This window comes from Tiliqua scincoides, chromosome 9 (genome assembly GCF_035046505.1).
Source record: "Tiliqua scincoides isolate rTilSci1 chromosome 9, rTilSci1.hap2, whole genome shotgun sequence".
Taxonomy (NCBI): domain Eukaryota; kingdom Metazoa; phylum Chordata; class Lepidosauria; order Squamata; family Scincidae; genus Tiliqua; species Tiliqua scincoides.
In genome coordinates this window covers 16,366,065-16,483,915 of record NC_089829.1, presented here as the reverse complement: position 1 = coordinate 16,483,915, position 117,851 = coordinate 16,366,065, and the positions used below count along the sequence as shown (strand labels likewise).

General features: G+C 49.3%; 6 protein-coding genes and 1 pseudogene across 6 annotated transcripts; 5 read left to right on the top strand and 2 right to left on the bottom strand.

Annotated features, from left to right (window-relative positions):
* Positions 1-2,348: 2,348 nt before the first annotated feature.
* On the bottom strand, positions 2,349-8,809 carry AGRP (agouti related neuropeptide). Its single transcript, XM_066637745.1, has 3 exons — positions 8,644-8,809; positions 4,657-4,733; positions 2,349-2,540 (listed from the first exon to the last, which is right to left on the bottom strand). Exons 1-3 carry the CDS (start codon positions 8,807-8,809, stop codon positions 2,349-2,351), a joined length of 435 nt encoding a protein of 144 aa, XP_066493842.1.
* Positions 8,810-20,963: 12,154 nt separating this feature from the next.
* On the top strand, positions 20,964-36,632 carry LOC136660490 (SNF-related serine/threonine-protein kinase-like). The gene is made up of 6 exons (XM_066637698.1): positions 20,964-21,281; positions 21,900-22,540; positions 30,212-30,353; positions 31,044-31,256; positions 32,852-32,989; positions 33,087-36,632. The coding sequence occupies exons 2-6, from the start codon at positions 21,952-21,954 to the stop codon at positions 34,246-34,248; spliced, it is 2,244 nt and encodes a 747-aa protein (XP_066493795.1). The 5' UTR covers positions 20,964-21,281; positions 21,900-21,951; the 3' UTR covers positions 34,249-36,632.
* Positions 36,633-40,130: 3,498 nt separating this feature from the next.
* On the top strand, positions 40,131-40,250 carry LOC136660962 (5S ribosomal RNA; annotated as a pseudogene).
* A 1,243-nt stretch (positions 40,251-41,493) lies between these two features.
* LCAT (lecithin-cholesterol acyltransferase) lies at positions 41,494-59,582 on the top strand. Its single transcript, XM_066637614.1, has 6 exons — positions 41,494-42,371; positions 48,766-48,922; positions 51,096-51,211; positions 55,025-55,120; positions 55,654-55,878; positions 56,907-59,582. Exons 1-6 carry the CDS (start codon positions 42,230-42,232, stop codon positions 57,467-57,469), a joined length of 1,299 nt encoding a protein of 432 aa, XP_066493711.1. The 5' UTR covers positions 41,494-42,229; the 3' UTR covers positions 57,470-59,582.
* Positions 59,583-60,421: 839 nt separating this feature from the next.
* Positions 60,422-72,391, top strand: MATCAP1 (microtubule associated tyrosine carboxypeptidase 1). Its single transcript, XM_066637764.1, has 7 exons — positions 60,422-60,505; positions 63,069-63,686; positions 64,741-64,884; positions 66,999-67,131; positions 67,465-67,770; positions 67,943-68,040; positions 71,153-72,391. Exons 2-7 carry the CDS (start codon positions 63,135-63,137, stop codon positions 71,315-71,317), a joined length of 1,398 nt encoding a protein of 465 aa, XP_066493861.1. The 5' UTR covers positions 60,422-60,505; positions 63,069-63,134; the 3' UTR covers positions 71,318-72,391.
* Positions 72,392-72,907: 516 nt separating this feature from the next.
* On the bottom strand, positions 72,908-77,586 carry CIAO2B (cytosolic iron-sulfur assembly component 2B). The gene is made up of 5 exons (XM_066637445.1): positions 77,356-77,586; positions 76,406-76,485; positions 75,523-75,648; positions 74,653-74,698; positions 72,908-73,714 (listed from the first exon to the last, which is right to left on the bottom strand). The coding sequence occupies exons 1-5, from the start codon at positions 77,513-77,515 to the stop codon at positions 73,617-73,619; spliced, it is 510 nt and encodes a 169-aa protein (XP_066493542.1). The 5' UTR covers positions 77,516-77,586; the 3' UTR covers positions 72,908-73,616.
* A 9,334-nt stretch (positions 77,587-86,920) lies between these two features.
* LOC136660696 (fatty acyl-CoA hydrolase precursor, medium chain-like) lies at positions 86,921-116,171 on the top strand. Its single transcript, XM_066638008.1, has 13 exons — positions 86,921-87,175; positions 90,961-91,165; positions 94,205-94,334; positions 95,396-95,529; positions 97,160-97,313; positions 98,526-98,630; positions 100,232-100,339; positions 102,696-102,836; positions 109,477-109,557; positions 111,032-111,179; positions 114,139-114,288; positions 114,768-114,840; positions 115,695-116,171. The coding sequence occupies exons 1-13, from the start codon at positions 87,082-87,084 to the stop codon at positions 115,879-115,881; spliced, it is 1,710 nt and encodes a 569-aa protein (XP_066494105.1). The 5' UTR covers positions 86,921-87,081; the 3' UTR covers positions 115,882-116,171.
* Positions 116,172-117,851: the final 1,680 nt, after the last annotated feature.

Below are 117,851 nucleotides of genomic sequence, written 5' to 3'. Positions count from 1 at the left end.
AAGACCAATTCTACACTTGGGATCATTAGAAAAGGTATTGATGCTGTTGTACAAATCGATGGTAAGGCCACACCTGGAGTATTGGGTCAGGTTCTGGTCACCACATCTCAAAAAGGACATAGTGGAAATGGAAAAGGTGCAAAAGAGAGCAACTAAGATGATTATTGGGCTGAGGCACCTTCCTTATGAGGAAAGACTATGGCGTTTGGGCCTCTTCAGCCTAGAAAAGAGACGCCTGAGGGGGGACATGATTGAGACATACAAAATTATGCATGGGAAGGATAAAGTGGATAGAGAGATGCTCTTTACACTCTCACATAACACCAGAACCAGGGGACATCCACTAAAATTGAGTGTTGGGAGGGTTAGGACAGACGAAAGAAAATATTTCTTTACTCAGCGTGTGGTTAGTCTGTGGAACTCCTTGCTGCAGGATGTGGTGACGGCATGTGGCCTGGATGCCTTTAAAAGGGGATTGGACAAGTTTCTGGAGGAAAAATCCATTATGAGTTACAAGCCATGATGTGTATGTGCAACCTCCTGATTTTAGAAATGGGCTATGTCAGAATGCCAATGCAAGGGAGGGCACCAGGATGCAGGTCTTTTGTTATCTGGTGTGCTCCCTGGGGCATTTGGTGAGCTGCTGTGAGATACAGGAAGCTGGACTAGATGGGCCTATGGCCTGATCCAATGGGACTGTTCTTATGTTCTTAGTAAATGAGGACACTTGGAGCACATGGCACATTCGTGGAACCCAGCTATAAAGGTTCTTTGTCAGGCAAACTTGGAAGTTAGTGAGCACCCAGCTAGCCTAAGTTTGCACCCTTTCAGTCCCCTTGATTTCAGTGGGAAAATTGTTCCTGTGTTTATCTCAGTAGGCTGAGCTTATGCTGAATTCTGCCCACCAGCTTCAAAACAGTGGATCATGCCCAGTACTTCTAAAATGTCTCTAGGGCCATTTATCTGTATTCCAAAACATCATCCCCTGGCCTAGAATATAGAATAAAAGTACTTATTACTATCTAAATCACTGGTTCCTTTTGCTTTCTTGACTGGATTATTTTGAGGTTTAGGCCTTGAATGTTTCTTCATTGTATTTTATTCAGTATTAGTTTAATTACCTTTAGTTGCCCTAATTTTATCCTTTGGAGGTCAGTTTAAGGGAATTCAGTTTAAGAAAAAAAAAGAACAATTCATACCCCAGAGTTCCATGTTGCCCTCCTCCCACCCAAATCATGGGCAGTTCTCCACTTGCTGTCACCCAGCTATGGGGAGATTCAGTCTCTCGTAGTAGGTGGGCGGGTTGGGTGCTCCAAGGCTAAAAAGGAGGGGGGACCTCTAAGGAGTTTGATAGAAGAGGGGAAGGGTATTTTGTTTTTTGGTCACATACAGCATGTCATGCCAGGATAGGGCCAAAGTGGATGTGATGCACAAGAGTCTGATGGGATGCCCCAACTTTTTTTCAAAGTTGGATAGCTTTGAGGGGGTGAGATTTTGATTGGGGAAATGATGCAGGAGGAAAAAGGTTCTAAGCACCCCCCCATACTGCTGCTGTGCTCAGTATGTGAAACCCCCCTTCCACTATCACATTGTAAGACTTCTGACCACAAACCTCTTGCCCCATTACTCCCAGTTCTTCCCATCTCAGCCACTCACCCCTGCAGTGCAAGGCCTGGGTAGGGTCCTCTGCTCTTCAGTCACCGTCTCTACCTCCCCAAAATAACCAATATGGCAATATGACTCCTGCTGGAAATTCACTGCTCCCCTTGAGGTGGCCCTTGTGCTGTTTTTAGACTGGTGGTCCTAGCTGCTCCTGCAAATTGCCCTTTCATGTTCTGAGGGCCCCAAACTGCAAGGGCATAGAATGAAAGCCTTGCTGGCTCAGCCCCAAGAGACCCATCTACTCTTGCATCTTGCTTCCCACAGTTGCCCACCTGTTATCCCAATGGGGAAGCTCACAAGCAGGAGATGAAGGCTTGATTCACCCCTCCATTGTTGTCCTGCAGCCAGCATTCCAAAACATATACTGACCCTGGAGGTTGCACACAACCATTGTGGTGAGTCACTCTCAATTCAGACTGGACTTGGCTTGGTAGTGAGCCTCTTGATGACCGCATTGCCTTTGAGGGGGCTCAAACCCTCTGTGCTTAATGGACGTCCAAGGACCTTTTCCCTGTGAGAGAAGATTAGGACTTTCGACGGACAGGTTATCTTGTTTTTTTTTAAAAAAAAACCCTCAAGCTTCATAAACCCCTTCTCTTAGGCTGTTTATTGGAATGGTCAAAGGAATTTAGACAACCCCATTTCTAATGCAAGAATAAGGAGAGACAATCCTTCAGGATGAAAGGCTAGTTTCTGCCACAGGGGAAAGTGTTGCTAAATTTCTTGCAAAAGCAGTTGGCATTGAAGAAGCGGCAGTAGCAGGTGGCACACGGATCGCAGCAGGGAAGCTTGTGCCCCAGGCAGGATTCCTGCAAGCGGACGCACCTCCGTGGAGATCGCTCCTCCCGGCCTTGGGCCTGCAAGGCTGTCAACAACATCTGAAAGGAAAGTGGTCTTTAATTGGATTTGTGTATTATAGTCGTACCCCACTTTTCCCCCATGACATGGTGCCCAAGGCAGGACAGGAAAGGATTTCACATGTGCCTTTCACATGGCACTGGGAAAACGGAATACAAGGCCACGTTTCAGGGGCAGCAGAAGTGGGTGAAAGCACTCTCCATACCCTGGGAATATACAAACATATCAAAAGCCCAGAAATGGCGGGGGGGGGGCAGATTCAACTTATTTGGGAAAAGCTGGTTGAGGTGAGCACATAGTGGCTACAGCCTGTTCATCACGGTCTTCTCCAGCTCAGGCTCCAGAGCAGTTTTTCTTTTCTTTTTTTAATATTAATGAATTTTGTGGTGGTTGGCAAAGGGAAAGATGAATGCGAATGCATGTATGGGCAAGTATACATTGCCTTTGATTTATTTCAAAGGGGGTGACTTGCTTGAAGAGGCAGAGCTGAGGAGGATCCAATGTTTGATTAGCAGGACCAGTGTGTGTGTGAAGCCCGCTCAACCCACGGGTTTGCTATGAAGACAGTTGTGGCTGCCCTTTGTCTTCACCCTAAGCTCACAGGATAGCAACTTCCAGGTTGCTCCTGGTTTGGGCTGGTTTATTGAGTTGTAATGCTCACTGAGGAACAGGTATGCAAACCTGGAAATAGCCCCAAACATGGAAAACTGGAATGTCTGTGCAGGGGTGAAATAGCTTGCTTTCTTCCAGTGGGCACGTTTAGGAATCAACTCTCCAGAGCAGGGGTGCTCACACTTTTTTGGCTTGAGAGCTACTTTGAAACCCAGCAAGGCCCGGAGATCTACCAGAGTTTTTTTTACAATGTTCGCGCCATCATAACATATAACATTTATGTGTACAATGTATGTTGGTGTACCTTGAGCCCCACTGAGTATAACAGGACTTACTCCTGAGTAGACATGCCTAGGATTAGGCTGTGAGGCTGAAATCCTAGCCTCACTTACCTGGGAATAAGCCCCATTTAGTACAATGGGCCTTACTCCCAGCGTTTCCTCCCAGAGGCACCTGAAGGGGGGGTCGGCACTCCGCGATCTACTCATTTTGCCTCGCAATCTACCAGTAGATCGCGATCCACCTATTGAGCACCCCTGCTCCAGAGGCATTTGCCCACCTAACCTATCACTGCAGTTGGCAGCAAACTAAGATGCCTGTGAATGTTATTGTCATGTTGTATTATATATTCCTGTGCCTTCTCCTTCAATCCAGGTGGCTTCAGCATGTGCAGTGCAGGTGCCAAATTCCCTTTTAATAAGAGAAAAGCCTCCCTACCTTTTGGAACCCTTCTTGATTCTGATCCTGCACCTCACAATACATCTTGTGAATTGTGAATATTGTGAATAGAGATTCACAATACATCTGTGAATTGGGCAGATGTAAGGGTGACTCTTTGGGGGGGACACGCACAAAGGCCACAACTACTTGGGAAGCTTTTGTGCAATGCCATTCCTTTCAGTGGCGCTTGAGTAGGGCAGCTTCCCAGGAGAGTGTGCCCTACACCAGCAGTCTAAGCCCACTGAGAGCCCACTGAGAGACATCCTATGCATGTCTACTCAAAAGTAAGTCACATTATAATCAATGGGGCTTACTCCTAGGTAAGTGTGGGTAGGATTGCAGCCTTACTTGAATATAAATTCCACTGCATACTGCAGGAGAAGACGAGAAGTGGGATCCTACCTAATTGCCTGGAATCATCTGGAATTGTCTCTACTGACACTGTGATGGGATGCTTTCTATTGTGGCTTGCTGTGATCTGAATTGGGCAGACAGTCCAGCTTTGCAGAAAGAGATTGGACTCAGAATCCAAGACTGTTTCAACTGCTCATGCTGAGGCATTGGTGGATGTGAGGGCAGAGCTCGGGTGTGGAGCAGACACTGCACATGGCAGGTCCCAGGACCCATAGTGAAAGGATTTCTGTCAGCTGGAAGGGCTGGGAGAGACTCTTTGCATCAGACCTTGCTGACTGGAGAAGCTGCCAGTTAGCATGTGGTTTACTGGACTAGGCAGACCGGTGACCTGACTTGGCATTAGGGTGCATCTTACGTGCAGAAGTAGACGGAGCAGATGGTTCCAGTTACCTGCGGTTCCATCACACTGCTGGCTTCTGACATGTCATCTTGGGCTATTGGGACCTCCAGGGCCAACCGTTCAGAATCTGTGCAAGAGAGTGAAGATTTGTAAAGAAAACGAAGAAATCTTGAAGGCAACTGAGAAGCAAGCTGTGGGGGCTGAGATAACTAACTCAAGATCCTCCCTTTTGTACCTGGCAATGTATGAGTACATGTATCCAGGCATTTCTTATATCAATTAAATACCCTGCCAAGGGATCCAGTGTATTTTTGGAGCCTGCAGGACAGTACTGGAGGGCTGGCAACACTCACAGCAGGTGATGAGCTGGCAGCAGAAATTCCTGGCCAAAGAAGTGGGAGAGCCTAACAAAGCTCCCTTGAAGGGTCAACAGGGAAGGGGAGATGGGCATTCCAGGAGTGAGCGAGCGCTGCACGACTGAAATGTCACTCCTGGAAGACTTGCAGACTGCAAAGGAATCCTTGAACCAACAGGGCGATTTTCACTCTGGATCAACAAATTGTACTATTTCCAGTGCTTTTTTTGTAAAAAGAAAGGTGCAGGAACTCACAACTTGTTAATCTTTCATTTAATTTATTTATTTATTAACCATTTTTTATTGGAGAAATAAAATATTTTTTATGTGCTTCCCCCTGAAGATGAACTTCTGAGTAGACATGCCTAGGATTGGGCTGTCAATCTCCACATCCCCTTCCCCCTAGCTACTTTTTCTACACATGGGGAAAAATACTGTACAGGTGCACTTGTAGCGTGTAGTATGTAGTGTGGCACTACTTCGAGGAGAGGAAGCAGTGAATGGATTCCGAAAAATGGCTTACATGAGTTCCATGTAGTAAAATTACTCTAAGCAACTGTGGGAGTAAGAACAAAAAGGGAGGGGTCCTTAGGTGCACATAGAAACAGCTACGTTTGCAAACAGGCGATTAAATATGGTTTATTTCAGGTATCAGAATACTCTGTGTCTTTGGGAATGCGCTTGGCATGCAATTGTATGTTCTCTGCTGCCCTGAGCAGCTGCTGTGCATTGCTGGAGAGGAGCTGTAAACGCTGACTGGCGGAGGGCATGTTTGTGGGGGAAGGATGAGGAGGATCTCTGGCAAGGCTGGACAGCACATTGTACACACATAGAATCCCTTTTCACCTGCCCTTAGTATGTGAAAATGGGTGCAGATATATATCTCTGCCAGGATTAAGAGCCCAATCCTAGGTATGTCTACTCTGAAGTAAGTCTCGTTCTAGTCAATGGAGCTTACTCCCAGGAAAGTGCCTAGGATTGCGGCCTAAGAGCCCAATCCTATGCATGTCTACTCAGAAGTCCACTTTAGTGAATGGGGCTTACTGTGGATAGGATGGCAGCCTTAGAGTCCAATCCTGTGCCTGTCTACTCAGAAGTAAGTTCCATTATAGTGAATGGGGCTTACTGTGGAGAGGACTGCAGCCTCAGAGCCCCTCCTCTGCCTGTCTCCTCAGAAGTCAGTCCCACTAGAGGCAGTGGGGCTTCCTCCCAGGAAGGTGTGGAGAGGACTGCAGACTCAGGCTGGGCTCAGGCGAGAGCTTGGAGATGGGGGCAGGAGGGGGTCGTTGTGCGGTCAGGCAGGGGCCAGGCGCCCACCCACCCTGCACCCCCCAGCACCCACCCAGCGAATGCCTTTGTTTTGCTCCCCCCCTCCTGGAATGCCTCCGAAGGGGAGGGGCCCCTGCAAAAAGGTGCCGGAACTCCGTCCCCCTGCATTCCATTAGAAAAAAAAGCCCTGACTATTTCAGTCTGCAAGTGAAATTTCATATGATTAAATGCCCCTCTGTAGGAAAGATTTTTAACAATCTGATCCCCCCCCCCCCCAAGAATCTGAAATAGTGTGGGTTAGAAACAGGTCTACAGCTTTGGTTAGAATTAGATCAAAGTAAACCAAGAGTACATGTCATAGGAGGAAAAGTTAGGAGAAAATGGCCCAAATCCGAATCCACTTTCCAGCACTGGCATAGCTGTGCCAATGGGACATGTGCTGGATTCTGCATTTGGGGGGCACTCACGGAGGCCTCCTCAAAGTAAGAGAATGTTTGTTTCCTTACCTAGGAGCTGCATTGCCCTTCTGTCAATGCTGGAAAGTGGGTTAGGATTGCGCCCAATATATCCATCCAGGAGATTGATTTTCATTGTGTTTTAAGTTGAGTTTAATTTTTTTTCCTCTCTGCACTGAGGCTTCAAGGTGGGAAAGTTATACCTACAGGTTTATTGTATTTATATATTTAACTTGTTTCCATACTTTCCCAAGTTATTCTGAAATATAGGCATGCTTTCTAGAGAAATGGAAATATGCTTAACTCCTCCTGAAGTAAATTAGACTTGGGTGCTTGATGGTGTTATGATTTTATACTCTTTCATAAATGCATGGCAGTGCTTCAGAATGTATTGCAGTGGCTCCCAACCTTTAGGAGCTCGCGGACCACTGTGGCAAAATTTGGAATTACCGTGGACCACACTACCCCCTACACACAAAAATACAATTAAATTTGTAATAATTAGATAATATTTATTAGATTTATTATTTATAGAGAACATTTCTGAGTTGCTGCTTTTGTTGCCAGCTGTGGCTGCAGGCGGTCTATTCTCTGCTCTCTCTGGTGGTCTGTGAGGAAGCATCTCCAAAGCAAGTGCCCCCCCCCCAGACTACCAGAGATGGCAGAGAGTGGAGTGCGCACAGTAGCAGCTGACATGTCATTGATGGCTACAAACAGACTGTTCTCCACTCTCTCTGGTGAACTGTGGGGGAGCACTCACTTGGCAAGATGCTCAAAGTGATCAAAGGTGATCTTTTTTTCTGAGATCTCGCAGACCACTTCTCAGGGTCTCACGGACCACATGTGGTCCCCAGACCAAAGGTTGATCTGTGAGACCCTGAGAAGTGGTCTGCGAGAGGCATTTTTTCAAGTGGGTGTTCCTCTTTTATTCAGCAGGGGGAGAGTAACTGGCCCACCTCCCCCCAGCAGTGTCTTTTCTAGTGGCTGTCTGCTGGTGTTCTTTTGCATATGTTTAGATTGTGAGCCTTTTTGGGACAGATAGCCATTAGTCGTTTGATTTTTTTTCCTGTAAACCACTTTGGGAACTTTTTGTTAAAAAGCGGTATATAAATAGTTATTATTATTATAATTATCACTTTGAGCATCCCTAGACCACAGGCTGGGAAACGATGTATTGTAAAGGTCCTGTCGCTTGAAGCTTCCAGTCTATTCTACTATTTATTTTTCAAAGGTAATTCCCATAATTTTGTTGTTGTTTATTTATAGGCTTACACGTTTGCAATTTTATATTAAAATGTGCTTAGATCCATTTGGTCAATTCACATGCATTTTTAAAGTATGTGTTTTAATATAAAATGTTTTATATTTGGGAACTTGCAAAAAGTGTTTCCAATATGGTCCCATAGCTTCTAAAGCCAGCCCCATTGTCTGCTCAGAACTGAGAATCTAAGAACTAAAGACAGACATTTTAGAGGGGTGGAGTTGGTCTTGGAGTCCTTTGACACACTGACCACCAGAATGCATAGATGAAAAACTAAACCAAGTAATTATGGATATTTTCAGCCTGGTCTCAGTTGAAGCTGGAGCCAAGTCAGCTGTGGTGGAGGTATATTGGCTAGCACCCAAAACAACATTTTTAAATGTGTGGTTCCTCTTCTTTTGTGAGGATGAACATGTGTACACTTAAATGAATACATGTCACTTACAGGAGTCAGCCTGCCTACTATATGAGAGCTGAAGCAAGTGCCATAGCAAGAGAAACCACGCAGTGGTGTCGGGAATGTGCCATGTTTCCAAAAGGGACAGAGGGGGCTTCTTTGTCCAGGACTACAATGGCATTCCTGCTGCATTAAATGGGAGGCAGGTGATGATGTTCCATTGGTGCTTTACACAGCTTACACAAAACAATATAAGATCTAAAGACACATCAGTTGGAGGTGCGACGCAGGGAAACTGACCTGGGGGTGCCTCCTTGACCAGCTGCAGAAGGCTGGAGTAGCTGGACCTGCCTGTTTCGTCCAGAATAGATCCTACCTCATCCAGGCGACTGTGGCTGGGGTGCGAAGCAAGGATGACCTGGAGTCCCTGCAGGAGCCCCAAGGACAGCAGCAGCATCCCCAGCATGTTCCTCATGGATAACCTGCACACAACAGGAGGGAGGGGAGATCGGGGGGCTGAAGTGCTGAGGTTAGGTGGGGTGACAGGGCTCTTACCAGGCTGGGGCCAGCAGGTGCGCTGTCCCACCCAGAGCCCTTGCTTTGTCCCAGCCAGGATATTGGGGAAGGTGTGGCAATTTGTGACATGATAGTCTCCAGTTAAAGAAGGAGCACTTGGTTTAAAAGCAGGCACAACTGGAGTTGAGGTGAAAGCTCTGGTATTGCTGCTTGTTCCTCCCTCAAATGCAGTCCATGCTCCAAACCCTCCCCCCCCCAAGGACCTGCACGGTTCTGTGTGCTGAAGAGCTCATAAGTCATAGACTGAAAGGCCATCTAGTCCAGGCACCTGCTCAGTGCAGGCAACCTGCCATCCCTGGCAGGTGGCCCACCCAACCCCTGCTTGAAAACCTCCAAGGGAGAGTGCCTACAACTGCATGTTGTTTGTATGCCATCAGATCCCTGCCCCAAGGGCTTACAGTCTAAGTATCTATGGAAGGGAGACCACAGAGGTAGGGAAGGGGTATGGAGGCTGTCCGTAAGTGGGGAAGCAGACATGACTGTAGGAAGCATTTCTTCTGCCAGATGCACTTATTGTGAGCTCCCCAATTGCTTGTGTCCTGCACTGATTTAAAGGCAGAGAGAGGGTGTGTATGATGGGGGGGGGGGTGCTTTTGATTTAAAATCAGATTCCAAAACTTAATTGTTACCACACCTGAGAAATTGAAATGAGCCCCTCACATACTGTAGGGGGTGGAATGGCAGGCTGTACCCCAGAGTGCGCTGCCTTCGTATAGATCATGCCTCTCAAGAGGGAACCAGCCCTCGCTCAGAAACTGAGCTTCTCCTGCCTGAATGCCCAAGAGTGGGGTGCATGAATATGGGTCAATGATAATTCCAAAAGGAATCTACAAACACCCCCCACAAGTCAAAATGAGGATGACAATTGCCCAGAGGGCAGAGAGGCAGCAAGACAGGCTCTCCCTTGTGTATGGTGTCATGTGCTCACAGTTCAAGGGGCTCAGTATTGCCTGGGTTGGGGCTTCCTTGGGAACAGAGATTGTGGGAGGCTGGTGGTGTGTTCAGAAGTTTTGCTTTATTTCCAAGTGGACAGGCCAAGGCTTTGGACTGGAGTTGGGGAGCAGCATGCTCCAACCAAGCCATGCTGGGTGTCCCCCCCTTCCAGCTGGCAGCTCTGGACCTCAGATGGTGCCTCTCTCCTTGCATGCCACCCCCTTGCCAAACAAACAGATAGTGCTCAGGAACCTGCTGGTTAGGCTACCTTGGCCCTTCCTCTCAGATGTTGACTGCAACAGAATTATAGAATCCAAGAGTTGGAAAGGACCTACTAGATCATCAAGTCCAACTCCCTGCCAATGTAGTCTGTCCTCAACTACAACATCCCTGATAGCTCTGATCCAACCTCTATTTAAAGACGTCCAATGATGAGGAGTCTGCCACCTTCCAGCACAGACACTGCCAGACAATCCCTACCATCAAGAAGTTCTTCCTAACATTTAATAGAAATTCTCCCTGTTGTAATTTGAGTGTTTGTCCTGGTCCTGCCATCTAGAGCAGCTGAGAAAATATGCACCAGCATTCCCATGACAGTTCTTTAAATATCCAAACACGCCCAACTCCTTCAACCTATCTTCATGGGACACAACTTCCAGTCTCCTCACCATTCCAGTCCTCTGGACCCGCTCCACTTCGTCAAGGTCCCTCTTGTATTTGTGCTTCTGGTTCTTCTCCTGCCCAGATGCAGAACTTACATGTGCTCAGGTTCAGGGAGTCCTGGCTGGAGGTCCCTCAACTGGGCTGACTTCTGACGCCACCCCTGACCTTGGGGAAGAGTCTGGACATGACTAATGTATCCCCCTGGAATAAACTGGCTTCACGGTCTCCCTCGTTTGACCTGGAAGTGGTGAGAGGGCTTCTCTTCTTTGATTCACCTCATAATATGTGCCTAAGAAGAAGCCGTACCTGGGCTCTGGAGCAAACTAAAAGGAGCCAGTGGGGATGATGATGGTTGATGATTCCAATGAACCCCAAGCTGCTTCTTCTCCTAAGGTGCATGTGCTTTCTCTCCCCCCTCCCCAAAGAGCTCAGGCTGGTCTAAGGGTGGATGAATGAGGCCATTTCTCCCCTGCTTACAGGGCAAAGAGGAAGCACCTCTTAAGAGTCTCATCTTCAGCAGGAGAACTGTCCCTATTCAGCCTGGGACATCCTCCCTTCCAACAGGAACACAGGCACCTGCCCAGAGGGCCACCTGGCCCAGTCTCTTCTCTCAGACTGGAGAAGTTGCCAGGAATCAAACCCTGCCAAGCAGGGACTCCAGCACTGAGCTATAGGCCTTACAATGGGGTGCACAACACATCACAGACCAGAGAGATGAAGTGTTACTGTACCTGGGTGTTCTGGCGTCTGTCTCCCTGACCAAGTGCCGTGGCTCTGCTCCTGAACTGCAAGTTTGCCACGGATTTATATGAATCACTCCTAATGAAGTGACTAGGTCACATGACTATTCTCTAATGGGTGGGTGGGCTCCTCTGTGTGCAGCATTTTGTCCATTTGCCTGTATGATGACAGTTTGCTCCTGCCTTGGTACTGCTCAGATCTTTAATTAGAGAAACGTGAAGAAGCTCCTACAATCCTTTTCTTCCCGTATCCCTTTCCCAGCTTGATGGTTCTGGGCACTTTGTCCAGTTACGAGTATTATCTGGGGTTGCCAGATCAAAATATCGTCAATAAGGGGCCATTCATCAAGCCATAGGTGTCCTCCCATTGGTTCCATGGAGCTCTGGTATTCTGGAGAAAGCCCATAATACCTCACCCTATCTGTACTGGTGGTCACTTTGTGGCTCTTCACCTAAAACTTGGAACAAAATGCCAGGATGCCACAAAAGAAATAAGAAAATAGAGAACCTGGTGACTCTGAGAAAATGTGGAAGAAACAAGGCCCAGTGCCTCAAACACCTTGAAATCAAGATGACTCCTTTGATTTTGGTGGACTGGTACGTGAACAAAGTAGGTGTGGAACTTGTTCACATGGATCAGGTCTGCTGCAGTGCCCATCAGCCTCACTCACATATGACCATTTCCGATGGCCCCAATGCTCTATCTGCATTCAAATTCCTTGGCCTTATCTTCAGGCCCTTCCCTTATCTTGACCCCTCTTACATGCTGATCTCTCTCTGGCCTTTGCTCTTCCAGGTCCACTGCCCTCAGCAGTCCAAAGGTCTCCTGCTCCCCAAATGGCTCCACCATTTTCCCTCGGTGGCCCTTATGCCTGGGAATACCACCCACATGAGACCACTGTTTTATCTTCCTTCAAAGCCCTCGTGAAAGTCTACCCTTTCTGTGCAGACTTGGGCACCACCTCTTCATTCTCATGTGCTGTTGCTGCCAAGACTCTCCCTCCCACCCTCTCCTGCCCCTGCCAGATCCCTGCCCCTACCCTTCTCTGAACCGCCCCCTGTCCACCCCCACTGCCACAGTGCCTGCTCCAGTGGCTGTCTGGGATCCTGCTGTTTGCACTGGGCAGCTCTGGAGCACAGAGTGGCATGCCTTTCACATTGCCATTACGGAATTTATGGCAGGGAATTGTGAGATCCACAGCTGCAGGCCCCACATAAGACTGTGCTGTCTGTTTAAATTCATGTAAGTGAAAGAACCGGCTTTTCCTTCCCTGTGCACAGAGGTGGGAGAAAGCAGTTTTATTTTCTCACGGATTTTGGTGTTTTCCAAAGTAAGAAGTGCAGAAAATGGTATTATGTGTTTTTATTTAAAATTTGCTTTATAATTACAAATTGTAATTGCTTTTAAAGTGTTCTAAGTCAGCGATTCTCAACGTTTGTTCCCCGTCATACCACTTTGCATAAGAACATAAGAACAGCCCCACTGGATCAGGCCATAGGCCCATCTAGTCCAGCTTCCTGTATCTCACAGCGGCCCACCAGATGCCCCAGGGAGCACACCAGATAACAAGAGACCTCATCCTGGTGCCCTCCCTTGCATCTGGCATAGCCCATTTCTAAATGGGCTGACATATGTTCATTATATGTTCATATAATGGGCTGACAATGTTCTGACATAGCCCATTTCTAAAATCAGGAGGTGGCATATACACATCATGGCTTGTACAAAACCCAGTAATGGATTTTTCCTCCAGAAACTTGTCCAATCCCCTTTTAAAGGCATCCAGGCTAGATGCCAGCACCACATCCTGTGGCAAGGAGTTCCACAGACCAACCACGCGCTGAGTAAAGAAATATTTTCTTTTGTCTGTTCTGACTCTCCCAACACTCAATTTTAGTGGATGTCCCCTGGTTCTGGTGTTATGTGAGAGTGTAAAGAGCATCTCCCTATCCACTCTGTCCATCCCCTGCATAATTTTGTATGTCTCAATCATGTCCCCCCTCAGGCGTCTCTTTTCTAGGCTGAAGAGGCCCAAACGCATGGTCCACCTAGTGGAAGTACCACTAGAAGTAACTTGCAGTGATGTCATTGCCAGTTTCTTCCGGACTGGGAGGCCAGATGTGATGCAACAAATACCTTGGCTCAGGTAATAAGAGGCTCAAGGTGGATGGGAGGGCTTTTTCCTGCATGCAAAAAGCACGTGCTGGAGCTGTGCCTGCTGAGCTGAACCTTCTACCACTGCTTGTAATGTTGCGCTGATGGTCTCACTGCCAGATGATGGGGGTCTGGGGTTCCTTCCCATGTATATCACTGGATACCATCTCAAGTACCGCCAGTGGTATAGGTACCACTTGTTGAGAAATGCTGTACTAGGTACAGTGGTGTTCCCAGAGGGAGGGCAAAATGGTATGTTTTGCAGGTGCCTCAACACACCGTTTAAGCAGCCCCTCCCCCTCACTTCCAAAGCCATTCCAGGCAGTGAAGGCAAAGCGGAGGAGATGACTCCACATTGCTCTCGCTGCCTGGAATGGCTCCGAAGGCAAGGGGGAGAGGTCGCTTACACTGCACACTGAGACTCCTGCAAAACTTATCATTTTGCCCCCCTCCCAAACACCACTGACTAGGTAGGTGATTTAGGGGGCATTGTGTCAGCAGATGTAGCCACTGTCATTTACCCATGAAGGCCCTCCCTCCATTAAATAATAAATAAAAGTTTTATTTTTTTCACAGATTTTGGTTTTTTAAAAACAAAAATAAGAATTACAGAAGGCAGTGTTGGTGTTTTTATTTCATTATCACAGTTTTCTCCCACCTCAACCTCTTCATTCATTCATTGTTAACATGTACACACTGCTCATGCTGGTTTCTAAGCGCTGATAGACACTTTGCTTAATAATCTGTTCCAGGATCTTTCAAGGTGCTGTTCTGTAGTTTTTCAGATCTTACATTTTCCCTTTTCTAAGAATAGAGATACTATTTGCTCATCTCCAATCCTTGAGCGCCTTGCCCATTTGCAGAGATCACAAACAGCGGCTCTAAGATCACATCTTCCATCTCCTTTTGTACCCTGCAGCAGTGCTTCTCATTCTCTCTGATGTGGCCAACTGGTAATTTTTTATATACATTAACTAGGTCAAGCAACTGCTACCATATGCAGTACATGTGTGAATTATAGCATAATAAATTTGACACTATGTCAATCTGAAATGTGCTCTCTCTCTCTCTCTCTCTCTCTCTCTGTGCGCGCGTGTCTGTTTTGAATAGGTACATAGCACACCAGCTCTCCCGTTCTGGCCAGCCTTGACTTACTCTTGTCTTCTGCACCTTCCTCCTGTACATTCTCCCCTCCTGCTCCTTGTCTGCCTGTTCCCTGCACCGCCTCTGCTTCTCTTAAGCCTCCTGCTTCCCTCTTCTTTTCCCTTGTCTCACACCCTGAGGTCTCTCAGCCGCTCATGAGACTTGGTGTGCCAACAATGAGAGGCATCCAAGCCCCGCAGCAAGCCTTGGAAGACTTCTTGGCTCCAATCTCTCTGGATGTTCTCAACCTACCAAAGAAGGCAGAAGCCACAGGAGCTATGCTGCAGCCCAGCAGCTGATGGTTCATGAATGGCATGGATCTGCAGACCACACTTTGAAAAGCACCTGGGATGTAATTCATCTGGTCCCAAGGACTCAAATTCATTGAAAGCAACCAAATGTTCCCTTTCCATCTCTTTGCCTATCCTGAGCATTGTTCCCATTAAGGTGTATGGTGGCATGGCCACATACCTCCTAGCTTTGCTCGGCAGAGCGTGGAGCTCTGCAGCCCAGCTCAGCTGATAACATTGCCAAACATCCAAGGCAGCTCTGGGATTTGTTGAAGGGCTCTGTGCACCAGCAGACCCTTTAGAGCAGGAGTTCCTTACCTGCCAGCAGGTGGATCACCACTCCTCACTTGGGTCTGTTGCAGACTACAGAGTGCACAGTCACAGGAGGACATGATGATGGCATGATGACATCATCATGCCACTGCCTATAGCTGCTGGATTGCCCCAATTTTGGTCCAATCTGGACCAAGGGAGGGCAGGAGGGCCCTCACAAACATTGGTGAAGTGACAAGTGCACAGTACTTCACTCATCGGCCAACCACTGGGCCCAGTCAGCTCACAGACAATCTCCTGTGCTCTTGTGGACCATCTGTGGTCCACAGGTTGGGAACCTCTGCCTTAGAGGGAATGGTGATCCTGAGTCATGATGCCTTCCCGATTCTCCATTAGTACAACAGATTGGGCCACTCTCGCTTTGTGAGAGAAGGAAGATGCACAGTAAGATGTCCCCATTAGTATTTAGTGCAAAGCCCTCTTGATGAGGTCTGCAAATTTCCCACTCCTCATGAGGTGCAACCCATTGCCTGAAGGAGTCCATTGCACAGGTCGTATAGTCTGAGCTCCAAGAAACTAAATTGTCCCTGATGATGCTGTCTTGTAGCCAGCTGTTCACTTCCATGGAGGTTTGAGGAGAGACCTGTTACTCATCACTCATCAATCCACGGGCCCTAAGTAGCAGGTGTTTCCATGCCAAGTGCAACTACATAACTGTCATAGATTGCATCTTCTCAGCAGAAAATTATATTGTGGCGTGAGGGCTGGGAAAATGCAATATCTCCAAAACAGAAGCCCCATAGGAAGGCCATCCAGGTTCCAAGTAGCAAATAGCAGCTGGAGTTGCTGGTGAGCCACAAACCTTGCAGTCCATCTGTACGTATTCCGCTCATCATCTATAAGTCTCTTCAGAGGGCTCATCGCACTTCATATCTACAATCTCAGCAAACATTCCTGTAAGGCAGGTCAGTCCTGCAGTATACACAGTAGTGTTTTTGGACATATTGTTGTTATTATTACAGTATTAATAATAAGAATATTTATATATCGCTTTTCAGCAAAAAGTAATTCACACTGAGTTTACCTAGCAAAATCCATCTGTTGTGAATTGCCTCCGTCCACTTCTAGGTTGTCTAGCTGTCTCTGGCAGAATATCCAGCAATGCTAGAAATGTTTGAGACTGCTCTGTGAATCCCACATTCTGGTATCTTCTCTCAGGGCTTAGACTTAGAGAATCTTGCCTTTTCTCTCATTCTTTTTCGCATAGGAATGCATGATGCAACCTGGAGAAATGTAGCCGAGAACGAGACAATCAGGAATAAGACCCTTGTCAAGGGGCTGTGGCTGAGTTGGGGGAAAAGGAGCTGGTTGGTGCTCTGCTGCCAAGTTGTCTGCCCCACTCCATGAAGGTGCCCAGGAGTACCTTGTCTGCCATGACCTTTTGTGCCCCCAATATTCTATTTTTTCAGGGCATCTCCCATCCTGCTGGACACTCATGTGGTCCTTGTGTGTGAATCCAAGCATGCCAACAGGCACGCGTGTGTGCATATGCAATGCTGAACCACATTCCTGGTTATGCTAATTCTTCAGGTTGACTCTGAGTGTCTAGATAGTTTTAGCCTCAACCAAACCAAATTCTTAACTCTGCCGCAACTAACCCAGAGTACCTGCCCATGAATAATCCCATCTTCTTCCCCATTTATCCTGGTGTTGCTCCCTTTCCTCTGTCACCTTCATGAGCCCCTCTGGGCAAGAACTTCTCTTCTATTGCAAAGCATCAGGTCCATTGATGCCTGATATATACAACAGATACTAGAAGCCACTAGAATCTCCCTCAGGCAAAACACAAGGTAGCAAAGGTCTGTTTTTGCTCATGCTCAGTAAGGCACCAGGTGAGATGTTTCAGCCGAATCATCCTCCGCCCCACTCCTTGCAAAAACTGCCCTGCAACTCCTCCTGTGTCTATGTCTTTGTGATGCATCACTCAGACCAGGGCCACCCTCTTTCCAAAGCACATTAGCGTTTGTTTGTCCAGGACTGCAGAAAAGGATTCTGGGAAGAGATTAGTCCTGTAATGAGGGAGGCAGCCCCAGCCTGCCCTGAAAGCTTTTCAATCTGCAAAAGCAGCGTCTGGTTGATGTGCACCTCCCAACAGCCAATCAAGGGCTAAATGCAGCTCCGCACAGCCAATTCCAGGAAGAGAGGGGCCCAAAATAGCAAGAACGCAGAAGCCTGGCCAAGAGCACTTCATCAACAAAGCTTGTTGTCTTCTTTGTGAAATAGGAGGGGACAGAAGGACACTTTTTGGGGGGTTGAAGTGACTTTTCTGCTCTCTATGGGACCCCATCATTTTTCCTTCCAGACCAGGGCTCTGAGACTGAGGAAACTTTTCCTGGGCCTGAATTGATATGGATCAAAACAGGGGAAGAAGGCACTTCCTTTTAAGGAGGATGTTTCTTAGGAACACACACACACACACACACACACACACACACACACACAAACACACAGGAATCATGCCAGGTCACGGCTGCCCTACAACAAAGAGTATGATCTCCGCCAGAAAGACAAGCGTGTGGATGTGTTTGGCTGCTGATCCGACTGTAGTGCTGCATCCTCCTGAGCACTGTGGTGGTCACTTTGTGTTGGAATTAAAGACTTCATTGTTGTTTCACTGCGCTTAGTAGAGCCTGGTGGGATCTGTGGTTCCAGAAAAGGAGGTGTTCTGGGTTTTCCTGCATTTTGCAATCAGGCGTACTAATCGAATGTGTGTGTGAAACATGGGCGCATCACATTCATTTTGACAACACTGAAGCCCACGGAAACCATGAAGGATTTGCTGCCAAGCTCTGCCCAAGCAGGTTCTGAGCTTTGACACAAGCCTGCTGGCTGTTCTAAAGGCCAAGAGATGTCTCTTCGTGGGAGACCACTGTCGAAAGCAATCACTCTGGCATGCTTGGGGTAGGAAGGGGAACCATCCCAAGGGAGGGGGCCACGGTACTGAGCATGCATGCAGAGAAGGCAGCCAGTGGCCTCTCAGAAGAAGGAAGAAAGAGATCAGTGAAACAGTGGAGAGGTGGATGCTTGCTGCAGAGCAGGGCAATAATCCCCATACACATGTAGTCACTGACTGATCCAGCACCAGTGAATATTAGTGAGAAGCAGCTCTGAGCATTAGTTGCATTTCTGGCATGCTTAATGTAGGGGCCGGTCTGCATGATGGCTCCTCCCGTGCCATTTACCCTCTTTCATAGAACAGCCAGTCTGTGGCTTCCAGTGCCTTCTGGGGCTGAGATCCTTGTGGCTTATTCACAGCACACTGGCCTGTGTCCAAGGCTTGAAATGAAGCCATTATCACGTGACAAGGCAAAAGGGGGACTGCCATCAAGAGAGGCAAAGTGGCAGACAGACAAAACTGATCCCCTGGGCGTCATCCAGCAGGAAGTTCTCCTGCACAAGCTGCACTGCATAAGGGTTGCATCACAAGAGCATTTTTCCAACCATTGTGCCCCATAGGATGGGTGGAGTGGAGGGACATGGCTGGGATTTTATCTCAGCACCCAATGTGTGCTGGGCAAACCCTGTTTGATTTCATCCACTAACAGGTCAAAGGGAAGAGAGGATTCTGGGAACTTATTAGCAATTTAATGAAGGAGGCAACATTCCTCTCTCTTCCCCCCCCCTTCTCCCCAGCAATGCACTGAAAGCTTTTTAATATCTGCAGAGGAAATATATGTATGTTCTGCTCCCAACATTAAATGAAGGGCTAAATGAAGTCTCTTCTCTGTTCCATATAGCCATTTCCAGGAAAAGACAGGGCCTGACATGGTAAACAGAGCCTGTTTTTCTGAAACCAGGCGAAAGGGGGGTGGTTGAGGACACACACAACAGAAGAGCCCTGGGAAAGAGTCCCCTTTGCTCTGGGCACAGATTTCCCCACTGCTTCTCCTCCTCTTTGTGGAAGGAGCTGTTGATATCGCTCTTCGGTTCCTTTTGCTCTGTATGCTCCACTGTCCCTGTGGGATATTTGGCCCCACACCCTGGGAATTTTTGGAGGAACCTTTCCCTTGTGAAGTTGTTGCTCCACAGGTGAACTATGGAGGTGCTGTCACCCTTCCAGACCAGCGAGAGCTGGTGTGTGGGCACTGCCAGGCTGGGTGTGACAGGTTTTTATCAATGCATTGAAAGGGGCATATATGCCCCCTTGTTTCCTCCTCCTTGCTGCCACTCTCTTTGGTGGGGCTTAGGCTACAGCCCCTGCATGCTGACCTGGGACGTAGCTAACTGCACACTGTCAAACACGCCTCTGAGGAAGCATGACTGAGACTGTGCCACTGTGCTTGTTCTGCCTTTGCCCCACGCCTCAGCCAAAAGGCCCCAACTTTTGCAGGACCATCAAGGTGAATAGGAGGCAGCAGCATGCCACATGTCTCCCCTTCCTGCTCAGACACAGGCCTGGGGGTAGCCAGGTTGGATACTGGCTAAGGGCATGCCTGGCCTACCAGAGCTAACCCTCCATACCGGTGGCACTGATAGTGCCCAATGTGCCATCAGGAGGCAGTGGGGAACACTACAGGGTCAGGTGCAGGGCCCCTTGTGATGAGATGCTGGCACCACCTGGGCCATTGCTTGAACCCAAATTATCCCCATACTGCAGATGGAGGAGACAGGATCTGAGACTGGCTTGCCTAAGGAGTCATGGGAGAAGACAGGTTTAAACAGGGGAAGTTCAGGCTCTGAGCCAGCAAGCATCTACCAGAACCAGAGAGGAGAGGAGAGGTTGAATAAGGAGTCACATTTTCTCTGCCCAAACCTGGATGGCTTGGGCCCTATTCCACTAGGGCAGCTGTTTTCAGCTACTGTGCCACAGCACATTGGTGTGGGGTGAACAATCCACAGGTGTGCCACAGGAGTTTGGGGGAGGTTCATTTATTAGTGAGCCCCCCCACCAGCAGTGCGGCATGCCTTGTCAATTGTCAAAAAACTGATGGTGTGCCCTGACAATTTAAGCACCTTGCCAGTGTGCCATGAGATGAAAAAGGTTGGAAATTGCTGCACTAAGGACATTCCAAACATCTGACCCCAGAGGACATTGCTGGCTGGCTGGCTGGGTGAGCTGATGTTGGCCAACTTCAGTAGGCTTGACTCCTTCAGGAGTGCACCAAAGAGGACCACTCCTTCAAGAGTGCCCTGAGGGAGAGGGCTATACACAGCACCCATTGAGTGATTTCCCCTTGCTTCCCCCCCCCCCCCGTTTGCTGTATCCCTGTATCTCTTTTCAATTGCAAGGCCTTTGGGGCAGGGAGCTGCCTCAGTCCTTTCTTTTCGTAAACTGCTCTGAAAACTCTTCGTCTAATAATTGTATATAAATACATGCAACAATTTAATTCACGACATTATCACTTTCGGGGCCTGATCCAGCAGCAGGACGGCTCCGAGATTCATTCCGAATGGCTTCTCCCTTTCCTTTCTTGTAAGGGAGAGAGAGAGAGAGAGAGGCGATCCTGCGTTCAGCCTCCTTTGCACACGTGCTCACCGTGTCCGTGAGAATTCGTGGGCCCAATCCTATGCCTGTCTACTCAGAAGTAAATCCAATTCTAGTCAATGGAGCTTACTCCCAGGAAAGTGTGGCTTGGATGGCAGCCCAAGGCCCGTGCCGGAGCGCGCTCTGCACCTGCTCAGAGGCGCTGCCGCCGCCGCCGCCGCGCTGCAGCTGGTGCCGGGTGGGCAGCTGGTGGCGCCGCCACCTCCGGCTGGCCGGGCTGAGTGCCACGGCTCGGAGCCTGGGAGAAGCCGCTCGGAGCTCCTTGACGTCAGCGGCCGCGGAGGAGGGAGCGGAGCGGAGCGGAGCGGAGCGGCCAGCCGGCCGGCCCAAGGCGAGCTCCCCGCGCAGCCCGGTGCGCGCGCGGAACCCTCGGAGCGCAGAGCCCCCGCCTGGCTGCCGGGCAGTGCCAGGAGCAGCGTCCGGGAGGGGGGAGGAGGAGGAGCTGCCGGTGCTGCTGCTGCTGCCGCCCGCGGAGCCCGGGCTGCTTCGCGGCTCTTGGGCCTCAGCTGCAGCGGCCTGGCCGGGCTCCGCGTTGGCACCGCGTTGGCATCGCTGCCCTGGCAGAGCAGTCCCGGCTGCGCTTCATCCCCAGTGGGCAGGCACTCTGCACGTGCTCAGAGGTAAGCCCCTCCGCGGATCGGATGCTAGGCTTTCCGGACCGCGGGCATCGCGAGCAGGAGAGCCTCTTCTGGGCACTGTCGGGGGCTGGACGTCCCTTTCCAAGGAAGAGGCTAGTGGGACCTCCTTGTGTGCGCGCGTCCCCGTCCCCCCCACTGTAGTCTTGGGGCACCATCTTCTCCCTCGAAGGCTGCAAGGTTAGGCAAGCGGGGTATGTGGGGGGGGGTGCTTTGGGGGGCTCCACGTCGCCAGTGGCCTGGGCACTGAGGCTCTGCAGCTGAAGTTGGCTTCTTGTTGTCCTCAGCCGGCTGATGGTGACATTTTTGGGCCTCCCTCCCAGGGGCTCAGGTCCTCCTCCCCACCACTGCTCTGGTCCTTCCTAACAAACCTGAAAGGTGGGGGCTGTCACTCAGGGAGGGGATGTGGCCCTGAGCCTTCCAGGCCAACCCTCTGTCCTCTATCCCAGTCGGATCGGGGTGTAGTTTGGTTTGCTTATGTGAACCCACTCCGAACCATGCCTGCCAAGATCCTGAGCCTTCTTCCTCCCTTCAAAGTGTTTTATGGGACTGCAGGGAAGCTGCTGCTGCCCTCCTTCACTGTGTGCCGTCCCTTTCTTGCAGCACTCCGGCTTCCCCATGCCTAGGCCTCGGTGAGGTCTAGCAGGCTGCCAGGATGGCCGTGGCCCGGGCTTTCCCTGAAGGGAAGATTGCCGGCCTCTATGACCTGGAGCGCACCCTGGGCAAGGGACATTTTGCAGTGGTGAAGCTGGCCCGGCATGTCTTCACAGGGGAGCGGGTGGCCGTCAAGGTGATTGACAAGAGCAAGCTGGATGGCGGGGCCGCCACACAGCTCTTGCAGGAGGTGCGCTGCATGAAGCTGGTCCAGCACCCCAACGTGGTGCGCCTCTACGAGGTCATCGACACCCACTCCAAGCTCTACCTCATCCTGGAGCTGGGTGATGGTGGGGACATGTTTGACCACATCATGCAGCATGAGGGCGGCCTCGGAGAGGAGCAGGCCAAGCACTACTTCGCCCAGATAGTCCACGCCATCTCCTACTGCCACCGCCTCCACGTCGTCCACCGGGACCTCAAGCCTGAGAACGTGGTCTTCTTCCAAGAGCAAGGTGTGGTCAAGCTGACGGACTTTGGCTTCAGCAACTGCTTCCAGCCGGGCACCATGCTGACCACCAGCTGTGGCTCCTTGGCGTACTCAGCCCCCGAGATCCTCCTGGGCGATGAATACGACGCTCCTGCTGTTGGTGAGAACTGAGTGGGGAGCAGGGAGGGAGGGGGGAGGCCTGGCTTTGAGTTGACCTTCACAACAGGAGCTGGAGTTGGGGGCAGAATTGTGGCGGTGTGATGGTGGCTGCTTGCAGTGATGACTTCCAGAAGGAACTAGGGACATGTCTCCCCCCCCCCCCCAGCCAGAAACAGGCAAGGCAGAGGGGAAATTTCTGCCAGCATTTAGTCCTGTGAATAGCTGCTTGCTGGCCATGGATGGCAGTGGAGTGTGTTTAAGCATCACACTGCTATGCATGCAGGCTGTGCAAGCAGCATTCGTAGCCTAATCACAGTGGCTGATGGGAAGGATCTGGCCACCCTTTCCTCCCTTGAACCCTGTGTGGGGCAGAAAGACACTGTCTTTCAGAATACGTGCTTTTGCTGCAACATGGTTTCACTGCATTGCTGGTTTGGTCTACAAATGAAATGTAGAGAAAAGGGTATGAGCTTTCTATAAATAGATAGTAAGCCTAAGATCCATAGATAATGCAGGTGTGTGATTTAAAATCACTTTCCATTGGTTGTGAAAGATAGGACGGTCCACTGAGTGTCATATTTAAGTGACATCAAATGTTTACAAATGAACACTGCAGACTTCTTCTTTTGCATTGACTCTAGGAGTCCTTCTAAGGGTAATGGACTCTGAGATGCAGATAATGTGACTGGGCCAAATTTTGACTGGCGTAGATGCCACAATTGCAAATATTGCCACTTGGCCGTCAATGGCAGTTCATAACTATTCATCAGCCCCAAGGATGAAAGGCGCTCCTGATCCTGGTTGATTAATTAGTCTAAAGTAAAAACTGCATTATCAGCCCAGATCTTTCACAGAGTGGGTTCCTTCCCAGTCTTCAGTTCTGGATTTGCCCAGTGTTAATTAAATGTGCAAATAGAGATCATATTTTCCTGCTAGTCATTTTGAGGGGCGCATGTGTGGAACCCCAACACTCATGCAGAGGATGGGGAGGCACTACCAAGGGAGGATCGGCAGGCAGGAGAGGTCCACTTGCCCATGCACACACACATGTACATGCGATCACTTGGCTTGTTTTTCTGGTTGGGCTCACCATGTTTGTGGGGAGGGAGGAGGGAAGTCTGGGGATATGCATTTGTGCATCTCCTTATGGCAAATGGAGGGCTGGCCCCATGTGTGAGTTTGGCAGAGTCAGCGCTTGTGTAAACACTGTGTGTGTACTTGGTATATATTGTATACAAGGGGGTGTGTACTTGTGTGTGTTTGGAAATGGGCATGTGTCTGCTTTAGGTTGGGACCTGCACTAATCTCTCTCTCTCTCTCTCTCTCTCTCTCTCTCTCTCTCTCTCTCTCTCTCTCTCTCTTTGTGTGTGTGTGTGTGTGTGTGTCTTGGCTGTTCTTTTGAAGTGAATGTGCCACTTGTGCTCTGTAAAAGGAGGGGGCTTAAATTCTACAGGGCTGAGGAAGGAGGGAACTGACTGGAGCATCCTGCTGTGTCCTCTCAGGTTAGGGGAGAGGAAAGGTGGGCTACTCTTGGAGGGCAGCCTGCAATTCAGGTGCAGGGCCAGAATTGCCCTGATGGCAGTGCCTCCATGCCATCCATTCCTGCCATCCATTTGCTGCCCAAAGGAGGGAGATAGAGGGCTCCCTTCTGGTTCACTTTTTGTGGAAGGAAGACAGAACCCAGGGAGTGGCTAAAATGTGTGAGTTCACCTCAGTTCGAACAGTCATATTCACAGATGCCTGATAGCAACACAGAACTGCTTTGTTGCCCTTCTCCTGCTTCAGAGATGCTGATCTGCCCTTGCCATGTAAATCGGGGCATTTCCCAGTCAGCTTTCTAGCAGTTTCTACCAATCTTAATTAAAACTTTCAAATGAGTGATAAAACTTGCAGGGGCCTGATGCTGGCTTCCAGGCTTGTGTTCAGTCTCAGAGTTACTCAGCTCAGTCCCCGGACAGTTTTGTCTCGGGGCCCAACTGCATAGGTTGCATGTTGCCAAGATGAGCATTAGAATTCCAACAGTGGCTTTGTTTTTTGGAAAGGCACCTGCAGGACAGACCCATTCCCTGCCTGTTATATTTCTGTTCCATCTTACAGCCTCTCTTGTGGGCTCCCAGCTGCATGTTCACCCTGGAACCCTGCAGGCAGGAACAGAGATTTTTCCTGAGAATATGGCAGGCAGGGAAGAGGCTGTAACACGCCCCATCTCACATTACTCACCTGATGCACACTGCCCTCCCTTGGCTTTGGAGATGTGTTGCCCTATGTCAACTAGCCTGACCCCTCGTTGCTGACCTCCCCCTGGCACCCTTGATCTTGGAGGGGAGGGAGAGAATATGCTTGACATTCTCCCACTGATGCCTCTGGGGCCTTGGCAGGATTGTGCCCTTTGAAGGGAAACCCCTGAGCAATGAAAGCAGAAACAAAGAGAGTAAGACCTGGTTTCTGGTTGACAGAGAGAAGCCGCCTGTTTCGTGGATGGACTGCCTGCCCCACTGATGTGCTAGCACCTGCATGCCATCCAGGCCAAAGCCTTTGGCTGCCTCTTCTTTCTGGGATGCTTCTGGGCAGTTGTTGCAGTGCCTGGGCCCAAACAGAGCTGTTTGACCTCCACCCTCTCCCTGTGCTGGGGAAGTGAAAGGGGCTGTAGGACAGATGTGAAGCCAAAGAAAAGGGCAGGGCTTCCCATAAACAGTGAAGGCTGTTTTAAGAAGGCCTGAGAGGAAAAAGCTGCCAGAGATGTGTGGGAGTCTTGTCCACCCACGGACTTCCCACAGCTCTCTTGGAACTGGGCACAAGAGGGGTGGCAGGTCAGCGGCCTGTCCTTTCTGCCACACAGCAAAGCAGCCTGCAGGGCTCAGGATGGAAGACTCAGGCACAGCCCTGAGGATGGGCTGTACTCAAAAGACAACTTCCAGAAAAGATGGAAAAGTCAGATGCAGTCCCTGTAGCAGTAGACTCCTGTACCGCATAGCCTGTCCCCTCCACCCACCTCCTTCCACCAAGCCTGTTTTCTGATTTGTGTGGAGCCGGCAAGGGTGCCACTGGGTACATCGGGGACCCCTAGAAAGGCCTGCTAGACATGAGAGGATGTGACACTCTCTTCTCTCATCCTTCAGGGAGCCTCTGAAAGGAGACTGAGCCAGATTCCTCTAATAGGGATGGAGAGGGAAAGGGAGATGAGCCACCTGTGTAACTGGTGTGTCTCTCTGAGTGCACAGGATGCAGGGAAGAGTGTGTGAAAGGGACAGGAGCCGTTGGTACTGATGCAGGGTGAGCAGAGCCACAGCCCAAGAGAGTCTGCTGACCAAACGCTTCCAGAGTTGGTGTCACAGACAGGCTGAATGGGGAGAGGAGGCTATGGTTGGGGTGGCATCAGTGGAGGCTTTCTGCCTTCAGAGCTTGGTATTGCAGGAGGAAGTTGACCCTTCCCCATGCGTGAGTGTGGTCAGAGACACTGGCCTGATCTTGGCATGTGTGTGCGCGCATGCATCACACTCACAGAGGTGTAACCTCTACAAGTTGCCAACTTGGAAAATATTAGGAGCTGCTACAAGCGTGCCTGAGCTTTGCACAGTCGTGCAAGCAGAACCTCGAGGCTCCTCTTCCTCCTGGGACCTGAAGCCCATGGCTGGGATTTCAGTGGCTGTTGGTCCTATGGTTGCAGGCTGATCTTCACAGCCAATGAGGGCTAGAAAAAGAGAGTGAGAATGCAAGAGCTGAGATTCTCTCGGAGTTATGCACCTGTGGCCAGCTTCCCTGTTTGTGCAGCATGGCCACAAACACCATCTTAGCCATCTCGGCGTTCATTCTGGGCTCTCTGGAGCTGCTTTCCTAAAGGAAGCTGACAGGCATAAGAGGATGTCATAGCTGCACTCCCCCCCCCACTCCTCCTCACACTTCCCCTCCCCTGTGACTGCTGCTGAGCTCAGTCAGTGGCTGCCACTTCCTGTTTCTTTGGGTGCACATGCAGCAGTGTGAGACCTGTGCACGGATGCTGCAGCAGCTCCCCCCAGCACACTCTATGCGCGGTGTGTGCCAAGAAGTATTTATAGCTCTGCTGGAGCTGTGACTACAACGTGAAGCTTGATGGGAGGACGAGTGAGTCACTCTTCAGGGCTCCTTTGAGCTGGGTGTGCAGACACCATTTGCCTGAGATCGCCCCTGACTTCCCTGAGCAGTCAAGGGTTTAAATAGAGGCAGGACCTGCTTGGGACCAGCCAGGATTGACCGATGACCCTGGAAGGCAATGGAGCAGGCTCTGGCCTGGGCTGAGCTGGCCTTCTTTAGCCATTGCTGGCCTCCCTCTCCAGTCAAGAAGCATCAGGAAAGCTTGAGCATGCCCAGTCCCAGATGGGACTCCACTTAGGGAGGCAGCAGCCAGAGCTTGTTGGGGGATAAAAACCAAACCTGCCTCTGCCTGTGGGAGATGGGCTTTTGGAAGGGCCCACTGAGCCCTTGTTCTCTGGTCAGGCTGCAGGAGCCTAGCTAATGCCAGCCCAGCCGTATGTCCTTTCCCATCAGGTGGGAATTGGGGAATTGTGGCCTGAGTCTACCATGGTCAGTACAAAAGTGGAGACACCTCTGTTGTTAGCAGAGCTGCAGGGTTTGTGTCTTGCCCAGATCTTCCAGAGTGCCTGAAAGACAGAGTGCGGCAGCCCTAGCTTGCAGACACACACACCCCATAGCCAGAATATGGCAGACCTCTTCCTCTGCAGGGGACAGGTCTACCTGCAGTTGGTCTCACCTGCCACATGTCCAGTTGACTACCCTTTGGAAGTGCCATTCCTGGAACACCTCAGAGGCAGACTACATTGCAGAACTGGTGACCAAATGTGACTGGGACATGACAGGAAATTGCCATCAGCCAAGAGAGATGCCTGAGCCATGTCAGGGTATTGTGGGGGGGGGGGGGCTGCCATCCTCTAGCCCCCAGCTGAGCCACTTGGTTCCACTGCTGAAAGTGCAGAAGCAGGACTTTGTTTTGTCTTCCTGCAGCAATCCTGGTTTTCCCAGGTCTGATACCAGGGGGTGGCAATGGTGGACATTTGCCTGGGACCTCCACAAGACCAGCATGGCCACTTTGTGTACTTTGAAGACCAGAGAGAGATTTCTCTGCTTCTGCACTGCTTGTCAGGGGGCCAACCAAGGATGCCAAGACAGGTTCCCCTGGAGCTGGAATCTCCTGGAGACTCCAGGAGAGAGGAGGAGGGCCTGACCTGCTCTCAGCCAGCATTTTGTGGGTACCCACCTGTGTGTTGAGAGGAGCAGGGGAAACATCTGTCTTCTCTGAAAGGGGATTTGACTAATGGGGGGGGGGGGAGAAGACTGTGGCCAATGCAGTTTGCAGGAACAGAGCCTCTTTCAAAGAGAGGACTGTAGATGTTACCTTGAAGTGGAAAAATAGCCTGATCATGTAGGAACAAGGGGCCATGTGAGCAAGGAAATGGAGCAGCACAAGCCTCGGGTCCCCGAATAGTAACTGGAGAAGATAAGCAGTGGGAAGGAGGTAGAATCCCCCGGAATGGTCAAGGTCTCTCAGTCCTGGGCAGGGTCCCTGAGCCGGAAGTCACTGAAAGAGCCATGGGTGTCTACATCAAATCTCTTTTAGGATGCTCTCTTATGGGTCACAAGCGAACGGACACTGACCCATCTACCATTATTCCAGCTGGAGAGAGTGTCTGCAGTGCCAGGCTGATGTACTCAGGACAAAGCTTCCTTCTGCCCTGCCTGGGCAAGTGGAGGGTATGGAGCCCCACTGGCCAATCCATTCATCATGGACCCTGACAAGTGACTCTGAGCTGCTACTTTCACCCACTGTGCATCAAGCTCTCTCCTCTCCTGCTTGAACCTGCCTAGCATGAGACATCATTTTGGTGACATTTCAACTGCCTGGAACAGCAGCCAGGATATTTGGGCATGTCGGCTTGCCTGGCCATCTCTCTACCTCCAGGGCTGAGTTCCAGGGAACAACTGCAGTGCCTGGAGTGCCACTGAGCCTGAGCCGATTAAGGCAGGGCTGCTGCCATGGTACTCAGTCCAATTGGAGGCAGCTTATCTCTTTGGCCATCTGTGCTCTGCTTCCTCTGTTATAAAGGTGAAGGGGAGAGCCTCTTCCAGCTTCCACCAACTGCACTTCCCACCCTTCCTCTGCTCCCATAAGGGGTTCAACCAAGTTCCCTGACCCTGATGACTGGGTATTGAGAAGCCAACTTGTTCCTGTGTCTGCACAGCCCTCCTTGGGGCTTGGTTTCATGGTCATACCAGGCTGTGTTGGGAGAAGTGGCTTTGCACATTTAGATAGAAACATTTCCCAGAGAGACAGAGACATGCTCTCCCTGCTGCTCTGAGCTTCCAGACAAACTTTGTGCCCGGCCCTGCCCTTCCCTCCATGCTGAGCGTCAGCCACCTCCCCTCATGGGAAGGGCACAGGATGCCTCTGTACTGCAGATCTCTCCCCTCCCCCCCCCAAAACTCACAGTGAACATTAAGACTCCACCTTTTTGCCCAAGGCAGTGCTCACAAAACACAGTAATGAAACAGCCATTAATATCAGTCATGGGGGGAAAAGGGTTAAAACACAAGGAACAAGAGCCCAGCTACTCTGCAGATGAACACCTGCTGGCGTATTTTTCTGCAATGGTAGAAGATGGGCAAGGTGGGTAGTTGGGTTGTGCGGCTTCCTTTCTCACTGAGGAGCCACCTGTATGGCCAGCTGGACTGAAACAGGTACTGGGATTAAAGCAGGAAAAGGTGGTGGAACTGGGCTCAGGACAAGAGCTCAGGGAGACCTCTCTGGCCAGTCCTCTGAGGGTCAGAGGCTGGGCAGGCACCAAGGATTGCTCCAGAGCCTCCCATTCTGCAGCTTAGGGGAAGCCCCCAAAGAACCCTGATGCTGCTGTTTCATTGACTGGAAGGCCCTCTCATACAGCCTCCTCCTTGCCATAGTGGCCAGCTAGATGCTTCAGTGGAAAGGTCACAGCTTTAAGAGCAGAGGAAATGCCCTGCAGGATCAGGTCAGAAACACTGTCTCCCATGTGGCCCACCAGCTGTCCCTGGGAATACAGGCCCTCCACACAAGCTGCCCCCCAGCATCTGGGCTTCAGAGGTAGACTGCCTTGAAGTCTGGAGGCTTTGTGGAGCCTTCGGGAAGACTTTCAGCCAGAGAGTGGGTGGGTGACTGCCTGGGTGACTTTGGCTAGGTGACTTTCAAGCTGCCTCAGCTACCTCAGGAGTCCTGCTACCTTTCCTTTCTTTTGTAGCCTATCTAGCATCTCTTTGTCTCCATAGAAGCTTCCTGGAAGTCTCTGTGGCTGTTTGGGTGCTCCTACACTCTGCACATAGGTGGACTTCCTTTTTCTTGATGAGGTGAACTATTTGACCCTTCCGCCAAATTTGGTGTCCATCTGACAGCGGTCCTTTCTTTCTGGGACATAACTGTGGGTAGAGGAAGAGAAACAGATGAAGTAAAGTGAGACAGCATTGACCTGACTGTGTAAGGCCAGGTGATACAGTCAGAACCACCTCTGACCTCCTGACAAAATTAGGAACTATGTATCATGAGGTGGAGGGGATGTTGGGCGAGTCCTGTGTTATTGTGGTGCTTGCATGAATCTTTCTCATGCTCTCTTTTTTCCTTCTTTTCTCCCTTTTTTCTTTCTCCCCCCCACAGATATCTGGAGCTTGGGCGTCATCCTTTATATGCTGGTGTGTGGGCAGCCGCCCTTCCAGGAGGCCAATGACAGCGAGACACTGACCATGATCCTGGACTGTCGCTACATCATCCCGCCACACGTCTCCTCCCAGTGTGCAGAGTATGACATGTGCTCCCCACCCAGCCCTCACTTTGGGGTCCTGCCACTGTGGCTACAGGCAGGGTTGTGCCGGGTGGCCCTCCAGCTCCCTCCCTCTGCCCATTTTGGCAGTGGAGATAGAAGTCTGCTCCAGGACAAGGGAGCCTGCACAGTCACACTTCCAGAAGGCCCATGTTATATATTTTAAGCCTCTTATCCCAGCCCTAACCCTAACTCTACTTTCATGTTAAAAAAATTAAAAAGTACCTCTAATATAAATATACGTATATTGGGACACAAATGCCTGGTCCGCAAAAAGGAGGAACACAAATGTTCAATTCCGGGACGCATTTGACCAGGACACAGTTATCCAGGATGCAGTGGTCTTGTCATACACCCTGGCATTGTGGGACCAGCAGCCCTTCAGTCTCTGGAGAGGACTTTGTCCTGATGTTCTCTCCCTTCCCCCACCTCACATGTACAGAGGGGAGTCCCGGAGCCAGTGCCTGGCTTCAGTTCTGTTCCCAGCGCATTGGCTGGGGAGGGAGGAAGAGAGATGGATAAAGCACTTTTCCCAGCACACTTCATGCAGGCTGTCTGGATTTCTGGTCAGTGGGTGGATGGGGCGCATGAGGTGGGGGCTGCTGACCAACTCTCTCTCTCTCTCTCTCTCTCTCTCTCTCTCTCTCTCTCTCTCTCTCTCTCTGACAGCTTGATTTCCCAGATGCTGCAGCGGAATCCGCAACACAGAGCCTCCTTGGAACAGATTGAGAGTCACCCATGGCTGCAGGGGGTGGACCCCTCTCCTGCCAGCCGCTGTCTCTTACCCCTGACATCACACAAGCGGGTCTCGGAAGAGGAGCATGACATCATCATCCAGGCCATGATGTGTGGCAATATCGCAGACCGGGAGACCATCCAGGAGTGAGTGTCCTTTGCAACTGTGGGGGAGGGGGGAGGTGCTTGTCACCCTTCAGCAAGGAACAGGAGGGACAGCCTCACTGCAAGTGTTACAGGAAAGGAACCCCAGAGGAGTTCTATGGGTTCTAGATTAGGGTCCACTATTCAGATCCATTCTTTGTTGTTGTCGTCAGGGGAAGCAAAACACACTTCAGGGTGAGCTCAGTGGCATCCGCTCTAGTGCTCAGGAGTAGGAGAGATGGAGTCTTTGGGCCTCATACAGTGGCTCCTTGATTTATTGGATCATGATGAACAGACTTTCTTTCCAAAAATGATGAATGTTTTCTGCTTCACTAAAAAGTAGTTGTATGGGCTTTGTGCATACACGTCTCCATCGTCATCCGTGCATTCAGATTTTGCATGGACATCTCTCCCACCCTTGCCACTGAGAGGGGGGTGCAGGGGGTACATCTGGGCCTGGGGTAAAAAGGGGGGCCCAGGAGCCACAGGGAGTAAAAAGGGGGGGCTTTGGAGCCAAAAGGAGCCAAAAAAGGGGACCCAGGAGCCAAAGTCGCATTTGAAGAGAGAAGGGAAGGGGCCCAAAACAAATTTTGTACTCCCTGATAAAATTCCTCTCAGTGGCTCTGTTCTTCCCATCAGTCTGTGAAGTCGAGGGTTGGCTGTACTACATTCTAGCACACTTTGAGGTGTCTCATGCTCCCCTGGCAAGGCATCTGGGGGGTGGGGTGAGCAGTCTGGTTGTTGGAAGTGGCTGCCCATGTCACATGGCAAGAAAGCAGGGCTGCCACCACCTCCTTGTTTACTTCCAGCCAATAGGTTCCCTCAGGGAAGGGGGAGAAGTGACTACGGCACTTCCCCCCTCCTGCTGCATGCAGCTGACCACAGGAACAGACCCTGGAGACTCCCTTGAAATTTGGATGCAGCCCATGCTGGGGGAGAAGGCTGTAAAGGTCATGTCTCAGCCAGGGCAAGGGACCAACTCTCCCCACTCCCATCCGCTCACCTTTGGCCCTAAGGAGGAGATGGACAGACCCGCAAGGAGCAGGGCAGTTTTCCAGCACCAGCCTTCCATTATTTATTTATTTATACTGGTATTTATATACCGCCTTTATTTCTCCTCATACTTTAATCCAAGGCAGTTTACATAGGCAGGCTGTTCTCAACCCCCGTAGGGATTTTTACAATTGAATAGTTCTAGTCTTTCATAGAACTTCTCGTTCCAGCTGGATTCCTTCCTGGTCTGGCCTCTCTCTGGCCCTTCGCCTCCCTTGCTCCACTTGACGCTCCACACGTCCATTAGGGAGGTGGGGCCAGGTGTGGCTTTGCCTCCAAATCAGCCTGTCCTGAAGACTACTGACCAAGTCTGTGGGCTTCTTCTCTTGGGCCTATTTAGGGCTATGTCTCTGGGGTCCCTGCCAGGGGTAGACCTTGGTATCCTTGTTTGTGAGTCCAGACTCCAGCCTTCTGCGCCCACTCCATTTGTGCTCCTTTCAGGGAGCCTCCTCCAGGAAGGCTCCTTGTGTGCTGCTGGGCCACAGGTGTGTCCTCATGGATGCACCACACATGCCTGCTGATGCTCACTTCTTGTGTTCCTGCAGAGCACTGGAAGCCGACCGCTACAACCACGTTACTGCCACCTACTTCCTGCTGGCCGAGAGAATCCTCCGTGAGAAACAGGAGAAACAGAGCCACAGTCCCAGTCTGGTCTACAACCTGGCCCAGCACGTCCAGAGCAGGCAGGTGTCTTTTGTTCTCCGATGGTCCTATTGTGCAGGCCTGGGCATTGTGCCATGTGTGGGTCCTGAACCCCTCTGGTTTCTCTCTTCCTTTCAGAAGCACTTTCAGCACTGTGAGTGACCCCAGTTGTCCCTTGCCCCCTCCAGAGAAGAGCCCCCAGCTCCTCCCCACCACCAAGAGCACTTTAGAAAAGTTTTCTGAGCATTCTGGGAAGTCAGCCCTTTGCTTCTCTGCTCTGGGTGAAGATGAGTCTTCTGGCTTCCACAGATGCAGGCAGCCCATCCGAGCACTGATTCGACCCTCCCTCATTGAATCCCCCATTGCAAAGAGCACCCCCGCCTTACAGCAGATATCGGAGGAGGAAGAGGAGGATGAGGAAGAGGAGGAGGAAGAGGGGAAGCCTGGCCTCTTTAGAAGGAGAACTTCCTCTTTGAACCAAGAGCAGATGCGTGATTTCCAAAGTGCCAAAGCATCCTTCTTGTTCTGCCGAAGCCTTGCAGCCCACAATAAAATGGGGAAGAATCCAACTGCTGGTTTCCCAAGGCCACGGTCTCTGGAGCAAGGGCCTGAGATGGGCCTTGGCCTGGTCCTTCCGCAGGAGCCTGTGTGCCCAAGGGAGGAGCACAGCAGGAGCCAAACCCTGTGGCAGGGGGGCAGCAGGCTCGGCATGCAAGGAGGGAAAATGAGCCTCGGACCACCGCTGAGGAAGGGCGGCCCGGAGGGCAAGCCTGTGATGGACAGCAGCAAGAACAGCAACAGGGCTTGCCAGGAGGAGGGACCGAATCGGGGAACTGAGGTAGAGACGAGCCAAACAGAACAACCCCTTGAGAGGGAAGAGGCTAACAACAACAACACTCCCAAAATGGCCACTGAGGAGGAGCTCCTGAAGACCAAGATGGGAAACTCCTTTCCTCGGCCCAGTGAGGCTGCCACTCAGGACAGCTGCCCCCAGAGAGTTGCCAGGGTAACAGCTGCAATGGACCCAGAAGACACGTCCCGGAAGCCGGGCAAGAACCTTGAGACGGGACCGGCCAACAGGCCAAAACATCTCCATGACAGCCATGGTAGCCCCGGTGGCAGCGAGAGCTTGGCAGACAACGTTATCAAGCTCGACCCTGCCAAGGGCAAGAGTGCCAACCTGAAGGACAGGATCTTGCAGTTTCCGCTCTGTGAGAAGGCCCTCGCCTTCCGGATGCGGCCCACCTCCAAGGAGAGTCTTCTCTCTCTTGGGCAGTTCAACTGCTGCCATGTCATCTAGTCCTGTGTTGCAACTGCAGGAGAGAAGTGGGGAAAAGGATGATGACAACGACAACGGGAAATGCAGGGCACAGGCCAGAGGCAACTGTTGGTTCCATTCCCAAGATCCTCTGTCCCAATGAATGGCTGCTGCCTGCCTGCCCGCCCGCCCGCCCGCCCGCCTGCCTGCGTGAGAATGTGTTTTGACTCTAGTTCTCTGTATCTGCTAGAACCGGATGAGCCAAAACTGGCTGCCTGCTTCCCTGCTCGCTTCCCTGCCCTCCCATCCTTATTGAAACTCTCCAAACCCAGTAGAGCCTTCCCCCTCCATTTATTGCATGCTCCTCTGATGACCTAATGCCCAGAGCCTCTGCAGCCATGGGTGGCCTGTACTGGAGAAACCTTTGTCAGGGGCCAGGCAGTGGCTTTAATTCCACTGAAAGATCTCCGAGGTGGCTCAGCCAAGCTCTGCTGGAGAGAAGCATGCAAGTCCAGCTGTGGCTGCCATAGGCCCTGGGGAAGGGGGAGGGTTCCACTTCTATTCTGCCTGACACTTATCTCGGGGGCAGCTTCCCCCCACCTCCATTTTGACTTTGAAATGGCCAGTTATGCACTTTTGGGTGCTTGGGAGTTGGTTTGCCCTGCGCAGAGCTAACCTCTCCTCCACAGAACTGTTCAAACAGGGGTCCATGAGGTGTCTGCCTTCACTCTGCTCCTGAGCCCAAGTTTTTCCTGCTCTCTGCCAGCCATCTCCCACCTGGCTGCACTTGTGGTCACTTCAGCCCCAGCTTTCTGCCCTGCCCCTTTTTGGCCAGGGAGAGACCAGGGTGAAGTTGGTTCTACCGGGAGCCTTGGCCAGTGCAACAGCAGTCACCTCCATTATGGACTGAATCTTGCCAGGGTCTCAGCTGGGCATGGCGGTCCAGCACATCTGCACTTTTCTCCAGGATTCCTTTGAAATTGGTGGGCCAGCAGACCTGGTGGAGACAAGTATGCTTAGTCTTGTTTCCGGCCTGTTTGTGCATAAAGTGTGGTTGAGGCAGAAGGGAGGCTGTTTCATCAAAAGGGGGGCTGAGCCTCCCCCCACCTGGCCTTTCTGGGTCCCTCCACTTTGGATCTTGTTTGGCATCAGAACCAGGCTGGGAAAAAGAAGAGGGACCAAGGTGACAGCCTGCACGAGGTGGGGACAGGTCCATTTTCTTCACTGACACCTGCTTTGGATGCTAACATGAGACCCCCACCCTCATTTCTGTGTGATCAGGATGGGCACAAGAACCTGCAACATGGCCTGGGTTGGGCCAGAGCCTCTTGAACTCAGGCCAAGTGATTCAGAAGCTAACAGGGTGGGCTTTGAGTTGAGTGGTGGAGGCAGGATGAGGCAGCTCAGCCTCTCCTCGCAGTGGGTGTGGTGGACAGACAAGGTGGTGGGGGCTGTTGCTGGTGGATTTGGGGTGGTGGTGCCACTACTTCCTATGTTTCAGGACAGCCCCCTGTGTTCCATGGTTAATGATAAGGCTGAGTTTGGGAGATCCAGCTGTCCTTTCCGCTTCTGAGTCTTGTGGACTAGCTACTTAGTTTGGGTTCCTGGCACCTTGCAAGGCAGGGCGCCGTTGAACCCAGGGATGGCCCCACAGTCAGCTCCAATCCTGGCACTTTCCAGCCCCTGCCCAGGATCAGTTCCTGAGGAGCATGCAGTTCTCTTCCAAAGCATCCCAGCTCAGCCAGCCTGTAAAGGTGAGGTTTTTATAGCAATTAAAATATTTTTTAAGGATAGTCTATTTTAATGTAATATAGAGATGGCTCTGTATCCCTTTCCCATTCTCACCCCTTCCCCAGGCCCAGAGTGTTCCCTGGGCAGAAAAATGCACTTTCTAGGAGTGAACCAGCCATGGTCTCTTGCCTGTCCTTGGGCCAGCAACGATCCCTTCCCTTCCCTGGCCCCAGCAGCTGCCCAGCAGCACCTCTGTCTAGAAGGTGTACCAGAACTCTCCCTACTGACGGACTTTGCTGGCCAGAATGAGCTAGACAAGGGGATGCAAAAAGGGTGACTTGCACACCCACCATGCCTCCAGGACTCCTGGGTGTGTCACACACACTTCCATCCAACCTGTGCTTCTCCCTCCCTCTCTACACACAAACACCTGGCCACACCTTTTCCCCGCCTGGCACCACATCAGGTGTGAGCACATCCGTGTTTATCTGTGACCCTATACCAGAATCTTCATCCTCTCTCTGAAACTCTTCCAGGAAAATAAGCTTTCTTTGTATTTATCCTTCTTTCTTGCTGGCAAGAAATGAACTGGGAATTGATTGCTGAGCTCACTCTGGGTTCTGTAAAATGTGCACTGATCGGATCTAAGGCAAAGCAAGTTTAGTTCAATAAAATAACCCTTCTGGATTTTGAAACATTGTGCATGGTTTTTTTTTCTTGGGCAGGAGTCTGATGGTTCCTGTTTCAACCCACTGGCTGGGGTGTGTCCCCTTTCAGTAGCCAATTACTGAAGGCTGAGACATCATTTTGCTGGTGTGCGATGTGTCTGGGCATGGTGAGGGCCAAATCTCTTCCCTACATCTGCAGGCGAACCATCTCTGGAGATGTGGAAAATGAACAAGTGTGAGTCTACCCTCAGGGCACTTTGTAGTCAATGCATCAGTTGTATTTGCCACAAGTAGGCTGCTGTATCCGCTAAAGCTTCATTGTAAAGGACAGATAACCAAGACAATGGAATTCAAGCAAAAAATGGGGAAAGATGAAGGCAGACATCCCACTTTTAGCCTAATGCAGTGTTTCTCAAACTGTGGGCTGGGAAACTAGGTGGGTCGCGAGCCCATTTCAGGTGGGTCCCCATTCATTTCAATATTTTAGTTTTAATATATTAGACCTGATGCTACCATGGGATGTGACTGCATTTGGGTAAATATTACAGACCTGTAGCTGCTATGCATATTCTTTTAACAATGATAGTCAATGGGACTTACTCCTGGGTAAGTGTGAGTAGGATTGCAGCCTAGGATTGTTAAAAATTTTCCTGCTCGATGATGTCACTTCATCACTGGTCATATCATCAGTGATGTCATATCATCACTTGTGGTGGGTCCTGACAGATTTTCATTCTAAAAAGTGCGTCCCAGTGCTAAATGTGTGAGAACCACTGGCCTAATGGATAGGGGTGTTTGAAAATGGGTTTATTTTTAAAAAAACAAAAAGCTTTTTCTGTTTTTATTCCAGTTTATTAATTTTGTTAATTTTTAAAAGTTTTAAGAGACAACTAAGTACTGGAAAAGTAATATATTTGAATTAGATGCAGCCGAAACCTGAAGAGACTTGTGAATTGGTTCAAAATCTGGAAAAAAGTAGGCCTTTCTTATCTACAGGGGATCCGTTCTAGGACCCCTCCCCCCCCGGTTGGATACTGAAATTGGGGGATGCTGGAATCTGTGGGCAGGGGGAGGGCTGGTGCAGCACCACAATCATTCATGCTACGGGTGCTCTGGGCCCTCTGGAGGCCATGCTGGGCCCATGACTCACTCCATGGGCCTCCCCACCTCTCCAACGCAAGTAGAAGCCAATTCTGGTTTGGCCCTTGACTTCTGGCCGTGTTCAGGAGGTGTTCTGAGGTGGAAGGAAGTCTGCCGGCTACTCCATGTGCCTCCCCTGGCCTCAGAACACCTTCCTGATGTGATTGTAAGTTGTGTCTATGAACCAGAAGTGGCTCTGGTCATGTCCTGGAGGCCCTCTGAGGGTCAGGATCCACAGATGGTGGAATCTGCAGGTGCGGAGGTCAACTGTATATAAATATTTTTGAGTTTTTGAATTTACTAAGGCTAAGAGACATTGAAGAGAGCAAAACAGCGCAAAGCGCTTACTATACTGGTCTTACTTCTGAATAGGATTTTGTTGCAAAAAGAATTAACAGTACAGTGCAGGCTGTTTCGTGAAGCTACTTACTTGCATACCAAATAAAACACTACAGAACATTGCAGATAGCAGATTGAGGGCCCAATCCTATCCAACTTTCCAGCACCGGTGCAACCACAATGCAGCCCCAAGGTAAGGGGACAAATGTTCCCATACCTTGAGGTCGGCCTCTGTGACTGCCTCCCCACCACAGGATGCAGTGCATGCCCCATTGGCATGGCTGCACCGGCACTGGAAAATTGGACAGGATTGGCCCTAAATGATTGCAGATGCAGTTGTGCCAGTGGGGTGTGCGCTGTATCCTATGGTGGAGGGGCAGCCACTGGGACCTTCTCAAGGTATGGGAACACGTGTTCCCTTACCATGAGGTTGCATTGTGGCTACACCGGAGTTGGAAAGTTGGATAGGATTGGGCCCTAAACCAGCATTTTACAAGCAAAGCTTGCAGGTTAAATGAATGGGTTAAGGTGAGGCTGCATGCAAGCCCTTCACAACACGATAAAATGCAACAAAACATTGCAGGTTAAACAATGTTTACTGGCAGTGCTTGCAGGTTACAAAAAAAAGCCTTCTTAGTAAATGCCACAGAACACTGCACATTAAACAAACAGTCTGCTAGCGGAGCTTGCAGGATACAAAAAAACAGCTTACTTGAAACACTTGCTGCTCTGTTTCTGGTGAGGTGAGGAAGTCTCTGTTGTTCTGACCGTGCTTGGAGGCATGAGAAAGCCTTTCTGGCGACTGGGCAAGGAAACCTCTGCCGACTGGCACCGAGTTGCTGGCAGTGGGGTGAGGAAGCTGCTGCCATCTGCCCCTTCCTCTGGCATCCCAGGGACTTTTATGATAGCATGGAGTGCCGTGGTGTGGTGGAGCAGTTAAGAGGGCCTTTCGGATCAGGTCCCACACTGGAAGCTGACTCTGTCCCAAGCACTCCAGTGTCAGCCTTCAAAACCAATGTAGATGCTCCACAACAAGTTTTGGATTTTTTTTTTAAAAACCGGGAAACAACCAGGAAGCGCTGCAACAGGTAAAATTTGTGTTATTTCACTTTATTCTTGAATATCATTTTATATTGTTTTTTAAGGTGATTTTTTGCATTATTTTGCATTTTCTATTTTCAAACAAATGGAAGAGGCCTGCAAGGGCCCTGCCCAGGTTCTGTACCAAGGTGGGGCTCCTTAGTCGCCTAGGGTTTTGCAGGCTGGCTCCTGCTCCAAGTCCTGGAGCCTGAACATCTCCCGCTGAGAGAAGCCCACAGTCCTCCTCCCAAGCCCAAGGAGGGGACAGCTTCACTCCTGCTGGGAAACTGCTGCTGGACTTCTGCCTGCTGTTCCAAGACTGACAGTTGCTTTTGGCTTGCTCTGCTTTCCCATTGCTTACTTAACTCCATCTAGCCCATAGAGTGGGCTGCTTCACTCCACAGACAAAAGGGATTGATTCTAGGCTGGCCGCACCATCTCAGGCCTCCAGCACCTGGTCAGTGTCCTGGAGCATTTACCTGCTATCGGGCTTCACCCGGTACTCTCAATGGCCAAATCTAAGCACTTTCTGGACCTCTTGGGACTTCGGACATCCAGCAACTTACAGCCCAGTTTTGCTGAGATGAGGGGTTCACGCAATCTCCAGCGGGCTTGTGGAAAGTGAATTCTCTGACTAAAAACCTGGGAAGGGTCCTTCCCCATCTCACTGCAGACTCTTCTAATGTCCAGAGTTTCTGGGAACCTCATGAGCAGCCCTTCTTGTCCTCCTCGTCCTCCCCCACTCATTATCCCTGTCAGCTGACATTCCAAGGTAATCTGGAGCTTCCCTTCCACTAGCATGGCTAACAGCCATGGATTACAGAATCCTCTTTCAGTGTGTCTAGCACTGAAGAAGTCAAAGTTCTCTCTCTGGAAGTTCGTCAACCCATTGCTGCTGGTTTTGCCTCCGTTTACCTTTCAGTTCCATACAGAAGAAAAAGCAGCAGTTTGAAAGTGCAATGAAGCAGATGCAGCAACTGTTACCCTGCACATGCCTGATCTCGTCTGATCTCAGAAGCTAAGCAGAGTCAGGCCTGGTTAGTACTTGGATGGGAGACCGCTTGAGAATACTGGGTGCTGTAGGCTTATACCATAGTCTTTCGAGACTGAAGGTTGCCAACCGAACATTTGTGGGGGGTGGGATTTTGGAGGCTAAGCAGTGGAGTTCATGGCGAGTTGGGAGGCACCCTTCAAGACTGCAAACAGTCCGGTGGGACAGGACATCTTCAAGATGACTTCATCTCTTGCAGCAAAAGCTGCAAGGGACTAAAAGGCTGGACAAGCATCTATATGGACCCTGAGCTCAGAGAAAACTGGAACAACGCTCAACTCAGAACTTCTGAAACTGAGTTGAAAGGCTACATCGGGTAACAGCAGGACCATGAATCAGACAGCGGGGAGACACAGGGCCTACCTAAAATAGCTGCATTCAGTGTCAGCCCAGAAGTGCTTGGTACAGGACCTTCTCTTTGCAGGATTAAGGTGAGATTAGGTGACTTTCTGGATCCTGTCCAGCTCGGATGTTGTCCACGCCCAGTATGGCCTGCCTCTGCTGCAGGACTGTGGTTCGGTCTGAGATGATTGGTAGTGGTGGGCACACTCATTCCACTGCCATCTCTAGTAAACACATTTTGGTAGGGGCTTGCATCATCCAACAATGCTGGCCTGGCCAGAGGTGACAATAGGCCACATGAAGTGTGTGGGCACCATGTGAATTCATGACACCTCCACTTGCAACTCTATTCAAACTGTTTTGGCCACCTACCACCCCCCCCCCTCCATTCCATCAAGCCAGACTCTACAGGCTGCCCAAATTCTTGCTGAGAAGGTGGCAGTTGTTTCAGGGATGCCAAAGAGGCAGTCAGTGCAACTGGACTGAGAGGGGAGCCCAGGAGGACTTCCAGCAATGTTGCTGAGGCTGCTTTCTTGGGTCATGTTCAGGGTTTGGAAGCTGAGGGTTCCCTGGCATCTCCAGCGAAAAGGAGGTCTGGCAGCAAGGCTGGAAAAGGGCCCTTGCTTGAGATCTTGTCGGAGGAGCCGAAACTGGGCTGGAGGACCCAGGGGTCTGTCTCAGGGGAAGACAGCTTCCTAAGCTGACATGCCAATGAAGGCATTCTGCATTCACTGCTGTACTTTGTCCACAAGTCAGTATTTGAGTTTTTGCCGAATGTTTGTCAAAGAGGAGCGTGCAATGCTGAGGCAATAAGAGAACTATGGGTCACATGCTGATGAGAGAACAGGGAGTAGGGAGGGCTGAGGCACAGGGGAGAGCAGCCACCACTGCCATATAGGGTACAGAGGCATGACTTGCTCCTTACTAAGACAGCAACTCTTCTGTTACGGCTGCACAGATTACAGAATGGCCATGCCTGAAGACCGTGTCCAAGGAGCACTGCGTATCAGTGGAAACCATCGTGCTTCTGTTGACAAGAGCAGGGAGCCTCGATTTTTTACTGGGTTTCTTTGACAAGATGGAAGGTGAACATACAGAGCATGGAACAGACTTGCAATGTTCAGTGTTGACATTGCGTGATACGGAGAGGGCCAGAGAAGGTTGGTGTGAGCAGACAGGCTCTGGTAGGTCTTTGTTTGGAAAAACCAGGAAGGAATGGAAATGGTGCATTTGGGTTGGAAATCTTGTGGAAGCCATATTTATGGCGAGGCCTCATTCTTCAGAGCAGACATCTGCAGCGGCCCTTGGCTTTGATTATTCTGGAAGGGAGGTCGTGCAACGGACAAGGGCAACATCTTCCACCCTGAAGGCTTTTCACATTCCAACATCCACCTTGGCAATGCAAGACCAAACCCCATTTGTTGACACTGTTTTCAGAACTAGACCTTCTGCCCTGGGAATGCAGCTCATATCCTCTGCTGGCACCGGTTCCCAGAGGGGCTGGGGCCAAAAGACATGGCCTGCCCTGTGCTGCCCTACGCCCAGCATCTGCTAATGATTCCCCACCTTCCCTCCCTCCTCCTCCTCCTCCTCCTCCTCCTCTCTCCTCCAAACAGAGTGCTGCAGCTGAAAGACTGTTCTAGACCTGGCTGGAAGTGAATCAGCGTCCACAATGGGAAGCTTGGCTGGGCTTGCTACACTCTGCCTTCTCCTTTTGCAGCCGGGAAGTGCATTCTGGCTTTTCAATGTGCTCTTCCCCCCCAGTAACACCCCAGAAGCTGGCCTCTCCAACAACACCCCACCAGTGGTGCTTGGTAAGTGGGGAAAGGCTTGATGTGGGGTTGTAGGGTGGAGTGGAGCACAGCATCCCCAGGTAGGCACCTATTTGGGATGACTAGCTTTCTGTGGGCTGCAAGGTAACCTGGGTGCAGAGCAACTGCCCAGCTGGAGGTGGGCAGAGCACGATCAGTGTCTTTTTGCCCTGACTCTCCATCCTTGACTGAGTGGAAAGTGTTAGTAAGACACCAGCAGAAGAGCCCTGCTGGTTCAGGCCCAAGGGCCCATCTAATCCAGCATCCTGTTGCCCCCAGTGACTCACCAGCGGTCTCTGGGAAGCCCACAAGCAGGAGCAAAGGGCATGCCCCTCTCCTGCCATTGCTGCCCTGCTACTGGCATTCAGAGAGAGGCTGGAGCCTCGGATGAAAAGGAGCCTGCAGAGAGAGAGGAATCTGGTTTGTTCTTGCTCATGGCAAGGGAGACTCTGATGACCTAGGTATATCCCACAGATGTGATCTGTCTGGATGAGCAGAACTAGTGACTCCTTGCTTCCAGACCTGTGGGGCAATGCCAGTTTTTGCCCCTTCCCTCAATGTAAAGGTTGCTAGACATGCAAATAGATCTGAAATGAAAGTGGGAATTGGTGTAACAATATCACAGACCCATTGATTGTTTTCTAAACCAGATTTAAGCAGTGATATTCCCCTGTTCAGTTTCTCAATGGAAGGTGCATTTGTGGAATAGTCTCTCAAAGGAGAGTTTGCCAACTCCCCAAATGTGGCAAAAGTTGAAAAGTTCTTGAATGAGAGCAAATGTAGACTAGGTAAGGAAAAGAAGGGGTTTGTTGACCATATTATTTGTGGGTGTAGTAAGATCACACAATCAGATTACAAAAAATGACACAGCAAAGGCACTGCAATGTTATGCTGGAATTTATGTCAAAGGTACACACTACCATCCACAGAAAAATGGTGGGGATGCAAGCCAGTAAATATTGTTGGAAACAAGCAGGAGAAAATGCTGTGAGACTTTAAAATTCAATTGGGTAAGTAGAGCAATGGTTCCCAAACTTTTTAACACCAAGACCCACTTTTTAAAACGACATTCTATCGGGACCCACCTAGTTTACCAGACTTAAAAGAGGAGATCTAGAAAGAAAAAGTATTTTATTTATTTATAAGTAATGGTAACCAGAGAAAAGACCCTCAAACATTTATCTTCCTATATTTACACATGCTTGCAAGGAGCTGAGATCTTTGCAGGGTAGTCAGCAGCTACAGTATCTGATTTTTGAATAGCCTCATGGGTTGAGGCAATTAGTTATCTGATCTTTCCATCACCCTTTGGGGACCCACCAACAATCAGGTCATGTCCCACCAGTGGGTCCTGACCCACAGTGTGGGAACCACTGAGATAGAACATTATAAAACAAAGGACATAACTACGATTGGAATAGAAAACAAGTAAAATTGATTGATGTGGCAATCCCCAGAGATAGGAGAATTGAAAATGAGCTGGAAAAGATTATGAAATACAAAGCTGTAGAAATCGAAGTTCAGCGTCTCCGGGGAAAGAAAGCAACAACAAACCCAGTAGTGATTAGAGCACTAGGCCAAGCTCCAAGGGCCCTGAAGAAACATCTGGACAATACCACAGTACAGCTGCCAAAAGCCACATTCCTGGGAACATGGCACATGTGAGGATAACGAACTAGCTCCAAAAGTCTTCGCTAGAGTTCAAACAAGTGAGAGTCCAAAAAATGCCAGTCTTGTGGCATGTGAAAGGCTTATGAATGAATGAATGAATGAATGGGGTTTTGCTACAGAAGGTGCTCTGTTGCCAGTCCTTGATTAGCTTCTTTTCTTCACACCATGTCCCAATCCCCTCCCACACCCCACTGCATTCAGGGCCCACTGCATTCAGACCCCTGCTCCTTTGCCCACCTGATTGCAGTGCCAGGATCACTGTAACTGACCCACATTCTCCCTACAAACAACCCCTTGAGGGCCAGCTTGGAGAACATGGAACAGTGCAAGAAGAGGAAGAGCCTCCACATGTCCTAACCTTGGTGCTTGGAAATGGAACCTTTCTTGCCACCGTTGTTTCCATTAAGCTGAGCAGCCGTGTGTCTCGGAGCACAGCTGAACCGGAAGTCGGCAATAACATGATATAACCACCAAATGCTGAAAGATGCCTGTCGCGCAGCAAGCAGAGATCTGCCCAGCAAATATTGCTTTTCACTTTCCTGTCTACTTCCATTGCTCCCCTGGTGTGCACTAACAACATGGCAACTACTCTGTGATGTTACAGTGTGGCAGCCAGTTGAATGCACATGCTGCTGAAGTTGGCTGCACTGTCAGTCTCCCACCATGGATGGTTTAAAGCCTGACTTTGGGCTTTTCCTTCCAAACAATGCATTTCTTCTCCCCCCCCCCCCCAATGTAATCCAGCCAGTCAGTAGCAATTCCTCTGTTTGTGTGCATTGTGGAGCACTCAAGAGTTTCCCGACTTGGTAGGACCAGAGTATGGATGGACCAGGGCAGGGAGGCCTCAGGCGGGAACCGTGTGGAGTTCATGTTGCAAGGAAGTTTCTGCTGAAGATCTCTTCCTAAGGAATGTGGGTCAGATGATTCTGAAGATGAACCTTTGCTCAATGAGAGCTGACCAAGGATCACCTTGTCCAGCAGACTCAAGGTGACCAGATGTTATAACCACAAAAGAGGACGAGGCACCCTAAAATGTAGAACATCCAAGAAAAATGTAGGGCATGACAAAATAAAAGCTAAAAACCCTTGTATATTGATTTCATGTGGTTAATTTAAACACTATATTACTTATTGCTTAAAGTTAAAACTATATATAATATATTAATTACCAGAAGGCTATTCACCAACTGCAGAGGCCCACTCACCAGGAAAGGGAGGGCATTTAGGTTCTTTTCCAGGACACAAGTTTTAAAAAGAGGACATGTCCTAGAAAAAGAGGACATCTGGTTACCCTGAGCAGCAGAGCACAAAGTGGTCCCTGTAGAAATGGCTCTCCTGGGGAGGAGAAAAAAGGTGTGCTGGCAAAGAGAGCCTGCAGCACAGTGGGAGAGATGCTCCTGTGCAAGCAAAAGGGGCCAGGAGGTACAAGCCCTGGCAGCATCTCCAGGTAAGACCTGAAAGCAAGGCAGATGCCCCCAAGACCTGATTTCCCAAGAATACTCTTGTCACCTGTATGGCTCAGGGGCAGACTCCCAATGGCTCCCAAAAGAGCTGGAGAAGTTCTAAGAAGGAAAGCTTTATTTTGGCATCTGCTTTGAAGATTTCTCCCTTATTTCGGCCACTCTTCCCACCCCTGTTACTTGGAAAGGTTTGCAGCAATATCTTCTAGCATTTTTCCCATCAAAGATGTTTTCTCTTGCATCCAAAGCAACATGGAATCTTTCTTTATCCCTCAAGCAATTTTTCATTTCTGAACCTTAGGTTTATTGTGTTAAAATAGGTGATCATTAGAGGTATATCCAGCTAGGTCATTTGACACCCGGGGCCCATAAATTTTTGTGATCCCTTACGACATAATTAATTAATTTTTCAAGTGATGTCATGGCTGGAAGTGACATCATCAAGCAAATTAAAATAAATAATTTAATTAAAGAAGCACAAATAATTAAATAAGGGGAAGCCAGCCCTGATCCACCAAGTGAATTTTCTCTGTAGCCTGCCTGCAATAACAACCCCCCTCCAAAAAAAAAAAAATCAGTGAGATTTTCAGCCCTACCCAGTGCCCAATGTAAGTTGTTATATTTCAAGCATATCCCTATCAGGACCCACCTGGCTTTACAAGTCTAAAATAGAAAAAATTCACCTTACCCTTTTAAGCCTTAGTTTTATTCTTTTTATGAGTGGGGGCTGCCTTCTGGAGCATTTGTTGAGTTCCAGTTCCATCAGGTCAGGACCATTCTGGTGGTCTTGCATTCCCTTTTGCCTGACCTGACCACCAGCCAAGGCACATTTGCTTACTCGTGAGTAAACGCTTAGTTCCGCTTTCCATAGGGCTCAATACATTCATCAGCTTGAAGGGAGGGACTTCCTTCTTGGGTGTTTTTGGGGGGCTGAGTTCATCGGATCGGGACCATTCTGGTGTTGTTGGATTCCTCTCAGCCTGCCCTTTCCGATGGACAAAGGCAGGTTCGCCTACTCACGAGTAAGCGCACAATGTGGCTCAGTTTCACTTTCCATAGAACTCCATGCATTTTTTGTTTTCTGGTTTTTCAGCCATAACTTTTGATAGAAAAGAGATATTTCACTCCGGTTTTTTTCATTGCATTCTGCAGTAAATTCCGCATCCAACAGTTTATAGCATGATGAGATTATTCCTAACCACCACAATTTTTTGCGATTTTGGTTACTTGAGGCTGGTACCTAGGGCAGACCGTCCCCCCTGCCCCTCGCTAGCTACGCCACTGTATCCAGCACATTTCCGCAAGGTCTACAGTGGTGTGCAGAACCCCAATAGACTGAATGTGGGTGGGTGAGGAGTGGGTGGGATGCTCAGGTAGGGTACCAGTACTGTACTGTAAGCTGGAGGTGATGGAGTTCTAAACTGTGATCTGTATGTGATCTGTGATCAGGTGAATGTGCTCAGATCTGGATCTCCCCTCTTCCCCAAATCAATCTCTGTAAATGCCTCTTCTGGGGCTTGTCTATGTGGCGCTCCACTTTTGAGAAGCTTGGAAAACCAATGAATATGTATATTTGGTAACACTCTAAAATGATACAGAGTTCACAGATGCAATGCTTATTGTTTTTGTTTGTTTGTTTTTTTGCTGTTTGTCTGATTTTGAATAAGAATTTGGATAAAAACACATAACACCACAAATTCCTATTTTAATCAAGAAATTTTGGAATAAACACCCCTACTCACTGACAAAGGAAAAGTACTCTGTACATGTCCCAGCAACCATTCAGCAGTCATGTTTTCTCAGATGGCTCTGGCTAACTCAGAAATCTGGTCAATATTGCAACCTGCCCAAATGTTATGTTTCCATTAAGGTTATGAATGTCAAGTTTCAAATGTGGAATGGAAAATTTTACCTCAGCATTAAATTCATTCAGATTTGCTGGCATGCAACAAACAGAAAATCTCAGAGTATCAAATCCTGATGCCATTTCACTTATCAGACCAAATACTGTCTTATCCAGAATCGTCTGGCATGCCATGTATTGAGGACAGTCACATTCTGAATGCCACTTGTCTCAACTGAGAAATGGTGTCAAACACACTGTGTGCCCTTCATACCTTCTGGTGAAGTTCTGGGATCTGTACAGAAGTCGAACCGTCCATAGCTCAAAGCATCCTACTCAGGTTGGCCCAGGGCTCTCATGCCTGCACAAAAGCACCACTGAAGGACCACTCAGGTGTCTGTAACTTGGGGATCCAGAGTGTCCTCTTGGGGATCCAGAGTGTCCATTGGTGCATGTACTTGGTTGTCCAAACCAGCTCAGCTAGAGGCTGGACCACAGACTGGGAACCAAAATAACCCTGCTACCTGGTCCTAGAACTCTCTGACCTGAGGAAGTCAGTCCATCCTGCATCCTCCAGGTGCTCCCCCTGCAAATGGTAACTTTCCACCACCCCACCCCACCACCACCACCACCACCACCCCACCCCTGCATCACCTCAGGGGCCTATAGGAGAAAACATATGAAAAGGGAATAAGAAGGTGACCCCAGAGAGCCTTTCTCAGCCAAGAGTTCTGCCACACTGATGGAAAGAGGCTTTGGGATCAGCAGGTGACCTTCTGTGCAACTGCCCCAAGTGCCCCTCACAAGTGCCTCAGCATCAGGGATGGAACACATGAGAGGTTCTTAGCATGGCCGCGCAGGGCAGCTGCCTGGTGGGGTGGTGGTGGGCTGGAGTTGGGGAGTCAGGTCTGACTCATGCTCCTGGATTGCTCCTTCAACATGGGCCCTCATTTCCTGTGCCCTTTCCTGCTCCATGTAGCTCCACCTGGCCCATGGCTGCTGTTACAAAAGTGGCAGGTTGACATGGGCAGACAGGTTGTGATCAGGTCTACCCACAATGCCAGGGCAGGAAGGGAGCTGCCAAGTAGCTCCTGCCAAAGACACTGGGCGACTTCACTAACAAAAGAACTGCAACCTCCTTCCGTGGGGCCTGTGCCTATGCCTGGAACAAGAGGCAGACATGTAGCCAGAGAAGCATGTGTTTCCCACCACTGAACGTGATGCCAGGAAACACTTCCCCTTCACTGCTACATTTCTACCTGCCAGGGTGCTGTTAAGGCCATAAGAAAAAGCTGCCACCCTCCTCCCATGAGTTGGTTTCTCCAGGCCTGAACAACCACAAGCTCTGCAGGCCGTGAGACTGTTCTGCAGACATGTCTCTAAGACAGGGCTGCACCCCCCCTGTGCTTCTGTCCCCCTGCAGTGCCTGGCTGCCTTGGGAACCAACTGGAGGCCAAGCTGAACAAGCCCGATGTGGTGAACTGGATGTGCTACCGGAAAACAGAGGACTACTTCACGCTCTGGCTGAACCTCAACATGTTCCTGCCTTTGGGTGTTGACTGCTGGATTGACAACACCAGGTATATCCCCCAAGCAGCCAGATGCACTGTTTCACACTTTTTGATTAGGAAAGCTCTTGCACAAGTGGCCCATGTGGTGCGCATGCCAGAATCTGGTGCACACAATGAGGAAATGGGGCCACAAGACTATTGTTTTAACCAGGGAAGGCTTATCACTGGGGCCACCTGAAGCAGTTGCCTCCATCTGTCTGCCTACTTACCTCCACTCTTCCCTCCTTCTCCTTCCACTCTCTGGATTCGGAATTGAAGGGGAACAGTGAAGAAGAGGAAATGTGGAGGGGAAGAGAGTGCTGAGCTAGAGCAGTGGAGAATGGGAGGAGCAAACACTGGCACCTCACTGGGTAAGATGGATCAGTATTTGACAGGCCACAACAGGTGCCAGGAGGTGTTGAGCCCTAAATTTATGTGGAAAATGTGTGCAATCATAAAAATGATTTCATCTAAGTGTGAAAAATGTGCTTTGGGGCTTATAGGTGAGTATGAGTTTTGCAAACCTCTTTGGTGGATCTTGCCCTTACACTCCCACAGAAGGAGTTCTCATGTTTGACTTGCCTACTGCCATGCTAGGAATTCTGCCTTCACTATGCATCTTTGTTAGGAACCCAGAGACTTGCATTCAGTGAGACGTAATCTCAGTGTGCATAGAACTGCAGCCTTAAATGGAACGCAAGAACGCCTGTTTTTCTTTGGTGTATGTTGGACAATGAGTGTGTCATTATTCTGACATTATGTCAGAATGCCAGATGCAAGGGAGGGCACCAGGATGAGGTCTCTTGTTATCTGGGGTGCTCCAGTGAGATACAGGAAGCTGGACTAGATGGGCCTATGGCCTGATCCAGTGGGGCTGTTCTTATGTTCTTATGTTCTTAAGTGTGTCCTTCCCTTTGCAGAGGACCTGATCCATCAATATTTAGTTTAATGGGAGTCCTTTGGCAATTTGTTTTGGCTCCTCCCCATAATGCCACCTGTTTCTCTGGCCATTTGCTAGTTCACCTGTAGTAGCAAACTACAGGTTTAACTCTAGTGTAGCTGGTAGCTAGTACTAGCTAGCCTGGTAGCTAGTAAACGCTGTAGAACTGCATATTTAGGGCCAAATCCTAACCAACTTGCCAGCACAATTGCAGCCATGCCATCAGGGCACAACTGTCTCCTGGAATGGGGCGGCAGTCACAGAGACCTCCTGCTCCTGTAAGGGAGCAGTTGCCTCCTCAACTGCATTGGGGCTGCATTGCAGCTGTGTCAGCACTGGAAAGTTGAATAGGATTGGGCCCTGAAATACCAACCCTTTTGCCAAAAACACTTCACACCACTCAACCACCTAAGGAGGAATCTACTTCAAAACTATGCTGCTTCCATGCTAACATTGATTGCACCAAATCAAGGTGTCCTTTCATGGTTGGCAACCTTCAGTCTCGAAAGACTATGGTATAAGCCTACAGCACCTGGTATTCCCTGGCAGTCTCCCATGCAAGTACTAACCAGGCCTGACCCTGCTTAGCTTCCGAGTAGCTGCAGCACGGTGCTTCTGAATATGGGTCAGTGACTCAAATGGCACCTTGCCTATGATCTCCACATGCTTAAAATAGACAGGGCTTAATCTGAAGCAGACCTGCAAAGTCATGCAGTGGCAGACCTACATTTAGAGAGGCCCTGAAGCTTGAACTGTTCTGGGGGCTCCTTCTCAATCAGCAATGGAGTCTGGGTAACTACTGTTATCTTCTTCCTCAGGGTTGTTCCCCAACAGATCACCACGTTTTTTAAAAAATTTAACCACTACTTAACAGATGCTATTAAAATTGCTGTGCTTGGATTATCTCACACGTCAAAGTCACTGGCGTGAATAAAAATTTCCTTTTTCATACAGAGCACCCAAAATTTTTAAGCAATGTGAACTGAAGTCAGTTTGGAGCCCTTCTGGAATTAGGGACCCTGAAGCTTAAGCTTCATTAGTGTCATAGTAGATCCATCTGCCCCTGACACCAGGCCTCGGTCCAGATGAAGGCAAACTTTGTGTGGTGTTTTCCTAATGCATCGGCTGACCTTTTCTTCCAGTACTCTGTGACTCCAGTCACGCAGGTGATCATGATCATAATTTTTGAGCCATGGCCGAGGAGCGTTCTGTGGAAATCCCACAATATCAGTGCTTGTGTTTTTCTCCTCCTTTTGCGTGCAGAGTGATATACAACAAGACTACTCAGAGGCTGACCAATGCTCCTGGAGTGGATGTTCGGGTGCCAGGATTTGGCAAAACTCACACTGTGGAATATCTGGATAAGAGCAAACTGGCCGGTAAGGAGTGTGAGACACATGTAGTCGGTCTTCTTTCAGGACAGAGCTCGCCCTCCTTCAGTCTGGTCAAGCTGCTTCCACCAGGGACCCTTCAGCGCTGCTCGGGTATTGCTTTTCTGCAAGAAACTGGAAGAGGTACCCCAGACAACACTGAATAAATTCCGCATTACCCATCATTGCCCTTTACATACTAGGTTCACTCAGCCTTTCCTCATAGGGCTTGTTCTCCAGCCCTCTGATCATCCTTGTCACTCTTCTCTGAATCCACTCCAGTTTGGCTACATCTTTCCTAAAGTGAGGTGCCCTGTTTATGTTCCTGACTTTTCCTACCCTAATGCAGAACTTTACATTTATCCCTGCCAAAGTTCATTTTGTTTGTGTTGCCTCGGTTCTCCATCCTGTCAAAATTGTCTTGGATTCTGCCCCTGTCCTCTTGGGTATTAGCTACCCCTTCCAGTTTGGTGTTGTGATGCATTTCACACCCCAATTTTTGCTTATTTTTCTCTGTTTTGAACCCCTTTTAACTCCCCAGCAGCTGCCATTCCTTCGCAGGCAGCCTTTGACCTTTCTTGTTTAATAACCACCATTGCCACATGGTGGGATTCAGATTCCCACATGGGAAAAGCGGATTCAGATTCCCTCCCCTGTCTGGGACAGCTAAGCTGCTTAGTAACAGAGTTACCTTGTCAATTGGGTAGCAAACCTGTCTATCTTGGTCGGCGTTAGTTCCCACTCCTCCAATCAGGTAACCTGATTTCACCATTACAGACAAGTTATAATTTTCAAGCCCACAAGAAGGAGGGGGGTCATTATCAGTTGTTTGAGTGATCCATTTGCTGGGAGCTCAGCAAGGGGCACCTACATGCTGAACCACAAAACTGGGAATTCTTTGCAATTTACATCACTTAAAGCGCAATCCTAACCTCTTATGTCAGTACTTTCCAGCACTGGGTAATGGGGTAATGGAACAAACATTCCCTGACTTTGAGGAGGTCTCCATGAGTGACACCCAACTGCAGGATGCAGCACATGGCCCATTGGCACTGCTATACCAGTGCTGGAAAGTACTGACATAAGGGGTTAGGATTGCACCCTTAGAGCCTAATTCTGAGCTCCCGGGGCGCGCAGCTTCAGCGGCACCAGAAGTGGCTGCCGCCGCATCCTAAATGCCTTGGGCAAGCATGGGCGGCACCTTGGCAGAAGGAGAATTTCATCCCCTTCCCCCAGGTAAGGGAAGTAGCCCCGCAATGGAGCTACTCGATTCACTGCCAACCAAAAGGTCGTCGGTGAGGTAGAAGTTAATGTCGGGTGGCAAGCCCCACACGAACGCTCAGGATCTGGTGGAGCGAAGCTACACCGATCCCGCCTCCCTCCCTCCCTCCCTCCCTGCTCCCTCCCCCTGACACGCCTCCCCCGCTCTCTCCCCGCCTCCCTGCCACACCTCCTCCCTGCCCTCCACCCGCCTCCTCCCTTCCCAGAATGCCTCCCCCCCACACCTCTGCTTACCTTACCACTGCTCGGCGGTCTGTGCGACCACTAAGTGGCAGAGCTTGGGTGCCCGCCTGGTGCTAGCCCAGTGCCAGGAGGCACTAGGCTACCACTGGTGCTCACCTGGCGATAAGCCTCATGCCTTATGGCACGTTTGCAACAGTGCGTGTCAGCAGTGAGCTGGTGTGCCGAGCCCAGGATTGGGCTCTGAGGGCGCAATCCTAACCAACTTGCCAGCACTGGCATAGCTGTGCCAGTGGGGCATGTACTGCATCCTGCAGTTGGTGGACAGTTATGGAGGCCTCCTCAAGGTAAGGCAATATTTGTTTCCTTACCTCAGAGTTATATTGTCCTTATGTCAGTGCTGGAAAGTTGGTTAGGATTGCAGCTTTGGATAGCCAGGATCATAAGCCTTATCGTCCCCCCTTTTTGCTGTCATTCCAGCTGACTTATGAGGGAGTAGCATCTCAAGTCCATCTGCTGGGGAGTAATGGTTATTGCATTCTTTTGGATGAACCCTTTCTTTATGCTTTCCTGCCAGATATTTCCCCATTTTGTTTAATTCTTTTTTTCCAGACTTTTAATAAACTAGTTCAGTGGTTCTCAAACTTTTTAGCATCAGGACCCACCTAAAAAATAGTTCCACTCTACCAGCTGCTCAAGCCTCTGTGGCTATAATGGTGAGTGGGCAGCAGTGATCTCCCCACATAGCAGGTTATTTAACCCTTGATACACATAGCCTAATCTACCCTGTCAGTTTTGCAAACCACCAAAAATTGAGTTGTGATCCACTAGTGGGCTGCAGGCCCATGGTTTGAGAACCACTCAACTAGTTACAGTACTTTATGACTGTTGGACTGCCTGGTCCATGTTCATAGGTAATCTAGTGGACTGTTACTTCTCTTCACTCAGTGGATGCTACTGTGGACTTGATTTGTAATTTGAACACCTGGGGCTCAGTGTTCTCCTGGGTGAGGTTTTTCCCCGCAGATGGCCCTCCTCTGCCTAGTCTCTATAGCCTGGGACAGTGACAGTGTCCAAAGGGCAGCTGTCCAAGGAACACAACCCACCCAGAAGCTGCAGTCCTGTCCAGCACTGACTCGTGGAGAGGTGGTCAAGGAAATGCCTGTGGGCTAGAGGCTTAGTCATGTTCTCCAATCACATGCTTCCACCTTCATCTGTGCTAATGATGTAGGGTCCTGCCAGCCCCCCCTCAACCCAGTGTAGTAGTGCTTGCAATGGTAGCTAACTTCCTAGGGCTCCTCAACAGACAACCTCCTGGCTAGTTGCCAGATCTCAAAGCAGAAGAAAGCATGCACGTTGGGCATTTTCATTTTTTACTGTCTTGAAAAAATTAAAAAAGTTCCTTTCAGAGTGACATTGAGCACTCTGCATATGCTCTGTCTGTCTGTCTAAAGGAATACATTACTTATATACATGCTTCATTCCTGAAGGCACTCTACACATGGTCACAGTTTCTTGCATCAGACCCTTTTATAAAATATATTACTATTACTAATATTATTAAGAATATTTACATACCACTTTTCAACAGAGAAGTTTTCAAAGTACAGATGTGCACCACTTAACAACTGGGATACGTTCTCCTATCCCCGTTGTTATGTGATTAGATCGCTAAGCAAACATTCAGCTCAATCTAGTGCCTTTGTTGTGTAAACAGACACTCCCTGCCAGACACTAGCTGACTGCACAGGCTACTGGAGGCTAATTGCCTCTCCTTTGCATAAAGAGCCTCTTTGTTGTGTAAACAGATACTCTGATGCAGGCTATGGCAGTCCTGACTGCCTCATTAAGAGCCTCTTTGTTGTGCCTTGACCACTGTCATATATGCGATCCATCATTAAGAGGAAGGCTGTTAAGTGGTACATGCCTGTAATTTACACAGCATAGGGTTAAGAAAGTGGTCCTGTGTCCAGGGAACTCACAAAAGGGGCTCCTGAAAGAGACATCAGCCAACAGCCCCTGGGAAAGGCACTGTGCAGGACAAAGAAGGATAGCCCCTCATTCCTTACTCCATCTAAGAGAGGAGTCCCTATTTTGAAAAGTGCTTCCTCTTGGTCCAATGAGCAGAATTTAAACAGCCACATTTTGCGTGGGGAAAGAGGGCATTTTGCACATGCCCAAGAGGGCTGTACAAGGACTACTATTGGTGCAAGAATGTTGGGGGAGGGAGACAGTTGGCAGCCTTCTTGTTGTCACTTTGAGTAGTGGGTCCCGCAACTCAGCAAGCCTCAAGGAAATGCAGGTGCTCTGGAATTCTTCTACCCCCTGCTTACCCCCCTGTCTCTTTCTCTCTTTGGACAGGATACCTGCACACCATGGTGCAACACTTGGTCAACAATGGCTATGTGCGAGACCAAACGGTGCGGGCCGCCCCCTATGACTGGAGGATCGGGCCTAGTAAGTATTTGTCAGGGGCTGAGGAGAATGTAGAGAAGGCAATGGAGCAAAGATGGTGCAGCGGCTGAGGTTTGGTGCCAGGGAAGTGCTGGCCGCTCCCTCACCCCATGCCTCACACACCTAGCACTCCCCCAGCTGCTCTCTGGGAAACCCCGCAGCCTTTCCCCCTCCTGCTCTGGATGCAGTCCCAGAGGGCAGGAGTGGAGGACAAAGGAAACCTCCTCCTCCTGCTGCTGCTGCTGGAGAGGCAGGGAGGGAAGGTGCATGGTGGGGAGGATTGTCCTGTGCACAGCAAGCTACCCCAGCAGGTGGAAGCCCAGGTGCTCCTCCCTGTGATCTGGGGTCCCTGTGAAGTGGGGCTGAGATCTGGTCCAATAGACCTCTGCTGCTTGGAGGCATGACCCAGCAGCCTGTGCAGTTGTACCGTTCACTGCGGCCGTTCAAATGAATGTGGCTATTCAAATGGTCACTGGGCAGACCTGCTCAGTGCTGGTGGCCCACCAGGTTCTGCTGTGCTGATCCCACTTCCACAGATGAGCAAGAGGACTACTATCGGAACCTGAAGGCCCTCGTGGAGGAAATGCACGATACCTATCAGAAGCGTGTCTTCATCCTTGGCCACAGCCTGGGCAACCTCCACATCCTGTACTTTCTGCTCCAGCAGTCACAAGCCTGGAAAGACCATTATGTCCAAGGTTTCATCTCACTGGGCGCTCCCTGGGGCGGAGGTGTGAAGGCCACGAGGGTCCTGGCCTCAGGTGAGTGGCCACAATGCTGTAGGTCCCTTTGATGCGCCACTGTCTCTCCTGCCCCTCATGCACCCTACCCTTCTCACACCAAGTATGAGCACAGCATCCCCCACCACTAGGCTTGCCAAGTTAAGGGGCATCCAAGCTGGGCATGATATCGAAGGCAACTTCTCCACACTTCAGTGCCACTGCAAAAGGGGGGGGGAGGGCAAGCACAGAAGCCAATGGGATGGGGACAGGGTAGTGGCAGCAGCAGCACATGGCTTTGCTCATTTTCAACTATTCCAGGTGGTGAAATATCACAAGACTATTCTACTTCACCCCTTCCCAAAAGCACATGAGCATGCCTTGCTTTCTGTTGGCACAGGAAGAGGCTTTCATTGCAGATGAAGACAATGCAGCACGCAGGGACACCTCTGTCCAGCACAAGGTGGACCAAAGGAGAGACTACTTTGCACAGTGTAACCCCCTACTGCAGGATTCACTGCTACTAGTTTAGATGGCTTGAAAAGGGATTAAATAAGTTGAAGGAGGATAAGCCCTACCCTGGCAACTGGTCATGGTAGTGCCCCAGAATACAGGAGAGGCTCTTGCCTTCTTCCTCTCCTGATTGTAGGCTTCCTTTGGGGACATCTGGCTGCCAGGAGGGCTCTATCGCTCAGGTAGAGGCCTTCAGCAATATGCCCGTGGAGTGAGGGTGCCACCAAAGCTCAGGGGTTGACCTGGCGTCAACTTCTTTCTCAAGGCCTCTGGGGAAGGAGTAATACTCGGGTGAGGAGCCAGAAGAAAGGAAGCAAGCTGCTGTCCCAAGTCCCCATACCCAGGCTCCTCCCTCTGGAGGTTAAACCAGCCTCCTTCCCAGTTTTCTCAGGTACAATGTGGGTACCCACCCTTTCTCCCCTCCGTAGCCTACAGCAGCTGTGTGAAATGAGGTGTTGATTTGGTAGACACCACCAGCTGGGATGCACCGTGAGAACAGGGTGGTCAGAGAGCACGCACTGATGTTTTGGCTAAAGATATAGTGGTCTGAATTCCAGGTGACAACCATGGCATCCCAATCATGTCCAACATCAAGCTGCGTGAAGAGCAGCGCATGACCACCACCAGCCCCTGGATGTTCCCCAACAGCCTGACTTGGCCCGAGACACATGTCTTCATCTCCACCCCCTCTTACAATTACACCATCCAGGACGTCCATCGCTTCTTCATTGATGTGAACTTTGAGGATGGCTGGTACATGTGGAACAGCACCAAGGACCTGCTGAAAGGGTTCCCCCCTCCAGGGGTTGAGGTGTACTGCTTATATGGCACTGGGCACCCCACACCAGAGACCTACTTTTACGATGACCGCTTCCCCTATGAGGACCCTGTGCACATTGTGTATGGGGATGGGGATGACACAGTCAACAGGCGCAGCATGGAGGAGTGCAAGCGATGGCAGGGCCAGCAGAAGGAAGCGGTGCATGTCCTGGAGATCCCCGGGGTCGAACATCTCAACATGGTCTTTGATAACACCACTCTCGATTACATCAACCAAATCCTTCTTGGAACCTTTGGGAACACAACGGCAGAAGAGGAAGAAGGTGGGAAGGACCCTTAAAAAGTCTTTGAAGCCCACCCTATAGCCAAGCAAAAGTAGTCAAAGGCCTTCAACACACTCAGTGGGAATTGAAAGGACCAGGGGCCAGTTCACATGTGTACCTGAATGTCCTCTTCTCTGCAGATATGGTGAGGAAACCCCTGTACTCACCTGTTTCCATCAGGCCTGCAGCATAGACTGTGACAAGCTGTACATGGGGCACGTTTTGTGCCATCCTAACCCCTCCCCTTTTATTTGGAGTGGGAAGAATTGTGCAGCATATGGTACTGCAGTGTGGAGGGTGTGCAGGAGCACCCCTTGGCAGAGAAACCAGCTGGGTATGCATGTGAACTTGCCCAGGGTCAGATTTCTTCTGTTTAGTCACCTGGTAAAAGGAAAAGCCCGTCTCTTTTTCTAACTTGCTGTATCCTGGACTGCTCAAACTTCTCTTCCTGCAAGGCTGGACAGTCTCAAATTGCTCTGCCTGACAACTGGCTTAGTCTGGAAGGTCATGAGCCCAATGTCATTGAGGGACTAATTTATGTCAACCATGGCTACTGCCCTCCCCAGTCATGACATCATCACCCCCACTGAAAATCCAGCCCCACAAGTGTTTCTCTCTTCAGGAAAGGAGAGGTCAACCCAGAGGCTCCCAGTGCAGCACTGATGGGAGGGGGAAAGACTGGCTGAGCTGGGCCTGTGTGCAATTTTTGTCCTGTTCAGGGCCACCATGCTGAGCAGACTCTGGGACAACTGCTCATTTTCTGATGGGAGTGACACCTGCAAGGAAGAGGCATTGCCCTCATACACCTGATCTGTGGCAAGGAAGGAGGCTAGATAGAATCAGGTCCTCAGGCTGCCAGTCTCCATCTGTCATGTATATCATTTGTACCCCTTCCTAGTGTGTTTTTTCTAAAACAAGCAGGGGCTGGAGCACAGGTGGGTCTGCTGATCCCAGGCCGGTGTAGATTGGTGGTGATTTTGCATCAGCAGGGTAAGGTCATGCTTAGCACCTGTTCACAGACACCATTATTCATTCATACATGCCAACTGGGAGCCCTAGTTCAGACCCCACCCCACCCCATCTGCTCTCTGCCACCCCCTGAAAGGTGAAGAACATGGGGCAGCTTCCGTAGTACATGCAGCCCACAGATAGAGGAGCTGATGGATCGTGAGGTAGAGGGATCCCAACAGGTTGTGGTCTACACAGCACAGGGAAGGGAGCTGTCCTGGCTGCTAGGGCAATGTTGAAGAGAGAGAGATGAAGAAAAGATGAGGAGGCACCACGTGGAAGAGGATGAGATGCACCAGCTCAATGTACCTAAGCATCTCTGTTCTAGTGTTTAGTTACTCTGATGTTAGTCCCACTGAGTTCCATGGGACATAGAGCTCCCAAGTGTGCATCAGCCTTAAATTGTGGTGTGCAAGAGGGAATCTGGACAGGTGCAGGGGTTGAGACATGCTGCAGCTGCCCCTAACACCTTATCCTCCTGGGGAAGAACCTTTGACTGCCCTAGACCCAGTCTGTTGCATTTCAGGTTCTCCTGCCGCCAGGTGAGTTCACCACAAGTTCAAACCTCACAGCTTGTTCTCTGAAAGGTCAGATGCCACAGATTGCGTAAACTGTCAAAGCAACACCTTATAAATCTAACATTTCAACAAAGGCTCTTCTCAACATCAGCCAAAAAGGTGTCTTCAAGATGAGGAGCCCCCCCTTTCGGAATTGCCCAGCTGTGGAAGGGGGAGGAGGAAGGAGAGACCAGCAGGGCATAGGAACAACAGAGAACCTTGTGGTGCCGAAACTGTTTCTATCAACAGCACATGCCGGCGCAAGGGCCTGGGTGATTTTTGCTGCAACAGAGTAATGGGGCTGCTGCCCTTCTGTCCACTCTCACAGTGGTGCGAAGGGCAGCTGAGCTTCCTAGGAGGGGGGATCCCCTCCAACCAGATGCTGCATCTCAGGGGCAGAAGATGGTCCGGCAGGCTGCCTGGGTGGATTTCGGGGCTGGCTCTCCTTCCTGCGCTCTTTTCACCCCCTTTGCAGCTCCGAGGGCTGGGACTGCCTGGCCATGCAGGGCCACCACCTTGTATTGACGCAGCTTTTCTCCCTTCAGCATTAAAGCTTTGCTTGAAACTGGTGTTTCTGAACCTGCCTGGTGTGCTCTTGAGGCCATGCTCAGGGCTGCTGCAACCACCTCAGGGCCCTCCTTGCTTCGGTTCAATCCCCCCCCCCAAGGGTGGCAGAAAACCCCTTCTCCAGCGGACACCCTGGAGAGCTGCTGCTTCCTCACCCAAAGCTCCTGAGGCTGAGAATCCAATCTCAGAATAAAGTCACATTAGAGTCAATGGGGCTTACTCTCAGGTAGGTGTGGATAAGACTGCAACCCTAGAGCCCAATCCTATGCATGTCTATTCAATAGTGAGTCCCATGAAAAAAGTCAATGGGGCTTACTCCCAGGTAGGACTGCAGCCTGAGTGAGCCCCTCTCAGGGCCTGATGGGGAGCTGGGCCAAGCAACACCCCCAAAGGACACAGTAGTCTGTCGCCCCCCCCCAAACGGTTTCAATAGTGGGGAGGAGGGCCCAGCGCTGTGCAACTGCGGAAGGGGGGCGGCCCCTTCGCAGTTTCCCCTCCCGCGGTCCCGATCCTGATCACTCCAGCGCCACAGGGCTGGCACATCCATCCAGACGGGCAAGGGGGCCCCCCAGCCTGGCTGGGGAAAGGGCGGCGCGGGGGCTGGAGCAGAGGCGGGCGCATCTGCAGGCAAGGGGGCGCGCTTCCCGGACCCAAGGCTGGCCCCGCGCGAGGGCAGGGCGGGCAAGGCGCTCGCGGGCGCTCCTGGCTCGGGCGGAGACCGTCCACCCTGCAGCGCTCCGGAGGCGGTGGCTGCAGCGGCTCCTCCTCCCCAGACCCCTCGGCGCGCCTGCCTGCCTGCCTGCCCGCCTTCCCGGGGGGCGCCGGGCCGGGGAGGGGGCTTGGGGGGCGGCGGCTGCGCATGCTCGAGGTGCCACCCAGACGGCCCAGGGCGAAGACGCGGCGGCGGCGGCTCCACTGCAGGTGGGCGACTCTCCGGAGGTTGGGGGGCAGCGAGCCGGGAAGGCAGCGCCCGCTGGCTGCGCCGGCCTGCAGTCGGACCCGCCGGAGAGCCGCAGCCGGGAGACGCGCCCTGCGCAGGCAGGAGGCTCTCCGGGGCGCGGTGGCGGCCTTTGCAGCCCAGTCCCAGCCACTCTTTCCTGGGAGTAAGCCCCGTGGACTCGAATGGGACTTGCTTCTGAGTAGACAGGCATGGGGTTGGGCTGCCGGCTCGGGGCTGAGTGGGGAGCCCTCGCTGGGCAGCCGGGGTGTGTCTGCTCCGCACCCCGCCGGTGGCTGCACCAGGACTTGGGCTGGGCGGGAGAAGGGGAGCGCCGCCTCCCCCGGGCGCCAGACCCCTCCGCCCGTCCCGAACAGGCCTGCGCGGGGGGCAGCTGCAGTGCCTGCGCCGCCCCCAGGGAAGAGAGCCCGTGGCTCCTGCGCCTGCGAGGGCGGCTCCGGGAGCAGGTCTGCCGGCCGTGCCCCTCTCCGTCCTCCCCGGCCAGCCCTGCGGAGCGAGCGGGGAGCGCCTTCCTCCCGTCCCGCCAGCTTTTCCCCGTCTTTCTTCCCCTCCCTTGAAACCCTCGGGGGAAGTTTGCTGCCCAGAGTTGACTCTGGGCTCGGGGCTGTTCAGGGAACAAGGGGGGGGGGGCGGTTCAGTCCAGCGTGCTGGAGCTCCCTGCGGCACTAGGGATCCCCCACTGCCCCCTCCCTCCCTGCCCATTATGACCGCGCGAGGATCGTCTCTCTGGCCAAGGTCCCTCCCTCCCTCCAGGCCCTTTTCCCAGCAGTGGCTGGACTGACCCAGGGAGGAGGCGGCCACCCCTTTCTGCTTGCCCCCGACCCCCAGGTAGGTGGCGGCTTCATTCCAGGCTGTCATCGTGGCCAGTGATGGCTGGGAGACCTGCCTCAGCACCAATGGATCGAATTATGTCGAAGAATCACCCTGGTGGGTAGGTCCCAAAGGGTGCAAATACGCCCCATGAAGAGCCAGCCAGGTGCCCCTGAGCCTGGGGGGACTCCCACGCAGGGCGTCCAGGGCATGGCTTTTGCTCAGTGCTTGTCCCAGGCGTCAGAGGGCTACTGCCCCTCTGCAGGGATGTTCCACCTGGGTCGGTGTGGTCCTGCTCTGACTTTCAGCTTCAGGCAGAGAGGAGAACATAAGAACAGCCCCACTGGATCAGGCCATAGGCCCATCTAGTCCAGCTTCCTGTATCTCACAGCAACCCACCAAATGCCCCAGGGAGCACACCAGATAACAAGAGACCTCATCCTGGTGCTCTCCCTTGCATCTGGCATTCTGACATAACCCATTTCTAAAATCAGGAGGTTGCGCATACACATCATGGCTTGTACCCCATAATGGATTTTTCCTCCAGAAACTTGTCCAATCCCCTTTTAAAGGTGTCTAGGCTAGACGCCATCACCACATCCTGTGGCAAGGAGTTCCACAGACCGACCACACGCTGAGTAAAGAAATATTTTCTTTTGTCTGTCCTAACCCGCCCAACACTCAATTTTAGTGGATGTCCCCTGGTTCTGGTGTTATGTGAGAGTGTAAAGAGCATCTCCCTATCCACTCTGTCCATCCCCTGCATAATTTTGTATGTCCAAATCATGTCCCCCCTCAGGCGTCTCTTTTCTAGGCTGAAGAGGCCCAAACTCCGCAGCCTTTCCTCATAAGGAAGGTGCCCCAGTCCCGTAATCATCTTAGTCGCTCTCTTTTGCACCTTTTCCATTTCCAGCCTTGCCTAGAGATGCCACTGTCAGGGATAAAACCTTCTGGAACATCTGCCTACAATGCAGGGGTGGTTCTGCCACTGGGCTAGGGTCCCTCCCCTCTTTCAGAGCCCTCCGGCTGCTGATGGTTAGGCCTAACCTTTTTGAAAAGTCATCTAAGCAGGTGACCACCACTGTGTCTTGTGGCAATGAGTTCCACATACAAAGGAGCCATTGCGTACAGGAGTCCTCCTTTCCTCCCATCAGCCCTGAACCTGCTGCCACCAGGAGCAAAGAGAGTCCAACTCTGTTTGTGGCTGCTTAGAACACTGAGAGGCCTTGCACAAGCTTCAGAACCTTGGAGCCTGCTTTCACAATAGGGAAGTGAACATATGAGAATGTGCAAAGAGCCTTTTCTTCCCTACTGAGGAATCACAGCTGGTTTACATTCCTCAGAGGCTGGTATGAGTCTGCTGGCATTCTCATCTTTGGTCGTCAACTGCTGCTTCACTCCACATTTTCTTGGGCTGAAGGTATGTGAGGCTACCATTGAGAGCCCCTCACTCTGCCCCAGCAAGAAGCTGGGACCAGAGCTCAGTCATGGGCTGGTGACCCCCTAGGGTGAGTTCCTGTAGCAGGTTCCAGTGGTTTGCCTCCACTCATTCAATCTCCCTCCCCTTGCCCTCGGCCTCTAGGAGGTGCGTGGTTGAGGAGTCTGCCCCACAGCCTACTGAGATGGGGTTATTCTGCAAAAATCTCTTTGTGGGAGTATGATCTCTCTCTCTCTCTCTCTCTCTCTCTCTCTCTCTCTCTCTGTGCCTGCATGCAGTTCATCTGAGATGAGAACCCAAAGGCTGGCTTGATTACCTTGCCCTGAGGGCTTTGACAGATCACGATGGTGCTAGACTCAAGGCCACGGTCCTACCGGCAGCAGCGGCCAGATGTCTTTGGGACAGGCCTGCTGCAAAGAAAGGGCGAGAAGAAGAAGGAACTGCGACCTTATCCCTTCCTGTCTCCTTCCCTTTCTCTGGAGTCGGACTCTAGTTCCAACCAAGGGCAAAGGGTCAGCCTTCCCTCCAAGGCCAAGTGCCTCCCAAACCTGGACTCCAGGCCCCCCTCAACCCCCTTGCCAGCTTCCCAGAGTCCCTGCAGCTGGATGCGCCGGAGCGAGAGCATTTGTGCGGTGAACCGGAGAGACCGAGTGCGGGGCCAGATTCGCAGTGCCAGCTCCCTGCCGCATATCCCCAAAGCCAAGGTGGAGAGGGCTGGCAACAACCGGAAGAGTCCTTGTTTGCTGGTGGCCCTGCGGCCGGTGAACATTGAGAAGGAAAAGGAGAGATTCTTCCAGTCTTCTTTTACCTACAACCCTCAGTTTGAGTATGGAGAGCCCATCCCTGAAACAGTCCTAGAAAAATACAGGGATGCCTCGCAGCAGTTTCTTTCACAGGTAAAAAACTTGATCTTCCTCTTTATTCTCCCCCCCCCCCAAGCCACCCATTGACTTTGGCTGGTTGTTCACAAGTCATCCCTCCTCCTGTTCTATATTGCTCCCCTTAACTAGGTTTGAGAGGCCCACTGTCTGTCCTCTTCCAGCACTGTTGCTAAAGCAAAAGCAACAGGTGGTTGCACAGAGGAAGCAAATGTAGGAAAAGCAAAGAGAGGCTGCATGAGAATGCGCCTTGGGCACCCTTGTCATTGGAGGAAAGGCGCAAAATGAATATGAACTTGGCAATAACTTGCCAGTGGGACTGCCGTGCTGTCTAGGCCACAACTGATCACTGACCACACCACTGACTCCTGAAAATACAAGTCTTCTGCAGTGGCACTACAGCCTCTGTGAAGTAGGGAGAGCGAGTGCCTCTGCCAGGTCTTGATGCAGCTCCGCTGGACAATCTTAATGGTGTGACAGCATCCCTGATCAGCATCCCTGATCACTCCAGTGTAGATCCTGTATACACAGGTCAATGCATCAGGCAACTGGTTCCACACATGTCAGAGCCACCTGGAGCCTTCTAGCTGATGCACAAGGGAGAGAGGGGATTTAGTAATTAAACGAAGGAGCTCCTTCCCATCTGGTTTACCTGTCCCTGTTTTCAGCATCTCAGTCCTATTTGTAACATCCCTGTGAAGGCGCCAGCATTGGAGTGGAGTGCACATTCCCTCCCCCTTTTTAAAATTTGAATAATTTATACCCCACCTTTCTCCCACACTCAAGGGCATTCAAGGCAGCACTTCAGATTTTTCTAGATGCTGAGTTGGAAGGATGAGGGAGACGAAGGAGACCCGAGTGCCACCACTGAGAGAGGAAGCCCTGTTCTTGCATGTGTGTTCTGGTCTCCTGCAGTGTTTCTTCCAGGAAATGCCAGTACTCAGCCAGGAGATTCTGACTTGGGTGACCTGGCTCTTTCAGCAAAGAGCTGCCGCACTGCATTTCAGCACCTTGGAGGTGACTGGGCCCACACGTGGGGCAGGAGCAAGCTCCTTCCTGTTCCCTGTTACAGGCTATTGGAATAATGAATGCTGTCCTGGAGAAATATGGCACCTATGAGAGCTTTGAAGCAACAAATGGCGGGAAACTGCTTACCAAATCTCAGATCTGGTCTATCATCCGGAAGTACATGCAGAAGGAAGGCTGTTCTGGTGAGGTGAGTGCATGACCTTTTGCACCCCCCAAAAATTGCATGGCACTGGGCATTGCCTTGGAGGAAGCTGGTTGGAACTTGCAGATCTTACATAACTGGCATCTTTACATGATTTCTACATATCCATAAGTGGCTTTCCTGCAGCCAGTGGGTTTCTGGTTGACCTTGGTGCATATATCTTTTTCTGTGTTCCATGGTGGTCTGCACAGTAGTGTCAAGGTCAAGGGCTTGCAGGGAATGAGATTTGGAGGCTGTTCTTTGGCTCTTGAACACACATACCCTGGAAATCTGACCCTGTTCAGTGCAAGCAACTGCTTCAGCATCCCTAACAGGTGGCCATCCATCACCTGCTTGAAAACCTCCAACATGAGCTTACAGCTGCATGAGGCAGACTTTTTTCATATTAGATAGCTCTTATATTTAGAAAATTCTTCCACACATCTAGCCTAAATCCAGTATCCTGTAGTTTCAGCCTATTGGTTCTTGTTCTGCCTTCAGATACTTGAAGATTATTCTCATTACCAGGCTAAACATACCAAGATCTTTTAACTGTTCCTCATAGGACTTGGGTTTCCAGACCCCTCACCATCCTTGCTGCCCTCTTCCAGCTTATCAATGTTCTCCTTAAAATGTGGAGCCCAAAATGGGACAGAATGTTCCAAGAGAGATCTGACTAGTGCTGTATAGAGCGGAAGTATTGCTACTTATGATCTGGACTTTGTGCCTCTGCTAATGCAGCCAAGCAATGCATCTGCTTTTTTTGCAGCCACATCACAGTGCTGGCTGATGTTCAGCTTGTGGTCTTCTTATGCTCCTATCCCCCAACGCCCTAAGTGATGCAGCCACACTGCTGGAGCATGCTGTGGGGGGTGGGGGTGGGGAGGGTGACCAGGAGATCTGGGAGAGGTAAGTAAAAATATTTTGTACATACCTCTCTGTAGGTTTCTTGGCAATCAATGGCTTTCCTCGAACCTATGCCAGCTATTTAGCTGGATGAGTCCAAGGAGAAGCAGATGGCATTTTAGGCTGGGAAAATGAGGGTAGGATCCCAGTGTGTGCTGCGATTGGGTATGGGTGTGGCACATGCAGCAGTGGCTCCTGAAGTCTCCACTGGTGCTGGTAAGTTGGTGGTGGATGCATGCCATGGGGGAGGGAAGGGCAGTTGCAGGGGGAGGCCTTGGTGGCACTAGCATGCAGCGGATCCTATCTCCTCTTTGCCAGGCTGCCCCACCCCTTTTCTCTTCTCTGACATATGCCAGCAAAACGGCTGGCATAGGTCTTAGGAGACCCATAGGTGATGGGGTAGCCTGGGGAGAGGGGTAAGAAAAAATATATATCCCCCCACCATTGAATGCAGCACACACTCCATCAGCACAATGGTGGAGGATAAGATTGGGCAGTCAATCAGATGCTTTACTAGTCGTGCTGTTGAATGAGGACATGAGATTAGCCTGACACAACTTGTTCGTGACAAACTCATGCAAGCTCCTAGAAATTGTCCCGTTATTTTCCAAGTGCCCACAGACATTCCGCTTAATAATCTGTTCCAGGACCTTTCCAAGTACTGATGTCAGGTTGGCCAGACTGTAGTTTCCTGGACCCATCCAGATAGCAGCTGTTGGTGAATTCTGTGTACAACCTATGGAGGTGGCAAGAGCAGGAATGACCCAAGGACAGGCAGGTGCCAGGATGCCCTCCTGTGAGCACAAAGGCCACCAATTTGTGCGTCCTTGCGGCTGTCCCCTGTAGCTCTGCGCTGTGAACCTAGAGAAGACTAAAAGGCAACTGTCTGTGTGCATCCTAGTCCAAGCTGCACACCTTCCCAGAGCTAAACTAGGAATTTTTTTCACCAGTGTGTCCCCAGGTTTGGGGATAAATAGTACAATATCCTTGGCTGTTCCCCTTTCTAGAGACAGCGGCAAAGCAGACATTCGTACTGTGGTCCAGAGCTGCTTGTTATTCCCCCCCCCCCCGAAGCCCAGGCCTGCAGAGTGACCGTTCTAAGGAGAATCTCCCTGGGCGTGTTGGAGAATCTCTCTTGTTGGAGAATCTCCCTGGGTTGTTCAAATTGCTTGGAGCACCAGAGGCAGGGCAGACCCCTCTCTGTTGCCTTCCAGGTGGTGATTGAACTCACAGAAGATCTACTTTCTCAAGCAGTGATGATGGTGGAAAACAGCCGGCCCACATTAGCCATCAACCTCTCTGGAGCCCGTCAGAACTGGCTGGAGGGCATGTTGCGCCATGAAATAGGTGAGAGCCTGTGGGGGAGGTTGCACCTGGCAGGGCACTGAACCCTCTGATTTGATCTTTCCCTTGCTGTTGCCTGAGCTTTCTGCAGACCTTGCTTGTCCACGTGCACGTCAAAGCAGAGTGTTACAGCCCATAAGGGCTAGAAACTTATTTTAAAAAGCAATTGAACAGAAAGAGGGGATTTCTCTTGCGGAATTAAAGCCCTGGTGTAGTTTCTGCTATACTTTGACAGATGGACATGGAGAACAAGCTAGAAAGTGGGGAGGCCAGTTCTGGGACATTGGGTTGCCAGGGGAGGGATGATGTTGGAATCCCATGTCTCCTCTTCAATAGGCACCCACTATATCCGGGGGGTGAACAATGCCCGCCAGCCCTGGTACAGCTTGGAAGGCCGCAAACAGTATGGTCTGAAACCTGCCAACCCGACGGAAGAAGGCCTAGCCAGCCTGCACAGTGTCCTCTTTCGCAAACAGCCCTTCCTGTGGAGGGCAGCACTTCTGTACTACACCATTGCCCAGGCCAGCCACATGGCTTTCAGCGAACTGTTCCAAGACCTGGAGCGCTACGTGCAGGATGCCAGTGTGCGGTGGGAGTACTGTGTGCGGGCCAAGCGAGGCCAGGTGGACACCTCGCAGCCAGGTAACAACAGCAAGCGGACCTCATCCATTGGCAAATTAAATGTGTTTGGCCCAGGCAGTGACATCTTGCTCTTGGGCAATGTGGGTGGGGGAGACTGTCATTTATTTTTCATCCAGCCAAGTTGTTTGCAATAGATGGCTCTGTAACAGTCTTGGTGGTTCCTCACTTTCAGGATGTTTCAGTAAAGATCAGGTGTACCTCGATGGGATTCTCCGGATCCTCAGACATCGGCAATCCATTGACTTCCCACTGCTAGCTGCACTGGGGAAGGTAAGGCTGTTCTCTCTCCTGTTCCTTAGATAGGTCTTTCTGCTTGTCCTCAGGCAGTTTCTGGAGGCTGAGGACAGGCACCTCAAAGCTCCAACCCCCAGCTACTAGCAACGCCAAGCACTTACTGGATCATCTGTGGAGTATCCTTGTGTGTAGCAGTAATGGTCGGAATAGACTTTTTTTGTTTCAGAGGGTGGGGTGGTAGGGAGAGTGTTCCAGGGTTCCAAATTGTCTGCTAGGAACTGTTTCAGGCTTGCAGGATGCATCTCGCCCCAGCTGCTGGGAATTGGTGTGTGCCTTCTATGCCGGTGCCTGACCATCCTGCCATCGTTGGTCTGTGGAACTCCTTACCACAGCATGTGGTGATGGCATCTGGCCTACATACCTTTAAAAGGGGATTGGACAAGTTCCTGGAGGAAAAATCCATTACGGGTTACAAGCCATGATGTGTATGTGCAACCTCCTGATTTTAGAAATGGGCTACTTCAGAATGCCAGATACAAGGGAGGGCACAAGGATGCAGGTCTCTTGCTGTCTTGTGTGCTCCCTGAGGCATTTGGTGGGCCACTGTGAGATACAGGAAGCTGGACTAGATGGCCTATGGCCTGATCCAACAGGGCTGTTCTTATGTTATCATTGTCGTTCATGCTTTGCATGAGCTCTCAGTTGGCTTGACTCTCAATGCTCTCTTCTTGGAGACAGCTCAGCAACTCCAGCTAGTCCAGAATCCAGCAGCCAGCCTCCATACCAAGGAATGCCCTAGGCCTGGCTATCTAGTTTTCAAGCAACAGTGCACAGGGCTGGTTTTGAACTGGAATGTAACTGGTGTGGTTCCTTGGAAGTGATACGATGTGCCGCCACCACTTGTCTCCCTCATCCTGCTGGGACTCCTCACTGTGAATGCCTCTGCTTTCTGAGGTGTAGTCAGGGCATCCACATCAGAGGGTTCCTTGCCCAGCCCAATGGACTGTCTTTAGAAGACCTGTGGTCTTGTTGCAGATGACACATGCTTAGTGCTTGAAGGCACTTGAGTGAGGCAGCCCTTCGCTCTCTCTGATGCCCTTCTGTCTTCTTCACTCAGAGCCTCTCTCCACCCTTTGGTTCCCTAGGTGGAGACATTCCTGCTCTCCCTTCCTGTTGCTCTGCCTTAGGATGGGCTACTTCCCAGTTGTGGCTGCTGTTGCCACTCAGGAGCCAGCCCTACCATATGTCCCTATGCACCATCAGTTTGGTCCCCTGCTCTGTCCTATACCCTTTGGGTGGTTTTCCAACATTAAAAACAGAAACATACATCCAAGTATATCTGAATGACTGCTCTTCTTATCTCAGAGCTGTTTAAAACTGCACTCCAGGGCATGAAGCAGTTGCCCACCCTTTGCCTGCCAGCTACTCCAGGCAGAGCCAGGAGATTTAGTTTGGAAGCAATGGGGCTGGTGTCCGTCCCCCCGTCCCCCAAATACATTTATCTCTTAAACTCAGGATGAAAAAGACCTAGCCTAAGGAAGAGCAGGTAAGAAAAGCATTTGGGAGCAGAGAAGTGGAAGACAGATGAGAGGGCTTGGTATTCCCCCTCCTTGTCCGTAAAAGCAGAGGTGTGTGTGTGTGTGTGTGAGAGAGAGAGAGAGCCCTTTTCTCTACATCAGTGGTTTTCAACCACTGTGCCACAGCACACTAGTGTGCCATGAGGCAGCCTCAGGTGTGCTGTGGGGCCAGAGGAGGCGGGCAGAGAAGTGGCTGCTTTGACCCTCAGGCGAAAAAGGAGCAGCCATGGCTGCTTTGCATCTCCTGCTGCTGAGCAAGAGGAAGGCTGAAACCCCATCCTCATTTACCTGGAAGTATTATGGGGCTTACTTCTGAGTAGACACACCTAGGATTGGGTATCAAGTCCTTTGTTGTCTGCCCTGCATGCTGATTGGGCAGAGAGAGAAGCCTGGAGGAGGTCTGGGCGGAGTGAGAGCGAGTGAGCCTGGGGCAGGCAAGCAGGTAGGAAGCCATGGAATCTGCTGAGGCCACCAGCCTAAGAGTGGGCTGGCTGAGGGTCCTGCTAAGTAACTTTTTCTCGCAACAGTTGCCTGCAGCTCCCCAAAGCCACCCTCCCTGCCTTGCCTTTGCCTTTCAGAGGAGGGGCCTTGGGGCAACAATCCTCTCCACACTTTCCTGGGATTAAGCCCCATTGACTATCATGGGACTTACTTCTGAGTAGACATGCCTAGGATTGGGCTTTTGGTCACACTTTTTTCTGAAATACAGGAGCAGGCAATGGGGAGGGAGAATGTCAGGTAAGGATTCTTTGGAAGGTGTGGATGAGTGAGGGGAGGGACAGTAGGAGAGGTGCTAACTGCAATTATGAGATGAGGGGGGAATGTGCCTGTGAGAGGGGGTGGGGTGGGGGGGAGAGAAGTGCCTGCTCTTGTATGTGACCAAAAGGCCAATCCTGGGCATGTCTACTCAGAAGTAAGTCCCACATACAAAGTTCCCCCAGTCTTTGGCTGCAATCCTAAACACACTTTCCTGAGAGTAAGCCCCATTGAACAAAATAGGACTTACTTCTTAGACCTGGTTAGGATTGTGCCCTTTGTCATGTAATGATTTAATTGTATTAATTAAAAATTAATTGTAATGTAGTAATTTATTGTAAGTAAAAAACTGGGAGTGTGCCTTGACAATTTTAGTGCTTTGACAGTGTGCCATGAGCTGAAAAAGGTTGAAAATGGCTGCTCTGCATTGTTTCCCTCACTCACTCACTCACTCACACACACACCCCTGCCAAATTATTTACTGCAGAGGGAAAAATTGTATTTTGATTGGTAGTTGTGTCTCTCCCCCCCCCCACAATAAATAGCTCCCCACAAGCTAAGCCAGGGATCTTAAAAGCTAAGCCCTCCCACACATCAGTATCACGACTCTTATTCTGTCCCTTCCACATGACAACAGTGGTTCTCTCATGTCATGCCTAGTTTCACCTTTAGAATGAGTGCAGCCCAGTTTTGTCTCCACCATGTCTCCCCCACTAATCTTTTGGAACAGAGATATCTTAAAGTTCTGTGCAGACTCAAACTTGCAGCAGGAACTGTGAACTGACTCTCTCTCTTGTGTATACTTTTCTTCTTAGGTCTCCTATGAAGATGTGGAGCAGCTCAAGGCCTTTGGGGTGCTGGAAAATGCCAGAATCCCTCACTTCATGCAGGACCTGGAACGGTACATGCAGCAACTTGACCACATTGTCGCCACCAACTGCCTCAGTGACCAGGAACTGGAAATGCTGCTGCCAGCCTGAGCAGGCCAGAGAGGAGCAGAGCAGAGGGGGAGGGCTGCCCCTCCCATCTGCTGCTGGCTCCAGTGACAGGTTGTGCTGCGGGCCCAGAGGATTATCTTGTGGCCCACTGAAAACGGCATTCTATTTATTCATTTATTGAGTGTCTCTGGTTGAATATTAAGTGAAAGAGGCCAGCCTCAGCTCTGTGATTTCCAGGTGCGAGTTTCAGGCAGGGGTCACTTTTAAATAATATATGCTGGGGCAGATGACTTAAGGTTCAGTTGCGAGGCATGCGATGGTCTCTTCCAAAATTTGTTTTAATCACAAATTAGAAAGAATGGTTCTAAGGAAGGCTGCCTGCCACATCCTTGCAGAATTGGGAATTTAGACTACACAAGCCGGAGCATCTTCCTCTTGATGTGGCTTGAAACAGCAAGAGTGAAAACTAGCAAGTGGTGAACTAATGAAAACTGGCTGTGTGACAACAGAGCAAGGTGCTCTGTGGCCAGTGGTCTGCTGAGCCAGATGCCTCAGGGAGCTCGCAAGCCAGGCAGGATCTTGTCACAGCAATGTTTATTATTTTTAACGCCAAGAGCATCTGCCCATTGGCAAATTAACCGTGTTTGTCTGGTGTAAGCACTTGTCTGTAGTCGGCATGTCTGGTGTCAGTGGAGCGTGCTGTGGTAGCTTAAGCTGTGTCTTTGTAGTAGCTTTATTTGTGCTGCAAGAACAAGTGGCTCGAGCAAGAAATGAGGAAAGGCAGAGAAGCCAGAAGTTCAGGCCGGAGGGGGGGGGGGGCTGGGGGTCATGTGTGCAGCATCAGCTGGGAGAGGCCAGGGCCAAGGAGCAGGTCTTGAGCCAGAGAGAAAATGGTGCCAGAACTGGAGACACGGAGTGGAGCTTTGGCAAATGTGGAAAAGCAGCACTGGTGCTCAAATATTTTTTCATCCACTAGGTTCTCTATCCAGGCGGCGGCTGGGCTGCTCAGCATCACTGCCCTGGACCCTATGCAGTTTGTTAAAAACAATTTGCTCGCTCTTGTTCCGTCTGATGTCAAACTGGATTTTCATCCTTTCAATAAAAACTTGCCTCTGCTTTGCTGTGTTTAAGGAGGGCAGGAGGAGAAAGAGGAAACCTCTGGCTGGGAAGCTCCACTTCCAGGCCCTGGTGAGGTGCCTAGAAGGTGCTCTGGAAATGTACATGAAGCTTGAACATAGAGTTTGTCTTGGGAAGGGTGCAGTGCCTTGCCATCACTGTCCCAGCAGGAGCCTGTAGCCTTGGACCAGGAGGTGTTTCCCCCTGCAAACTGCAAAGCAGCAGCTACAACCATAGTGACCTGCTGCATGTTGGCAGGAAGCCATGGCCATCACAGCAGGTCAAGCTGGATTTACAGAGAGTGCCTCCTATCAACATGACCCAAGGAAGGAACCTGCAAAGCTGGAAATGGTTTCTGAACTGCATCCCTCCCCCTCCTCGGTTCATCCCCACACTGGAAAATGCATTTGAAAAACACCAAGATGGTTCTTGGTGAGAGGGACAGGCCCCACAGATTTAAAATGAGGTTGGTTGACTCTCCTCCTAAACAGTGTAATTCTCTCATGTCCATAGGAATTCTGAGCAGAAGATTATCATTTATTATTATATTTGCATTTTACAAAAAAAAAAAAATTAAGGAGAAACATTAAAAATGCTTATTACCCCCCTTGCAGCACTAGAAGAAGGGGGGCTTCTTGCCTCCTCTCTTCACTCTCTCTTCACATGGGATTTAAAGTTTAAAGGGAATGCATCTCTTTAAACTTCCAGTGCCTTGCAAGTATGGAGTGAGGTGAGGGGTAGTGAAGTGCTACTTCCTTGTGCAGCATTTAAAGTTTAAAAGGATTTTAAGCATTTAAGCTTTAAACCACATGCAAGAATAGAGCACAGAGAGGGAAGGGATGATTCAATTCCTGCTTGCATTTAGTGAATGGTACTGCAAGCCATGTGCCACAGTTTTGCCACCCCGCTATAGAGTTTCTTCTCCAGGATAGTACTGATTTTTTTGTCAGTGGGAAATGGGGCTACGTGGGGCTGAGTCAGTCCTGCCTTTAAGAGGTTTGGCTTTGCAGTATTGGGGAACAGGACTACAGAAACTTCACTGTCTCACATTCAGGTAACTTCTCAGCTGGCTTCCTCAGGCAAGTCTGAGTTGTGAGAGGGCACTGCCTTTATTAGCCGCAAGAGTTCCCATAATTTTACCTCACGAAGTGTATATCACAGCATCTTACAGTACAAAGCATCCCCAGTTTCCATCGTGCCTAGAGCCTTTGTCTGCCCAACAGCTTCAGGGTCGCCCAGACAGGCACTGGTTCACCACTTCCAACAAATGGGTGTTCTCCAAGGCCGCCGCAACTCTCTCCTTGTCAGCCAGCTGTTTATTTACTGTGAAAAACAGTTTGTAGGGGGATGAGTGAAGACATCCCTTGCAGCCTCTCTTGCCCAGAAGTGGCTAGCACAGGCCACAAGCCCCCCACCCCACATAGTCAAGAGGTTTCTACACTTGGCCCTTTCAGGTTTCCTTGAAACCTCTCCCTAGGGAAAGAGACCTCACCATTTCTTCCAAGTACGGCCTCCAAAACTTCATTTAGGGCTCCTTTCTCTTGGATGCTTTTGCAAAGTGGGAAACCCACATAAATGCTTTCTTCCCAGCAAAAAGAGTTCCCCATTTCTCTCTTTGGCAAACCTTCCCCTTGAAGGTGGCACATCTGCTTAAAAGCGGTTCCAGCCTTGGAAATGTCTGGCAATAGCCAGCAGATATAGAATCACTTTGTACATGTATAACCAGAAGTTGCCCCGCCCAGGCACATTCTACACTGAAAGAAGACCTTCTTCCCAGGGGAGGGGGGGAGGGTGGAACAAAATAACAGTCTTTTATTTTGGTATTTAATGTGACATCACATTTCCAAAGTTAAATCCAAGGCAGCCTTGTAAACCTTAGGGGGGAAAGGCCACAGGTCTTGAGCCTGTTCTCAAAATTTATTGGGCCTATGCAAGGACAACTTTCTAGTACCCCTTTTCAGGAAGGCACACTCTAGTGTGCCTGTGCTGGGGTCAGCAGAAACCAGCTATGTCTTTTTCTCCATTCAATGGAAAAAATGGACAAGGATGCCCCATCTTCTCTCAGCAACCACAGTTACAGGACTATCTGCTCACAAGATCTGCAAAGTCCCAAGCCCCTCCTGAAAAACTGGCAATGGGAGTTGGGCTAATTTCACTGATCATGTTGCAGACCTTATTTTCTGTGGCGTGTCCTGAGTTCACAGGAAAATAATACTATGCAAGTATAGATCATTCATGCTAGGTGGGAAACTGAGACTTACCTGCATGTTCAGAGGCATGTGTTCCAGGTGTAATGTGCACATCCACCTGGGAGGGAGAAAAAACCGAGACCCCAAGTTACCATCATCCAACATACTGGATTCAAACAACTGGAGAGGCTGTATGAATCTCTGGAGTCAAACAGTCTCAGAATTTTCCTTCCATGATGTGTCTTCAGCTTCTGAGGAGGAGATGCCATCACTTTGATAGTTTCTTCTTTACATCATGATTATTTTTAATTATTTGATATTTGATTTTTCTCTGTAAACCGCTTTGTGAACATTCTGTTGAAAAGTGGTATATAAATACTAATACTAATAATAATTTTAACAACAGAAAATTCTACAAGCTAACAAGACTGCTTTGGAAACATCCCTACAGTATCTTGGAAATGTCACAAACAGTTGTAACAAGGTGACAGAAATTCTGCTAATGGGATACATAGTGCAGATTTTGATTTTGTGCTTGCTCAATGTCCTTGGAATGACATCAGCATGGAATAATGGAGATCATAAAGGGGTAAAAACAGAAGAGCAGGAGACAAACCAAGGGCTTCAGAGGACTGAAAAACCTCATTCAGATCAGCAGAAGTGCACATTTTCATTTACACCCAGAATAAAAGTCCCCACATTCCAAACCTGCAACCACCTTCAAGCCTTGTATGAGCAAGAATAATCTTTCATTGGAGGCTACACTGCTGCCAGACCCTTTTCCCACTCTCATGTCTTCATTTGGTCTGCAAATTATTTTTGTATCTAGGCTTCTTCAAGAGTCACCTTGTCTTACATTACATGCCAATCAGCCTTTGTCAATATTCTTTAAAAAAAACTCAATTCCTCTTTTGTCTCTTTACAGTGTTTGCATTTGCTTACCTTAAACCTTTCAGGGAGGGATCTGATCAGCTTCACTTTGATTGACAGTCCAATTAACGTTGCCATGCTGCAGTGAGGAATTGTGGGAGTGAATTCCACTGACACGGTGCTTTCAGCATCATTCACCTGTTAAAGACATTTTATTTCATGAAAATTTAATTAGGTAGATCAGATGCTGGGCTAAGTGAGAAAAGAACTGGCTGGCTGGCTGGCTCATTTCTAGTTTATTGCCTCTGCATTTGTACAAAATCATTTTATTGACAGGATTTCCCAGATTGGGCACCACAGAAAGAACCCTGAAGTGTCCAAGAACAAGACAAGACAACTGGGTCATATCCATGTGTCACTGAATGTGAAGGGGAAGGACAGGCCAGCAGGGCATGATGGTGAAAGGTGAAGCGAAAAGGTCACTGACATCCATATAATTACACAGGATGCCTCACTGGAGGGACAGGGCAATTAAAAAATCAGCATCGGGTACACTGAAGCCACTTGTTTTGTAAGTTGTTGCCCAGACTTCCTGGTCTGAATCTTGCCCCTACCATTAATTCTCAGTTGGAGGCCTTGGGGAAGCTGCTCACTCTCAGTTCCAACTGGAGGATAACATTCACCTTACAGGGTTGTTGTAAGGACACCATAAGGATCATACGCGTGAAGCGCTCTGCCATCTCCAAAGGTACTATGCAAACACTATGCACCATCGTAATTATCCCCAAGGGATTTGCTTCCTCCTGGGCTCCCTCTCCATGTGCCAGAGTGCAAGTATAAGCCCTCCACAGCCTCTCCGGCTTCTTTGAGTGGGTATCTAGCAGCACCATAGATAGGCAATGATGCCTTTCACAGGGTTGACACTCCAGTGGAGTGCAACCAAGCCAGCACTTACCTTGACTCGAACCTGTTCCACAACATTCAGCTCTTCCAGAGTTAAGGGATGTTCTGGATCATTGATGGAACGAATGAGATGTAAGAAGTCAAGGAAAAGCACTCAAGCTGGGTCCTGAGTCGAGGTCCAAAGCAACAGGCACTTCCTGTTAGGAGGTACCTCCTCAGTACACTCAGGTACCTCTTGGGGCACCTCACTTATGAGGAAAAGCTGCTGCATTTGGGGCTCTTCAGGCTAGAAAAAAGGCAACTGAGGGGGGACATGACTGAGATGCACAGGCATTCTGAGGTAGCCTACTTCTAAAACCAGGGGGTTCCACATGCTCATCACGGCTTGTAACCCATGATGGACTTTTCCTCCATTAGTCTGTCCAATCCCCTTTTCGACCACCTAGGCTGGATGGCATCACCACATCCTGTGGCAAGGAGTTCCGCAGATTAACTACACGTTGAGTAAAGAAATATTGTCTGTTGTCTGTCCTAACTCTCCCAACACTCAATTTTAGTGGATGTCCCCAGGTTCTGCTGTTGTGTGAGGGAAAAGAACATCCTTCTCTCCACCCCCTGCACAATTTTGTATATTTCAACCATGTCCCTCCCCCAGGTGCCACTTTTCCGATGCGTGCAGCTGCCCCTCACTCAAAGCCCCAACCTATGCTTGTCTACTCAGAAGCAAGTCCCATTATAGTCAATGGGGCTTACTCCCAAGTAAGTGTGGATAGGACTGCAGCCTGAGAGCCCAACCCTGTGCCTGTCTACTCAGAAGCAAGTCCCATTATAGCCAATGGGGCTTACTCCCAGGTAAGTGTGGCTAGGATGGCAGCCTGAGCCCAAGCCTATGGGTGTCTACTCAGATGTAAGTCCCATTATAATCAATGGGGCTTACTCCCAGGTAAGTGTGGCCAGGATGCAGCCTCAGCCCCTCAGCAGCGCCTGCCCCCCAAAAGATATCGAAGATCTCGCGGCCGTCGATGGCGTCGGGCAGCTCGTCATCTTCCTCGCGGGCCGTGACAGGCCGCTCGCCCTGCCGCCGGTAGATGAGCGGGTTGGCGTTCTCCAGGGTCCCGCCGCCGCCGCCGCCGCCCGAGGGCGCCAGGGCCGGGCCCACCATGGCGACCCCTCCGAAGCCGAGCCCGGAACCCTAGTCACGCGGACCCCAGTCCGTGCCACTTCCGGTGGGGAAGCACTTTCTAGAGGACCCTGCGCTTCAAAAGAGGGACAACCATAGAGGTGTATGGCTAGAGCGGCTTCCGCTCGCAAGATTGCGGCGCTGTAGTGCCCTTCTGTCCCCTCTGGAGGACCGACTTGGTGTTTCCTCCCTTCTTCCTTTCCACACTTTCCTGGGAGTAAGCAACACTGACCATAATGGGACTTACTTCTGAGTAGACACGCATAGGCTTAGGCTGCAGTCCTAGCCACACTTACCTGGGAATAAACCCCATTGGCTATAATGGTTCTTACTTCTGAGTAGACACGCATAGGGTTGGGCTCTAAGGCTGCAATCCTATGTAGATGGTCTGGTATGGGAGGAGGTGCACCATGAGGGTGACGCAATGAGCTCTTGCATGAGGTGACACAAACCCTTGTGCCACACTGGTTGGTTTCTTTGATTGATCCCTAGACAGATTGCAACAGCACAGGGAGTAGCTACGGCCAGCTATCCAGCCTTCCATCATTTTAAATCCTGTTTATATTGTGATGCATGAAAATAAGTATCTTCGCAGTCACAACATTAAGACATCCACAGTTAAATTGTAAATAACAACTGATCAATAACAACAACCTATCAGTAAGAACTACTGCAGCAAAATCAGTGCCAGGCATAACATTATCATTTCTCTCTTCTGGATGTTTGCCGGCAGACAGAGCCTTCTCTGCGTTGGCATCCAACAGGAATGGCACCAGGTCACCTTGGGCATCTGCTTTATGGGGCCTAGTGGGCATTGGTGCACAAAGCACTCTCTTGCACATGGAAATGCGTCCTCTTGTACCTGCATGTGATATCTGTGGAGTCAACTGAATTGAAGGCTGTTTGCACAACGGCCAGTTTTTGTCCTTGTATTGCAAGGCATATTGGACACCTTCGCTTTGGTTTTCTGGGCCAGATTCAGTTCTTGAAAACTGAGCAGGCCAGAGATGTGGCAAGCCCAAGTCCTCCCTGACTTCGGAGTCCTCTGCAGCACTCTGGTGCACGTGGGCAGGTAGACCTGGACTCTGTATTGGGAAGTCCAGTAAATCTGAACTCCAAAGACTATTCCAGCTGTGCCCCCTCCCTGCTTTGGGAAGGGGCCACCAAAAAGCATTGTACCCCTGATAAAATTCCTCTCTGAGGCCCTGGACCCACCCACTTCCATTCTAGATGATGATATAGACCCAAGGCGACCAGGGGAGGGGGGAATGAATGGTGCCCCAGCCCCCAGGATTGCCAACATTGCTGCAGTAACTTCTGATGCCATAATACTACCAGCCCATTTGTACAAGATTCACTGACATTTGGTTTTCTCTCAGCATCTTGCAAACTGTAGTTTGATGAAGATGCTGAGAATCTTCTGGATGAGATCCCCAGTCTTCCTCACCACACCATAATCCCCTTGGGAGAAGAACTGGAGGTTTTATCAGTTCAAGTCCTCAGGGCAGATAAACCCAGAGTCTGTACTTAACAATGAAAAAAGTCAAAGGTGATAAAAAAGTAGTTATAGCAATACATTTATTTTTCTTTCTATGTAAACCACTATAAACTTTTTAATTAGCATCCAGTATAAACAAAATGTCAGTCTAGCAAGTAACCCTTGCTGGATGCCCAGAGGAAGGCAAAAAACCTCCAGGAGCTCTAGCCAATCTGCCCTGGAGGAAAATTCCTTCCCGACCCCAAAAATGGCAGTCAGTGCTACCCTGGACATGTCAACAAGGGCCAAAAGCAAGCCACCTCCTAAACTTCCATTCTGATGTCTAGTGACCTGCAGAACCTTATGCTTTCCTCTATGGAATGTGCTATTGTTTTTGGAATGGATGTGTTCTGGGATGAGTGGAGCCCACACATCCTTCTGCTTCCTGAAAACAGACAGGCTGGGAGATGAAAGGGAAAGACTAGTGTGAATGAGGATTCATTTGGGGTGCCTCTGATTTATGCCTATTGATTATTTATCCAGATGGTTGCCAGTCTTTGTGAAAGTTTTGATCTGCAAGAAAACAACAACAAACAAAGTCACCAGAGAAATCAAATGTGTGTTTAACCATCACAGGTCTTTCAGTGGCGGATTGGAAAGGCCAGTGGGCCAGAAGAAGAGATGACAGATACCCCTTCTGTTGGCGATAGAGAGCTACCTTACAAGAATCTACTTCCACGTTGGTAATACAGTATTTGAATGACATGTACAAGTCCCTCTGCCTGGAACAATGTGAAATATCCACATCTTTTACCTTAAACCTTGATTTTCTCTTACAAGTTTGTTGCTTTCATAGCTCTGTTCAGAATTCCCATCCAATCTGGAAAAACCTAGTTAGTGTTAGACTAAGGGCCCAGTTCTATGGGCCTTCAGTTCCAGTGCTGAGCTCCAGCACTAGTGTTAGGTGTTGTACACGTGCTATAAAGCAGGCTTACAGCATCATGGGAGGAGGGAGCACCAGCGCTAGTCGGCACTGGGCCCAGCACTGGAAGGATGCTGCCTGGAGCAAGAGCTCTGGGTGGTGGTGTGGGTTTTTGGCACAGGGTTTTTGGCAAGGGGTTCCAGGGCATGGATGTAAGAAACCCCTTTGCGGGGCATGGGGCTTTCCTTGGGAAAGAGGACGACAGTCCCTTTCCCCTAAGGAGAACATTTTGGTGCCACTGCACCCAGCAGCCCTGCCGAGAGTAGGATTGCGCTGCCCATAAATGTTTAAGCAGTGGTTGGAGTGAAAAGTACAGCAAGCCTGGAAAAGCGAATAAAGATATCTTCCCTTTTGCAATAAAGGACTTACTTCAGAAGGACATTGTTCCACCCTACTAATTTATCTGTGTATGTCCCCGTTCCTGAAACAATACAACAATACTCACATTCCTTATGTTAAAACATAATTTCATGTTGTCAGTTTGTTACTTTCATTATTACTTTGGAATTCCCATTCAACCTGCAAAGGAAGTAGTCAAAATGAATTAATTCTTGTTAAACCAGTGATTGGTTTGAAAAGGCCAGTGGCCCTGGAAAGGAGACCAAAGATGTTTATGGTTTGGGAATGAAGGACTTACCTCAGAAGAACCCACCTCCATGCTGAAAATATTTGTCTGTAACGTGGTACATCTTCCAGAGGCAGAATGATAATATTCACGTACCTTTCTCCAAATTTTCTGTTCGTTAAGAACAGATTTTCCAGTCAATTTTCAATTAATCGGAGCAAAGCATTTGCAAAGGCTGATGGACTTTAACACACACAGGAGGGAAGCCACACTTAGTTACAGAACTTGGCAGAATATATTCCCTAAGCCCAACGCTGTGCCCACTCCCCCTATGCGCCCATTGGCCCTTTAGGCCCACGACCCCAGCTAATCTGAAGCACCTAGATAGTTGGCATCCTTCAGTCTCGGAAGACCATGGTATCGCGCTCTGAATAGTGGTTCTGGAACAGTGTCCTCTCCAGTGTGCGAAGCCTGGGTAAAGTAGATATGAAGGATAGATTGTTTCCCATGCAGCAAATCCCCCCTCTCCACGTAGCTGAAATGGTCCAATGGAAAGGCAGAGGCCAATATGGTTGGCTCCAGTGGCGTCGTAGGAGTTGCCAGAATGTGACTGTGTTCAGCCATGAACTGCCTCAGGGACTCTGGCTCCGGATTTTGCCTCGAGGTTGACTCCTGAAGCCTTTTCCTTAACTGGATGTGGCCACAAGGCAGTGGAGGTTTGGGATCAGAGTTTTCCTTCTCTCAGATGAGCTGCCTTCCCAGGCTAAGGAGTCCCATCTACCTGAAGTGCCTAAACAGAATACAATTAGTCCGCCTTTGTTTGCTTACATTAATTCAAATAAGATCCCACCCATAAATCCCTCAAAGCCATTCACTCTTGTCTACTAGTTTCTTCCACTAAAAACATATATACTTGAATGACACTACACATAACCTTAGAGCTGTGATCAGCAATTTCCTCTTGCAGACTTGTGGTTAGCTATTTCCTCTGACAAGAGTTGAGCTGCTTCTGCTAGAGAGGAAAACAAGTTCTGCTCCAGGGATGGAAGATGGACTTGTGTTTTAACTTCTTGATGTCCAGCTATTCGTTCCTAATATTTAGCTATTTTCCCTTTTCTCCATACTACTGTTAGTAATAACAAGAATTATTTTTTACTATCCTTTACATGTTGCTAGTTGCTTTCATAGTTGTGTTTTGAATTCCCCTTCAATCTGCTAATAAAAGTAGTCAAAATGAATTAAGGGCACAAGCCTAACCAGGTCTACTCAGAAGTAAGTCCTCTTTTGTTCAATGGGGCTTACTCTCAGGAAAGTGTGGTTAGGATTCCAGCCTAATTCTTATCAAACCAGTGATTGGTTTTAAAAGGCCAGTGGGCCAGGAGAGGGAACCAAAGATATGCTTGGTATGGAGTGAAGGACTTGGTATGGAGTGAAGGTAGGCTCAGAAGGACCTACCTCCACACTGAAAGTATTCATCTGTACTTGTACCTGCACCTAAAACAACACAACAATACTCATGTTCCTCAGCTTAAACCTGGTTTTTTGTTATAAGTTCATTGCTTTCATTATTAGTTTGGAATTTCTGTTCAAACTGCAAAAGAAGTAGTTAAAAGGAATAAACTCTGGTTAACCATTGACTGGTTTGAAAAGGCCAGTGGGCCAGGAAAGGAGACCAAAGATGTTCTTGGTTTGGGAACAAAGGACTTACCTCAGAAGGACTTACCTCTACGCTGGGAATATTCATCTATAATGTGGTACATATCCATCTTCCTAAAGTAACATGACACATTCATGTACTTTCCCCCAGAATCTGATTTTCTGTTAGTCACTGTCATGGTTCGAATTCCTTTTCAATCTGCAACAAAAGTAGTCAAAATTAGTTAATTCTTATTAAACCACTGATGGGTTTGAAAAGGCCAGTGGCCCAGGAAGGGAGACCAAAGATGGTTTGGGAATGAAGGACCTACCCCCAGGCTGGCAATATTCATCTGTTCCTGCACCTGAAACACTACTCATGCTCCTTAGTTTCAACCTGGTTTTCTGTTATAAGTTTGTTTTTATTATTAATTTGGAATTCCCATTCAACATACAAAGGAAGTAATAAAACTGAATTAATTCTTGTTAAACCAGTGATGGGTTTGAAAAGGCCAGTGGGCCTGGAAAGAGGTTCAAGATGGCCTTGGTATGGGAATGAAGGATTTACCTCAGAAGGACCTAACTCCATGCTGGGAATATCCATCTGTATTTGTACCTGTACCTGAAACAGCACAACAATATTCACATTCCTTAGTTTAAATCTGGTTTTCTGTTATAAGTTTGTTGCTTTCATTATTAGTTTGGAATTCTCATTCAACCTGCAATGGAAGTAGTCAAAATGGCTTAACTCTTATTAAACCAGTTTTTGTTTTGTAAAGGCCTGTAAAGGACATAAGAACATAAGAACATAAGAACAGCCCCACTGGATCAGGCCATAGGCCCATCTAGTCCAGCTTCCTGTATCTCACAGCGGCCCACCAAATGCCCCAGGGAGCACAACAGATAACAAGAGACCTCATCCTGGTGCCCTCCCTTGCATCTGGCATTCTGACTTAACCCATTCCTAAAATCAGGAGGTTGCGCATACACATCATGGCTTGTACCCCATAATGGATTTTTCCTCCAGAAACTTGTCCAATCCCCTTTTAAAGGCGTCTAGGCTAGATGCCAGCATCGCATCCTGTGGCAAGGAGTTCCACAGACCGACCACACGCTGAGTAAAGAAATATTTTCTTTTGTCTGTCCTAACCCGCCCAACACTCAATTTTAGTGGATGTCCCCTGGTTCTGGTATTATGTGAGAGTGTAAAGAGCATCTCCCTATCCACTCTGTCCATTCCCTGCATAATTTTGTATGTCTCAATCATGTCCCCCCTCAGGCGTCTCTTTTCTAGGCTGAAGAGGCCCAAACGCTGTAGCCTTTCCTCATAAGGAAGGTGCCCCAGCCCCGTAATCATCTTAGTCGCTCTCTTTTGCACCTTTTCCATTTCCACTATGTCTTTTTTGAGATGCGGCGACCAGAATTGGACACAATACTCCAGGTGTGGCCTTACCATAGATTTGTACAACGGCATTATAATACTAGCCATTTTGTTCTCAATACCCTTCCTAATGATCCCAAGCATAGAATTGGCCTTCTTCACTGCCGCCGCACATTGGGTCGACACTTTCATCGACCTGTCCACCACCACCCCAAGATCTCTCTCCTGATCTGTCACAGACAGCTCAGAACCCATCAGCCTATATCTAAAGTTTTGATTTTTTGCCCCAATGTGCATGACTTTACACTTACTGACATTGAAGCGCATCTGCCATTTTGCTGCCCATTCTGCCAGTCTGGAGAGATCCTTCTGGAGCTCCTCACAATCACTTCTGGTCTTTACCACTCGGAAAAGTTTGGTGTCATCTGCAAACTTAGCCACCTCACTGCTCAACCCTGTCTCCAGGTCATTTATGAAGAGGTTGAAAAGCACCGGTCCCAGGACAGATCCTTGGGGCACACCGCTTTTCACCTCTCTCCATTGTGAAAATTGCCCATTGACACTCACTCTCTGCTTCCTGGCCTCCAACCAGTTCTCAATCCACGAGAGGACCTGTCCTCTAATTCCCTGACTGTGGAGTTTTTTCAGTAGCCTTTGGTGAGGGACCGTGTCAAACGCCTTCTGAAAGTCCAGATATATAATGTCCACGGGTTCTCCTGCATCCACATGCCTGTTGACCTTTTCAAAGAATTCTATAAGGTTCGTGAGGCAAGACTTACCCTTACAGAAGCCATGCTGACTCTTCCTCAGCAAGGCCTGTTCGTCTATGTGTTTTGAGATCCTATCTTTGATGAGGCATTCCACCATCTTACCCGGTATGGATGTTAGGCTGACCGGCCTATAGTTTCCCGGGTCCCCCCTCTTTCCCTTTTTAAAAATAGGCGTGACATTTGCTATCCTCCAATCTTCTGGCACCGTGGCCGTTTTGAGGGACAAGTTGCATACCTTAGACCAAAGACCAAAGGAGACCAAAGATGTTCTTGTTTTGAGAATGAAGGATTTCCTTCCGAAGGACCTACCATCATACTGGGAATATTCGTCGGTACTTGTACCTGTACCTAAAACACCACATTCCTTGCCTTAAACCAGATTTTCTGTTATAAGTTTGTGGCTTTTGTTGTTAATTTGGAATTCCCATTGAATCTGCAAAGGAAGCAGTCAAAATGATGAAAAACATGTTTAACCCATCAGTGGACGGGTAGGGCCAGTGGACCAGGGGAAGAGAATGAAGTTTTCTTTCCATTGGAAATAACAACCTACCTCAAAAAAGACATTCTTCCACATTGGGAATACTCATCCATGAAGTTGCACATTTCCCTCTTCCTCATACAATGAGACAGCCACATTCTTTGCCTGAAAATATGATTTTGGTCACAATCCGAACCAACTTTCCAGCACCGAGGTATGGGCAATGGAACTCCAAGGTAAGGGAACAAACATTCCCTTAGCTTGAGGAGGCCTCTGTGGCTGCCCCCCAACTGCAGGATGCAGCACATGCCCCACTGACACTGCCATGCCAATGCTGGAAAGTTGGTTAGGATTGTGCTCTTTCTGTTATAAGTTGCTGCACTGGTAATTGTTTGGAATTTCCATTCAATCTCCAAAAAAAGAGAATGTTTGATCAAACACAAGGGAGACACCAACCACCACCACAGGGAGAGGACAGTATGCAGGGACATCGGAGGGGGCCAGAGGAGTTAACTGTGATCAGAGTGAGGAGGTCAGTGGGCCAGGAGAAAAGACCAAACATTTCCTTTTGATATCAATGAAGGACTAAACTCACAAGGAGCTACCTCCACATTCGTAATATTCCTCTCTAATATTTTACATGTCCCTGTTCATAAAACAGTATGACAATATTCACATGCTGGGCTGTCCTGGGAAAATCTGTCTCACCCTCCTCATTCTCCACACTACTCACTCTGACTGCTGTGCTTACCCAATTGCCAAGGAAACAATGGGCACATCATAATGTCTCACCACTGGTGAGATGGCAAGTGCCACCTCTGGCAGGTGGGAGGGGCTAAAGCATCAATCAAAGCTTTGTGGGGAAATGTAGTTGGCTGACACCTGTCCACACTACACACATGGATCCATTTTGTACCAGTCCTGGGAATTATAGATCATGTAAGAATGCAAGGAATTCTCTGTTGAAGCCTAGCCTGCCCTTTGTGGAACTGCAGTTCCCAAGTGTTAGTAGTGTAGATGCACTCAGTTTCATAATTCAAAAATCTGAGCATTGAAGGGAAGAGTGGGGTTCGCTTCTGAATTTCTTAAGTAAGTCCCCAAGCATCTTTGCTGCTTCACAGTTGAAACTATGGGCCAGATACATGCAGTGTAAAACTCAGGGCCAGCCCATGTACAAGGATGACAAAAGGTGTCACCTCAGGCAGCAGATCGGCAAGAGATGCTCCCCTCTGTCCACCCACTCGCCTAGACTCACCTCCTCCTCCTCACACTCCCCAGAGTGGGAAAGGAAGAGGGAAGAGGAAGTGTGGACAAAAAGAGGGGGGTGATTTAGAGTGTTGAACATGCTAGTACAAAACTCTTTTCTCCACACTTCCTCTTCTGCTCCTTTTTTTCCCCTTTAGGGAATTTAGTTAGGATTGGGCTCTTCTGAGCCTGTCAAGATTGCTGTGGATCCTGAGTCAGTGTTCTAGGGTGTTCTCTATCCACTCCCAGCGCTATGTTATTTGCATATTTGACAAGTATGCCCTTGACCTTCTTGTCCAGGTCACACCACAGGGTCACAGGGCTCAAGACAGGGTACTGTGGCATGCCACTCAATACCACCCTCCAAGTCAATGGGGAATAATTTAGCAGCACTGACTGCGAAAGGTTATTCAACCAGCTTTCAAACAACAGCACCACCTAGCCTGTGTTTTGCCATTTTATCCACAAGGATTGAGGGAAACTCTGTCAGGTGCTTTGCTGAAATCCAGGGGCATGAGCTGAATGGCATTCCCATGGTCTACCAGACTAGTCATGCTGTTGGAGAAGGAGATGCAGTTAGTTTGGCATGATTTGTCATTTGGCATGACAACCTCCCCTTAATTTCCAAGAGCTCCAAACAGGAATGCCGCTTAATAATCTGCTCCAGGAACTTTCCAGGCTTTGACATCAAGCGGGTCCAGTTTCACAGATCCTCCTTTTGCTCAGATCTGTCAGCAAAAGCAGCAGCGGCTGTGAACTCTGCCTTGGCTTTGTGCAGGTTTGACTTTGACATGCCTGAGCTGGACAGCCTCCAAATGGGCTGGGCTCTTCTTTTGTTTCAGTGCCTTAGGGCTCTAAGGCAAAGTCAAGTCATTCCCTTTCCAGGCACTAAAGGACTTTTTGCAGAAGCTTTCACCACCACTTCCCTTTGCCTTAGTGAACCCTGCTTTGGCAGAGACCTTTGTGCTTTGGGTGGGAGGGAGAGAGTCAGGCAAGCAGCGCCTTCGAGGTGGAGATGATGAGGAACATGGCACTGGCGGTGGCTGTCAAGCACTGGATTCTTGGAGTGTGGCTTTGTGCCCTGCTGGTCGAGGGAGAGGCAGCCCAAGGTAACTCTGACTTCTTTTGCTAATGGTGAGGAGGGAGTCAAGGCAGCAGGGGGCCTCTCAAGCAGAGAGAGGCTGGTGCTGAGAGCCCTTCTGAAGGCCCAGCTTTTGTTTTGCTGGTTTTTTGCCCAGGAACTTTGCTCCCTTTCTCTCCTTGTAACTAACTTCCCAGCAAGGCAGAAGCCCAGCACCCATGCTGGTATGTCAGGGGTCCACTTTGCTAATGCAAGATCCCCTTTGCCCTCACTCAGGTGCAAGAGGCTTTACCCCTGTTGTGGTATGAGCGGCTCCTAGGGCAGGTTGTCACATTCTTCTGAAAACTGAGACTTGGGGATCTGTGGTCATTTTACTACAGAAGCAGATTTTTTAAAAAGTCGCGTTCCTGGGACCTCGTGAACAAATTACTGAAAGGGCTGAGGCCAAACCTTTTACTCTTATTTTGTAATGTTCCATTATGGGCTCAATGTGCAGGGGCTTCCACTGGGCACCCTTCAGGCTGCATGAACCTTTGGGCCATGATGCTGCCCTAGATGGAACCCAGAGGCCAGCCTCACTTGGGCAGTTCACAGACAGCCTGCCCTTGACTTTTTGGCTCCCAGTAGCTGACAGTCAAGGTGTGCTGCCCCCAAGGATGGAGATTTTCTCCAGTTGTCATGGCAAATTGCTGCTGAATTTGTCTTTGATGGCATTTTCAAATGCCATCTAGATAATGTATTGCATAAATGTAACATATCTGTTACATATGGCATATTACACCACCACAAAGCAGAATATCGTCAACGGAAGGGAATCAAGAAGAGGTCTGGTTCAGAAATATATGAGGATGTGGGAAGGAAAGCTCTACATATGTGCTGGGAGGGAGAGACCTAAGCACCTGTGGGATTTGCAAGGATGTAGACCCAGAATGACTGAATGCTTCTGCTTAAAGAGTGGAATTCTTTGCAATCACAGTTAAGAGCTTTGATCAGAGATGTCACTAGGAGGCCAGTGCATCACTCCTATGGTGGATCGCCTCCTGTGCAGTGGGCGGGGCAATGCTCTAGGCGATGTGCGGGGGGATGTGCCATCATCTCGTCCCACCCTGCTGGTTTTTAGTCTATAACTTTGGATAGAATAGAGATATTTCAACGCAGTTTGTTTCATTGCATTCTGCACGAAGCTACACATTAATTGATATATAGCATGATGCTATTATCCGAAAAGAACAAGATTTAAAAAATTTTGATGAGTAGTGGTGTCAATCCCCCCCTGTGCACAACACCCGGTGTGGCCTGCAGCCTCCTAGTGACGCCACTGGCTTTGGTTACTCCTCCAACACAAAAAAGGCATTACTAACTAGCAAAGAGGACTCTATAGTGTCCTCTCTTTTATATTGAACAGGGAGGAGCAACCTTCCCTTTGCCCATCCAGCTACTGTTGCCGTTCCTTCTGCTTCTTTTTACGTTGTAAGCCCCTTTGGGGTGAGAGACCAACGTATTTATTTCACATGGCTTTCAGCTTTTGTGCGGCGTATAGATATTCTCAATAAATCAAGAAAGCCTCTTTCAACACATTGAACTGAGTCAGGAGGGAAAGTAGCATTTCTAGGAGGGGTCAGCCATGCAGCTCCATGGGCGTTTCTCAGATAATGAAATGTGTGAGAAAGAGCAGTTCCACCTAGAATGTGAGAGAGCAAAGGACTTTCCCCTTTGCTTGCATGAAGGGCTGCCTGTATGCAGGGAGTGCCCACTGCACACCCAGTGATATGTGAACACCAAGAACTTTGAATAGTACAGGTACATTTAAATACCATTTGCACATTCTTTAAAGACATTTGGCTTCAGATGATAAAGAAATGCAGCAGGGTTGTTTACATTTGACATGAAAGGAAGACTGCTGTGAAAGGAAGATTGTGTAATTTTATCCTGGAAAGAGGCACTGCTCAGGGAACAGGTACAAAAGCAGTTCCAAGCAGCCAACATGAGCTTGCATCTCTTGCAGGTAGCTTGACGACCTCTGCAGTAGCAACCAGTAGCCACTGGGTGTTTGTATTCATAACAAAAAGGATAGCTGCTGTTGGCCAGCTGACTGCATGTGGCCCTGAAGGAACTCTATCCAACCTGAGGAGACCCATGCAGATTGTGACCCCGGGGCGGTTTCCCTTGTCAGTCAATAAAGCGCTGAGCCTGAAATGCACACATGTCCCACTGTTGTACTGAGATGTTCTAGGGGTTGTTTCCCTTCCAGGGAGAAAGCACTGGAGAGAGGTGGCATTTTAGTATGGTGTGTTTACAAACATACAAGTCAAATACAGCTTGAGGCAATCAGCAGACATACTCCTACAAGGTTAAAGATCTGCAGCTTCATATCAGAACGCCCCCCCCCCCCAAGTTCATCAGATATGCTTTCCACAGCTCTCTTTCCCACATTCACTTTTTGATTTGGTCTCTTCTGGTTCTGAAGACTGTTTCATTTGTTCTGTCGCATGCTCACTCACAACAGCCCATCCCATTAGCAGTGATGGGAACACCTCCTTCAGGCTCTGAAAGCTACTACTCAAGAGATCTCGAGAGCAGTGTTCTTCAGCCTTGGGGTCGAGACCCCAACGGGGTCATGAAGCTTCACTTGTGGGGTCACGGCAATTTACAGGAATGGAAAAGGTTGAGGACCACTGGACTAGTGCACCACCAGCTAAAGGGGGAGGAATTTGGTGTACCTCTTCAGAGACCAGGAACTTGTGTCTCAGTCCTGTTCAGGTTCTTAACAATTGTGCTAAAATAGCTTTCACTTCTGCCAGGCTTCATGGTAACTTTTTATGCTCTCTCCAATAAGAATATTTGGTTACAGTGAACAGTGCTGGGAGAGCATTGTGGGGGTGGGGAATGGGCAGTGATGGCAGAGGTGAGAGGATAGAGTCCCAGGAGGGGAGTGGTTCCCCAGTCTCATAGTGTATGTATGTATGTATGTATGTATGTATTGGAGTCATGGCATGAAAAAGGTTGAAGACTACTGCTCTATAGACTTCCCAACCCTTCATTCCCATTGAGCATCCTAGGCTAGTAACAAAGGCTCTGCCCCAAAGGCATAGCTAGTCACCACCCATAGCTCTGTAAATGTCACTGAATAACTATCCCATGTGTACTCTGGAATGGCTGAGGCCCACTGCCCATCCTCCCAGCCCTTGGGGAGAATTTTCAGGAAGCAGGTTCACAATTCCCCCCCCCCCATGCCATCCAAGGGGTTACATACCATGCATGGGAAAACTTTACTATGCAGTGATTTTATAGATCCTGGCCATCTATCAGAGGACCTGATTGTTCTAGCCCCCATATCTATGTCCAAATCTGGGCTCAAGTAAAACCCCAGAAGTTGGGTGCCTGGTTTAAAGTGGTCCGAATAAAAGTGGGGTTCTACCTTTTTCTGGAATATATAGCTATTGTGTTTTTATGTTTTAAGCTGGCTTGGGTGCCCCCCATGTGTGGGAGAGAGGCGGGATAGAAATTCTTTAAATAAATAAATAAATAAATACATACATACATACATACATACATACATACATACATACATACATACATACATACTTGATTTGTGGACATATAATCAAATAATGTTTATTGAACATCTGCTGATCTTCTCTGAGTATTGGAAAATGAAATCCAGTGGAAAGGTATTCTTTCTTTTCCATATTAGACCACAATCCAATAACTGAGAAAAAGTAACAAAAAATGGGAAAGACTAGAGGCAATCTGAACAAATTTCCCATGGCTTGCCAAACATTCTCACCTTGTCTTTGCATTCATGTTTTTTAGGCCAAAGAAAAGCCCAGCTGGAAGTGGTGACCAAATATGGTCATCTCCGAGGCAAACAAGCCAGTGTTGAGGGTGTCGACCAGCCCGTGAGCGTCTTCCTTGGAATTCCCTTTGCCAAACCACCAGTTGGAGCCCTTCGGTTCTCTCCACCGCAGCCAGCTGAACCCTGGAGCCATGTGAGAGACTCAACATCTTACCCTCCAATGTAAGAATTAATCATCTTTGGTCTGTGCGAATATTTCATGGACTCAGTGATTGGCAAAGAGGTGGCTTTTCCTTAGACTCAGACCAAGTCCCCTGAAGGTGACAAGAAGCTGGAGGTGCCTATGTATCTTGTGGGTTGGGAGGGGAAGGCAAACCCAGCTCAGCTGTCCCAGAAGACTCCAGCAGGAAAAAACAGAATGACAGTTGATTTAGGACGTAGCCAGGCATCAGTGAAGATATGGCACCAATAACTCCAGTTTTCCTTAAGGACAACCGTACTTTGAGCAGAGACCTTATTCCCACTCTGATAGTTGCAAATGCTCTGGTGGCATGGTCCTGCAGGAGCAGTTCAGAGAGTGAAGGAGCCCAGCTGCAGCTGGTCCCATCTGAGCAATGGTGATGGCTGTAGTGCCCCCCCTCCAGTGCAAAGCACTCACCTGAAGTCATGCCAGCTGGCTTGATGGTGATTGAAAAAAGGAAAAGTCTTCTTGGCCCCCAGAATTCCCTGCCTTGGACCAGATGGAGCAAGCAGTCTACCCATGAACCTGTCAACTCTGGTGTGGCTTGAGATGTACCCCGTATTTTTCGCTCCATAAGACACACTTCCCCCCCCCAAAAAAGTGGGGGGGGGGAGTGTGTGCGTCTTATGGAGCAAATACTGGGGGCAAGGTCCGCACCGGGGGCAAGGTCCTCATTTGCACAGGTGCCACAGGGGGAGGGCAGGCGGAGAACAAAGGGGGCAAGGTCCGCACCGGGAGCAAGGTCCTCATTTGCACAGGCGCCACAGGGAGAGGGCAGGCGGAGAACAAAGGGGGCAAGGTCCTCATTTGTGCAGGTGCCACAGGGGGAGGGCAGGCTTACTTTAAAAGTAAGTTTTCCTCCTCTAAAAACTAGGTGCGTCTTATGGTCAGGTGTGTCTTATGGAGCGAAAAATACGGTACTTGTATGCTCTCTCAGCACGCCTGAGGACTGAACCAGACATTTTGGCGTGCAGCTTTATGGTCCTTCAGCACATCATTTCTGCCACCACAAATTCTGGTAATGTTCTTTTAAGATGGAGGAAGGGTGAGTCAAAATTTAGCACATCCCACCCCTGTTCTGTAGCTGTAAAGCAGAGTGAGTGACCAGTGTAACCCATGCACAGGTTTTGGCATCGGTTTTTCCATAAATCCATCTTTTCCATATTCTAAGGCAGATGCCAGTCTCAAAGACTGGCATTACCGAAAGCATTACCCTCGGTATTACCCCAACAGTTTGAGACCAATGGAGTTGAACTTCTGGGCAAGCTCACCGCCAAGTTGAATAACAGGAGCCATCTGGACCAGTTGGTCCTAAATGAACAGCATTACTGGACAAGGAGAGCAAACTTTTGACTCTCGTTGAGTTACAGGTGGTTTGGGATGGATATTGGTCACAAACAACAGAGGCCAACACACATTTTACTTCCTTAAACGTTACACCAATTCCTGGGTATATTGGGGTGCTGATTCCAAAAATGGCATCCGTTTTGCCCTATCATGTCTAGTTTTGGAGACACAGCATAGCCTCATTTGTGAATGGTTCAAGCAGCTTCACGAATGAGGCTATGCTGTGTCTCCAAAACTAGACATGATAGGGCAAAATGGATGCCATTTTTGGAATCAGCACCCCAAATTTGTATCAAACCACCATAAAGTTTGGGAAAAACTTTTTTGACCCTCAGTTTTGTAGGCCTGTGCAATTAGAGAGTCCTCATGTGATCTTTGGAAGGTGGTCAGGTGTGTAGACCTTGGGCCTCCAGCCTCTGCAACCCAGGCACAGGGGGGTTTCAGCTGTCTGTCCCACTCATCTAGCAAGCAAAGACCAGCAGCTGTTGGACAGTTCTCCTCTCAGCTGGCTCTCAGCAGTGCCGCACAAGGCTTCCCAGGAACAGGGCCGGCCTTAGGAGCTTTAGGGCCCAATTGGAAACATTCTCTTATAGGGCCCCAGGTTCACAACCAAAGTCTGTAGAGATATAATTAATATTTATATCTCTATGGTAGAATGGAAAGCAGTCAAAATGTGCACTTAAAGAGTGCAAGTACAGTAAAGAAAATTCAGAATGTAAACTGTATAAAACTACTGACTTCTGAATTTTTAGAAGAAAATTAAAACCACTGTTTCTATAAAATCTGCAGTGTGGTCTTAGATATTCATTGCAATATGTTGTTGCATGTATTTGACAAGAACAGAGTAGAACAGCCTCGCGTGCAGCCCTCTTAGGGTCAAGGTCCAGTTGATAGCAATTGCTCCAATTGGTTTAAAGTCGGCCTTTCCCAAGAATTTCCCGCTCCCCTTTTTTAGTCTCCAGTTTGGCAGTGCCCTGAAAGCAGGAATGCAGCAAGGGGTCTGCTGAGCAGACACTCCCCTCAGGAGACAGGCAGGGAGCAAACAGTCCCTGTACTTTGGCTCACATGAGTCACAGCACTTCTTGCTTTTCCAGTTGGGCCACACTGAGCATCAAGGCCTCTTTTCAGGTGCATGGACCCTGGAAAATATGCCGGAGCAAAGGCCAGTTTCAGTGGTCTCATTGACAGATGAGTCTGTGATAAACACAGACAGAAGCTGCTACCAAATAAGGGCAGCCCTGAAGACCAGCAGACCTGCAGGAAGACAGGCATCTCCAGACAGCTCTTGGTTTTCTATTCATGGTCATGGCTTCCCCATGACCCCCAAAGCAGAGAATACTTTTGAGAAGTTCAGTTTGGGGAGAGGGGCAGAGAATCCTTTGCTGATGATATTTTCCCCCAAGACAGAACAATGGTGAAACTGTTTCATTCTATGGTGTTGATGCAGGACTGACTGGTGCTTGCACCAGGCAGCAGGCCAGAGGTGGTGTCAGGTGGGGCACAGGGCAGTTCTTCCTCCTCCTCCAGTCTGTCACAAGCCTCTACCATCAGTGGACTGGCCCTGTGTTGCTGAACCAACATGCTTTGCCCCCTCTCTCCAGGGTGCTGCTTTCGGGTTGGCATTCTGCCACTGGCACTTCACTCACCCTTGTCCTTTCTTCTGTATTCTCAAGGTGCCTGCAAGATTTGGAATGGGTGGATCTGCTTACCAAGATACTGAAGTTCAATGTGCCCAACCTGACAGTCTCTGAAGATTGCCTCTACTTGAACATCTTCACACCGGACACCAAGGCCAAGTTGCCCGTAAGCAAGTTCTGCATTGTTCCCATCCTAGACCTGCTTTTCTTCCCAGTCTTTCAGAAGAGAAGCAGTTAAGAACATAAGAACAGCCCCACAGGATCAGGCCATAGGCCCATCTAGTCCAGCTTCCTGTATCTCACAGCGGCCCACCAAATGCCCCAGGGAGCACACCAGACAAAAGACCTCATTCTGGTGCCCTCCCTTGCATCTGGCATTCTGACATAGCCCATTTCTAAAATCAGGAGGTTGCACATACACATCATGGCTTGTAACCCATAATGGATTTTTCCTCCAGAAACTTATCCAATCCCCCTTTAAAGGCATCCAGGCCAGACGCCATCACCACATCCTGTGGCAAGGAGTTCCACAGATCAACCACACGCTGAGTAAAAAAATTTTTTTTTGTCTGTCCTAACCCTCCCAACACTCAATTTTAGTGGATGTCCCCTGGTTCTGGTGTTATGTGAAAGAGCATCTCCCTATCCACTCTGTCCATCCCCTGCATAATTTTGTATGTCTCAATCATGTCCCCCCTGAGGCGCCTCTTTTCTAGGCTGAAGAGGCCCAAAAGCCGTAGCCTTTCCTCATAAGGAAGGTGCCCCAGCCCCGTAATCATCTTAGTCGCTCTCTTTTGCACCTTTTCCATTTCCACTATGTCTTTTTTGAGATGCGGTGACCAGAACTGGACACAATACTCCAGGTGTGGCCTTACCATCGATTTGTACAACAGCATTATAATATTAGCCGTTTTGTTCTCAATACCTTTTCTAATGATCCGAAATGCAGGGGGAAATGAAATGTGTCCCATGAGGACCAGAGGTGTTTTGTTTCCAGTGAGTAAGATAGGTTTACAGCCTAAGTCTTACTGAACATAATGGGCTTCCTTCTGAGTAAAATAAATCACACTGTTTTCAAATACCCCTACCCACAACTTTGTTCCTAGAACATGTTCAAACATACATCACCCCTCTTTCAGCCCTTGCAGAGCTTAGTGCTTAAATGCAGAACGCACCAAGAAAACCTGCCGCTCCAAGCAGCTTCTTTTTGCTTGTGTGTCTTTCCAGGTGATGGTCTGGATTCACGGAGGAGCCTTGGTGAATGGCGGTGCCTCAGTGTATGATGGATCCGCGTTGTCGGCTTACGAAAATGTGGTGGTGGTGGCCATTCAGTACAGGCTGGGGCTTGCAGGCTTCTTCAGGTGAGACAGTTTAGAAGACCCTCACCCTGCATTGCACCCCGCATTGTCTGCGGACATTTGCAGATCCTTCCTCTCCCGAAGCATTGGGTAGTCAGGCATTACCTATAGCCTCAAAAGTGGCTGCCTGCCTGCCTACCTGTGAGATGAATGGAGTCCCTCAACTGCTATGATGCTGTGCAAGAAGTCCTTCCCCCTCTGACAAAGGGTTTGTGTGCCTCGTGTGGTAAATGCACTCCCTGAATCCTCCATCTCAGGTCAGGCAGATAATGACTGGGGTATGGTATGCTGCACTCTCCCCAAAGGAGTGCACCCAGCACCACACTTGATGTCTTTTTGTGCCAGGTGAAGACTGCCTTCTCTGGCCCTGGGCACTCCAGCATGCTTCATCACTGGTCTGAGGACTGCTTGTCCTCTGACAGTTAGTTGTTTTGTATCTGCTACTCCTGAGAGCTTTTCTTCCCTTATTTTATGCTTTTATTTTTTACTATGTTTTATGGTATGTCACCCTGGGAGTTTATAGGATACCCCTCTTTATAAATATTGGAAACAAATACATAGGAACAAATACATCCTGGGAACAGGTGGCAATGGTTGGGTCTTGGGCTTTTGTTGGCTTGAATGTTGTTGCTGCCGTCACCATCTCAGAGGAGGGAGAGGGATCTCCACAGAACCGTCATGGCTGTTGGGGTGGAAAGCAAAGAGGAGAGGCAGGCAATGCTGCTAGAGTTGCAAAAAGCTGAGCCAATTCAGGACCCAATCCTATCCAACTTTCCAGCTCCAGTGCAGCTGCAATGCAGCCCTGAGGTAAGGGAACAAATGCTCCCGTACCTTGAGGAGGCCTATGTGACTGTCCCCCCACCACAGGATGCAGCACACTCCCCATTGATATAGCTGCACCGACCCTGGAAAACTGGATAGGATTGGGCTGTCAGAAGGGGGGGACTTCTGCTTTGCTGCAGGTGCGGGTTAGAGGCCGGTGCAATGAGCCATACAGCTGGCAGGTGTTTTGTCACCACAGTACTGGGTCCCGCTTTGCAGAGTACTCCCTCTGACGATGCCAGAGGTTTGGTTCAATAAGACATAAGGGGGCATGCCGCCAGCCCACTCCCTGCACACCTACACCCTTGCCAAAGCCCCATGCAGACAGGGTGCACATCAAAGATTTTGACTCTGTGAATTTTTAAATTGAGAAGCAAGATAAACAAAGGAAGTTAAAATACAAAAACTCTTCACTTTCAGAACAGAAAGCATTAAATAACTATTTGAATAAATAACCAACACTGAAATTTTAGCAGAGTGAAGGATCCATACAGGAGGAAATTTATTAGCGAAGGAGAAAGACGGAAGGCTGAGAATAGCGGGAAGAGGGCACAAGAGACAGAGAAATGCAGAACTAGGTTGCCCTGTAAAATAGGGGCCTAAGGAAAGTCTGGAGGAGGAGGCCCTAGAAGGAAGCAGAATGTAGAGAACTCTCACCTAGTCCTTGGGACAGAGAATTTGCCCCTAGAAGAAGGGTTTAGTGGGAATCTTTACCGTATGCACCTACAATGATGGTTTGTAACAAGAGGGAAAATCAGGTGAAACGATCTGGTGGATCTTGATTGGCTCTGCTGTGCTGCCTTCCTTTCAGCACTGGTTCTGAGGATGCCCGTGGAAACTGGGGCTTACTGGATCAAGTCGCAGCTCTCCGATGGGTCCAGGAAAACATTGAGCACTTTGGAGGAGATCCTCACTCTGTGACCATATTTGGAGAGTCTGCAGGAGGATTTAGTGTTGGTGTTCAGGTAGGCATGTACTTCACTGACTGGCCCTCCAGGCTTGTCATCCTTTCCCTGGAGAAACCGGACCAGGAGTGGTGAGGACCATGAGAATTCTGCCACAGTTCCCAGTATTCTTCAGCCTTGGGGTTGGGATTCCTGCTCAGGTTCTTAGCAAAAGTGCTGAAGTAGCTTTCACTTGTGCCAGGTTTCATGGTAACTTTTTCTGCTTTGTCCAATAAGAATATTTGGTTACAGTGAACAGTGCTGGAAGGGCATTACAAGGGAGGGGAATGGATGGCAACGGAGGCAGGGGGTGGGAGGATAGGGTCCTGGGAGGGAGGGCAGATCAACAGTGAGTCCCCAATCTCATACTGTATGTATGTATGTATGTATGTATGTATGTATTTATTTATTTATTTATTTATTTATTGGGGTCATGACATGAAAAAAGGTTGAAGACCACTACCTTAAGCTATCCAGAAAACTATGGTCCCAAAGATTCCTTGGGGTCACAGTGCTGGGATAAAAGAGTGTGTCCTTCTCAGCCCAGAGAAGCAAGTCAAAAGGAGAGATACAACCACACAGTCAGGAATTTCTTAGGGAAACCAGGGGGCTTTACAAGGCCAAAGTGAGGTGATGCATCCGGATCCTTTTTAAAACCTTTCAGGTTTTAAAACCTTCTTGCTGTCACACTCCTCCCTCTTGCCTGCATCTAGTGGATGCTTTAATGTTCCCAACAGATTATGGTATTATTTGAAAATACTGATTTTAAAAATTGGGAGGTGGCCTCTGTCATCCCCCCTGCAGCTTGGTACCTGGGACCCATGGCCCCCCCGCCCCCTTTTGTACACCACTACCCCTCAAGCCTTTACTCTGTGATCTGAATAGGTAACAGCTCCCCTTACATTAACATATACATACATACATTAACATATGTATCCTCACTCTTGTGTGAATCTGGCATGTGTGCTGTTGCTCTTCCAACAAAGATTTTCTTTGGAAAGGAATGATGACAATGCAAGGAGGACTGGCCCCCTCTCAGAATCTTGCCTAGCTCTAGCCTAGCTCATGGGGCCCCTTACAGACAGCCTGGGCTGTCATCAGCTTCAGCCTCACACCTGGAGGCCTTTCACATTTAACTCAGCCTCCTGAAGAAAATCAGGTGCTCCTCTTAGGCAAACATTGTTAATCTTTTAGACATGCTTGCTCTCTCTCTCTCTCTCTCTTTCTTTGCAGATTCTATCTCCCTTGTCCAAAGGCTTGTTTCACAGGGCTATCTCAGAGAGTGGTGTTGCTCACATCCCAGGCCTCATTATTACCAACCCAGAAGTCTTCACTAGAGTAAGTTCAATCCTGGAATGAAAGTTTATACTGGAATGAAACTCTTAAGGGCAAATGGCTGACTTTGGAAATCCCATTAAAAACAGTCCAATTATGATGAGAGAAAAAAAATGTGAGAGGATTGCAGCTCAAGCATCAAACATTAGTCCAAAGTAAAAGTGGATGCAATACAAGAGGCGGAAAAGAGTTGGAAGAGAGATGGATGAATGGAGGTTGCCATTTACCAACTTGCCATGGTGCACATGTTTCCACTTGAAGTTTGGTTGCCTGGTTTGTCCTGACAAGCAGCTGGGAGACTCTGACCATACTTTGCTCCTGATCAGAGATGCATCCATACAATGGAGTAGGAAGGTTCCTCCCACTGCCCCCCACACACAGGGTTATACAGATAGCTAGCATTCCCTTCATACACGCTGTGGTAAGCTGCTAGCTATTAGATAGTCAGCTGTCTTTCTCCAAGTGCTGACAAGATCAGGGACTTTTTATTCCTTTTTCTGGAATAAAAACTCAAGTCAGTTCCTGGCAGGCCTGCAGGGTTGACACAAAGTCCCTATGCATGAGCTTGTGTGGATTTGGGATTGAAAGGCACAATGCTAACCAACTCTCCAACAGCGAGGTAAGGGCAAAGCAGTTCCGAGGTAAGGGAACACACAATCCCTTACTTTGAGGAGGTCTCTGTGACTACCACCTAACTGCAAGATGCAGCACATGTTCCATTGGTACAGCTATGTCAGTGCTGGAAAGTTGGTTAGGATTTGGGCTGAAGTCATTTCACCTGGCATAGAGATGTGGTGGCCACCCTGTATAATCTGTGACATCCTGAAGTGAACAGAGTACAGGGTCCCTGTAGGTGCCTAGAGAGCTGAGAATGAATGGCTGTGATCAGCAGGGGACTGTGTCGGAGGTCTAGCCTACAAGCCATGAGGTGATGGGTGAATGGTATCCCACTCACCCCCCAGCATACATACCTGTCCAAATACATGCAGTGATTGCATCTGTGCTTTGGCTGTGAGCTGAGGAGATGTTCATGTAATTATGACCCACCCGTTTCCCTTCCCCCTGATGATCACAGAAACACTCAATTCCCCACAACCTTTTCCTATGTGCAAGACTGACTGGCATCCCTTGTTCACAAAGACAGGGTTCATCTGTATAGCCAGTCTGGGATAAGGTACTCAGACCCTTTGGTGTGCTGGGCTGGTGCTGTTTCTCATAATGTTAAGAGCAGGGGTGGCAAACTTGTTTCATACAGAGGGCCGCAATTAGCATTCATGGTGCCTACTGAGGGCTGAAAGTGACATCATTAAACAGAAAGTGACATCATTCAGCAGATGATGCCAGAAATAAGCACTTTGTTCTCACATAGAAACTAATAAGCACCAAATGACAGAACAGAAAATGTGCAAATCTTGTTCACATTTTGAAGACATGAGAGAGCCCAATTATTACACTAGGAGAGCCCAATTACAACAGGGCAGGGCCAGATAAATTACTTCCGAGGGCCACATTTGGCCCGCAAGCCTCATATTTGACACCCCTGGTTTAGGGTACAAGTGACCTCACATTCCCCACAGTTGTATGATTTCTGTTTTCATCTTCAGAAAGTGGTAAACATCTCTGGCTGCGATTCCAGCAGTTCTGCCTTGGTGCGTTGCTTAAGGAGTCAACCAGAAGACAAGTTGAGTGCCTTGAGTGACAAACTGGTTCAGGTAAGGACACGAGACCAGCCACAGTCCACTACTAGTGGAGCCAAATGCCCATGGAGTCCCTAGAAAGGCCAATCAGCTCTCAGTTTTGTGTCACCACACGGCCTGGTGTTTATGCCAAGAGTCACTCTAAGCCGCAAACTATTGGAATCCCAGGAAGTTCATAGGCTGAATGAAAAGGGTGACATTAGCAGTGACTGCAATGTGGCCCCAGCACAGCAGTGGGAAGCCAGGGTGTGTCCCTCCAAGTCAACCCCCACTGAACCCACTCTAGCTTGTCTGTTGTCAGAACAGGACACACATTATTTCAGATTGGATCTACCTAAGCAGAATACAGTAGTTACCATTCCTTCTCCTGATATCGCTACTATACTTCTGGTGGTGCAGCCTAGAGCTACATTGGCCTTCTTTGCCACTGCCTCACAGTGCTGACTTACGTTGAGGTCGTCATCCATGCATCTAAAGAAACACCCAGATGTTTTTCATGCATACCACTGCTGAGGCAAGCACCCTTGAGCCGATATATGCACTTCTGACTTTTTTCTGCACCAATGCAGAATTTTACATTTGTCCCTTTTAAAGTTCATTTTGTTTGCCTTGGCCCAGTTCTCTACCCTGGCAAGGGCATCAGGGCAAAAACAAACAAAACAAACTCCAACAGGGTCAAATGTCAAGTTCTGCCTTCATATTACTCATGAACCATGGTCAATTCTGCCAGCCCACACCCCTTGCTGTTAGCACTGCATCAGGGCAGCTTGGGAGAGGCAAGGGAAAATATTTACCCTTTTGTAAGACCCCTCCATCACCTATGGGTCTCTCATCAGACTTGCTGGCATAAGTACAAGGAGAAAAAGGGCGCATATTAGGAGGCTCTGGAGTGGGTAGCATCCTGGCACATCCTGGTCACCCCCCCCGCCCACAAAACTCCCCTCCACCAACACACCTGAACTAGCGGAACCTCTCCTGGTCACTGCTGTGTGCAGAATATGAACATAAGAAGAGCCCCACTGGATCAGACCAAAGGCCATCTAGTCCAGCTTCCTATATCCCACAGTGGCCCACAAAATGCTTCAGAGAGCACACAAGACAACCAGACACAACCTAAATCCTGGTGCCCTCCCCTACATCTGGCACTCTGAGGTAGCCTGCCAGGAGCTTGCAATACCTATCATGACTTGTAACCCATGATGGACTTTTCCTCCAGAAATTTGTTGAATTCCTTTTTAAAGGCATCTAGGGAAGATGCCATCACTACTTCCTGTGGCAAGGAGTTCCACAGACTAATTACACACTGGGTAAACAAATATTTTCTTTTGTCTGTCCTGACTCTCCCAACACTCAGTTTTAGTGGGTGTCCCCTAGTTCTGGTGTTATGTGAAAGGGAAAAGATTGCCTCTCTATCCACTTTATCCTTCCCATGCATAATTTTGTATGTCTCAATCATGTCCCCCCCTCTAGACTGAAGAGCCCCAAACACTGTAGACTTTCCTTGTAAGGGAGGTGCCCCAGCCCAGTGATTGTTTTGATTGCTCACTTCCAAATGCCACTTTCCACCTCTGGTGGTGGCCCAGAAGTGGTTGGCAATGCACTCGATCAGAACAGCATTTGTGGTGCCTTATAGCATGTTCTGTTGATAGATTGCTAGTTCTGGGAGTGGAGCCTGCCCGTAACATTGGGCAGTTAATTAACTACAGGCTGAACATGAGCCAGCAGTGTGATGCAACTGTAAAATGCAAGTGCTGCATTAGCACTTAGACTGCATTAGCAGAGGCATTGAGTCTAGATGGTGAGCAATAACAATTCCACTCTAGACTGCATCAGTCAGACGTCGCTTGGAATCCTGCATCCAGTTTTGGCCACCATATTTTAAGAAGGACATTGGTAAGCTGAAACAGTTTCGGTGCAGGTAAGCCAGTGAGAGGTCTGGAAAGCAAGTCCTATGAGAAATGGTTAAAGGAATGTTGGCATGTTTAGCATGAAAAAGAGAAGACTAAAGGGAGATACGATCACTCTCCTCAAGTATCTGAAGAAGGAGAGCATTTGATTTTGATGGTTCCTGGGGGCATACATAGAGCCAATGAGTAGCTACAAGGAGGTAGGTGAGACATGAGGAAGATCTTCATAACTGTGTCACTGGAACAGTCTGCCTCATGAAGTTGTGGGGTGTCCCTTGTTGGAGGTTTTCAGGAAGAGTCTGGATGGCCACCTCTCAGGGATCCTGTAGATGCCTTTGCTGAGCAGGGGAGTTGACTGGATGATCTTCAAGTTCCTTTCCAACTCCAGTATTCTATGAGTTATTCATATTTTGAAATTGTTCATCGTGAGCAATTTTTTTTTAACCAACTTTTTTTAAAAACAGGAAATGACGTTTTTGCCTGTAGTCATTGATGGAGAATTTCTTCCGAAGGCCACTGAAGAGCTATTCACTGCAAAAGAGTTCAACGCTGTTCCGTACCTGTTGGGTATGAACAACCATGAATACGGTTGGATCGCCCCTGTTGTAAGACATGCACCTTGTTTCATCTCCCAAATCCTTCTGTTCCCTGCATCTGCTGAATGACTCTGGGTGAATCATGGTCAGGGAATTGTCTTGGCTGATTTGGCAGAAGCTCAGCAGCCTCTGCCTCACTTACTACTGCTCTTCACCAGTCCCCATTCCCCCTCCACTCCTGCCTAGCTTTCCAAACTGAGTCTCAGGCATGTAAGCAAGAACAGGGCCAAAGAAAAGTACTGAACAGAACAAAATGGGAATGGAGAGGTAGGGCACTCCTGCTTTCTTTCAGGAGGGAACTCTAGCTAAGAGATGGCACCATCCCCTGTGCTGTGTGTTCCAGGCCTAGGCAGAGTTCATTACATACAGTCTGTGGATGTAGGGCAGGGATGGGCAAACTTTCAACTTTAGGAATCCTGGACCTTTAACAATTGTGTAGAAGAGAGAATCTATGAGATTACAAGCTGCACCTGCTGAAATTCCCTCTTTGATACAATTATTAAAGGTCTAGGATCCCTAAAGTTGAAAGTTTGCCTACCCCTGATGTAGGTGAGCTGGACCCAGAGCCAGTCAGCCCATCCATGAGGCCAACTGAAGCTGTAGCCTCAGGCAGCAGATCAAAGGGAGGGGGGGTACCTATCTCTGCCTCCTTGCCTCTACTGCTCCTCCTTCTCCTAGACTCTGGAGCATGGAAGGAGCAGAGGCTGGCACATTGATGGGTTCAAGTCTCCAAGGTTTAGCTGGGTTACAACTAAATCCTACCCAAACCCCTATGCGGCAATGCATTGTGCAGCATGGCTGACTGTTTTGGCTGCTGGCAGTCTCCTCAATGCAAGAGGACATTTGTCCCCTTACCCTTGGGTACGCTCCAGCAGCCGCTATGGGTCAACTCAGACCTGAGCAAGTGATATTGCTGGATGTATAAAATTAAAAAGTGTGTGAATGGTTTAAGTTTTAGAAGGTCGAAGTGTATGTTTTCTCCCTAGAAAATTTCAGAGAATAATTTGATACAATGGTCTCAAGTGTGTCTAGTCTCATGAGTGTTTTATGAATAGTATATATGTGAATGAGCAGTGTTTTGCGTTTTTGACCCCAAACAAAAATCAAACCTCTAATTGTGTTGTTTATGTATGAAAATTAATTGATTGTTGCATCTTACTTTTAACTAACTTTAGGCAAACATGGTGTCAGGGTCCAGAGAAGGGCCACCGGTGACTGCACGCTGATCCAGGGCAGTAGCGCTTAGTGCTGTGTGGAACTGAAGGTTACCAGGGAAATGTCTTGGTAGTTTAAATCCACTGCCACCAGCCTAGGAGATCAGGCTAGCCAGAGCAACTCCCTGGGCAGAACCCCCATCATAGAACAATACTGAACCTCAGGTGTCTCTGTCAAAATCACTCTCACAGCAGCGGCTGCAGAGTGAGACAACATGACAATCCACTGATTTTTCCTTAAAAGGCAGACTCAGAATGATGTAAGATTTATGATTTAAAAACTGAATAAAAGAAAAAGGAGATATAGTGAGCAAGGAACAAAAGGACCAATATGTTTAGAAAAGATTTACCACCTGCAATCATACAAATGGTCAGTAGATGGTGCTGAGGTGCTGTGGAATCTCATGCATGCATGCATGGCTTAATTTAAGGCTATTGCCAGGGAGTTGCATTTACTTTACAATGTGAGAACACAGTACAGGTTGTACTTTGTTATCCACTGGAGTTCTGGAACCCTTAGTGGATTTAAAAAAAAAAATCAGTGGATACCAAATCAGTAGAAAAATAGCTTTAAGCCATTTCTGCCCAACGTTGCATATGCACAACAGGAAACATGTGTACACCTGTGGGTTGGGCAGAAATGGGTTAAAGACCCACTTCCAGGTTTCTTGCTCCTCCACTGTCACACCAGAATGCATTGGTATAGATGCTATATCTCATTCAGTCACTGGATGGGATGAATAATGGAATTTAATGGAATGAAATTATGGCTGAATGCGGTATAGTGTCTATATTGATGCATTCTGGGGTGACAATGAAAGAGCAAGGAACCTGGAAGTGAGTCTTTACAGCTATCTTTAAAGCTATCTTTAATTCCAAGAAGCTTGCAAGCAGTGCTGTTTAACAGTACAAAGATAGGAAATGGGATTTTAGTGCCTTTTTTTCCTTGTTACAAGGCATTTAAAGGTAGAGCTCAGTATCAGTGGAGAGTCAAATCAGTGGATCACAAGGCACAACCTGCATAGGGAAGACAAACCAAAATCAACACAAAATCTTACAGTTTGGTTAATACTAATTCCTATCTTTGTGCCTGGATGATGGAACTACTAACCTTGCTGTTGCTTCCAGGAGGGTGGTAGGCTCTTTCTGGCTTCCTTCTCAATGGCCAGAGTAAAGAAGAAATCTGGTTGGTTGGGGTTTTACCCCCTTGGCTGAAGTGACATCATCTTCGTCCCAACCTCAGGCGTGCAGCTCCTCGGCTGCCCGGGTGGGAAGTCTCAGGACTGGAGGACGTCATCCTGGAGAGGAGGGAAACAATCCCCTAGGGGGGATCCCTTCTCCAGGGGATGGGCCCGTATCCAAGTGCAATCGGGATACTCCTCGGTGGGAGGGGGGTCGGGGGCTTCTTGTAGTGGGGGATTCGATTATTAAAAACATAGAGAGGGGGGTTTGCGACGGATGTGAGGACCGCATGGTGACTTGCCTGCCTGGTGCGAAGGTTGCGGACATCACTTCTCGTCTAGACAGGCTAGTAGACAGTGCTGGGGGAGAGGTAGCGGCTGTGGTGCATGTCGGCACCAATGACGTGGGCAAGTGTAGCTGGGAGGTCCTGGAGGCCAAATTTAGGCTTTTAGGCAGGAAGCTGAAAGCCAGGACCTCAAAGGTAGCGTTCTCTGAAGTGCTACCTGTTCCACGCGCAGGGCCAGCTAGGCAGGCGGAGATCAGGGGTCTCAATGCGTGGATGAGACGGTGGTGTAGGGAGGAGGGGTTTAGATTCGTTAGGCACTGGGGAACGTTTTGGGACAAGCGGGGCCTGTACAAGAGGGACGGGCTCCATTTGAACCAGAATGGAACCAGACTGCTGGCGCATAACATTAAAAAGGTGGCAGAGCAGCTTTTAAACTGATCCCTGGGGGAAGGCCGACAGGAGCCGAGGGGCATCCGGTTCGGGACTCCTCATCCCTATGGGATGAGGATGGGGAGGTTAGAGAACAACAAGACAAAGGCAGGGTAGGAGAAGAAATTGGGAAAGGTAGGGTGATGGGATGTGATAGACGGTTTGGCACAATGAGAGGATGCGGGGACAAAGGAGCAAATAAGCAGCCCATCCTGGGGCATTCCGTGTATAAATGCTTTTATGCGAATGCCCGAAGTCTACGAGCAAAGGTGGGAGAACTGGAATGTCTGGTGACAAGGGAAAATATTGACATAGTGGGCATAACGGAAACCTGGTGGAATGCGGAGAATCAGTGGGATACCGCAATCCCGGGCTATAACTCTACAGGAGGGACAGGCAGGGGCGTGTTGGAGGTGGGGTGGCCCTTTATGTTAAGGAAGGGATAGAATCCAGCAAAGTAGAGATTGAAGGTGGGTCCGACTCCACCGTAGAATCTCTGTGGGTTAAATTACCAGGCTTGTGCAGCGATGTAATACTGGGGGCGTGCTATCGTCCTCCAGACCAGAAATCTGATGGGGACCTTGAAATGAGGAAACAGATCAGGGAGGTGACAAGGAGGGACAGGGTTGTAATCATGGGGGACTTCAATTATCCTCATATTGACTGGGTCAATTTGTGTTCTGGTCACGATAAGGAAACCGGATTTCTTGACGTGCTAAATGACTGTGGCTTAGATCAGCTAGTCACGGAGCCCACCAGAGGACAGGTGACTCTGGATTTAATTTTGTGCGGTACGCAGGACCTGGTTAGAGATGTAAACGTTACTGAGCCATTGGGGAACAGTGATCATGCTGCGATCCGTTTTGACGTGCACGTTGGGGGAAGAATACCAGGCAAATCTCTAACAAAAACCCTTGACTTCCGACGGGCGGACTTCCCTCAAATGAGGAGGCTGGTTAGAAGGAGGTTGAAAGGGAGGGTAAAAAGAGTCCAATCTCTCCAGAGTGCATGGAGGCTGCTTAAAACAACAGTAATAGAGGCCCAGCAGAGTGTATACCGCAAAGAAAGAAGGGTTCCACTAAATCCAGAAGGGTGCCCGCATGGCTAACCAGCCAAGTTAGAGAGGCTGTGAAGGGCAAGGAAGCTTCCTTCCGTAAATGGAAGTCTTGCCCTAATGAGGAGAATAAAAAGGAACATAAACTGTGGCAAAAGAAATGTAAGAAGGTGATACTGGAGGCCAAGCGAGACTATGAGGAACACATGGCCAGCAACATTAAGGGGAATAATAAAAGCTTCTTCAAATATGTTAGAAGCAGGAAACCTGCCAGAGAAGCGGTTGGCCCTCTGGGTGGTGAGGGAGGGAAAGGGGAGATAAAAGGAGACTTAGAGATGGCAGAGAAATTAAATGAGTTCTTTGCATCTGTCTTCACGGCAGAAGACCTCGTGCAGATACCGCTGCCCGAACGGCCCCTCCTAACCGAGGAGTTAAGTCAGATAGAGGTTAAAAGAGAAGATGTTTCAGACCTCATTGATAAATTAAAGATCAATAAGTCACCGGGCCCTGATGGCATCCACCCAAGGGTTATTAAGGAATTGAAGAATGAAGTTGCAGATCTCTTGACTAAGGTATGCAACTTGTCCCTCAAAACGTCCACGGTGCCAGAAGATTGGAGGATAGCAAATGTCACGCCTATTTTTAAAAAGGGAAAGAGGGGGGACCCGGGAAACTATAGGCCGGTCAGCCTAATATCCATACCGGGTAAGATGGTGGAATACCTCATCAAAGATAGGATCTCAAAACACATAGACGAACAGGCCTTGCTGAGGGAGAGTCAGCATGGCTTCTGTAAGGGTAAGTCTTGCCTCACAAACCTTATAGAATTCTTTGAAAAGGTCAACAGGCATGTGGATGCGGGAGAACCCGTGGACATTATATATCTGGACTTTCAGAAGGCGTTTGACACGGTCCCTCACCAAAGGCTACTGAAAAAACTCCACAGTCAGGCAATTAGAGGACAGGTCCTCTCGTGGTTTGAGAACTGGTTGGAGGCCAGGAAGCAGAGAGTGGGTGTCAATGGGCAATTTTCACAATGGAGAGAGGTGAAAAGCGGTGTGCCCCAAGGATCTGTCCTGGGACCGGTGCTTTTCAACCTCTTCATAAATGACCTGGAGACAGGGTTGAGCAGTGAAGTGGCTAAGTTTGCAGATGACACCAAACTTTTCCGAGTGGTAAAGACCAGAAGTGATTGTGAGGAGCTCCAGAAGGATCTCTCCAGACTGGCAGAATGGGCAGCAAAATGGCAGATGCGCTTCAATGTCAGTAAGTGTAAAGTCATGCACATTGGGGCAAAAAATAAAAACTTTAGATATAGGCTGATGGGTTCTGAGCTGTCTGTGACAGATCAGGAGAGAGATCTTGGGGTGGTGGTGGACAGGTCGATGAAAGTGTCGACCCAATGTGCGGCGGCAGTGAAGAAGGCCAATTCTATGCTTGGGATCATTAGGAAGGGTATTGAGAACAAAACAGCTAGTATTATAATGCCGTTGTACAAATCGATGGTAAGGCCACACCTGGAGTATTGTGTCCAGTTCTGGTTGCCGCATCTCAAAAAAGACATAGTGGAAATGGAAAAGGTGCAAAAGAGAGTGACTAAGATGATTACGGGGCTGGGGCACCTTCCTTATGAGGAAAGGCTACGGCGTTTGGGCCTCTTCAGCCTAGAAAAGAGACGCTTGAGGGGGGACATGATTGAGACATACAAAATTATGCAGGGAATGGACAGAGTGGATAGGGAGATGCTCTTTACACTCTCACATAATACCAGAACCAGGGGACATCCACTAAAATTGAGTGTTGGGCGGGTTAGGACAGACAAAAGAAAATATTTCTTTACTCAGCGTGTGGTCGGTCTGTGGAACTCCTTGCCACAGGACGTGGTGCTGGCGTCTAGCCTAGACACCTTTAAAAGGGGATTGGACAAGTTTCTGGAGGAAAAATCCATTATGGGGTACAAGCCATGATGTGTATGCGCAACCTCCTGATTTTAGGAATGGGTTAAGTCAGAATGCCAGATGTAGGGGAGGGCACCAGGATGAGGTCTCTTGTTATCTGGTGTGCTCCCTGGGGCATTTGGTGGGCCGCTGTGAGATACAGGAAGCTGGACTAGATGGGCCTATGGCCTGATCCAGTGGGGCTGTTCTTATGTTCTTATGTTACCTGATCTCTATATTTTTCCTGGCTGGAGAGCAGCCAGCTAAGACAGGCCAATCTGCTGGCTCTCCTTGAAACCCCTCAGAAATGGCAGAACCAGTTTTGCTGGTTGTAATTTGCATTACTCCAGCGAGCTGCCTGTAGATTGCATTCCAGTTCTGACTGAAGCAGATTGGACCACTGAGTTTTAAACTTGCGCCCACACAGAAATAGACAAAATATACTCAGAAATGCACATAAAATATAGGCATGCTATGACATGTGGGCTTTTTGTCCACAACATCCGCCCATCTGAAAGACCTGTGACATCTTTTTTCCCCTGTATAGGCAATGAAACTCCCAAACTTAACAGACGGCATGGATAGACAGACCATCACGGCAGTACTGCAGCAGACAGGCACCCTCATGGTAAGAGAGGAGCAGAAATGCCTTTTGTGCAAGCCTAAGAAACAACATGCTTTATGTGGGAGTAAATGATAGACAAAGAAGAGCAAGATCAGCCTGCCCAGGTGAGGAGTGCACAGGCTTTGCTTGTTCAGTCATTTCCCTTTCTGTGGAGCCTTATGCAGCAGTTGCCAAATGGAGGCAGCAGACATAAGCAACTTGGTGTGTGTGAGGCATCCATTCCTCACTGACCTGGAGGCAGGAAGGGCCTTGACTGTCCCCCTCGCTCTGCCAATCTGCATTGTCCCAAGGAAGGACATAAGGAGGCACCAAGATTCCTTTGATGCAGTTGCTCTCTCAGAAGATCCAGAAGCGTCAGTGCTGTCCCAAAGCACAGTCCTGTCCTTGAGCAGTGACAAAGTAGTCAAGGGGGAGGGCAGGATTGTTGGACACCAGTGCAGACTGCTCTTCCCCACAGTTGCTGGGAAGATGTTTGCCCCCTCTCAGGGATCTGATCAAGCTCAGTGTGTTGTGTTGTAGAAGCAAGCTTGGTCTGTCCACGAGGTCACCTGAAATGTTCATGAGGAGTGGCACCCTTAGAGGGGTGGCAAACAGACAAGCCCCCCCCCCAGCTTGTCTGTCTACCACACTGTTCAGCCCACCGCTCCACTGGGTGCTCCAATCCTGATTTGCGGTGGACCCTGCCCATGTGTTCACTTTATGAAAATGTTTGAAAAATGTGTTTTCCTGGACCAGCGAAAGGTGTCTGAAGCAAACAGTGATGTTCCCTGGCATAGGCTGCTGGAATATCATTTGCTTGCCCTTTTTGGGGCTTGAAAGGCAACTCCTTTGCCATGATGCAACAGTGCAGTTCTTCTGCTTGGAAAGAGGGGCCATCCTTGCTCCAGGCAGGCTCAGATGGCACACAAGAGACAGAAGTTAGCCATGAGATGTGTAGCTGAAATTCTAAGCGGAAAAGCAGACCTGGTTCCTCTTGTACTCTCATGCTTCAGGTGGAGCCTTCCGTCTTATCAGACCGCTGCTTTTGTTTGCAAGAGTTGAGCTGCACCTCTTTCCTTGGGGGCTTTTGCTAGGTAGTGGCTGTAAGGAAAGAGACAAAGGCCCATACAATTCAGGACCCTTCACATGCAGGGTAAGTGCCTATATAGTAGTTCCCAAACTGTGAGCCATGGGGAGCCGCAGAAACCACACAAATCTCCCTATTCAATGTATGGGAATGTAGCCCTAATGGGCAGCCACAGCCAATGGGCCCAGTAGGTCAAGACCAGTTGAAAATGTTTGGGAATCACTGACCTATACCTTTAATCATTGTACAGGAGAGGGAAATTTGGCAGGTGCAGCTTTTTAAACCCTTCCATACTGAGGCACTTTCTAAAATTCCCTCTTCTATACAATGGTTAAAGGTATAGGCGCTCTGTCCTCCATTGTATCTGGTCACCCTGTTCACATGCCTGTCACCTCCCTTCCTTCATTGCAGGGGTTCCCCCCTGAAGTTAGGCAGAGCATACTCGATGAATATTTGGGAGATACAGAAGACCCTGTCCAGCTACGCAATGGCTTCCAGGACCTGATGGGTGATGCTGTGTTTGTTATTCCTGCCCTCCAGATTGCCAGGTTTCACAGAGGTGAATTTATGACTATCTATTATTCTTTTAATGACTTGTGCCCCACCTTTCCCTCTTCTTAACGGGCACCAGGAGGCTTACAACAATTAGAAACCGTAAAACACAATGTGAAGTTTTTAATACAGATGGAAAATACATTACAACTAAAACCCATAGAAAGCCTCCGCCTGGAGCAGTGTGGGTCCTGTGGCTTTCCCATCTAGGAGGCTTCTGATACGAGGTGCTGCTCGCAAGGTTTGGGCAAGATGGAGAAAAGTTGCCAACACTTGCATTTCTGGGCATAGAAATACAAGTCCTGGGAGCAACTACTACTTGCTGCAGATAGAAAGTGAGCTCTGCAGTAAAGAGGCTGTGTTGCTTCCCATCTGAATGCACAGATTAGAAAAAGAGCTTCAGTGTCCAACTGGCACTTTCAGGAAACATTCCAACCCAAGGCCTGCCCTGCCCCACAGTGCCCCACCCCGCTAGCAACAGGCCCCAGTTCAGCAACTAAGGTTTCCCATAGTGGGAATCTTATGCTTATGAGTTTAGAAAGAAGTGGGTGTGGGGGAAGAACATGGAAGGACACATCCACCCAAATTCCACCTGATCTCCAGGAGTCACAGCGCCATCAATATCCTGTTGATATTACAATATTTCACTTTCCCCTTCCATCCTCTAAATTATGAGGTCAGTGTATGCTGAATTTCATAGCAAGAGATTGATAATGTATGACTGCTTCGTAATAATAGATTTGAATTAATTATATATTATTAATTATTAATTTTGATTTTTATTGTGTGGGCAGGGCACCAAATTTTCTGTGAACCCAGGCAGCAGAGTCCTTAGCTATGCCACTTGGGGGGTGATATGAACCCTAGTGGTGCCACTGCATTTAGAGCCCAATCCCGAGCTCTACGCGCCAGCTTACTGCTTGTGCACACGCTGGGCGAGTGCCGGTGCTAGAGCCCAATCCTGAGAGCCCTTTAGAGCCCAATCCTGAGTCCTGCACACTGGCTTAATGCCAGCGCACACTGTTGCAAATGTGCCATAAAGCACGTTTGCAAGCCCTAACGCTGGGTGAGCACCGGTGCTAGCCCAGCGCTGGGCTAGTGCCAGGTGGGCACCTGGCCTCCACTGCTCGGCGGTTGCACGGATCACCAAGTAGCAGAGAGGTAAGCGGGGGCGTGGGGGGAGGTTGGGAGGAGGCATGATGGGGAGGCGGGAAGAGGGTGGGGGACAGACATGCCAGGGGGAGGGAGCAGGAAGGCTGGGAGACAGGACTGGTGGAGCTTTGCTCCACTGGATCTGAAGCCTCCATGTCGGGCTCGCTGCCCAACATGGAGGCTTTTACCTCACTGCTGACCTTTTGGTCGGCGGTGAATCGAGTAGCCCCATTGCAGAGCTACTCCCTTTACCCGGGGAAAGGGGACAAAAGTCCCCTTCTCCTGAGGTGCCACCCGCAGCTGCCTTGGGCACGCAGGATGCAGTGGCAGTCATTTTCGGTGCCGCCGCAGCCGTGTGCCCTGGGCAGCTCAGGATTGGGCTCCCAGGCTGTGCACATGATATTGTAATTTAATGTAACTCCTACTAACTAGGTAAGAGGCACTTTTAAAGTGGGTGCTCATCTTTTATTTAGCAGGGGGAAAGTAACTGGCCCTCCTCACCCCAGCAGTGCCTCTTCTAGTGGCTATCTGCTGGTGTTCTTTCGCATCTTTTTTGATTGTGAGCCTTTTTGGGACAGGGAGCCATTAGAGTCATTAGTAATTTGATTTTCTCTGTAAACCACTTTGTGGACTCGCTGTTGAAAAGCGGTATATAAATACTGATACTAATTTACTCTGTATGGACTGGTACAAGAGGAGGTCCATCGTACGGGTGTTCTGCCAAATATCTCAACTCCCTTCTAATGCCCGCTTTTTGGCTAATTAACACACACACACCCTTTTCCAAGAAGCACAGCTGTGGTGTGCAAAGGGATAAACACAGAACTTCTTATCTATAGCAATTAACAAGAATTTATTGCTACAAACACATACACTCCCTGCGAGTCCTCTTGTCCAGAGGCTTCCCCCCAAAAAAACTCCACTTGACTTAGTGGGTAGAGTGTCTCCTCCAGCAGGGTCCTGGCAGTCCTCTCTTCTGTGTCCTCCAGCAGAGTTCTGGCAGTCCCCTTCTCCCAGTGTGGGTCCGTCCAGGTTTCCCTCTGGGTCAGCGTCCTGCTTCTGGCTCTGGGTCCTCCCTCTGGTCAGCGTCCTGCTCCTCGCTCTGGGTCAGGGTCCAGCTTCCGGCTGGGTTAGCGTTCCGCTCTTGGTCCTGGGTCAGGGTAGCCCTGTCTCCTTCCAAAGCTGCCTTTTATCCTTGGATGTCTCATGATCCAAATGTAGCTCAGCTGTGAGCTACCTCATTAGCTCCAAATTAGGCTCAGGTGAGCCAGCCCTTCAGTCCATGTCCATTCAAAGTCCCATCAAGGTCAAATGAAGCTCAGGTGTCCATCCAGGTCTCCATTAGCCTTGATTGATTACAGCTGTGGAGCCAGCCCTGCCCTTCCCAGAGCTGTCAAACAGCTGTCAAAACATGGAATCGCTGTCAACACCACATCATCCTCCTGATGATCTTCTGATCTTCTATTACAACGGGTGACACAATGAGCTCTCACATTGGGTGAGGCAAACCCTAGTGATGCCTCTGCCTGGCAGTGACTTTCTCTTCTTTTCAACTTTTGCACAGACCTTTGAATATATTGCCACAGTGGGCAGCTTGAATAAGGCTCCTTCCCACCTGCTTTTGGCACAAGCAGCTCCCCTTGTGTAGGCTTGTTCTGACTTCTGCTGAGTCATGCAACAAAGAGGTCAGCAGCAACCCTGGCATTCCGGGAACAGACATGGATGTGCTTCTCCTCTGGATCCTTATTTATGATAGCCAAATCAGGGAGCGCCGACTCAGCCTTTCATCTGTGTGTTTTTCTCTCTCTTTTAAGATTCTGGTGCTCCTGTCTACTTGTATGAATTCCAGCACCGGCCTACTACAGTCAAAGACTCAAAACCAGATTTTGTGAAGGCTGACCACGGTGATGAAGTTGGCTTTGTCCTTGGATGGCCGTTCTTAAGAAATGATTCACCCATGCTTGGTAAGGATCTGACCCCAGATGAATTTGATCATTGGCAGCAGTTCTGCCTTGTGATTCTACTCCAAGGAATTCTCTGTGGCCCAGTTCCAGGCATAAAGGGAACCCAAAGTTTCCTGCTACGTGAACATACCTGGAAGGCCACAGGCTCACATAGGTTGAAAGAGGAGATTGACAGCTTCTGCATTGCAGTTCCATGTGTCATCCACACTCAAGCAATAGTGGTTAGGTTTGACTGTGGTGGTTTATTCATACCAAACAACATCAAGCTTAAGCTGCAGATGCTGGCTTGCAAACTAACCATGGTTAAGAATTGCTCACAGTTCCACCATGACCATGAAGTATGGCATGCCCCATACTTTGGGATGGGAGGAGGAGCTGTCCATGCAGTTTCCTACATGGTCCGGCATTCTTTGCGGAACAAGTTCCCTCTGGATTGTGGCCAGATACTGTGAATGATGCCTCCTCTGTTCTATCCTTAGGTGAATATACAGAAGAAGAGAAACAGCTCAGCCGAGTCATCATGAAGTACTGGGCAAACTTTGCTCGCAATGGGTAAGCTTGAAATCCTGTATCTGAACCATTTGGAGACCACTAATAGGTTCAGATACACTTGAATATTTGCTTTGCAGCCTGCCTGTTCTCACAGCGATCCTGGTCTAGGACTCTGATTTGGCCCTCTATGCAAATGTATCTAGGCTCTCTCCAAATAGGGTGATCCAGCTGGTGGGGGCAGCACCAGAAAAGATATTGGGGGACAGCACAGAGCAAAGTGCATTTCTGCAGAAGGGACACACATGTCACCCATGGCAGATTTCTGAAAGAAAATGTTTGTATTACCAAGAAACATTCATGGTTTTTCCCTTATTTGCATGCTGTTTATTTTGATGGCGTTCACTGTCAAGTCCACCTGGTTATTCTGGCAACTAATTCTAATTTCCAATGTAGGATTCAGCAGTGGAGGGGAGGCGAGTTACTTGTGGGCCTTCCTCCCCCCCCCCACCCCACCACCAGTATTGCTTATGTTTGCTATTCTGGGAATATGTCTAAAGTAAGAAAGACAAGTCTCTTTTGTGCTGTCTATCTTCAGCATCTGGGTGCCATATGGTCCTGGCTCTGATTCCCTCTGAAAGGTAGTGGCAGCTACTCGTAGTGGGAAAGGAGAAGTCATGTCCCTCACTGCTGTGGCTAGTGCTCTGAGAGGCTGATCTCCAGGGCTCCCAGTGTCTGTTGGAGAGGTTGATGGGGGGGGGGGTTTGGAATATGCTCTACCCAGGCCTCCTGCTGCTTCCTCAGGTCCACAGTAGCAGCCGCAGGGGAGGACCAGATCATGCCATGCTATAGGCTGCCATGCTTATGCTCATTTCTTGGAATGCAAACTGATGCTTGCATTGTCCTGATGCTTCCAGAAATCCAAACGGCAAAGGCTTGGTGGAATGGCCACGCTACGAACTGAATGAAGAGTATCTGGAACTAAACTTGGAGCAAAAGAAAGGGGAAAAACTGAGGAGGAGGCAAGCGGACTTCTGGTTAAAATCTGTGCCTGAAAAGATGAAGCAGATCCGAGAATCCACAGAAACCCATTCAGAGTTGTGATGGGCAAAACTAAGTGTGTTTACATTGTTGCTGATGAGGCCCGTCCTGTCTGCAGCATGTCTGTGTCTAAAGCCCATTTTCATTCAGGGTGGGAAGGCTTTGTGGGGCAGTAATACTGGGTGGTGATTCACATCAGTATTTTGGGATTATTGTCAATTACTTCGGTGATGATGCTTTGGAGGTCCTAATGGGAGGCTACAGAAGGGAAGGCCTGGAGGTATTGAGAGCTGGATGCAGAGCTGCAGCATTTAGTTCACAAATCTATTAAAAATCTCCTGATTGATTAAAAAGGGGTGCCAGATTTGAGCATTCATTTTTAGGGGCAGTATTTATAAAAAGAACACAGGCAGCTGAAGGGAGGCATGTTCTTCCAGTCCACGGAAGAAACAGGCCCCCTTGGCTTCCCTCTGCAGGAGAAAAGGCTTTAGTGTTTTCTCTTGTTCTTGTGGGTCGGGGCCCCAATGGGGTCACAAAGCCTTATCTGGAGGGTTGTGGCAATCTTTCAAAACCTACTGGGCTGAGATACAATCCTTAGCCTTATCAAAACTAAGTTCCTCATATAGTCCTGCAAAGCCTCTTCTTGTTGTCTTGCCCAGCAGTTCCTAAGGCTGGCCCTGCCCAGGCTGCGAGCTCACAGGGTGGTTGTGAAGTACAAAAAGTAGGGAAGGCTGGGGTGGGCAGTGGCATGGGTGGATCAGGTCCCAGAAGGGGAGGAGGAAGAATCTACCCTGGTTTAAAAAGTTGTAGTTTTTGAACCAAGTGTTTGAGTAACTTGTGCTGTGCAGAGAAACAAGGCCCCATTGACCGAATGGGAGTTTAAAAAACCGCAGTTCCATGAAGGAGTTACTGGGTAAGTCAACAGAAGTTCACATAGCAGATACACTTTCTCCCTTCTGATGCCATGTGGATGAACAGATAAGTGCTAAAATATCTCGTGACACTTCAGGAAAGGAGCCCTGGTAGTTTATAGCAGCAAAGCCAAAGAAAAGGCAATTTGCAAGCAGAACATGCCTGTGGTGTGAATGTTAACTGGCAAGAGTCTGTTTCATCTGCACAGTGAGCCAACAAGCTATATTTGAAAGGTCAAAGTAGCAAGGTTGCAAGATAGTGGAAATGTGTGGAAGAGATCCAAGTCTAAAATACTTTATTGGAATGACACCGTTCAGTTTAGTTTATTTGCTTAAAAGCGAAGGCCAACAAATGTAGGAGGCAAACTCCAATCACTGGCCCAGAAATCACTGTTACCAAAGCGGAACTGTCTGCATCCTGGGGGCTGCACTAACGAACAACTGACCATCCCCCTTGCAACAACAAGCAGGGTTGTATGGCATGCCATGTATCTGAGCTCCCTCAAAACAGCATCCTATCGCAATCATTCAGACCCTCCGATTGAAGGGCACTACCTTCCTTCTGCATGAACCTGCTGCTTCCCTGACAACTCCAGAGAAGGCCCTTCTTTGTTTTCCAAAAGAAGCACACGTAGCAGCAACACGTGAAAGGGCTTTCCCTGTGGTGGCTCCCAGACTTTGGAACTCCTTTCCACATAGAGGCGAGGTCAGTGCACTTGCTAATTCAGTTTTGGCACAAGCAGGAAACTTTGGGCACAATCCTAATCCCCTTTTCAGCACCAACATAAGGGCTATGCAGCTCCGAGGTAAGGGGACAAACATTCCCTTACTTTGAGGAGGCCTCTATGAGTGACACCCAACTGCAGGATGCAGCACACACTCCACTGCAATAGCTAAGCCAGTGCTGAAAAGTTGGTTAGGATTGGGGCCTTTGTTGTTTCTTTGGTCTGCCCCACTTGCTCCTCCATTCCTTCTGGTTTTGAAGCCAAAGAGCGCTTGCTGCTACCTTCAAACACTTAGAGGCAGTGGTAGGTGTGATCCACCATCTTGGCTGGCCTCACACACACCCTCACCTGATGCTCTGGGAAGAACCCAGGACAGCCCACTCCCTGCTAGCTATGC

Bases quoted from the DNA above. Each gene is read 5' to 3' on its own strand.
- LCAT (XM_066637614.1), top strand. From the start codon at position 42,230: ATGGGAAGCTTGGCTGGGCTTGCTACACTCTGCCTTCTCCTTTTGCAG. The intron at 48,923-51,095 runs GTATATCCCCCA...TTTTGCGTGCAG, and splicing joins TGCTGGATTGACAACACCAG to AGTGATATACAACAAGACTA. The intron at 55,121-55,653 runs GTAAGTATTTGT...CCACTTCCACAG, and splicing joins TGACTGGAGGATCGGGCCTA to ATGAGCAAGAGGACTACTAT.
- LOC136660490 (XM_066637698.1), top strand. From the start codon at position 21,952: ATGGCCGTGGCCCGGGCTTTCCCTGAAGGGAAGATTGCCGGCCTCTAT. The intron at 30,354-31,043 runs GTATGACATGTG...TCTCTCTGACAG, and splicing joins GTCTCCTCCCAGTGTGCAGA to CTTGATTTCCCAGATGCTGC. The intron at 32,990-33,086 runs GCAGGTGTCTTT...TCTTCCTTTCAG, and splicing joins GCCCAGCACGTCCAGAGCAG to AAGCACTTTCAGCACTGTGA.
- MATCAP1 (XM_066637764.1), top strand. From the start codon at position 63,135: ATGGTGCTAGACTCAAGGCCACGGTCCTACCGGCAGCAGCGGCCAGAT. The intron at 67,132-67,464 runs GTGAGAGCCTGT...CCTCTTCAATAG, and splicing joins CATGTTGCGCCATGAAATAG to GCACCCACTATATCCGGGGG. The intron at 68,041-71,152 runs GTAAGGCTGTTC...TTTTCTTCTTAG, and splicing joins TGCTAGCTGCACTGGGGAAG to GTCTCCTATGAAGATGTGGA.
- CIAO2B (XM_066637445.1), bottom strand. From the start codon at position 77,515: ATGGTGGGCCCGGCCCTGGCGCCCTCGGGCGGCGGCGGCGGCGGCGGG. The intron at 76,486-77,355 runs ATATCTTTTGGG...TTGACTTCTTAC, and splicing joins CGACGGCCGCGAGATCTTCG to ATCTCATTCGTTCCATCAAT. The intron at 75,649-76,405 runs GTAAGTGCTGGC...TGTCTTTAACAG, and splicing joins TGGAACAGGTTCGAGTCAAG to GTGAATGATGCTGAAAGCAC.
- LOC136660696 (XM_066638008.1), top strand. From the start codon at position 87,082: ATGATGAGGAACATGGCACTGGCGGTGGCTGTCAAGCACTGGATTCTT. The intron at 94,335-95,395 runs GTAAGCAAGTTC...GTGTCTTTCCAG, and splicing joins ACACCAAGGCCAAGTTGCCC to GTGATGGTCTGGATTCACGG. The intron at 111,180-114,138 runs GTGAATTTATGA...CTCTCTTTTAAG, and splicing joins GATTGCCAGGTTTCACAGAG to ATTCTGGTGCTCCTGTCTAC.
- AGRP (XM_066637745.1), bottom strand. From the start codon at position 8,809: ATGCTGGGGATGCTGCTGCTGTCCTTGGGGCTCCTGCAGGGACTCCAG. The intron at 4,734-8,643 runs GTCAGTTTCCCT...TCTCTTGCACAG, and splicing joins GGTCAAGGAGGCACCCCCAG to ATTCTGAACGGTTGGCCCTG. The intron at 2,541-4,656 runs GTAACTGGAACC...CTTTCCTTTCAG, and splicing joins GCAGTGTGATGGAACCGCAG to ATGTTGTTGACAGCCTTGCA.